General features: G+C 46.0%; 2 protein-coding genes across 5 annotated transcripts; both read right to left on the bottom strand.

The window, feature by feature from the left end:
* Positions 1-875: 875 nt before the first annotated feature.
* On the bottom strand, positions 876-3,166 carry ppifa (peptidylprolyl isomerase Fa). The gene is made up of 6 exons (XM_070977091.1): positions 2,977-3,166; positions 2,800-2,830; positions 2,603-2,691; positions 2,427-2,523; positions 1,519-1,594; positions 876-1,406 (listed from the first exon to the last, which is right to left on the bottom strand). Exons 1-6 carry the CDS (start codon positions 3,118-3,120, stop codon positions 1,271-1,273), a joined length of 573 nt encoding a protein of 190 aa, XP_070833192.1. The 5' UTR covers positions 3,121-3,166; the 3' UTR covers positions 876-1,270.
* A 1,841-nt stretch (positions 3,167-5,007) lies between these two features.
* Positions 5,008-104,457, bottom strand: zmiz1a (zinc finger, MIZ-type containing 1a). Of its 4 annotated transcripts, XM_070977552.1 has the most exons (25): positions 104,288-104,457; positions 79,926-80,041; positions 66,487-66,563; positions 38,373-38,481; positions 35,610-35,723; positions 32,854-32,959; positions 23,250-23,285; positions 16,307-16,442; positions 14,077-14,191; positions 13,710-13,930; positions 13,403-13,604; positions 12,978-13,259; positions 12,224-12,403; positions 12,001-12,069; positions 11,731-11,896; positions 11,453-11,594; positions 11,126-11,336; positions 10,832-10,937; positions 10,505-10,665; positions 10,329-10,396; positions 10,173-10,241; positions 9,797-10,080; positions 9,257-9,459; positions 8,089-8,340; positions 5,008-7,833 (listed from the first exon to the last, which is right to left on the bottom strand). In XM_070977552.1, exons 4-25 carry the CDS (start codon positions 38,439-38,441, stop codon positions 7,726-7,728), a joined length of 3,300 nt encoding a protein of 1,099 aa, XP_070833653.1. In that variant the 5' UTR covers positions 38,442-38,481; positions 66,487-66,563; positions 79,926-80,041; positions 104,288-104,457; the 3' UTR covers positions 5,008-7,725. The 4 variants fall into 4 exon arrangements, with proteins under 4 accessions (XP_070833653.1, XP_070833656.1, XP_070833654.1 ...); XM_070977555.1 differs by lacking the exon at positions 8,089-8,340; XM_070977553.1 differs by lacking the exon at positions 23,250-23,285.
* Between the last annotated feature and the right edge of the window lie 17,439 nt (positions 104,458-121,896).

Here is a 121,896-nt window from a genome sequence, read left to right as displayed (position 1 = left end):
ACACATCGAGCTGACAGGACTTGCTTTCAACACTTCAGGTCAAACTGTGGACAGGAAAACCGAAACACAAGAAAGGATGCCCGCTGACATGGGTGCCGTGTGATAAATGCAGACGTTTACAGCAGAAGAACCAGCTTGTACCAGTTGTAAAGATGTCATTGTTTTGCGTGTGTATTAAACGCTGGCCGCAGCACCGCTGTCTTTCGAGCCAAGTTTCCGTGCACAATATTGGACGTGCATTCCAAATAACTAAAACTAAAGCAGAGGGTGGGGACCCAAATTATATCAAGTTTGTTACAACATCTCCAGCTCAAACAGAGTGAGAGCTGAAAAGTCTCTATAGCAACAATGTAATCGGAGAATTCAAACAAACGGTGGAAGGTCAGCGCGCATATGGTTTCATTTAGGGGCAAGAGCTGCTTTTTCACGTCGCTTCATTATTTACTTTCATAAAGTATTAGCTCGATAAGCAGCACCACCCAGTCTCTGGCCTCTCTCTCTCTCTCTCTCTCTCTCTCTCTCTCTCCTCCAAACGCTCTGTGTTTCAAATAAAGAGGCCGTGAAAGGAAGAGCAGCCCACATACAAGCTGAAGACATTTTCAGGTTCCTTTATGGTTCCAGCAGATTAAATCATCTGCATTCACTGGGTCCAATGAGGTTACAGCCCACAGGTCTGTCATCCGTCAACTGCATTCAAGTGATATTTCAGCTCCGCTAAAGGTGGATGTCACATGATGTCACATCCTGCTCCGACGGACAGGAAGTCAGTCGTGCTGCTGTCTAAAAAAAGCCGCTGGATCATTTCCAGGAAGCTTTAAAACCAGCAGGGTTGGTGGCACATAACAGCAAATGTCCTGTACTAAGACCAGAGCTAGTAAAATCTGAAAGTGGTCATTTATTTGGCAGTAAATGTGGAGTAATTGCGCAATAAGAACATTTCACATATTGGATGACTTAGGATGTGTACACAAAGTAGATGGGCCAAGTTAAACCGTAGAAAAGCAACAAATCTGTAACAACTCAGGTAGAAATGCACCAGTGTAACTCCCAGCCTTCCAGCTATTAGTATTATTTATAAGGAAAAACACAATATAAACAAGTCAGCCTGATTTTGAGCATGAAATGATAAATATATTGATCTTTGAACAACATAATCAGCAGTAAAAAGCACCTGTGACAGTTCATCCTTCAAAGTATAAGGATGAAAGAGAAAAGAGTAAATTGTTCCATACTGAGTCACCCGACAGAAGTCCACTTGTGATCTTAAGTGTTATTTGATCTCCCCACAGTCAGTGATGACAATTTTCTTGATCACACCACCGTCATGTAACCCAAAGGATTCCATCTTGGTAACCACCTCCATACCTTCCTTCACCTGCCCGAACACCACGTGTTTACCATCAAGCCTGTCAGGAGAGAGAGAGAGACAAAAAGTGACTTCAGCAACTGCTGGGTGATCAGATTTTAAGTCTATGAGTGGCTGAGCTAACAAATTAAGAAGTTATACAAAGTGTTTACCATTCAGTTTTAGTCGTGCTGATGAAGAACTGAGAGCCGTTGGTGTTTGGCCCTGAATTTGCCATTGAAAGTGTTCCTGCAGAGACCGAAAAGCCAGCAAGTAAATTGATTAAATGTGATGCAGTCAACAAGATCTTGACCTCCTTTTACCACTGAGCCAATGGCTTTAAGGCCTGACTGCAGCAAAGGAGAAGCATGACACAAGGCAACAGCTGTGTTAAGTGAAGGTCTGTTTCTGTTCTGAAACTGACGCAAACTGTGATTATGCAACACGCTGAAATATGCACCACATAATCAGCATGAGGGTGAAGTTTATTCAAGAAATGAGTTATTTTGATTAGTGCATGTTGACTCTTAAAAAAAAAAAGAAGAAAAAAAAAGTAGGTCATTCACCTGGGGATTGCAAAAATCACATCGGAGGGGGTTTTAGTGCTGCATGGGATTGGGCACTGCCATCTAGTGGAGAGGCAGCTATACTAAGATTCAGGCAAATTATACTATGAGGAGGGAAGGAAAGTGACAGAGATGTCTTAATTCACATCAGAGAAGATCTGCATTTTACAATTACTTTCCTTTTTGATTCATTTGTTGGTTTATTTTTTAATCATTTAGTCTTAAAAACATCAGAAAACAATGAAAAAAGTCACCACAGTTGAGATACTGGAACTCCAGAATAATTGCACTGTAACTTCATAAATGACTTAATTAGTCGATCTGCTGTCCAATTGACTGACTAATTATTTTAATTAATTAATTCAATTGCAATAATATTCATCAGACTATAATATCTGAATAAAAAAAGCTGCATGGAGTGATGATATGCGTCATGGATGGATGCAGGATTTTGTCCTATAAACAGAGATAAAGCAGTCTTTAGTGAATGTGGAAGCAAAGCTGTGAAGATGTACCTGGACCAGTGTGTTTTAATTTGAAGTTTTCATCTTTGAAAGTTTTCCCATATATAGATTTCCCTCCTGTGCCGTTGTGGTTGGTGAAGTCTCCCCCCTGGGACAGAAAACACAGCAACAGCCAACATGGCAAACACTTCATGCTTTAGGTGCACCATCTTTACTGTAAGTCTCACCTGACACATGAACTCAGGTATGATCCTGTGAAACACAGATCCCTTGTATCCAAAGCCATGTTCCCCAGTGCACAGTGCTTTGAAGTTTTCTGTGAAATTAGTTATTTTTATTCATGTTAAAATAAGTCAAGAACAAATAAATAGTTCTCTCCTGATATTCAGCTGCTAGGTTAGCTATGAAAGATGGTAAAACATACCTGCAGTCTTTGGTACTACATCTGCATTCAACTGCAAGATAATTAAAATTCCATTTAAATTCATGAAGGAATGTTTAAGCAAAGTGTCCTTGGTTGGACATATTGAGGACTGAGAGACATGCTGCAGGTGTGACCAAAGGGGGCTAATGCTAGCTAGCTAGCTAGCTAGCTAGCTACCTGAATGATTATTCTTCCGAGCGGCTCGTCGTCGGCCTCGATGTCCAGAAACACGACAGGGTTCTCGGAGGGACTGGAGGAAAACAGCTTCGCACCGGCGACGCCCAGCGAACTGTATCTCATGCGTTTTTTAATTTGCAACATAGCTGACAGGACGAAGAGGACTCGCAGGCCATTGAGTGCTGCAAGTGTTTACATGTGACGTCGGCGTCACGTGGGAGGTTCTTCTTCTTCGAGGTTTAACGGCAGCTTGCGTCCTCGGTGTTGCGTTTACTGCCATCTTGTGCAGACAGTTAATTCCCACAACAATATCCGGATTTTCAGTTTTTTGTCTTATCTCTTTTCCTTCCCGTTTTCTTAAGAAAGCTGACCAGATACTTCCTGCCTTGTCCGATATGTCATTTTAACTTGCGCCTGTTATCCCTGACCCTTTTTTATACCCTCCGTCTGTCCTTTCTCTCTGTGGTAAATTTCCCGCACTCCTTCTTTCTGTAGTGATTAACTCGCAGTACGTTTGTTTGTGGGACCTGACAATGTTCACAAACTCCAGCTGGATGCTTCCCTATAATGTGGAGAGTCCCACGTGGGAGGTTTAGGAAGTAAAACAACTTTATTTGGGTCAAACAAACAAAGTCTCAAAGGTCCACTTTTATAGATGTTTGTTTTGGAGTTTCTCATTTTGGCAAAACGTACAGTCATTTATCAAATGACCAAAAGTTTTTATCTGGCTTGTGTGATAACAGCTAAACCCTCTCGATGACAGCTGAGGACATCCATCCAGGAAAGCCAGGAGATGTGGTTGAAAGCTTCAGAAACACAGAGCAAGTGAACCTTGTATGGGGACTGTTTTTTCTCAAGCTGCTGTTTCCAGTGTTAATATAGAACATTTAAGACAAAATGAAGCTTTTAAAATCTATGAAGAGGAAAAAAGGCAAATATTCTGACTGAAGAGAACTGACTTTATGCAAGGGTTTGAACTAAAATGACTGTATTTGTGTTTATTTAGTCATACTTTATTTATTCCAAATAGAGTTTTTTCAACTTTTCTTTTGATTTCCCCTGTAAAGTGCCTCACTGTAAATGAAACTATTATGTTTTCATCTGGAACATTTAACTTTTAAGTTTCCAACAGCTCCAAGCTGTGGTGCACTAATTCATGAAGGGAAAAAAAAGATGCTGATTACTTGCTGCAGTGACTGAATCAATCTACTTTTTTCAGTATTCATTTCAGCTCGCAGGATAAGAGATGAGCACGAACAGCTTTAGAATAAACGATTAAAACGGTCAAACAGGCCTTTTTTCAGAGCAGACTTTTTAATCTGTTCTAGCAGGAAAAGCACAGGTGTTCCTGATAACATTAATCATGTCATCGTGCACAATAGCAGGACCTTGAAAACAGCAGCTACGAGGAGGTCAGTCATCATTAATTTTCTTATTCACACCTGCGCCTTGCCTACTGTGACATGTCAAAACGGCCTCAGTGAGTAAAAAACATTGGTAATTAAATTATTGTCACTGCAAATTCTATGTATATTTAGTTAAGCATTGAAGATGTTGTATGGACTGTGCAGCACAAGCTTAGAGCCGTTTATATCCTTTTGCAGAATATGTAATGATTTAATGCTGGTTGCACTTCGTGTGTCAAAAGACGCAGAGGCCATTAATTGTGTTTCATCTGAATACATATTTATTAGATAAATATTAGGATGTCACGTCATCTAACTACATACAGATTTGCAAGACTAAAAATCACAATGTTTTTCTGACCAGTTTCGAATATGAAATGATTGTACATAGAATGTACAAAACCAAAGAGACAACTGCCACTTGTTGTGCCAATCACTTCAGATTGTACCTTTATAGCATACTTTGCCAAATTGCATAAAAATTATAAATTTGACAAAATCTTTTACAAACTGTAAATTTGGAAACAACCCTCAAGAGCCACTCAAAGCTCAAAGTCTCCAAGTCCCAATTATACCTCAAAAGGTTTGAATAATTTTGTAGCACCTTTATAAAGTACACAGGTAATAGAGAAATACACAGAAGTTTAATATTACACAAAGGAAAAATGTCTTTTTTTTCTTGGAAACCCCATGTGGAGGGGTACATAAAGTATCTTACATAAATGAACAGGCGTGGTTAGAGAGGTCTGCACAGACGCAATCAAACACAGACTCATTTTGCCAATTCAACGTCTGACAGGATGGAAGCTTTACAAATTCTAAATACACTATGCACACTCCCCCTGGAGAAAATGAATACATTTCTGTTAACGTGTCTCTATTTGTCATTTACATTATATACACGTATCCATTGCATCCCCGACCCCACCCCCAACCCTCTGCCACAACCTCCCCTCGTAATGCAAATAGGAAGGGGGTCTCCCCCAAATTTCATTTATAACAATATTAATTGCATTCTCTTTTAAATCCTCAACTCAATTTCCAACGTCTGCAATCAGACGGTACAATTTGTGTCGCTCAAATTACTAGACGTGATTCTGTGAAAGGTTACACTTACAGTTACACACTGTGTAGGGAAATAAAACATCCCAATGCGGCAGTGCATTGTCTTTAACAAACATATAGACGAACACAAACGACATCTGATCCTTCAGGTGTGTTATATGCAGGTGTGTGATCAATTTTTAACATCAGTCAAGCCATATTTGGTTCTTCAAATGGATCACAACTCTCCAAATGGGGGAACATACAGTATACTTTAAATTCATTGACTGTACTGCACAAAACTGTGTAAACCAAATGATAGCTGTCATAAAAACACGGGACAAAAATAATAACTTAAAACAATAGAAAATGTGATGAAAATACACAAATCATGTTCACACATTTTTGCTAATTATGGTTATCAAAAGGTCATTATTAGGCCTCAGAACAATCCAGAGGACATTTTGCACATTCTCACTTCAAATAAAGAGCACGAGGTCGCTTCCAATAATATTAAACAAATCATTTTTTGGAGAAATTTGGACCTCTGAGCTGCATTAACAATCTTTTAGACAGAAAAAAAGCAGCTCATTTAAAGCTGACTGATTTCTAGATTAAGAAAAAGAGGAAAAAAAACCCAAAACCCTCTTAAAACTCGCCTGCCGAGCAATTCAAATATTGCTGTCCACTGATGCATTGTCACAGGGTAATGGAAAAACTGTACACAATACACAGATACAGTACTCAACACAAGGCCAGTGAGAGTGCATTCGGATCAGTTTTGTTATAAGGGATTCTGTGTGTGTTTGTGAGTGTGTGTGTAGTCCTTGACAGACATACAGTACCATGTAGTTGCCAGTAATAGATAGGTACAGTACTGTACAGTCACAACGTATTCACAAAGGGTATATACAACAGCTCTGGAAACACTGTTGGATCATGCAGGATGTTTTCCCCAAAAAGATGCAGTTCAACAGTAACAAAACGATAAAAGGAAAGATCAGTACAATCACACAGGCGTTCCTATAAAATACAGTGATTTAAAAACTTCTGTAGATGTCTGTAGGATGTTGAAATCCCCCTCTTACACCAACATGATAATCCAGGCCCAAACCCCTTAGAAAAAGCATAGGACAACTTTGGTGATGCGTGTCTGATTAAAGTCAACGTGGGACAAAGATAAAACACGTAAAAAAGGACAACAGCAATAAAAAAAAAAGAAGAAGATGAATTTGAAATAAAATAATAAATATAAAGAGGAGAAAAAATGATTTGATCAAGCACGTTTAGGCTGGACAAAGACAACAGGAACCATTGGCACACATGCACTTGTGAACAAAACGGTGCTGAGTTTGATGAGGAAGAGCGAAACGTTACAATAAATACACGAGAACAACTGCAGACTGGCTGGAGAGGAGCTGAGTCACCTCCTGAAGCGGATTGTTTTCTCTTTCTTCCATTCAATATTTTTCTTCCCTCCTCTGCCTCGAACTTTCTCTCCCCCGCTGTCTTTCTCAAACGCTCGCGGGCAAACAAAAAAGGACGCACAAACGCACACACAGGTATATACACTCACACACACGCACACACTACATTGCACAATGTGCACTCATTTCCTCTGTTGACACTGGAGGACATTTTAGCTCGTCCTTTCAGTGCTCTGATTCTGATGAGTTCCAGTTATTCAGTCACACACACACACACACACGCACACATGCTGAGACATCTGGGGTCAAAGGGCATGGCATGTGCCACAGTTTTGGAAGAACACATTTGAAATAGGTTAAAAACACTCTTACAAGACTGTTTTTTTTCCACAAAAGAAAAATTATAATAATAAAAAAAAAGCTACAACACTTTTCTGTCTCTCCTCCGTGTTGTTTACACATGATTATTATAGCTGCACAGTTTTCAGTTGAAAAAGTCACAAATATCATATATGTATATATATAATATCACTTTAGTGCCCGCCAACATGGCTGTAAATGATGTGTTTCGAGTCAGGCGGTGGAACTGGTGCGTGGAATCTTTACAAGAGGGGGGAGGGGAGAAAGAGAAAGGAGTGCGGGGACGAGCGGCGTGCCTGCTTTCTCCCGTGGAGTTCCCAAACAAGCGCCTCTTTTCAGCCGCGCTCCTATGCCACACATTATCTGTAGAGACCGTGTACGTATGTGCGTGCGTGAGCATAGGAAGCTGCTTGAAGTGTCGACAGGAGGTCGGTGAAGTGCCTGTGGACGGACAGTCAAACACATCACGACCCCCACAGGTGCAGGAGGGTTTTTGTAAGGGAGACAAGGGGCTAGTTGTTCTCGAAGAGGGAGAGAAGGTCGTCGTTGCTGTTGGCGGGAAGGTCGGGGGGGTCCAGGTACGATAGCAACTCGTCTGGGTTGGCCAGCTCGGGAAGCAGCTGTGGATAAAAGGCAGAAAGAGGCGAGTGAGCGGCAAGGCTGAACAACCTGCAAAGATATTTATCTTTCTGACGCCGGGCGACTTTGAATCATGCTCCAGTGTCCCGTGGAAGCCCGCGTCCATGTAAACATGACTACCACCGAAGCAATTTGAGGGTCAAACAGAGCACACGGCAAAGAGATGAGAGCAGCTGCAGCAGACAATGTTAGCTGTTAACAGGTAGCTTACGGTGCCCAACAGTGGACACACTTACATCCAGGGAGGGTTCAGGCATATCCTGGGCTCCCTGACCCATCTGGCCGTCTGAGGAGGGGTTAAAGTTCAGATCGCCGTGCGGGTGACTGTTCTGCCCAGGCTGCTGAGGCTGCGGCTGAGGCTGCGACTGGCGAGGCGGCTGCGATGACTGGCCGCTGTGATGCAAGGGCGGCCCTGTTTGGCTGCCAGGGTGGGGAGACGCATGCAAGATCTGCTGCATGGAATTATGGGGCTGATCGGGATGGGACATCTGCAGGTGCGAGAGGGAGACAGAAAGCCAGAGGTAGAGGAGGAGGAGGAGGAGGATACAGTGAGAGAGAGCGAAGGAGAGAGTGTTAAGGAGGAGGAGGGGGGAGGGGATGCGTGGGAAGAAAGAGAGGAAAAGCGAAATGAGTCCCAGCGTGAATAATATGGAACAGGCCTTCTAAATGGAAGCCGTGATCAGCAGACATGTACAGCTGCAACATTATACGGTGACATGAGCATGTGAGCATGACTGAGCACACATGCTGGCTAGAGGCACAGGCTGCACCTTGTTCAGATGACAAATCTGAGTCTCTTATTTCAGCATCGAGATTTCCCTCAAACTCAGGCCTTGATCACACATATACAGATATTTTGCAAAATGAACATTTTCTCTGCGTTTGGGCCTCTGGTTCGCGCACAAACAGCAGGTTTTAGGTCGAAGTTTTTCAGAGCTTTGTGTAATGAACATGTGTCTGAAACAACAATGGCGGACTAATAGTTAGTGACGTTCGATTAGCACTGCTAGGCTGCCAGAAAGGTGTTAAACAACTACAAATAAATAAATAATTAGCTACTATCTATGTTTAACTACCAGCAAAGGAAAATAAGCTCACTGCACGCGCTCAGAATGTTCTTCTCTGGCATTTAATGTATTACTGATGTCGACTTTATCGCCACCTACTGGCCCAGACTGCTTGTTTGAGCATCTGAAATAATTTTTGCATCCCTGTGTGTACGGAGAAAGTTCACGTGAACAGTAAATATCAGTTTTACATGATATCCATATATGTGTGGTTACAGCCTGAGGTAGCAAACTTTGCTCCAGGACAAAAAAAAACTTCAGACCAAATTATTTTCTATTCCCTTAAGCGTACTTTATGGCATGAAAGCAAGCAGCCCCGCAAGTTGACCCCACTTACTGCATCATTCATGCCGTGGTTAAGGGGCTTGTCCTGGGGGAGGAGACCACCAGGTCCATCTGGGGGGTGCGAGAGCTGGGGGCCCTGGATGAAGTCATTCATAGGGGGACCTCCTCCTCCCCCACTTCCTCCTCCTCCGACTCCACCGCCAGAGGGGTTCCCGTGAGGGAAGTCAAAGTTCCCTTGGCTGTGGTAACTGTTGCCTTGAAGGACAAAAGAACAAACACGTTTCTGTCAGGAGGCTAACTGCAGTTTGGCCTTGCCGACGAATCCCTACCTGCTGCAAAAAGTTTGCTTTTCAAAGCTGTTACTTAACAGGATATACGAGTTCTTCTTTTTTACTGTTATCTGACATTTATCAGAGCAATGAGCTTAGAGCATTTTAAAACAGGTTCAACTTAAAATTCTCTCTGCGGCCGTTTCATTGTTTAATGCACGGCAGACACATCAGGACTTCCTGCTCTAAAATACAAAACAGCTACGACAGGACGACTATCCTGTTATTTATCTTTCAGTGGGATCCTGGCGGCTTTTCTTTACCTGCTCCAGAGTAATCTCCCCCGTTCCCACCGCCATGTTGACCAGGGTGTTGAGGGTAGGGGCTGGGACCTGGTCCGTGGCCAGGTCCGTGTCCTGGGACAGGGCCAGGCCCCAGCTGGGCGATCATCTCCATCACATTGGGCATGGTCATCTGACTGGGGCTCATGGTCTTAAAGCGCTTGGCGAGTGGTCCGTCGGGGTCCTCTTTGATGTGTAGCTCAGACTTAATGGGGACAGGTCTCCAGCTACACGTCGGGTCTATAGTGACCTCCTCAAACTCTGAACTGTTGAAGGAGAGAGTAGAAAGCGTGTGTTTAATATTGAAACAATGCACTGAAAGATGCGAGTGGATTTAGAGGGAAGTGAAGAAACGTACTTTTGGATGGCATTGAGGATTCCCCACATGTACTGGTCCACCTCCAGACCTTCTAATAATGCTGTTTTACTGAGAGGAGAAGAAAGGCATTAGATATAATTCATCAGAGGAACTCTTTATTAGTGATTCCATCTTCACATCCCAGTTTTCTCTTACTTGCACACAGGACACCTCCATGTTCCCCTCTCACAGTTGAGCTGCAGGTAGGACTCCAGATCAAAGCACTGTGGAGAACAACATCACAGGAATAATCCTCTCCCATTCGCAGACACATGCGACACCATTTTTTTAATCGCAATAAAGTTTAACTGCCCCTTTAAACTTGAACAAACCTGAACGTGTTTGCAGTCGTGCCCTCGTGCTGGTAGCTGGATGCGCCGGAAGGTAATGGGACATTTCAGCGACACTTTAATGGCCGTCTGCTCCACGCCGTCTTCCCCATTAAGAGTGGCGTTGCCTGCCGAGGCCGCCACGCTGCTGAAGTTCCTCTTAACTGAAAAGACAAAGCGTTTCAGAGCGAAGGTATTACTTTATGAACAGTCGCGCGTGTACTTCAAGACCTATTTCAAAGCAAACCATAAGGAGAAACAGGTGTACGCTTGTGTAATTAAGATGTACTTATGCATATTAAGTACACTAAGAGAGAAAACGAGCCATACTCTTGGTGATGCAGTGTTCTGCAGGAAGGAGTCTTTTCTTCAGGAGTCCCTGGAGGACGGATCGCACAGATGGCCTGTGGACCAGCTGCAGCACAAACAGGTGGGACTGCAAAGCAACACAAGAACATGAAAACAAATAGAAAATCAAACAGAAGGTCTAGTTAGCACAACGCATATACAAAGCTAAATCATCTGCTGATAATCATCCCAGCTGATCTCTCTGCTGAATGAAAGAGGTACACTTATGAAGCGTTTGCAGTTACAGTATGTATTGTCCTGGTCGTGTGTACTCACACAGCAGCAGGCGGTGACTGTGATCTGGATGGTGTTTCTTCCAGGCTGGCATACGTGCTTCAGGTGCAGGGGTTTGTGGGAGGTTTTGTTGTCCCCCCTCTCGATGGTGAGGGGCGTGGCGTTGACGCTGACCTGGACGGAGGCGGGCCAGTTAGTGTTCATCTGCCTGTCCTCGTGGTGGTAGCACTTAAACTGCAGCTCAAGGTCTGACCTGTGGGAGGTAGAGAACATGAGAGTCATTTACAGAACGCTGCTTTATTGCAGGAATTTCAAGATAAAACTGATAAGAGTGATAAATGTGCAAGTGTAGTGGAATTAGATGCTGACCTCCACATGAGGGTCTGGTGGACGGAGGGTCGTAGGTGGAAGACGTGGTTACTGACAGCCAAGTTGTGCTCCAAGCGGAACGGCTCCAGCACCACTCCATCCCTGACTGGGAATGTCAGCCGCAGCTCCTCGTTGGGGTTAGCTGGGAAGGAAGGAAAACAAAGTGGAGGGGGGGGTCAAACACTGGCAAAGTCACACAACGCATCAGAGGAAATAAGGGTAAAAGAAGACAAATGCTTTATGTGAACTGCTTGTTTCAGGGCGGCTGGGACACTCACTCGGAGGGGGCGGTAGCGCTGTCATATTTGGTTTCATGTCGGGTGGAAACGGGGGCTTCACATCCTGGTTTGGCGACAGGTACGGGGGAATACCACTTCCTGGGGTCATAGGGGGTGTGGGGTTTCCAGGGACTGGGGAGTGGGGGTAGTTACCGGGCCTGGGGGGCTGTTAAAGGCAGGAAAGCGCAATAATGAAAACATCTGTATAACTCATTTCACATACTATATAAGTGGCTCATATTTAGCACAAAGGTCTGGCTGAAAACGAACCCCGCTGCCTTGGCCGTAGGAGTATCCACCTCCAGAGAAGTTGGTGCTCTGACCATTGAAGGGCTCTTGCTGTAAATGAAATAAAGAGCAATAATAATGATGTAGCACCAGGCATAAAGCACGTAGTTTGTTCCAAAATGTGCTGTAAATATAACTAGTAATCTGTCTGTCTCAGAGCTCTGCACAGTGCATGCTGATGGAAGAACGGCGCAGCCTAACAGACCTTGTAGTACTGGCCCATGGGCATGCCAGGTGGGTACTGTCCTTGGCCCTGCTGCCCTGGCATCCTCTGGTTGGGGTAGTTAGGAGATGGCAGGGGCCTGGAGGCGTTCGATGTGGGGTACTGGCCCTGCTGTGGTGGGAACTGACTGTTGGGCCCGTACTGCTGACCCCCGTAACTTGCCTGGAAGAAGACAGTTAAAGGAAAAGATGTTTAACGCGTGTTTTAGGTGCTATATGACACACAGAGGACTCAGAAATCATTAATTTATCATTATATTTAGAATCATGGCTGCAAGTGACACAACAGAAAACTGTAATAAATCCCCTTGACATGGCAGAAAAAATATTCTGCATTTGGATTTTTACTTGAAATGTCTGTAAAGATCTGCTATCACTGTGTCTCTGCTGATTTCTTTACTCTTAAAGCTGGAATCCAGTCTGAGGTTTAGAAAAACATGGCACATTAACAATTAACCTTAGATCCTGTCACCTCGTCAGAAGATTTAAATAATTAACGAAGTTCCGCAGCACTCCTCTCAAATCAGACGAAACACACGGATCACTCCTGCTGCTGTGTGATGAGCACAGCCGTTTAATTAACTGCACAGAAGAGACCGCGCCACCTGATCAGCATAAACACGACCAATGTGGCCAACCGAAATGCATAAACACTGCGTTTGCCCGAGCTTTGCGCCCACATGAAAATAAAGCCCATAATCTCCAGATTGTTTTAATTACTGGGTCTTCCCACTCACCTCTCCAGGATATGGTCTCTTGATCCCCTGCATGGGCATGCCCTGTCGAGGTCCACTGGGATACCCCTGCTGAGGCATCCGTTGGCCGTGAGCGCCAAAAGGCCCCATGCCTGGGGTTCTAGCCTGGTTCATGCCCATGGGAGGCCCGCTCATATTAGGGTTGTTCATGCCTGATCCCATGCTGGCTGGATTCATACCTCCGGGGGGGCCTCGTGGGCCTGGCTGGTTCATGAACTGGCTGTTGTAGGCCTGAGCGGGGCCCATTTGGAACGACGAACACATCTGGAGGCAAAACAGAAGGTTTCAGCTTTAATGTGATTATTCTGGATCTCTGGCAGGTGTTGGATAATAAGTTCCTGTGTATGTTTGTAGTTTACAATCTATTTTGGTAAGTGGTTACAGCTGGTAGCAGGTGCGCACTGTACCTGTCCATACTGATTCATGTCTTTATTCTGGGTTTCCTGCAGAGCTGCTACCGTGGCTGTTGCCGTGGCCGTTGCTGTGGCTGCAGCGGCAGCAACAGCAGCTGCTGCAGCGGCGGCGGCTGGCTGAGTGAAGTCACCGGGAGGACGTGTGTGGGAGGTCATTCCCATACCACCTGGTGGTGCGTTCGGGCCTCCAGAATAACTATAAAAAATGTTTAAAAAACAAAAAAGAACACATGTTTTAGTCATTATGGGTAATTTTATTTCTTGATTTAAAAAAAATATTGAGTTGTATCCAGTCTCTTACCTCCCACTGTATCCCCCAGGACCTCCAGGGTAGCCGGGCCTGCCGTACATGCCCTGCTGCATGTACGGTTGGTTGGAGCCTCCTTTGTTTGGAAACTGTTGCTGCTGAGCACTGAACTGGGGTGAGTTGAGCCCCGCTGCGCTGGCAGACATACCTGATCCCATAGGGTTACCTCCAGGATTCATGGGGTTATTGCTATTTGCCATTGGGTTACCGAGCACCTGGGTTTAACAGAGCATCACACAGGAAGGTAAAATATCCATTCAGTTTGTAATGAACAAAGCAGATAAACCCTCTGAGTCAAGCACTGATTGTGTGCTAGAACTTATATAATGCCAGGCAGGATGCTGTTCAGGCATGGTCATACCTGACTCTGCGACGTATTGGTCACGCCCCACACTGTTGTAACCACGGACAATGACCCAGGGGGCTGGTTGGTGTTTTGTTGCCAGGGGACAGAGTCATAGGGAAACGATCCATCACTGGAAAGTAGATCAAAACAAAAACATGTGCCTGATGTCACTTGAAGTTTCGACTGGCCAAGAAAAGAGCCGACAGACAGCCAACGGAGCTGCACATCCGTCCAAAAATGTGAATAATTTGGGAATTCTTCTCGCCAAAATGTTAGGCAATTTGAAATGTTTGGCGTTCAATTTCAAAACACATTTTCATCCAGGATATGTGCTCATGGCTGCACAGCAAGATGAGTAAAAAGCTCCATATGAGCCGATAAGGAGCTGCATGCCCACATGCACCGGTTAAAACTAAACATGACTAAATGATTTCTTTGAGTTGTTGAAAAGCCGTTGGATATGGAGAGGTGGAGAGCAGCTGGAATGATTAGCATTCACATCTAAAACAAATATCAGGGCAAAATGTGGGAGCCTGTTACATATGATAAACAAGCTCAATCCTCAAGGGGAGAGGCGAAGTGGAGTGAGAAGGAACTGCTGTTTTTGGAGAGCAGCTTGTTTTCGCTCAGAGGTTAGCTCTTGGAATGGACGGCGTGTACAATATTTCCTCATAAAGGCACAACATTATCCCAAGATCCTCAGCAGAGGCAAACAGGACTCCTGGCTAAGTCCAGAGAGAGAGAGAGAGAGAGAGAGAGAGAGAGAGAGAGAGAGAGAGAAAGAGAGAGAGAGAGAGAGAGAGAGAGAGAGAGAGAGAGAGAGAGAGAGAGAGAGAGAGAGAGAGAGAGGCATGAGCACACAATGTTCTCCAAAGACATTACTTCACAGCTCTCTCCCCTGCCGCTTTGTCGCTCCACCCCAAATCACCTCAGCTCCACTCACAGTAATTCTGGCTTTCGTCCAAACAACTGAAATCTTGCGTGTCTTGGTGTGTGTGTCTTACATAAGCGCTGAATTCAAGATAACATCTTAATGAAGACCAGAGTCAATACTGCACTCTGTCTAAGGTGAACCTTCTTAAGATATTAACTTTATTAAATTAGTTCAGTTCAATTTGGGAGAATGCATCATCTGAAAATGGGGAAAAGCAGAGAAACGGGACATCAAAGGCTACTTTGAAAAAGCTGAGGGAAAATAATGGCAGGTACCAATTTGTCAGTTTTAGTACCTCCATCACTTTGTCATAATAATTTAAAATCATAATTACGTGCAAACATGTAATTTTCCTTTCTTTCTCACTTCTTTTGTTCACATTTCTCCTCTCTGTTTCTCTATATCTTCATTGACGCCTATTGTGTATCTCCCTACACACACACACACAGATACACACACACACACAGATACACACACTTATCACACTTGCACATCTACACCCAGTGTATCCCTCACCTTATCTGTGGTGCTGTAGTGACTGTTCTTGTCACTATGTATGCTGTGTTGTGTTAACCTCCATTCATTTGCCTGTAGTACAAAGTTATTTCTCACAATAAAAAAATGCATGCATTATGACAATGTGCAGCATTTTTTACAGAGGAAGAGGAACACGCGCTGCCGTCTGTTCCTCTGTGATTTCATACTGATGTCTATTAGAGGGCTTAAGTCGGGCGAACTGAGATTTGACCTCACTGTTGGCTTCTTTCCGATGACTGTCTGCAGTAACAGACAGCTGACAGACTGACAGAGGGCACAGTATCTGCTGGTGCAATGGCAATGTTTTCTCCCTTTGACTTCATGTAGTGTACATGTGCGGGGACAGATGCAGGCTGGGACTGATGTTAGTGTGAGCAAATCCTTCACAGATGTGCATTGTGAAAATCAAACAAGAGTATCTGAATCACACAAATTTAATTAAACGCACAGGTTGTATCTGATGTGTAGTAGATCCTATGGGAGGTCACTGGAGGCAAACAGGCCGAAACAGCAGCATTAATGTAATTTATTCAAATGCGAGTGACTCATATCTGCCAAATCAAAGCTGCACACTGACTTTATGCTGTACAGCTTCCTTTACCCCTTCATATTTCTCTTTTTATTCTTTTTTTTGGGGGGTGGGGGTGGGGTTCATTTAATTGGTAACGTGGAAAAGCAGTAACCTTGAACTGAATGGAGACTCTGGGGTTTAGTGCAAGATAAGCGCAGTCTTTCTTCATCTGACAGGAGATTTGTCAGAGGCTCCCCACTGACCTGTGTGTGAGGCCAGGCTTCATGCTGTTCATGCTGGGCTGCATGGGGACTTTCCCCTGCGGTTCGTTCTGCCTGTTCTTCTGGTGACGCAGCAGGAGGAGACGACCCAGCTCCTCGCACCACGACGACAGCAGGGCTGCAAGGAAAACACACAGACACACACGTGCACATGCGTTAGTCTCCCCTCCGTGCGCGCACACACACACACATGTATGCCTGCACGGACATGGTCTGCACTAGTACACGTTTAAGGTTGTGCGTGCGAATGATCACATAGAAAACAACAGGATTTTCTTGCCTTTAACTTTACTTTTTAAATGTCAGCCTCAAATGATCTCTGGACACACTGAATCGCATGTGCGTTTCCAGAGCCACTCAAGCCTGAGGTTATTGCTCAAGCCTCCAGGGGGCAGCCTAACTCAATAAACCTGCATTGATTATTTGCCTGTGTGGATTTCACAACAGTTACATCACATCATCTCTACCTGCAGAGTAAAATATAAACTGAAACCGTTCTATGGCACAAAGGACCTCCCAGGTTTTGGGAGGGAGAGGCTGAAATGGAGCGTGAGAAGCAGACAGAGACAGAGCGATCGGGGTTACACTCAGATATGATATGTGTGGGAGGGAAGAGACGGCGATATCTTCCTCCACTTTCCTCACCCATCACCACCACTTATTGCTTCTCCACACTTTGCATGCCCTCTCATATCCCTGAGGACTAATCACACTGCGCAGCCTTCTCATCCTCTTCAAGAAAACAAGAGCTGAGATATCTTGTTTTTTCCTGCCAATTTTATTTTCATTCCCTCATGCCAATCAACTTGTCTTTCTTGAATCAACCAGTATTGTGGCCCATTCAAACACACTGCCTCCTGATTGTAGAAAGTTGTTCTGACAAACAAACCAAAGAAAGATTACTGTCAGCATCTAATTTAATAGTTTTAGCTGCTATTTTTAGCCATGTACAGCCAGATACACCAGCTTTCAGGATGTGCTGTTACCAGGTTTGAGGTTTAACCGGTCATTAAAACTGATGTTGCATGGTGAAGATTTGCAAACACACAAAGGTCAACATGGCTTGTAAATGAAATGAAAACAAAGACATGGTAGTGAACGGGAAAATGAAGCAACCGTTGTGATTTTGAAATTGAAACCTTGTTTGAATTTTAGCAGTCCACAGCGGGCTGCGTCCTCCGTCACCTGTTCAATACGATACACCAAATCTACGGTCAATTGCTTGAGCTAACAATGTGTTCCAATATCTGATCTGACAAAGACAAACAGAAAAAGGAGAGGAGCGAGGGGAAGGAAAAAGAGAGGAAAGGAATGAAGAACAAAGCAGGGGAGCAGTAACATTTTGTCCTCGAGGGTGGAGAGAGCCAAGCCTCCTAGTTAAAGAGGAATTATTCCACCCTGCCATTACAGAGAGCTTATCTCCCCACTAAATCACCACCTCCACACCGAGGGACTGTCTCTTCAACTGGCAACCCACCATTTAGACCTAAAGATCAGCTTCAAGCACAAGTGATGGAGTCACTCTGAGAGCGACAAAGAGGGAGAGGAGAGAGGAGAGCCGTGGTGATTTGGTCATTTATAATGGAGTGAGGGTCCGTTCAGAGCAACGTGCATATTTTTGCAAGCTTGGTACAGTGTACATGACCTTGTTTTCATCTCCCATGTGTCCCATGTGTTGAAACCCCTGCCAACACCGTCACACACCTCCATCTACACGACCGAAAGTCCAGATCGAACGGCATCTCGAACGAGCCTCCGAATCATGACTGAGTTCCAGACATGGAGTTTGGAATAATTTGGTTTGAACGGTGAAAGTGTGTCATCACAAACATGGAGAATTAGAGCGATTCAGAGTTGCCTCCATTCAATCACAGAGGACCACTCGCCTCTTCGAACCGGAGCAGGCAGACGTACCCCTCCTCGGAACGAGGTTTGAGACGGCGAGCATGCAAAGACACACCGACGTACCATGCTGGCTGCTAGCTAGCTAACAAATGAATCTCAGCTCTGTGCAGCTAAAAGTCTGATTGATGGGTGGATGTTATTGGCTGAAACTGGTTGGCTCAAGTTTATGTGAATCGCAAATAATACAAAGACATTAATTTCTTTAATATACATATGCTGTTAAATAAGTGCACAATATGAGCGAGGATGCCATCTAAAAAGGTCGTCAACTTTAGGTTCTATTGTGATCCACCTGTTTAAACTATTACTAATTGAGATGTTTCGTTAGCGTCATGAATGGAGCACCACAGGATCAGATGCCATGAACACAACCAACAAAAACATGAGCACATAAAGGTACAGTCCTCTTTCATCCTTCCATTTATGCCCATTTCATTTACATTTAAGCCATGTAGCTTTCTACGGAGGGCTCTAACAGCTACCTGGTGGAGACGAACCAAGGCCAACTGCTTAAAAGCATTTTGTTTTTCACTCTACACAGAAAAGGTCCAGGGTATTTATTACACCTCTGCAGAATGTAAAAAAGCAGATAAACTAAGAGCTACGGGAAGCGTGATGTTAAATCCCCGTGAACCAAAATCCTGAGATTTTCTGACAAGACTCATTTACAGCATCATAAAATAGTAACTTTGGTTGGTGATGAGTAAATTCTGCAACAGGCGAGATCAAACAGATCGCTCAGTTTTGGGGGAAATGGTTCTACTCCTCCTCACACAGAGTCGGATGAACTCAGGGATGTTTTTCTTACATCTCTGCATGAGCTTTGAATGTTAAATGGCGAGCTCAGCCCGGCTTTGCCCAAACAGTGGATATCTACAGGATCAAGTAGCGGCTCTGCAGAACGTCAGCGCTATTTGATAATGTGTTGACATGTCAGTTTACAGTTGGGTAAGAAAGTAGAGCGAGTGTAGCTACAGTATGTACAGCAGGCTTATCGGGAGCTGGCAGTGTTGCCTGAAGGCGTCTTCTCCAGCACTGAGGGTTTGTAGTTGTTGGTCTAACATTAACAATGTTTTCATCCTGAGTACATACAAAATAACACAGAGGATAACACTACAGTCTGAAACCTGCCTGTGGAAGCATGTAACGAGGAGCCGGATGGCTACATGTAGCATTTTGTTTCTTTGTGCGTAACAACAATTGTGTCTGTGTCTGTTCAAATATGGAAATTACATCACAGTTTACTCAGACATGCCATCCCTTGCTGGAGATGTTTGAAGGTGTATTTCCATGTCTTTGCATGAAGCTGTTGCTGATCCCGGTAATTGAGTTTATCTAGGCTAATCTCACCATTCATACCTTTAAAGTGCAGGCAGAGACGTCAAAATGAATTCCAGTGTGCGTAAGGAACATTTCAAACTTTGAATGCAGGACTACTGCTGCAGCTGACAAATGTGACCCTCGCGCCTTAACCTGAAGCTGCTGTGTTGAGTTTTTCTTTTTGGATTCTCTTTCCTTAACACAGAGGCCTTGTTCACACCTGGCATTAAGATGTGTCTTGGGTGATCCAGGTGTGAAAGCACCCAAGATGCATTGAGGACGGACTGAGATCTGATAGCTCAGGTCACATTTGGAGGCGCTGCGTTCTTTGAGCAGTCTGTACACAGATGTGTGCTGGGCCACATCGACAGAGCTTCTACTAAACTGACGTCCTCCACGTAAGGGTTTGATCCGCAGGTTACATACTCGTTCGTGCTCCAACGGCGTCACATCAAAGCACAAAACAAGAAGAGGAAGCCACCACAACAGACAGAATGGATTTTCATAGATGGAGCACAAACAAAACGCGCTGTTCGTCTTTGCGGACGGAAATGATGTTTGCACGTCAGCAAATAGAGCTGAGGAGCGAGATCTGATCACGAATCGAGACGCATGTGAAGACACATTGTGATGCCGGGTGTGAACTGACTTACTTCACTTCTCCACTTGTGATCGGATCACCCTACACGTATGTTCATGCCAGGTGTAAACAGGGCCAGAGACCTCCCGCGAACATGTGGCCTGTTCTGTCCTCTACCAGCAGAGAGAGCACATAAGCTGATTTTTCAGGAAACTCTTCTGAACCCTCTGTGAACAGCTCCGTTTCTTAGAAGCTAGAGCTTTTAATTGAGTAATGCCCAGAGACATATGGGCCCTCCTCACTCAGGCTGTATTTAATGCCGTATGGGTGACTGATAGCAGGAGCCCTGGCTCATTCTCCCCTCACCTCAGCCCCTCCGGGAGCAGCAGCGAGGGAGAGTAAGCCCTGGTAACAGGCTGCAAGGCCCATTAACTAATGACAGAGTGTGTGTACAAGTCCTCTTTTACAAGGAAACCCCAATGCTAATTACTACGAACTCTGATAGTGCTGTGTGTGTGTGTGTGCAAGCATCTGCGTGTCTGTGTGCAGTAAAAGCCTTTGAGCATATCATTTTGCCAGTTAAATCACCACAGATTGCTAACTATCTGATTCTAGGACACTTTGAATGTGCGCACCCCAACATAATTCAGTTAGCTGCACGATGGGGACACCACTTTGTTGATGAGCACATGACATGATTTAAATGTGAAGCCCTCAATCCGCCACATGTGCCCAATGGGTACGTCAGGGCTGGGAAGGTGCTGGGCTGCTGTGCTCATCAGTGAAGCAGTTAACTCTGAAGCCAGCAGCAGAGGAGTGTCATTGTGCTGGACGGTTCGCTGGTGTGAATTCACTGAACAAAATGTGTTAAATGACTAGAGAGGAAAGCATAATTTTAGTTTAGCCTGCACAGTAGAGAAGAACGTGCTAAAATTGGCTAATTTTGTGCCGGTGCATGTCAAATGTCTGCGATGAAGTGAACTTCCACCCACTGAAACGGCAATTTCAGTGGGTGAAAACAGATTTTATTCTCTCCTGCACCCAGTCAGTAATTTTGTGGCTCTGTGTTAAAAGAGCTCACCAAGCACGGAGCACGGTGCAATTTTGGGATTTACGAAAAAAGGTCCAACCATGTCATAGTGCAAATGTTGGTATTGCAGCTGATTTTCATGCCTCTGGCTGGTTAAGTTGCACAGGAGCTCCAATGTGGCATAAATGCATTTAAGTCTTACCAGTGACTGACTACAACAAATTTATTAAATCTTCATGTTGTTGCTGTTTGACACTGTCTCATTTCATCATTAGCAACAGCAGCTAACCTGAAGATGAAGATATTATTTAATATTTTTTAAAATGTCAACCACCACAGGAGTCACCCAAAAAATATCCATCCATCCATAAAAATCCATGACCACAGCAAATGTGTATTTCCAGAGTCCCTGCACTGCTACTACAGAGTTTACTGCAGAGCAATTACAGCCATTTGTTTGTTTCCCAAAAGCAAATACATGAAAAAGGCGGAACTCAAGTGGATGATAAAATAAAAAGAATCGTCTCAGGTCTTGATCTTTTTGGTGAATCTTAACTCCAACTATTTGACTGACAAAACTGCTGATGAGCTTTAGCGTCAAGCTGTCAAAGCCTTCATCATCGGAGTGCTCTGGAGCTTTTTTTTTTCCTGAATTTGTTTTGGGGAAACAAAACAAACTTATTTATCTGGCTGCATTGCATCCCATCAAATTCAGAGCAGGAAGAAAAGTGCACGTCATGATACTGATTCAGCATCAGTGATATGTTCCTGACCTAGCGTAACAGCTAGTTGTGTTCTTAAATTCATGTTTTAGGTGCTACAGCCAAGAAACCTGATGTAGAGGAGATGTTGCATATGACTGCTGCAGCCTCTTTTGATTGGATGACAATACAAAGCAAGGAGTGGTGGCAATGAATGGCACTGAGGAAGTCTTGTGGAGAAAGAGGATCTTTGTTGGAGCTGCATGGATTGCTATATTCGCCACGATCCTGGGATGTTACTGTGCATGCTGCAAAGTATAAACTAAGAGGCTCAGTTATATGACTAACTAGGTTGGTTGGCACCAGAAAGTTTGTGTCGTATAAGCATTGTACTAACTGTGCAAGGTTTAATCAGTCTAAACAGACAAATATTCAGATGGAATGCACATCCCTGCCCTCAGACTGTACGTCCTCTCATCACCTCTGGTCCTGAAATGAGCAAAACTCTGGCTATCATGCCAAATACTGGTCACGCCAGGCTTTGACAGAGACATGTAATACCGTGCATGCAGCTCTGCTGTAGCTTTGTTGATAACAACACAGACAAAAGAGGAAATACTACATGAAAAATTACACTTTCTGAGCATGAACACTGCAGCACTAGACATAGAAGCCTTCTGAGACAATGTGTGGGATGATAAAAAAGAAGCAATTTATAATAGATATCAGAGGCAGAAGTCTGTAAAACACTGGCAGGTAGGTCTATGCTGCGTGGGTACAACATATTATGCAAAAGACAAATATGGAGGGGATATAAAATCCTGCGAAATGAAAAAAAAGTCATGCTTTTTGCAGAAGTGTAATGGAAGCCATTTAAGCAGTCAATGATATCCCCCATCCTGCCCCCTCTCTGTTCAGCCAACTTCTTCCAAGAGAAGAGCATATCAAATGGGCTTTAGTCTCAACAGCTTGGAGGCAGAAGAACTCAAACATGCCCTGCAGAGAGACAGCTCTGTGTCAGAAATCACACTCAACCAAAACCAGGCCTTTAATGGAACTAAGTGTTCGCACGTTTTCCAAATCTGAACTTAAAATGTCTTATTATGCGTCATTTTCCATTTAATTGACTTTTGAATTTCTGTGAACTTTTTGCTCGTCTGCATTGGTTAAAATAATGCAGTTCTATTATCTGGCTGGTTTGACAGAATTTCATCCACAACCTCTGGCAGTACACCAGACATGAGGACAGAGGGGGGAGAGGACGGATGGAAGGATGTTGGACAGAGGACAGGTGGAGATGGAGGGAGTGGGCAGATCCCCTCCTCCCCGGGATGTGAGTGGGTCACAAGCCAAAGAGATGCTGCAGCCCAGAAGGGAGGGTAGCTCTACCTGAGTCACTCTGACATCTCCTGCAGGTGCTGGTTTCTGTGGGGTTCAAATTGCACATTTTTAAACGGGGCAGAGTTATAAGAATCAGCATGAACACCAAACATAATGCAGTATATGACAGCTGGGTCTGGCTGGTGGGAAATGTGGGATCTCCATGTCGGTGTGGCCACAAAAAAACAACAAACACTTTTTCGTCTGTTACAATCTGAATGTGTTGCGGGGCGTGTCCGGCCAAACTGAGCACGACTGAGACTTTATTGCAGCTTCGAATGAACGCTCTCACGAGTCAGATACTCTCAACATGTGTGCTGCCATACAAGGAGTCAGGGACTGCAAAGCACCACAGTGCAATGCTCATATCCTTTGCAATTGACTTAATGTCCATTTCCAAGTTTATTTAGGAAAAAATGAGTGGTTTTCCTAAATCTACCTGTAATCCCAAAGCATACTTAGACCCTAAACACTTCCTCTGTGACTTAAGAAAAAAAAAAAAACTCTTTTCTTGCAAAGTCTCTTGACATTACAGCTGGAATTAACAAACCCTTTAATCAAAAACAGCGAATAATGCCTTGACAGCACAAGTCTGCAGCTTTAAAATATTTATTTAGCCCGACCAACAGTCCAAAATCCAAACACATTCAGAGCAAAGCAGAAAAATGTACCATTTGCTTTGCTGATTAATTTCCTTGAGCTGACTAATCACTGCAGCTCTGCTCGATGTTGCATTGTCTGCGTGGAATGACATCACAGACCACATCAGTTGCACAGCACCACAGGTTTGCTTCTGGTACACTGGTTATGACAGGGGTTACGGCATTGACCTATGGATTCGACCCACATCCTCGCTGGGATATGAAATTCAGGTGGCCAGTGGATCTGCGTCACATGCTCGGTGAGTCAGCGCGTCCTGCTCCCGGTACAAAGCCAGGGGGTCGTGGCCTCCCACATCTGTGTCAGACTTCTGTCACAACACACACAGTGATCCTACATACTGTACGATCAGCCATTATCCACATCTGAGGCGCACAGTAAATATGCACAGTTGCATTCAAAGAGATGTAAAGGTAAACAGGGAAACACACATTGGCACACAGGTATGTGGACACAAGCATACGTACAAAAACAGTAAAAAAAAGAAAAAGTAAATATGGAAAGTGAGGTCTGTGTTGGTGTGTAAACAAACACAGTCGGTGTCTGGGCTTTGTGAAGATGTGCTTATACAGTAAAGCGTCTCACACGGCGAGGAAGAGCATCAGAGAACGGCAAGCTGTGAATGAACTGCTCTTATCAGCCACGCGCAGCTCCCCACCACTGGAGGGGAACTAGTAAATATCACATGCCTAATTATAACCAGACACACCACTTGTCTCAACTTCCACAATGCGTCTTTCATCTCACGCTGTTGTTCCTCCAATGAAATCATTAGGGTGAAAAACACAATCAAGAATTCTGAGTTTCCCCGCGGCTGCTGTTTCATAATATAAGGCGGTGATTAAAACATAATGAGGTTCCAGCTGTTGGTGCTTTTACAGGTGAATCAGTGAAGGAAGGTTTGGCCTTGAGAGGTCGTCAGCACACCTTGAGTGAAGGTAGATAGATTATCAACGCTGAAGAATCTCTGCAAGTGTTTCCTGAAACAAATCCTGCAAGAACAATGTGTCGCCCGGGGTGCTGAGAGCTCCACCCTCGCTGCTATCAATACTCAGCACCAGTTTGTCCTACCAGAAATTCCTCTCTCAGTTCAGGGGAAGCAAACCTAAGACAACTCTTTGCTTGGCCACTTGCTTTCAGTGGGTGGAGGGAGGGAGGGATGCCGAGCAATGATTCACAGAAAAAGCAGAAACAAACTGCGAAAACAAACGTAGGCCGCACACATGCAGTTCAAAGTCAAATGTCATGAATGAGTCACTAAACAGCCTGATGGGAAGTGCTCGGAGAGCAGTCGCAGGAGGTCAACGAAGTGTGTAGAGTAAGCGATACAAACAAAGCTTTGGAGCCAGGGAGAAAGGAGGAAGGCGAGGGCGGTTGGCGGTGTGTGTGTGTGTGTGTGGGGGGGGGGGGTTAGCATGTGGCGCTGAGGTTGAGGATGCAGACGGTTTCAGCAGTTTGCACCCTGCTTGGGCAAACAGGAAGTGCTGCAGCTCCACGGCGGCCGGCCGGGAAGTCGTGTCGCATTGTGGTATTTTCTACATAGGTCAGTGGAAGATTGTGTTGCTGTTTGCGAGAGCCGCTCGCTAATTAACTCGTCAGTTTTAAGGTTAGATTAAACACTGATTGAATAGCCGGCAGCATCGTGTCGATTTTATTGCCTGGCTGCCCTTTACTCATTCACGAGAAGGAAGTGTTGTTTCCCTTTATGAGACGTTCCACAGTAAGAGGGACATTAGATACTTTTAAACACCGCTGAATCAAAAAGCAGGCCTTTCTGTGCAGTGATCTAACTGCATTGTCCTTCCATGACTACACTCCCCCTCCCTCCCTTACTCCTAATGAGTGGACAGGCAGACTGGCTCTGGCTCCAAGCACAGGTCAACAACTTAAAAAAAGGATCCACAGTGGAAAAGTGGGTCATCTTCTCCTGACACAGAAACACACACGCGGACGCTCGTACACTTGCACTCTTCACACCAACGTGGACACGCGCTCCTTTGAGTGCAATAAACCGGAAGAAGCTGTTGCTGCTGAATGTATGATGCTCACACAATATTTGATCTTTACATCAAGGACAACAATGGAAATGTGTTATTTGAAATGCATCTGTCTGTAATGTTAAGTAAACTAAGTGCATACTAGCTTCTATCTCTGTGAGAACTGAAGAATTATTGCAAGCATGACCTACACTCCCCTCAAAACAACCCCAGTTTAAACCCACCACAAACCCCCAAACTTTACTCTTTTAAATCCCAGCCTTGACACAAGACATAAAGGCAAAAACAAGACCACAACCTCAGCAGTAACCCCGACCCACAATGCCTAAAAATAAGCCAAAAAACTAACCAATAAATCACACAATCGATGCAGGTTTGTGCACAGTGCACACAGAACAAAACCCCACTCAGAATAACCCCATGACAGAGCAGCATGTAGGTCAACCTGTGGTCAGCTGATCTGTCCTGATCCTGTCTTGTGTGAGCGGCCGCTGATTTAGACTACAGTCGCACTGGCACACCAGACAAGACAGGAGAACATATTATGCATGGCCTGAATTACAGTTGCAAGCATAGTTGAAATGAATAGTTCAGCATTTGGACTATAGAGGAGTGTGCTTTGGAGAGAAAACCCAACTAATTCTGCTTCACTTACTGCAACTGCATTATAAATTAATGAATTTGCATCAGTTTAGTCCTAAATAAACTGCTCAGTTTGCCTGTTAACCACTGATCTGGCCTCATGCATGGACACACACACACTCAAATAATAGACCAATTTGTTTTGTGCAGAGATACACACATGGACAGCAAACACACACACACACACACACACACACACACACACACACACACACACACACACACACACACACACACACACACACACACACACACACGCACACACACGCACACACACTTACCCAGAGCCAAGCAAAGTCCCTGCACATCTCATCTCATTCCCTTCATAGCGCAGAGAAAAGACTCAAGTGTCACAAATGCTCCTGTTCCCGCAGAGGCCAGTGGCAACTCTCAAAGCTTTTGCTGCTTCCAAGCCTCTTGCCTGTGCCTTATCACTCTCACTCTCTGCACATATCCCTTACTCTGCTCACTCTTTCTTTCTGACTTCCTCTCTCCTCTCCTGTCTTTCTCTCTCTTTCTTTTTTTTCTCTTTCGCTCACTCTCTTTCTCTCTCCCTTGCGCTCTGATCTGTCTTTTTTCCCTTGTCCAGCGTCTGCACAATGCACATCAATTATTCAGAGGCAGTCTCCCGGTTTCTCCGGCTTATCCAATCAGAGCAGGGCTCTGCACTAATGGGCTCCTGCTGTACCTGCTACCGGCTCCAACACACTCTCGAGACTGGGGGGGGGGGGGGGGGATAGACAGAGGGAGCAGAAGAGACAGCTGAGGAGGAGGGAGGATGAGAGGAAAAGATAAAGACAGCAAGCCGACGCAGACAAACAGGAGTAGAGATAGAGATGGCAAGATATTCCAGTGCTTCTCACCTCTGTCATGAGGTGCTGTTATTGACATGCTCAGCCTAGTCTGCCTAGCCCTCCATTACCCTGTTTCTCTAAGACGCCATCACACACTTAAGACAGACAGAAACACACGTTTATGTATGTATAATCGGGCCATGCAGCAGACATTTGTCAGAAAGGGGAAAATAAAAGCTCAGGCTGCGAACTTGTATACAAGGGAGGAGCTTCATATGCTGTGCAGGCTGGCTGGAGGCCAATGCATGAAAGAGGAAGTGGGAGAAGAAGAAAGTATGAGATGTGAAGATCAATGCATTCAAAGGCAAACACACAGTATCAGAGAGGGGGATTCTCTGGACAACCTGACAGCGTCCCCATGTCTTCATCAGAGGCCACTTTGTTAATCCAACGAACAAGACACATCAGAGACGAGCAGAATATCTGAGCGCGACTGAATCGAAGAGGAGGCAGGTTGAGGGTGAATCTGAGTTCAGCTTCTCCTCGGCTGGCCCCAACATAACCCAACATGGCAAAAAATAAAAAAATAAAAAAATAATCTGGATGAATGAACAGGAAAGACCTAAGCTGTCACGGTTCTCTCTCTCTCTCTCTCCCTCTCCAGACTAAAAGAGATGAGATGTGCCGTGCAGCCAAAGAGCGGGAAAGCCCACTGGCCTTGTGACAGCAGAGGGAAGTTGTCTTTCGTGTGGCTTTTGTGTGATAGACACGCTCAGTCATCAGCAGTTTCACAAATAACCCACGCAGAATTGAAACGCACACAACGGAGGCATTGTTGGACAGAAATAGAACTTGAAAAGGGTGTGTCAAAAACCCCTGGGGGATGACGGGTGGACGAGGGGGGAGGGGGTGCGCAGGGTTGAGTCCTGAGGTGTGGGTGCCAGATCAGTCAACCCTGAACAAAAGGCGGATTTAAATCATTTGCTCATCCGGTTTTGACAAGAACAGTCCTCTGTGTACTGAGTGTGGCTGCACTGCCGGCTCAACTGAGATATTACCAGAGATGAATTTATTTGCAACTGCGTAAACCAAAGCAATTAAGTAGCAAGAGATAGAGGACCCAATCAGCCAGAGGCGGCACATGCAGCAACCCTAATAAGTATTTCCCCATGAGCTTTATTTCTATAAACTTAATAGTGAAGTTCTGAAGGTAGTTTTGGGTTGCAAAGGGGTTTCATCATCTAAGGCGAACCGCTGGAGAGTGTCAGAGGAGAAGCCCGCCTGCTAAAAATAAACCCTGTTTCCTGTTAATAATTCAGCGCGCTGCTCTTACTCAGCAGTAATTAAATATAAAAGTCTGTAAGGTTGATTGGGTCAGTAACAAAGGATGCCTACACCTTCCTCTAGTTCTACACACACAGCTCAAAGGTGGAATGAAAGACGGGGTGAGAAAATCAATCAAGTGAAAGTAAATTGAGACAGATAAGTGGAAGACATGTCAGATTGTTGTAGACCAAAGGAGAGAGAGTGTGTGTGTGTGTGTGTGTGTGTGTGTGTGTGTGTGTGTGTGTGTGAGTGTACAGGCACTCACACAACGTGCAATGAGTCTACACAAAGTCTAATGGGAGCACTTATTTTCAGTTGTTCATTCTCTTGCACTGCTGGCTGAATTATGGGAGTTATGAGCTGCTGAAGTGTTTTTTGTGAACTGTGTGTGTATGTGTGTGTGGTCATGTACTACTTATGTTGTGGGGACATATATCTGTTGATTTGCCTTCCTTAAAGAGACAAAATTCAAGTCCCCATTATGTAAATCATTAAATCTTAGGGTGGAGACTAACGGTTAAGGTTAGGGTGAGGGCTGCAGTAAGCATGGTTAGCGTAAGTCTCCAGGAAATGAGCGCAAGTCAATGTAATATCATCTGCAGTGATGGAAAAGCGACTGGAAGTGTGTGTGTTTGTGTGTGTGTGTGTGTGTGTGTGTGTGTGTGTGTGTGTTTTCTCAGCCACACCCTGGAAGTTTTCTGTCACTGTTGACACAGCAGAGCAGCTGTTATCCCGACGTGAAACACCAGATCGCACGCTCCGCTGACCGACCGAGCGCTGACAATTCTGCACTTCTGCCGGCGCGATTTCTTCTCCGTGTCAGATGTGAATGGGTGGGTGGGGATTTACCAGCCACCATGAACAAAAGCAAGCTCGTTTCATCGTATGTCTTAGTCAGCAGAAGAAGGGAAAGGAACACACGAAAAAACATCAAAGACAATTGTCAGATAAAAGCGATGGTTACAACCACGTGCTCATTCACCACAACGGCGGGCGTTCACAGCCGGAGCTTCGCTGAACTCTGATACGCCAGCATAAATTATTGAATCAAGACAGAGGAACAACAAGCAGCGACCTGCGTCTGACTTAAACATTAACGGGAGGTGTTTTAGGAGCATAGCGATCATTCCTGGGAGCAGCTACCTTTCGTCCAGAGCGTGTCAAGTCACGTTGAAAACATAATACACAAACTGAGTCACACTTGCTTTCATCTCATTAAAACTTAGCAGGAGGGAAGACTGTCAGGCAGAAGAGGCGAGAACGCTGGCGTACGGGGTGGATAGCTCATCGCAATCAGAATTTTGTGGGTTTATTATTGGAGCTTATGCCTCATAAAGAAAGAGAATAAACTGCTATGACAGATTCACTGAGGAAGGAAACAGTAAAACCCTTGACAGATTATGTGGCTAATCTGATTTGTTGTCTGCTGAACTTCACAGTAGCCCAACAGCTCAGAGTCTATTAGGGTTGTGTGTGTTTGTAGGGCAGCAGCACACCTATTATCTAATGAACCTCTCAGTTGGACGTCTGCTTGCAGCGGACTGCAGATTATTACGAGGAAAGCATAAACAACTCTAAGAAGATTTCCAAACGGACTGCGGATTCTGAAGGATTGGAAAAAGAGGCAGCGTCCGTCAGGCATGAACATCACAAAAAAAAAGAAATTCAAAACCTAGAAGTCGCTCTTTTCAAGAGAGGGAACTAAGTGTAAAAATGCTAGCTGCTTCAGGCGTATGCTAACCAAATTAAAGCTGTGCATCCTCACAGAGTTAACAGTGCTAATGCTAGCTCGCCTGACAGCAGATAAGTCTCTTCACTGGCTGATTCCAGATTAGAGCGACACGCTAATCCTCCAGGCCTCACTGCAGGGTCACAATCTGCAGACAGCTCATCGGCAGCAGTCTGCTGTTGCTGAAAATCTCTGCACTTCACTCGACGGGTCTCGCAAAGGGCAGCAGTTTGTACTTTTAATGTCCAGAGGAGCGCAACTTTAGGCGCATGGGTTCTGTTGCATGGAGGGAAAAAAAAGAAAATTATAAAAGAGGTCTAAAGGTGCCAAAATTGTTCAACAAATAAGGATCGCTGGATAATAATTACTTACTGGAAATCATATATTACTTTTTTATCACTTAGTACATCGTCTCACCTCATATTTTCATGCATTTTGCAGCATGATGGTATACTGCAGCTGTAATACACACGTCAATTTAATTTTGCATTTACTCAAGCTAAACTATAAAAAAAGGGGGGATAGCAATAATTGCTTTATCAATTTCCTCTTCAACTGATGCTCTGAGAGAAGGCATCAGTGTGATTGATCCGCAGTCTTAAGAGCCTGCCTCTTCCCTCAGAGAGCATCCCAGACTCTTTGGCCCTCAGTCTGGGCTCTCAGGTGTCAGATCTGCGGCCCTGTGTCGCCATGCAGGCTGTCAGAAGATTGGACACACGCTCACGCATGCACAGACGCACACACATAAAGACGGTAAAAACATGTAAATGAGGACGTACAGACGGAGCAGACAGCGGTAAAAGCCGAATGCTTCTCTGCATCTTTGTTGATGCATTTGCATGAGCGCATGCAGGTATCTTTGAGTTCAAGTGTGCATCACGTCTCCTCCGTCGCCCTCCCGTCTGCTTTCTCAGACAGACGTCCTTGTGAGGGAGGTAAGACGGATGCTCAGTGAGTAAGATCTGCCCTGAGTCACATCTGCCTCCCACCCCGACAGCCTGCCTGCCTGCCTGCCTCGTTTGATGACTGGCCACATCGTATCTCCCCCGCCACCACCCCGCATAATTACACTACAGTTCCCATTTGTCTGCTGTGCATAAGCAGCTCTTCCTGAAACCCAGTGCTGTCTTCTATTAGATCCCAGAACCATCAGCAGGCCTGAGGATGATTCTGACTGTCAGTCGGGCCCAGACAGCCATCCAGTCCGAGCCATGCCTGGACAACAATCACATTATCCCAACACAGGAACACAGACAGAAAGAGAAACACAGCAATCGATATTGTACACTGACGTCTGTCTGACCACTTAAGTTCCTCCCAACAAGACGCTACCCACCACAGCTGAAAGAGGATATTCAGCCCGAGCAAACGCTCACATCACGGGACCGTGCGAGTGAAAAGCAGCAGAAACGGGTGCATTTCTACACGTTCGGCCGCAACACATTGCAGCTCGTGTGAGGAATTATGGGATAAGATTTCAGAGAGTGAATGTCACCGCAGTTCCTGTTATGAAACAGTGACATATTCGCCCCGTCAGAAAAACAAAGAAATCAGACAGTTTAATCAAAATATTTGACTCTCACTACTCCCACTTACGTAACTGCCGAACAAAGGTTTATCTGTGTTCTGATTGGCTGGCTATGGCTTTGTCAGGTCTCTGTCAGGCGGAGTGACTGGTCCAGCACACACCAGCGACACCTCCTCAGCCATCCCACCTCTGTCTGTCTCTCTCCTGCCTCTGCACATTTCACTTTGACAAATGTACAAGAACAGGCTGCTCCTGCAGGACTGCTGGAGGCGGGGAGGGGAGGTATGGATCGAGGGGGGAAATTGGATTTGATAGATAAATGTCTGAGGGTAGCGTTACTGCATGTGTGTGTGTGTGTGCATGCAGGCTGCACATAGGAGCGTGGGGTTTGTGCGGCAAGACCGTCAAGTGGACCGCTTCTGTGAGGCTACCACCCGGACAGCTCATCTCAATAGCACATTAATGTTTCATGGGGACTAAAAATATCTGACATTATAATGCTCTATGGGCTCTTTGTATGATGTCTCACTGTAGTGCGGAGAAATCAGAAATTTCCAAACCACAGATTCATGGTCTTTTAACACTTATTCGTTTTTATGTTTTGAAAGGAACAAAATCATTTGCAAATGAAACTGTGTGCTTGTTTAATTAAGAGATTGAGTGTGTCGCTAATAACCTTCAAATGGTGCTCAAAACATAATAAGCTGCTACGTTGTGCATCCGTAGCCTGAGCAGAACAATGAGACACTTCTGACTGGATCACGACTTTAAACCATTCAGCGATTTGTTTTAATTGTTGTATTTCATGAAGAAGTGAATTAATTGTAGCATGAAGAACAATGAGCCCTGTGCCGTCCGCTGTCTCGCACAACGGCAGTGAATGGGATGATGTATGAGCATGCATCTGCAGGCCTTTTCGTAAAGCAGCGGGTCTTACCTGCAGACTTGGGAGTGAATTTGTCCCTGTTGGCGGCACACACAGCCAGCAACCTGTAGCCCAGGTCCAAGTCAAAGCCCTGCTGAGCAGCGACGCGACTCACCACCTGCAGGACGAGTAATGGATGGTCAGTACAGTTGCCGTCCTTCAGGCTCTCCGTTTTTTAATAACTATACTGTTACTATTACATTATCATAAAGTGGGTAAATGCAATACCATAAGACATCAATCTCTTACTTGAGTAAGCTAAGGAATAATCCTTTCACTCTCCTAATTGTGTTAATGTTTTGAGCCTCCGCTATCACTGAACTGAATTTGTCTTCAGACACACACATACAAACAGACACAGTGGGATTAATGTGGAGTCTGCAGTCTGGATTGCTCCACTGATCCACAGTCAGGACGAGTCTGATGATGTCTGCATCAACCTCCAAGAAGAGGTGAGACAGAGCCAAACCACAGTCGCTCTGCAGAACAAGCAGAGTCTCTGAAAGGTTATCCTCAAACAAGCCCGCTCTGGCCCCAGAGCGAACAGTTTGTCTCCTGACTAAAGGTTGTCGGTTCAGTTACCCAAACAGGCCAGGAAAATGTGAAAATAAGAGCTGACCAAAGGTTAAAAACCCTCCCTTTTTTGCCAGTTTTGAGAGGAACCAGTCCCCAGCTGTAAGATTTAAATAATCCTTTCGTGTTAATGACTTCAAAAAGAGGTTGAACATTTATGGGACGTGGAGCAGGAGCCTCCCGCACTCTCATATGATGTTAAAGGGGATGCTGGGTGACGTTAAACAGGACTCAGGAGACGGGGGTAAATCATTACTAGAAGGAAGGGGAACCCCTTTTATCTGCTAACAGATGACTACTCCTCTGCTCCCTCTGACCTCAAAACACACATTACCGTTAACAAGGTCAGCTGGGGTGCCTTTTAGAGAGCCGACATAATGGCTAGCAGTGCTCATAAAGCGCCGCTGTCACAGGTAATACGGCTGCTTGAGCGCTGATTAAAGAACTAAGGAAATCACGCCAATAAATAAGGTTTATTTGATTGTTTTAATCAGGAGACTGGAATACATAACTCTACAGCTCCAGTAAATCACGTTGCGCTCATTTGAAGCTCTTCGGGAGACATGAAAACGTCATTCGAGGGACAAATGCTTCACAACACGATCTGTTCGAGCCAACCATATTATGCAAACGATGACGATTCTGACAAACGGTCCAACCGCGTCGTTTAATTTCCTGTGTGAGTGAGTCTGCCCTACGGTTTGTACAAGGCAGGCAGCCAGCTACAGAGGCTAGCATAGATTCAACACGGATTTAACAGTGTTTCACCTCATAAGCCTTTTTCAGCTTAATCTCCCTCTGAGGGTGTACATCCAGGCCCATATTCCTGTCAATATGAAAACAGCAGTGTGAGGGGTGCTGAGGGTTACTGGGCCATTCATATCCTTGTTTATCTATTTGCTGGAGGACAAAAAAAAGCATCAGTTTTCTAGTTTCCGCTTGTTGTTGAAACAGTAATGAACTCAGGAGGCGATTTTAGAAAATTGTGGGATTAGATGCGGAAATAATACAGATGTCTGAATGATCTGACATTACCCGCACTCTCCATACAGTTTGCATAACAGAGACGAAACAAAAAAGCAAGCAGACACAGCTAACAGTGGAGCACTGACAGCTCAGCTATGTCATCTTTTATTGGCTCTGGAGCCGATACACCACCAGAGATCAGAGGATGACCTCCACGTGTGCAACATGCCAGAGGGAACGGGCATCTCCACGCGAGGCAGACATTCAGTTTCACTCAGCTACCGCAAATCTCAAGGGCTACGGTTGAAACAGGCATCTTTAAATTTCAGTTGAGCCCTCTGATACGTAACAAGCGAGGCACCGTCACGAAGACAAAACCCCTGAAAGAATGCGTGGACTTGTTGCGCGTTGTAATTCTCCAGATAAGAAGCCGTTTGCTCTCCGAGTCTGATGAAGCAATTTAGCTGATGGAAACAGCCCCATGCTGAGAGGGATCTCAGTGGTGGGCTCCATTGTATGGCTCTTTATCAGCCTTTAAGAGGCTTTTATTGTGATTTACACATTAATGAGCATTTATCTGTTTCCTCACGCTACCACTTCAGCTGGGGACAATGTTTCTTCAGTGTTTTCAAAGACTGATCTGAGCGATAAACGTGTGAAATGTTTCAATTCCCCACTCCAAAGCCTCTTTCACGCGTGCGACTGTGCTTGTAAGTATGTGTGTATGTGTGTGTGTGTTTTCACACACACCTGGTGCAGCCCAGCTCTCTGGCCCCGTGCCCAGATCGATGAATGGTAGCTGGTGAACTAAAAGGCGATAGCCAGAGGTGACTGGCTACCCACAGTCTTGTTCAAGCCTCTTTTGTGTGCATGTGTGTGTGTGTGTGTGTGTGTGTGTGTGTGAAGCACAAAGTGGAAAATAGCAGTGGGTGACAAGGACTTTAACCTGTGTGACTGGCCCCTGACAGCCTGAGCAGCTGCCTCGGATAACTGCTGGAGACAAACCTTGTGCGACTTTAGCCTGCTACTAACTGTTTCAACTCAAATTAGTGGAGGGAAAAAAAGGCGTAAGCCAGATATGACATGAACACGAGGCGAAAAAGCCTCCGAAGTGGACGCATCAGCCCGTGTTTTTCTCCAAACTATCCAAAATCTAATTATTGTTTTGCTTGTCTCTCCTAAAAAGCACCTGAAAAACCCAATGAAACCCATAATTAGTGTTTGCGTACCGTCAGACATCCCATGAGACTTTGCTCGAAAGGTCGCTGGAAGGCCCGGGGATCTCCACACCAGTCGAGCAGCTCCGTGGCTGCTGAGTGGAAGTTGGCCGGGTTCTGTAAGTGCTGTGCAAACACAGAGAAAGGAGACGGCCATTAGAAACAACGGGAAATAATGAGCGTTATTTTTTCTCCGATTAAGTACAAATTGGAAAAACACTGAAACCAAATAGTGTTGCAGCCTTGCGCTCTCCCTCCAAACTGCCTTGATTTAATGTCTTGTGTTTCTGCGCAACCCTGTGAGGACCTTGACTCCTTCCAATGCACGCCCACTCAGGGCTCTGCTGCATTGTGGGAAGAAGATCACACCCATATCAACAATGATGCCAGTGTTTCCTGTTAATCTCTCTTGGCAACACCCAACCCTCACCCCCATGACCCACACAGCAACCAAATCTTTCCCTGCAATCCTCCTCCTCTCTCTTCCCCTTATTCATTGCCCGTTTTCAGAATGTAACAGAGCTCCAGCACCAGAAGTCCACTGGCTGGCTTGGCTATTCACAAAGAAAACAACCTTGGTCCTGGCAGCTATGTGTGCAGACTCAATATGCGCCGTTGGTGTGTTGTCTAATCTCTTTCAGTTTCTGTCTGTCTCTCTCGCCTGTTCACTGAGGCCTGAAACAGTTGAGTCTTTTCTTCCCAGTGTCTGAAGGCTACTCAGGCTGGCAGGACACAATAAGCGGTTTTAAAATTGGGCTCCCTTTCTTCATGGCTCAGGAGGTTAATAGCTCTGAAATGGCGCAGAGCTGCAGCTTGTTCAGTCGGCGAGATTGAGCCCACTTGAAAGCATTTATTATTCTCATCTGGAGCTGAAGCGCTTTGTTTTGTGCGTTCTTGCAGAGAAGGTAGAACTATTGTCTTTAGGGGGCAGCAGAGGTGAACGTTTTCTGAAAGGGCAGCTTTTCAGCCGTGTGTGACAAAGGGGCTCTTCGGCGCAAACGAGGCCTAACATGTCAGGCCTGGTACCCGCCCGCAGAGAAAATCTCCAAGAGCCTCCAATGATATCATGAGCTTCAAGAGAGGCCTTGAGTGACTCATCTTTTTTGATGTGAAGATTAGCCATTATAGAGTTGGCTGTGGACTCTCACTGGGGTTTGACTGATGGCGAAGAGAAAGCGGGGAGAGCGAGAGAAAGCGAGAGATGCTCTTGTTGAGTGAGAGGGAGGAGAAGAGCCTGTTCTAGATGAGTGATATAATCTGGCATTATTGCTGCTTGATGGGAGGCGTATCAGCCTCCAGCGCGAGAGGAATCAGAACTAGCACAGCAGGGGCTGTCTGTCTAGATCTGAACTCACAGCTCCTCCTGCTGCAGCGCTCGCCACCGACTCTGCCTGACAACCTCGACTCTGGTGTGAGGGGGAGGACAGCGCAGTGAAATAGCTCTGCTGAATTTTGGAAAGAGGATGAGGCCGGAGCTGTTCTTGTTGTTGTTGTTACCGCTCAGGGTTGGTCGAGGACAAGAACGGGGAGGTGGGGGGGAGAGGGCTGAGCAGCAGCAGTGATGGGGTTTCAGCAGACAAAGAGCCAGACGTTTGACAGACTGTCCTCTGTGAGATGATGGACTGACTTACCCCTTTTCAGGCCAGCCAAGGATCAGGCTGTTCGCTGCCTACCTGGCTGCATGAAAAACAGCACAACACCTGGCTCCCCGCCAGCGGCTTTCCCCAAACCAAAACAACACCCTGCTAGCAGAGCCGGCACAAGCTCAGAGCTCACTGTCTAACTCGCTGCCTTTGAAGTCTGGTTTACTACGAGCTCTATTACAGGCAGAGCCGAGGAGTATATAAACCAAACAGCAATCAGTGCATTTATTAAGCTAGACATGTTAACTCAGGCTATTTATGGCTTATCGGTGACGCCTGAGAAAATAATTGAGGAGGTTTTGTGAAGTGAGCAGTGTCAATTACACCAAATTTGACTCATTTAAGAAATGCTGACATTCCGGGAAATAAGGCTTTTTTCCAAGATTTTGATGTTAAGTGCGTTGCTACATGCAAAGTAATGAGGAGCTGAGCCTGTTTCTATAAAGTGTGTTCTAGTGGGTGCTCGGGAGCTCAGGTGGGGGTGGAACAAGGGGGGTTTAAACAGAAGGCACAGAGAAAAGGGGTATGTCGCTTCATAATCGAGAGCTCAAAGGCCTATCATTCACTGACTCACTGTAAGGCATGGTGTCATATGGATGTTGGGAGATATAAAGGATCACACCCACATAGCATAAACAAATAAGCCCACAGCCTGCCAGCCAGCCAGCCAGGCAGCGACTTCTTGTAGACTATTAATCACAGGCAGAGGCGGTAGCCCTGGGTTATGTCTGTCTGTTTGTCTGTGTCTTTCTCTCTGAATGTGTCTGTGAGGAGTCTCCCAAAAGCTGGCAGTCAAGGAAGCGTTTAAGCAAAACCACAACAAGGGCCGGCATACGTCAAGAGTCAGGAACGTGATGTAAGGGAGTCTCTTATGTTGCGAGCCCTTTTGAAGTCTCTTCTTGTGTTCGCTGCCAGATTTGCCTCCCTCTCTCTCTCTATGACCCTGTGCAACATGATCTGTGTGACTGCAACTAATGGCCAGAAAAACTGATGCCCATATAAGGCGCTGAAAGGAGACAGGCGTGTAGGAAAGGAGAGGAAATGCAGATTCTTGCATCCTTTCAGAATCTCTGTCTGCATAGCACATTAAAGGAGGACTAACGGGCTGCTACACGTGGCTCTTTATACACACCTGTTTGATGCACTGCAGCCTGTCATTGGTCTGCTGGATGTGCCGGTCCATTGATGGTAACGTGTTCATCTTGATGTCTCTACCGGGACGCCATTAAAAGTTCTTTGCTCTGCAACAGGAGAGGAGGAGAGGAGAGGAGAGGTACATCTGTTAGAACAAGTTTTTTTTCGTCAGCTCACCCATGTAAAGAGTTTGTAGCCTATGAAGTTCAAGCAGCATTTTAGCAGCTTGACAGGTTCTCAAACAGGGGAGCCAGCTTGTTTATGCACTGACTCATCGAAGGGCTTGATCCGCCTCAAGCGTGTTTTTTTTTTTTTTCTTTTTTGGCAAATGCATGAAACCGAGATGTTCCACAGCAGCAGTGCAAACAAACAGAAACATGACGAAACTGAAAGAAAACTTTATTGCTTTATGTTACCTGTGGGAGAAAAATCTGACACTGCAACACCAACCGTTATCTCTCTTTAAAGGAAGCACACCTCGCAGTCAAGGTTATCAGCGTGGCGTAGACGTCTAATTTATGCCCACATCTAGCAGCAGATAAGGCGCGGCTTCACAGCATCTCTTTCTTTCTTTGTATATCTTGTTTTGATCCAACAGCAGGCAGCAACAACAAGAACAATTTCGGCACGCCGCTAACTACTCGGGCCATCTCAGAGAAATGGGTTGAGGCTGGATTAATGGCCATCGTGCTGCTTTGCCAGCGAGACCTCCGTCCCCTCAACATCCCTCTGTGTTTATCTCCATCAGTGTTGGTCCCCCTCACATTCCTCCACACAAAAGGCGAACTGAGAAACCACAGGTGGGAGAGGGGGGCCGGGCTATAGAAAGCTGCTCAGTACTGATAAAGGGTCCCCCAAGATCCCCCACTGTGACAAACACAGCCAGTGAGTGAATACGATGGAAGCATAGTGCTCAGCCAGGGAGTTTCTGCTCAGTCTGGTGGGCTTATCTTAGAAAGAGTATTGCAAGCATGCACACTCCTTCTCTGTCTCTTTCTCACACACACACTGAAGAGCATGTAAACACAAAAGCTTGAATTCTTCACTTTGATTAAGCGTAAAGGTAAAACTTCAAAGGAACACCTTGAGAATAAGAGTGTATTACTAATCCTCTGAGCTTAAGCATTACCAGAGTAGAATTACCTGGAGTGCACTTGCACAAAGTCTTAAACATCAGCGGATACATTGCTGGCATGAGTAAGGGGGAATTCTGGAGCAAATGTGGTCAAGCGGTGGGCGGCCGAACGTCTCTTGTCAGCTTACGTGGACGTGATGCTGCTGCAGTGGTTGCTGACTGCCTGTGAAAAGTCCCTAAAAACAGCTCTGCAGGGCACAAAGCCACTCTTACCGTGCATAATACGACCATAACTTTGGGTGGCCTAATTCTGCTGTGCTGTGTCTCCCAGCAGCCAGCAGATGTCTCCCTCTCCTGCTGCTAACCAGCATGTCCCTTTCACACACTACACCCGCAGCAAGTGGTCCAGAGAGGGCTCCTTTAAGCCTTGACAAGTGCTACAAATCCCCTTCAGCAGCCAGGCAGCTCCACGAACCGCTAACAGGGCACACTCCAGTCCAGCGCTGGCCGTCTGACCTTGTGGCTATTGATTAACTGCTTCTCCTCCAGCTCCCCTTCCTGCTGTCCCAACACACCAGCAGCCAAGACCGAGGAGGGAGGAGGATGGTTGGAGGGGGTTGAGAAATCGGCCTCTTTTCCCCAATAATCTCTTCTCTTTCCCCTCCTTCTCTCTGTTGTGCTTTCACAAGGTCCCACACACACATACCTCCCACCACAAACAGGCAGTGCTTTTGTCAGTCGATGAAAAGACGGGCCCTCAGGTTCTGAAAGGAAAATGAGTGAGGTAGAAACGCAACTGGTCGGCCAGGCTGTGCTGCTGTAACTGAGATAAGAAGTCAATCCACCTGACTGACTGACTGACTGACTGACTGACTGACTGACTGACTGTCCAGGCTGACGGCCACACCCCCTGCTCAGGGGAAAAATGTTGCATAACAGATGAGGCTTCCGTGGAAACATGGCAGAATCCCTCCTCCTGCACCACAGCCTCACCCCTCCAAAATAAAATCTGTCAGATCATCACAGGAAGGGGAAACAAGTAGCAGAAGGCTGACATCTCTGCCCCTGCTTCTCCGCAGATTGACTGATTGCAGCTGGACTGGAGAGAAAACTGGAAGCAGTGCGTGATTTCTCTCCTGTTTTCCACATTTGTATTTTGGGCTTGAGACCTTCTGGGCTGTAGCTATGTAAGCATGCACACGCTGAAGACGGGCCCGCTCGATCTTTATTGTCTTCCAAACATCTTAATCAGCTCCACTCAGCGCTGCTTACCAGAGGTGCAAAGCAAAGGATTACACATCCAATTACGCTGTGCATATTACAACCTCCCTTTAAACAGCAGTGGGAGGATGCTGCTATGAATCAGAGCAGAGCAACAAACCACAAATAATACCAACATCCGAGGGAGCTTCTGTTTCTTTCTCTTGCTGTCTCTCTCTCTCACACACACACACACACACACACATTCTAACTTTTTGCCTCCTTCCTTCTCTCTTTCCTGAGCAACACAAGCCGGGGGAAGTGGGGCAAGAAATAAGAGCAAAGAAACAAAAGCAAAGTAATGTGAAAAGCACTGGAGGATGGCAGAGAGGGGGCAAGAATGGCCAGGCTCGGTGGGGAAAAGAGACTGAAAGAAGAGGAGAGCACTGGAATCATCTCTTTATTATCAGCAGCAGCACACACACCACTTTCGGGGGCATTACACATACTTGTACTCATTTCCTGGAGACTTACGCTAACCACAACCACTCCTTGCCGAACCCTCACCCTTACCTTCAACTGTAACCCAAGTCTTCACCCTAAAATCTAATGATTTACGCTCTGAGGACTGAGCCGAGTCCTCACAATGTGACAGCGCGTAAACAGATCTACGTCCCCGCAATGCAAGCAATAAACGCCGACGCACGCACACACACACACACACGTGATCGCTCATAGCATGGGTGATTTCTCATTTCACACAAACAACTTCCACCTTTGCCAAGTGCTGCTTGCTTTGTGAGTGTGAGCCGTTGGGTGGGGGTTGAGTGGAGGCGCTCACACTGCACTCCAGTTCTGACGTGGTTGGAATCAGTGTGAAGATACTAATGAGTATGTGTACGCGTGTATGCAAAATCAGCTCGAAAACCATTACAGATCGAGTTTAATTCAATTCAAAATACTTTATTTATTCCCTAAGGAGCAATTTGAGGCAAGTTTGGGAACACAAGTGGACAGAAAACGATCTGAAATGTGCATGGGTTAACGACAGCGGACGATATGAAGCGCCACGATGTCAAAAAGTGTCAAAAACCAAGTGTGTTTACAGCTTATCGCAAGTCCAATGGCTTCTAGAACAAACCAAACATCCCTCTGTTTGTTTCATCTGCAGGTTATCTAAAACACATTCTTCACAGCATAAGCTGAGAGTCCTCACAGAGGACATGTTGTGAATCCGACGTGTCTTTTTGTTCGGTATTAAGGTGCGCAAAGGATCTCTGCAGCTCACAACACCTTGTTAAGAGAGATGCAAAGCAGCAATTAAGTGAAGAAGGTGTACAAAAAAAACTCCTTATATTGTTGGTTTTGAATCACATCTTGCCACATCATCAGCGTATGATCCAGCTGAAAAGTGATAAACAATGATATCAAATTATCAGCGAGTCCTGCAGCCACATGAAAGCTCTGCGTCTGCAGGCGAACACACTGTAGTGTTTTCTTAAAATTCTCTACTATGTTTTTGAAGTTAGGCTGTGGTTTGAATTGCTTTCAGATGCCCCGGAGGGAAGAAGCATTTTCTGTGCATAAAAGATTCTCAGTTTAAGATAAACAATTACGGGTTCGCATGCGATACTGTGGGAAATAGCGTCTTTGGTGTGGTTTGAAAGCTCGGTCCTCCTGTCTGTCCTGTGCGTAGGGTGCAGAGGGCACTGCGCGACTATATGGAAGGAGCAACAGGGCGAAGTTTGGCCAGAGATCGGCTTCATTATTCAGCAACAGTCTGCAAAACTATAAGTCCTGCTCTCTGGACACAGTGGGGGATCTTCTCTCCTCCTCCTCCTCCTTGTCCTCAGTTATATGGCCACGCCGTTTCTTTTCTCTCACTGCTATGTGCTTTTTGCTCCCCTTTTCTATAGCCCTCAGACATCATTAGAGCCACCCAGCGTGCGCCTCCTTTCCACCACCTTCCATTTTCCGTTCTATCATTTTCCTCTCCCCGTCCCTCATATCTCAACCCTCCTGCCACTCTTCCTCCCTCCCTCCCTCCCTCTCCTTCCTGGGGCCCAGCGCGGGAGCTGCCATAACAGGAGGTGGAATGGATTCATTTGCTCTAATGTGGTTTGGGCTGCGGCGTGGCACGGCACAGAGCGACACTTTCTCCCAGCGCGCAGAGCTTCTCTCCCTCTCTGTCTGCAGTTCATGTGTTTTCAAACAGGCCAATCAACACCACTCAGCTGTGCTGGCCTCTCTCTCTCCCTCTCCCTCCCACAATCTCTGCTCTCAGCGTGTCTGGAAAAAGCCACCGGCCCTCTCTCACACACACTATTATCTCTAGTGGCGAACTCCTATAGCCAGACAGTCCCCTTTTTTTGCTCTCATTGCCTTTATTTTCTCCTCTCTGTCCTCGGCTTCTTCATTTTTCTTTTTACAAACCGACTTCCACCATCCTATCTCTGTCTTTCTGCCTTGTTTTGTTCTCTGCTTTATTTTGCTAATCCTCTCCTCCCCTAATCTCTCCTCCCTCTCCTTCTCCCTCCCAGCAAAGCCAGCTATTGGTCATATCGTTCCCTCCGGCCTTTAGAAAACTCAACCCTCTGCGCTGCATCATAACCAGCAGCCTCTATAAAAATTTGACGTGACTTGTCCCAGGGTGGAAAAAATAAACTCTAAATGTTGCTGTTTGTTTATCTTCTGTTTTAATGTGACAACCACAGGAGCACCGGGCAGCTATGTGACACCCAACACTGCAATGCAAACAGCTGTGATGTGGGGATATGCGAGCTGCTCCGTCGCTGTCTATAAATATGGAGCTTCAGTTGGGGAGCATTGCAGGCATGCGCCACCAGATACCCCCGAGAGCAGCCGATTATTTCACCACTCAGAGTGTGTGAGATCAAAAAAAAAAAAAAAAGAGCACTAGTGCACTAAGTGCCCTCTCTCTTTTAGCCAATGCTGCACATTTAGGGTTCAGTTAGAGATTTGCAACACTGCAGGACTTCATTTGGAATCTGCATACGCTGATAATGGTCGTATGACATTATTTATAGCTTTTATGAGATTTTTACGCACTTATTCAGGCTATAGCTGCACACTAGGGTTTGGTAACTGGATGAAAATATCTGCTGTAATTGCCTCGTTTGCAGCCCTGCCGCACACACACAAGATATTAAGGCAGCGTCGAACAACTATTTCCAATCATTCTATCAGTCTTTGAGATTTCTAGTCTTACATAATGTCTTCAAGTGTAGTCAGTTTCAAAACAGTTTCGTCATTCAACTCATAGTTCCCTCAGGAGTCGGTGGAGACCAAATACGGAGCGAAAAGGAGAGTGAGTACTGGACAATTATGGCGACAGACATGAATGCTGATGAATGTTAATGTTGCTCTGTGTCTGTTTGCCATATTAACTTAATACATCAGTGTTTACAGCTTGTTGCGCTGCCACAGCCTGGCCAGAAAGTTAGCTGGTAGATGAGTACGAAGTAACTCTGCTCAAAATGCTCTCCCTGAGGCTTTATGACCCTTTGCACTCTCATATTCATACGTGTGTGTGTCCGTGCTGCTGCACGTGCCCTTGTTTTTGTTTTTATCGTCTCGAGTACATTAACAGGGGAAGGCCATCTATCTAACCTTGAGATGTGAAATCAGGTCATCCATGAGCCGAACGGAGCTTGAGCGTCACATGATGAATGAATGAACTCCTTATTCCATAGAATGTTCCAGTTGCTGAGGTCTATAAATACCAGCTGGGGAAGATTGTATGTCCTGGCTGCCACATACGATTTTCCACTGTCATGAAAGGCAAGATTTTTATCACTCGTGATGCACAAGGGATGAAGCAAGTGTGTGTGCGGAGACGACAGGAACAATGCGCAGTCTTTGTAAGTGTACCAGGCCATCACAGGGCTGCCTGAAATATTGAGCCCTTTTCAGTGAACGAGTGCATAAATCTCATAAGCTTTATTAAGTGGAATAACAGCGGTCTAGTATGCTTTAAAGAGGACTATATGAGAGGAGATGACAGTGTATCTGAGGAGAGGGGGAGAGAGGAGAGTGATTGACAGCGCAGTCTGACAGGCTTGTGTAAAGCTAACCTTATGGGCCTGACTCCAGCAGAGCTGTTAGCTCACACACCGCCCCCTGCGACTGCTGAATGGGTAAACTGACAAATTCCATGTCCTTCGGTTTCAGCACCGGCAAACTGCTGACCCAAATGCAATTAAACAACATCCACTGGGGAGTGTAACACATCAACGTACGGTAGCATACGAATGTGCATGTGATAGTCTATGTGGGGGGAGAGTGATGAAGTGTGTGCAGGAAAGAGAAACAGAGAGACAGGGGCAGAGAGTGAGACTTACAAAGAGTGAGTGTGATTCAATCTGCTCAGTAAGCCATGAAATGGTATTGGTGTCATTAGGGAGAGCAAAAATATATCTGTGCCAGTCTGCCCTCCACTCCCCTTGTCGTTGACACTCCAAAAGCACAATCCTTAGGAAAAATAGCGAGCAGCCCTGCCTCTCTGCACTCGCTGGAACAGAACATCCTACAGTACAGCAGAATAACCTTTATTCCTGCCTCTGATCATTCACGGGACAAATGCATTAAACCATTAAATAGAAGAAACACTCTTACAATTAGAGATCGCGCTGAAGGCACGGAACATGCATAACATGCCAGTTATTGTAAGACGCTGAGCAAAAAGGTTATTAGACAGCTGTGCAAGGACTGCTTTATAAAATAGACCCTTTCAGCGCATAAGTGATGAGAAAAACATCTCAGCCTTGCTTATTCAGTGGCCAAAAAACCGATGGACAGCACACAGCACGAGCGAATCAGGCGGACAGAGGACGACGTCAGAGGACGGCTCATAACCTGAAACTGCCAGACAATTTAACAACAGCTCTGACAAACAGCTTCATCAGGTCACGGAGATTTCTTCAAATGTGCTCATCGAGGTGCTTTGATGGCAGGCAGTGGAGGAATACTCTTTATACACCACCAAGCCAGTGTCTCTGCCATGCAATGAAGAAAGTAAACAGTACAGTAACATTCAAAAACAGTACAGAATCTTTATTGATTTTTCTATCGCCCTGCCTGCAGTGGAGCGTCTGTTGAGTTGGTGAAGAATAAGACACTTGTTCAAGGGCACTAGAACAAGACTGATGTTTGCTAGCAAATGCGCCAGGTGCTCCGGCAGAAGAAGAGTCTGTGCAACCGGCGACGCAACCAATACAAACAAATCATGTTTTCAAGCTTTGCACACTGAAATCCTTTGACGGTGGATTCTTACTGAAACGGCTAAATAACCTTAGAGACGGCGAGACCTTCCTACACGGGTCGAGGGGAGACTGGTGCACTCATTCATCTTGCTCTGTGTGCGTGGAGCTGCGAAAGAACACAAAACATCTGCTCGCTGTGAAAATGAAACAGCCTAATGGCGTACACAGAGCAGCAGTTTCATTCACTGATGGGACAATCCACACAGGTACTATTTGGCACAGCGAGCGCAGAAAAGCAGCGTTGAAAGGCTAATGTGCTTCAGTTCAGCTTTCACAAAACACTCTTTCAGTGCTACAAAGCACTCCATTAGTGTGTGTGTGTTTATTTGGGATCTCAAGCATCGTTACACAAAGTCCATCCTATCAGCTTATCTCGACGCACACGTGTTTGCATAACATGTCGGGATGGTGTTTGACATCACAGGAAGACACAGAAACACACATCTTCAAGCCTCAAGAGGCTTTAATGTGTGTATTGGAGCTGTGATGCGCTTCCTCTCTAAAATGTTATTCCACCGCGGCTCTGCTTGTGAGGTTCGAGGCATGCAGAAGGGCGGGAAGGAAGACGAGACGGATAAAAAGATGGGAAGAGAGAGGGAGAGAGAAAAACACTCATACGACATATTACATGCAGTGGGAGGCTGGGAGAGACGTGCAGGGAGAGATAGGGGGAAATGGTTGCAGAGCAGCAGAGGGAGATGGCGAGAGGTCATCCCTGGGTAATTTGTTTTGGTCCACTCAGAGCGCAGACACACAGGGAGCAGGTAAACCAATTACAGTGTGACATGAATCACTAAGACCTACAGGCAGCCACGCAGCTGGCCGGCCAGCCAGCCAGGGCAGCCGAACAGCCGACCAAGCGCACGCTGTCTCCTCCCCTGAATGCTGGTCGGTCACAAGCCACAGCCGTCGCTCCTCCCTCGACCATGCGAGCACATCTGGAGGGAACTGATGAGAGAGAAAAAAACAAATATAATTTCCCCCCGCGGCCTCTGCGCCGAGAGACCCTGCGATGCTCGCCCGGCTTTTTAGCATTTATCTTCAATGCGATCTGGATGTTCTTCTGAGGAAAAACACTTCAGAGTGGCTGCTGGGAAACACTGAGGATTGACCCCAACGCAGAAACGAAATAACGCAGCGCATTTTCACAAAAACCAGGGCCTCTACGATGGCTTCATCTGCTAAATCAAATCCAATCTGACAGCGTGTGTTTGGGCTCCTCGTCTGCGTCCCATTTTCAAACCACAAACAATAATGATAATGCTACGGCTCTTTTGAACAGGCACAAGTTTGGATGTCAGATCCCAACGGATGCCGAAGCCAAGCCAAGCACTCCAGGGGGAGGTTATAAGTATTTACATGACAAAGACTTAAGCAATTACTTTAATTTCCTTAATCGCCCGACGGCTGTCAAAACCATGTTGTGTCAGACCTCAGTCACACTAACGCCACCGGCTGTGTAACGGAGAAGCAGGAAACAACTTGTAAATAAACAATGGTGTAGGTCCCTTCCTCTGTGGCATCAGCCCTAATCCTCGAGCTGATGTTAAACTGACAGGAGCATCATGAAAATCCACCCGGCGAAGAGAGGGAAGAGAATGAAGCTGACGAGGGGAGGATTAGATATCGCCTTGGCACTTGGTTTTATTTGATGTGGCCTCGGTGCACGCTGTTAGATATAGGAGGGGTAAATATTTGATGAAGGGCGTTACGGTGTTGGGCTGCCAGGGGCTGTACTAAGGGAACAACTAATAAAGACAGCGGCAGGCAGGTTGTCGATCACCGGTGGGGCGCCGGCTGAGCAGAAGTGGCTGGAGAGCCGAGCGCAGCCTGTGTCACCCCCTCAACGTGTTTACCAAAGCACCGTGTCTTCTAATGTTAGCTCAGCGGGCAAAGATAGCTCTTCCCCTGACTGTACATCAGTATGCACTCTCATGCATTTGCACACACACACAAACACACACACAGAGCACCAGTGGGGCTGCAGCGAGACGCAGTTGGAAGAGATTTCCAAAGATGTTAAATCTACCATCTTGCTGCACCTTGAAATTAATAAGGGCCTCTGAACTGCTCTCTGAGAGCCACTAACTGGCCATTTGCACTGTCTGGAAAAGGCACTCCCTGCTTCCTCTCGCAAACCCATCGCTCTCTCTCTCTCCATTTCTCTCCCGCTGCTCTCCTTCCTCTCTATCTGCAGCGTTCGCGCAGCTTTTGAGGAGGAAAATTCGAGCATTTTCAAGCAAAGGTACCTGAACCAAAAAATTTCCAGACTCTCGAGGCGTTTGCATTGCGATAAATGCAATTATTGACTCTGATAGTGTGTTTTGATCACGGGTATTTAATGATTGCTAATTTCCAGAGTGGGGGGGATCAACAGAGCGCTTATCAAGCCGTGGAAAAGAACTTTGGCTGCGTTGGACCTCTGAGCAGGCAGAGTGAGAATCATCTGAAAACCAGTTTACATGTTTACACATACTGTAACACTGCCGGTTCTTTCCACAACAAGAAAACAAAAATAGGAAATTGTGGAGGGAACCAGATGATCAATTTCCTATGTTTCTTCCCTCCATCTCTATTGTCTTCCTTCCATCTCCACCCTCTTCATCTGAGTCCCCTCTCCTCCTTTCGACTGAGTGCCCCCACCCCTTCCCCTCCTCTCCTGACTCCTTGTTCCCTCCCTCCCTCCCTCCCTCCCTCCCACCTCCTCCTCCTCCTCCTCCTCTCTTCTCTCTCTCTCTCCATTCCTCTGGCCCTAAAACCAGCCCCTCGGCCGCCCGCTTGCGCTCACTCAGATGGCTGTTACCATGACAACCCTGTTCTTTCAGCTCTTGCAAAATAATGAAGACAATGTGTTTTCCATTTAGATGAGTTTTCTGGCGCAGCGGGGAGATATGGAGTGTCCATCTTGCCTCCTCTTTCACTGCGGAGGAAATGTAATAAAAAAAGGGTTTCTAACCCCTCTCTCTCTCTCCCGCTCTGACACTCCTTCGCTCGGCCTCTCTCCCTCTCCACACACACACACGCACAGGTTAGGGCGCTGTGTAAGCCAGCTGGGTGGTAAAGTGAGCTCAGTGTGTTAACCACAGCGGAGAGAACAGCAGCAAAGGATAATGTGCAACAAAGCACATCATCTGCAGCGTTCTGTTGCATCTCAATGTAAAAATAAAAACAAAAAGCTGACTGACAGGTAGAGAGACTTTGCTGATTGAAAAGAAAGAAATAAAAAAAGTGCCGTGAAATCAGAGTGGACAACTTGTTTGCGGTGGATTACGGAGTCCTGCAGCCTGCTGTCAAATCCCAGCTCTGAGAATGATAAACTGTGAACATTTCAGGTCTTATTTGGCGGTTTTTGGGACTTATCGATGATATTTTCACAGCACAGTGCTCCAGCGCGGGAATAAATGCCATGACAACTGAAATTAATGGAAAGAGCTTTCTTTCTTTTTTCCTCTCGCGGGCGTGGATTTATTAACTCCCGCAGCACACGAGGGGGAACTGTGATCCAACCACTTGTTAGGGGGCTGAAAAGTAACATTTACGCCGCTCTGAGAGGTAATTCAGTTGCAACTTCCTGCCATTTTTACCCAGGGGTTCAACGTAAACAAGCAAATCCTGTTTTTTATTGCTTTCTTTCTAATGACAGCGGCGTCGCAATAAAAAGCTTTGAATGTGAAAAAAGGAGACTTCGCAGGAGGCTTGAAAATTGCTTTCTGTGTCAAAGTTAAAGGTGAAATACTGACTAAATAGAGTTTTGGTCTCTAGTTTCGAATTGTTTGTGTTCGTGTACACCGTTAGGACTTTGCAGAAAATAACATGCCTCCATTTGAAAGCTGAGGTAGAGGTCAGAGCTTGGTTTTGTGGATGCTCCTTTGGGAGAACATACAGCCTTCTGGCTGAGGAAGAGGAGCGACACATACTGTACAAGAGAAACAGAGAGAGGGAGCAGTAGAATATGTGTATGTCTGCCTGTTTACAGTGGAAATAGTGAGTCTGGGACATTTTCTTTGGGTCTCTTTTCCAGTGTTTATGGAGAGTGGTGAGGAACAACACTTCCTGAGAGGAAAGCCAGCTTTCCGAGCCCAAACCCTCTTCCAAGCCCCGGAGACGGGGAGCGCTCTGTCTCCAATTTATGTTTTCCACCCAGCGCCGCGTAAACACGAGCGCAGAAGAACTGGTATGCGTGTGCATGTGCATGGATGTGTTTCAGATAACATGCATGCAAAACAAAAGCGGGCAGGCGGACTAATCGCGGACAAATGAGCCAAAACATCTCAGAGCGCGGTGATAGCCCAGTGTTTACTAGCTGTAATAGACCTTTCTCATGAAGGAGCTGCAACAAGAAGGTGACACAAAGAGGGTCAAGCTCCATCTGCAAACCACTCTACTGACCTCCTCCTACTCCTCGCACAAGCTGTCTCTCCCCGGCCTGTCAACACCGGTGACAGGAGGGATTTAAAAAGAAAGCTGGGAGGAGGCTCTCTCCTGCCCTCCCTCTCGCAGTCTCTCTCCCTGCCGGCCGCCCTCTGCTCCCTCTTAATTACATCCAGTCCAAATCAGACTATTAATGAAGTCAGTCTGATTTTAACAACACCTACAGGGAGTGACGGAGGGCTTTCCTCAGCCGGCGAACATATCAAAGCAAATCTGGCTCCTGGTCCTGGAAGGTTTTGGTGGCCACTGAAATGACACGCTAAGGCCAAATAAGGCGAGGGATTATCTTCACTGATGATTATTCTTCTGATTAAAAGACAACTGCACCAATTTGGCACTTACTACATTCATTCTTCTTCCTTGTCAAAATCTGGTGCCTACATTACCCACAGTGCAACTTGGCGAGTTCAGTCTGAGATTGAGGTGTGGTGTGCTAGCAGCAGATATCTTCAAGCATGGATGAGGGCAGGCTACAGGGGTCCAGTAAGATCACTTCTGTCTAACTCCACAGACCCTGATGCTGCCTCAAGTGACATCAGTTGAGGCAATTTATTAGATCTAGCAAACTCCCTCTGGAGAGCAGCAGTGACCCTAAAAACCCGTAAACAGACTTTAATTCGTAAAAGTTTCCCCTCAAATGGAACATCGCGTTGTGTTGGAAATGCCATAAAATAATAAAAATGCCTTTTTTAGTCTTCATAACTCCAACGTAATCGATTGAAAATGATATAAAAGTGAGAAAAGCTGCAAATTCTCACCACTCAGACGGTGAATGTTTGCCATTTTTGTTCGACAAATGAGTAATTAATCGATTATGAATACTGTCCCATCTCCTGGCCGACGGTTTAATAGACTCATCATTTCGGTCCTGAATCTGATTTCAGCGCTCTGGCAGACTGGCTGAGCGAGGTCCTCGGCTGTTTATGCGAAGGTGTTGGAGGAGGATGCATCATCCATCGGCTCTCTGCTGTCTGAAGTGCAGGGAGGTGGTGACAACTCGCCATGTGTGCTAATGCACACGTTTAAACCAACCTAATCACCATCTAGAGAAGCGGCATCATATCGACTTCTTTTCTTACTCGCCTGCTGTGAGGTAAAACTACACGCGTTTGATCCTCAAAGGGTACACCGCCAGCGATGCGCATATAAACGCGTGTACAAATACAAGGTGGGGGTTGTACATTATATAGTGCCATATGTATACAGTGATGGCAGCCTTTTGATGAGCAGGGTGCCCGTATGGGGGCTTTAAAGTGCTCCAGTGATGCAGTCACTTCCCACGTGCATCCATATTTGATGTACAGCATGTGGCGGGAAACAGCCTCTGTGCTCCAGGCGCTCTGATCTACTCAAGACACTGCTGTCAAAAAGCATGATGCCACACTGGATGTGTGCTGGAACACTCTCGTCTATATGTTTACACATGTGTGTGTGTGCCATGAGGTGTGTGCTTTTGTCTCTGCGTGTGGACTCAAACGTCTGCCTCTCTCTGTAATACTATTGTCCACAGCCACCTGCAGAGCACAGCAGCATTAGCAGCCCCCCCTTTCCCACACACACACACACACACACACACACACACACACACACACACACACACACACACACACACACACACACACACACACACAAATCCCAGCAGATCAAAACACTGCACTCCATCAAATCCAGTGAAAAGCCTGTTTACTGATGATCTGGTGTGAAGACAACAGGCGGCTGGACTGGGAGATGGAGAGAGAGAGAGGGAGAAAGAGAGAGGTGAGGGGTGAGAGTGGCTGAGGCGCTGAGGCAACCGGGGAGTGGCTGACTGCAGGGGCTTTTATTATCAGCCATTGTAAAGGAGCTAGGTGGGATAATTGGTCTCCTAAGCTCAATGCGCAGCATGCATTTTTAATGAGCCCACACTGTTGCTCTTTTAATATATAGGCAAGAGATTGCAGATAAGTAGGAAATGCTGTGAAATGCTGATGTTTATAGAGAAGAGCGGACTGAGGGAGACATAGAGATGTTTAATTATTCCTCTGTTCCGGCTTGTGTTGTTAATGTTATTAGCGGTTTGTTGCATGATAGCTGTATAAATGTCTTATCGTGCCAGAAAGACGTCTTCGGTATCAGCTGTGTAAAGCGAGAGCGATGGGCTGTACTGTGCGTGCAGATCTGTGTCATAATACAGAACGCTGCTGATTGCTTCTAACATCAGTGTGAGTGTTTCATGTGATACACTGTATACAAATACCAGAAAAATAACAGTAGCATGATATTGAGGGTTTATTTAGGGTTTAGCGATTAATCTGCTGATTGTTTTCTCAAATCTCTAAATTAACTCTTTAGTCTATAAAATGTCAGAGACCCAAGGTTTTGATTTCAATGATCATAGAAGAGTAAGAAAACCTGCAAATATTCACATTTGAGAAGAACTGCACTTTTGGGATTTTTGCTTGGAAAATTATTCCCATTGCTGCCAATCGATTTTCGGTTGCTTGAGTAATCCATTAATTAAGTAATGCTGTCAGCTCTAATTAATTTCAACCGTGCAGCCCAGCCCTTGTCTCTTGCTCTTACAGTGTGACAGCACATCCTATCAATCATTCACCTAATAAAAAAAGAAAAGCATCTTTTCATCATCTTTAGAGGGACGGACGGGAGGGATGAGCCACGGTGGACTCGAGAGGGTGATTGAATCTCGCCTGCGTCTAGTTAACTCGAGATCCACACACTCCCGTCCAAATTCACTGCGTGTAAGCCAGCAGCTAAGAGAGGCCAACCCTCCCTCAGCCAGACGCTGTGGGGAAGTACAGTAAGCGAATAAAACACACACCAGCTCAAGCCAAGACTTCTGACCTGTCAGAGCACCTCGTAATGTTCTTACTGACCTCAAAGCAACAAAAAGAGCAACCTTTCGCATTACAGCAGTCTCAGGCGGGCATTAGAGGGCTGCGCCGACCAGGAAGTTAAGAGGCTGGTGGCAGGGGGCAGAAGCACCCGAGTTTAAGTGAATTAAGAAAACTAAGTCGTGTTTAGCCCCGGCATGAGTCCATCTCTCCTTGTTGGAGGGCACGGTGCCTGGGCTGCCACCTCGTAATAGCATTAAACACCTCCCAAAGTGATGTTTGGGAGCGAGTACGCTGCAACCCAAAGGCCGTGAAAGGGCCGCTTACAATAGAGGACTGCACTTGGACTTGGAACAAAAAATGGCTGGGAAGAAAGGGGGAATTAAAGAGGGGTGGCAGGAGGGATAAAGAGAGGACAGGAGGCAGAGAGGAGAGGCGGCAGGTGGAGGGAGGTTGATTAATGACAGGTCTTTTTTTTCCCTCTCCCCCCACTGTCCTACAGCACTTCCTTCAGGGACCCCACAGACCTCCTCCAGCATCCTGCAGCGAAGCTCTCTGTGAGATCACCAGTCTGGGTCCATCCATCAACGGCGCTCCCATCCTGAATGCACGAAGCCACAACAGAGGACCCCGCTCCCCTCTGCAGTCACCCTAACGCAGCCTGTTAACACAGCCCCCGCCCGCTCTCTGCAGCTGATCGTTATTTCCATTCTGTCCAAACATGAGTGCAAAATCAAAGAGGAGTTCATGCTGATGCAAGTTTTCAGTCGTTTTTTTTTAATACTTTTCTTTGAAGCAAAACCTCTCAAATGTAAAATGTTCACTAAATACAAGCAAACACACTTTGCCTGCATCAAATACAGCTTAAAAACTGGCCAAATTATAATTCAAATCAGAAGCTTAAATCAGAAAGTAGCTGGTTGTTGACAGCTTTTTGATCATTTTATGGTTTGAACAGGAAAAGCACTGTGATTTCCCAACCAGCAATACAACTGAGAAGCTGGGAACAGGAAACATTTGGCCCTTTCTCCTTTATTTCCTTTGTCAACCAACCAGGCGATGAGTTGACGAACCCTTTCAGCGTTACACTCGCTCGTGTTTGGACTTCATTTCAGCTCTGTGATGAAAAAGTGCACTTCTGGAGTTTTTAAGAACGAACGCACGGTGCATCTTTAAAGCAGCTCATGAACACTGAAAAGTTGAAGCACTTCCTGCAGCCACAGTCGGGGTGGACATGTTCTCATGCTCATATGCCACTGCGCATTTCTGTTTATACTCCGTCAGGGTGGCTAAACAGGGTGCGTAGTCATCAGGCCACAGCCGTTCTCTTTGATGCGAGTACAAAAGCTGCCTAGCGGATATGAGCTAGCCCCCACCTCCACCTCCACCTCCTCCGCTAAACAACCCCCTCCCAACCCGGCGGCCAATCCTCTCCTCTGACTGAGCAACACACACAAACAGGGACGCACAGAGCTGAGCATAAGCATCTGGATCACACAAATGAATTCTATTTTCTGACGGCAGACAGACGGACCCGCCGGACGGTCGCCGCTAATCTGCCACCTCCCCTCCTCCTCCTCCTACTGCCACCACCTATAATCCCTGACAGAGACAGAGAGGGAGAAAGAAAGAGTTTATGACAGTGAGAGAGGGAGAGGAGGAGGGACGCTTGCATAATGGTGAAAATAGGCTTGATCTTATCCCAGTGCCTGAAATGAAATGGACTGCGCACTGGCTAAACAAACACTTGTTGGCCACTTTGCTAATGCTACTCAACACAATGGAAGACGGATGATGTTTCATTCGAGCTCTTGGCTGCCTTGTTTGATTTGCTGGCACGGAACAGCGTATATAGCAGGAGTAATAATAAACTTTGCAGCCCAATGAAAGCTGCAGCGGCGTAGGTCTCACTCAAGTGTCGCTCGCTGACAGAAGACTCGGCTGCGAACACGCACAACCAGAGCCATATTTCTTCCAATTAAGTGTAACTGACTTGTAATTTAGCCCAATCTCCTGTGGGTTTGTATGTGACCCCGCTGCCGCCACAGCAGCGAAAGGGGTGTGGACTTAAAAATGAGGCGTATGAGTGTGTGTCTCGCGTGTTACAATATGTGCTTTGTATTCATTGCAGATAACAGGAGGCCGCTGGAGGAGAGAAAACAGCAGCCATTGATTTTGTGTGCTGGGCAGGCGTTTCTCCATTCCAGAGACTGGTCGATACGCACACACTGAGAGCAGGGAGCACCGGGAGGGTGTGACGAGGGGGGGGGTTGCGCACCACTCTGGACACTGCGTACACACCCATACGCACACGCACGTATTGGCAGTCAGCAGCGAGTGGACACAAGATCTGACAGGTAATCGCGGCTATCTTATTACCCGCCGGCACGTTCAAAAAAACACACACACACACACACACACACACACACACACACACACACACACACACACACACACAGGCATGATCAGAGGCAAATACCACCACTTTGCAAACACAAGTCTGAATGAAGGCAAAATGAACAAATGGACTCAATAAGGCAATTTCTTTACTGTGAGTGAGGCAGGAGAAGGTGGGGGCATGTTTCAGCATTAAATCCTTTATCAAGTAGCCGGCAAATCAAACATTGATTTCCATGAGCCAGTGTGCCAGAGGCAATAAGGATCTCCCTCTTCAACTGAGGCAGTGCAGGCCACACACAAACACACACACACACACAACAATAAGTACACAAACCCGCCGACTGCAGGCACTAAATGAACTTTATGTCGAATAGTAATTGCCACAATCTGAATAGGAAAAACATTTGCGAGGGTGTGTATGGTTGGCCTGGTTGGGAGCCAGGGGGAAACACCGGTCAGCTTTGATCAAAGACGTGCCGCCTGGGCCGGACAAGTGGCCATTAGATGGGACAACACAGACAAATATGAGATCAAGGCTTGTGTTTAATATGAAAAAAAAAAAAACTGTTTTTACCTGAGCTTAATTGTGGTAAAGTGCTCATCAGTGTTCGGCAGTGGGTGCGTGCTCTTGAGAAACTGACCACCCTTAACATTTTATAAGGTGACCTGCTAAAGAAAGAATGCTTTGACATCAAGCTAGATGTGAAAAATGTCTCCCTAAAGCTAAGCGGTCCAAGCCTTAGACGGGAGGCGGTCAAGGGGACTTGACACAATACATCCATTAAAGGTGATGTTACTCTGGCGGGTGCAAAGAAGGCTTTAGGTTACATAACATTTCCACAAACACATTCCTCTTTATCGAAAATTTGCAGAGCAGTTTCTTCTTAAGAGTTCAAAACCTGCATGTTTGCTTGCAGTCTTCTTCTTTCCTGCCTGCACGCACACCACAACATTGCTCCATAGCTCTACTAGTGGTCAAAAACTCCACATCTGTGCATGCTAGTGTTTCTTGCACGAGGCCCAATATCTCATGAACTATGAAAAAAAAAAAGGTATTAATCCTTCTGTGAAACCTGGAGACATAACAGAATTGCTGCCCATCAATAACCCGTTTACACAGCGTCCAAAAAACACTTACTTTGATGTGAGAGCATCCAGCTGAAAAAGTCACAACCTGAGTCAAACTCCACTGAGCACACTAGGTCATTCTCAAAGCCAGCTCGCTCCCATTTAAATTAAACCGCTGTGACGTTTTAAGCTGTTAGCCGAGAGCCGCTCAGACACAGGGGATGATGAACAGACTCACACAGAGGAACACAGAAACATACGCATGTAAAAGATACACGCACAGGGAAGCAAAATGGAAAAACAGGCTCAGGAAATTGGCCAGTTCCTGTATACGAGAGGTAGAGAAGGAGAGACGGGGGGGGGGGGGGGGTCGAGTGGAACAAAACAAGAGGGAAAGACTGAGAGAAAAGGACGGTGTGTCTTATGTAACGTCAGCGTCGCTCTTATTTTATTTTACAGATACACCAACATGTCAGATTGTCAAGAGTTTCCCATAATTATTAAAGGAGCCTGATGAAAGTCTGCTGAGGAAACAGGAACGTGTTACAGTGAGCTGTCAGGACGTGGTGGCACGTGGATAACGTGCAGGAAACTCTCACATACATGGGCCACATTTGTTGATGCGTTAGTGCGAATGCATCAGACACCGATTGAAAAACACGTGTTTTTAGTCAGCTTGCCACGAACGTGCTGATGAATCCCATGCAACTGCAATTGGTAAAAAATGCTCATAATAATTGAGAATTAGCATAATGGCCCTCCCTTTAAAACACTACAGTGTTCAGGGCAAAGGAGGCCGCCTCCATTCATAACCTTCTGCAAAATTCAATGACGAAAATAAGAGGACTGCGACTGTGATGCAGGAATGAATTATAAATGGCTGATATGAGTCATAACATTTCATTCAGAAAAAAAAAAAAACAGAAAGAAGGTTTGACGAATACCAATATTTGAGAATGAGCGAATGAATCAATGCATGGATTCATTGAGCAATTCATTACTGGGGACGTGTCTGCCATGTCTGAGAGGGATTGTTTGGAGCTGAAACCGCTAATCAATGAATCAACGATCAGAAGATGAAACAACTGTTCTGCATAATTAATCAGTCGTTCATCATTGTTCAAAGCAGTGAGTCTTTTCTTTGTCTTATATGATGTCATGGTAAATATCTTAAGACTTCTGTTGAACAAAAAGAGGAATCTGAGGACAATTATAGGGTTAATCAGCTGATTAGCCCGAATGAAAATAATTGGTAGAAGGATGTTGGAATGTGGATAATTTCATCAATAACCTGGAGCTGTTCCACAGTCTTTACAGCTTCCGTGAGGGTGTAAAAGTACATGTAGGACTATATGTTCTTTGCAATCTTGTTTTCATCTTGTGTGTCAGGTAGTCTAGCCGGACCTTCCCTCGCCGTGCCTCACCAGAGCTAAACTTTGACCTCTGAGGCCCTCGCGGCAGAGCAGATGACCCCCGGCTGTAATCCGAGCCTTTGGGTTTCCACTCTAACGCGAAACCAGACAGACACCTGACCCTCTGGATCCTCGCCGGGCGCATGTGGCCTCAGACACGGGGACGAACGCAAAACACACGTAGTCGGGGGAATCAGAAACACATGTCCAATCGACGCACTTAAGTACACACGGGACACAAACAACTCGACGGGCACGTAAGGGCGCTTTCAGTGACGCACAAAAACCCACGTTCAGGTGACTCCTGTGTATGATTATCCTCACACACACAAGCAGTTCGCACTTTAAACAAGCATTTCTGAACCTGAGCCGCAGATATTACCTTGACTCTGTCTACTGTATCTGTGCGAGTGCGTGCGTGCGTGTCTGGAGAGAGCGACAAAAGAAACACAGTAAGTACGCGCTGCTCATGTTTCTCCAGCGGACGTGTTGAGTCTCAGCGGACGGACAGAGCTGGAAAGAGAGTGTAGAGAAGAGAACCAAAGAGCAAACACACAGAGAAGTCTGCTGATTGGGCACCCCAAATCTGGACACCCCTGTATCACCCCTATGCTAACGCCATCTCCTCTTCACCCTCTCCGGTTGCATTTCTTGGGGACTATTTTCAGCCGTGGATTGATACACATTTGGCGCATCAGTGAGTATTTACAGCAGCAGGCTGGTGTCTGTGGGATGGAAATAAGCTACAGTGCCCATGTTCATCGTGACGAAGGAACATATCAGCCAGCGCAATGGTGTGGCTCATTGATGTGTTTTGAATTACTTTCGGACGACAGTGCAGCTCTACGGCACAGAGGAATAAACTACGTCAGGCTTCGGCTGCACAGGCAAGATCACAGACTCCAAGTGAGGTACTGACGATATTATTATTTTGCTACTGGCGTACATGTAGTAGCCACTCCTGATGAACATGGACAATTGGGGAGGGGAGGTGGAGATATGAGGTGAAGGTTGATGCATTCATTCATTATATGAATGGAGTGAAGCTAATAGATGGCAGCTATATGCAGTATAAATGGACGTATGCGTACATAAAAGTGTCCTTTTTTTTCCACAGTTTATGAAGAGGAGCTACTCCACCGCTGGCTGTTGTGAAAGGGGGGGGCCAGCAGCTCTGGGCTCATTGTGGATCCACTACTCCTTCACTTATCTGAACTACGTCAGTACTTCTGCTGGCCCCCACCTTCACCTCCATTCTCTCGCTTTCCCCCTTCTGTGCTTCCTTCTCCTCAATTTTCTCCCCCAGCCCTCAACGCCGTCACAATTCCCGCCCTGCAGCTCTCATTCCAGCCTTGCCCCCCCCTTCCCTTCCAGCACCCCCCCCCAAAGTGCTGCTTGAAATCCATCCCATCTCCTTTCCTTCCTCTGGACGAAACAGAGAAGTTACAGGGAGTAATAAGACAGAGCAGCAGGGGTCGGATGGACCGAGTAAGGTTATTAAGTATCACACAAACACACGGTTCGCCATGGGGCGACTGGGGTGAGGCCCCTGGAGGGCTAAGGGCCATTTCTGTTTGTGTGTGTGTTGAGAAGGCACTTCATGTGTTCATGCTAGGAGGGGTGAGAGAGGCCACCCACCTTTTCCTGGCACTAACAACCTCGTGTTTGCTTGATACTGTTTTCTGAAGGCAAACACTACAACTCACGACTACATCATTTTAGAAGAAAGCCACCAATATTCAGTGCTTTGAGCTGTTCGTCAATATCCTGAAACAAGTTCATATTCTTGCTGAAAAAGACCCAAATTCTGCGGTCTAAGAAAGGAAAGGCCTCTTCAAACATCGTTTAGGCCATCATGTAACGGCAAAGCTGTCCACTGAAACCTAAACAAATTCACTGAAGTGAGTAGCTCCTTGAGGCAGAGTGAGACATGTTTCAGTGCAGGTTTTGCAGACCCCTTTTTTTCTCTGGTTGAGGAAAAAAAAATCCCACATTAAGCTTTAAAGAGTCTTTTGGGTTCCTCTCTCTAATAAAAGAATAAAAGTGTACATGGAAATTATTAATGAATCGGATGAAAATGCAGCATTAGGCTGACCTGCGCTAACGGTGGCTGGGGAGGGGAGAGGGGAGGAGAGGTGAGGTCCGGCTGTAACTAGCTCTATCTTTAGAGCAATAAGGATAAAGGCTCTTTAAACAGGATTTGGCCTGACCCACCACTCTATAGCTGGGAGCTGACACAGCAGTGCACGGCCAGAGGTGGATCATTTTTCATCTCCAAATCTGCTTTGGCATGGTCAGGAGTGCCAGTGTGACTGCATGCATGGCTAGGAGGGGAAGCATGGCACGCGCACAAAACACAGAGGGGTGGGGGGTGGGGGGGTCTGAGAGGGGAGGGGCCGCCAGCCAGGGTGCATTGTGGTCCATCTCTTGTGGGTTATTATTGGTGCTATTCTGACAACACGAGGCTGGGTCTTCCCTCACTGCTCAGCTGAGCAATCAGGTCACCTCATCTTGACAGACACAAACACACGCACACACAGACGTAAACACAGAGACGCGCACACACACTGACGCGCAGACACGCAGTACATGCCGCCTGCAGCTGTTGCCAATGATGTCAGTCCTGATTTGGCCAAACTAGCCTTTTGTTTCGCAGCATGAACACAGAGGAGAGGAGGAGGAGGCTTCATTTGGCAGCGCAACAAGAGTTCTTCTGTCTCCGAGACTGTTTGGATTGAGGATTAGCTACCGGTTGCTGACATGAAAGTCTGAAAGCAAAACAAAGACATTACAGTGCTTGAACGCTTCATAGCTTAGAAAATTGATTAGCTTTTAAATAATCGTTGAAATCACTAATGAAGCAAAAATGCTAAAAGAAAATTCTCACCTTCTCAAAAGTGAGTTTTTTTTCCTGTTTCATATCACTGATTTAAGGATGCAGCTACATATGTGTTTGTGTATGAGGACGGAGCGTAAACAACACTTCATCTTGGACAAACTTGATGCTAAAGCGCCTCGTAGTCAGCGATATGGTTCAGATATTTTTAGACAGAGAGCGGCGTAAAGCGCGTTACATAAATGGTGAAAGTGAACAGAGGGAACAAACAGCTTACACCAGCTCCTGTGCACTAAACTGTCAAAAAAACAAACAAATCAAAAAAGCTACAAGCTCTTGATAATTGCCAGCCTCCACAGCAGGTTACTGACACCTCGCTGTAATGAGCTGTTTATAAACTTGAAAAGTATGAAACTGATTTTGTATAACACAAAGTTAGAGACCGCTGCTCTAGTCAAACACCCCCCCTACCCTCTTTCTCCAGCACACGCACACACACACACACACACACACACACACACACACACACACACACACACACACACACACACACACAAACACTCTCCGCCTCCAACCCCCTGATGTCTGTTGGCAGAATTGTCTGAGGAGCTTAATTGGTACCTTCTCATTTTTTCCTCTTTCTCACTCTCTCTCTCTAACTTTGTCACTCTCATTCAGCTGTGTGTGTGTGTGCACATGTGTATATGTTTGTTACGTTGTGGGAAAAAAAAGCATGAGTGTCTCTGTGTTTTCATGGCAATAGGACAAGAGCGTGGGTGCCACTAAATGAAACAGAGGCCAAAGCAACTGCACACTCCGTGGCAATGTGATTGGATGAGCCAAGTCGGTTAACCAAATCTTGGAATGAGCCCCGACTGAATAAAGCGCATGCACGCACACACACAAGCGCATGCACTGGTACACACACCAGTTGTCCTGGTGCCCAGGCAGCTTTCCTGCTGCCGATAATGAGGAGGTTTGGAGATGTGCATTTGTTTGTGCAGATCTAAAACACACACTTTAATGGCTAACTCGATGGCGAGCACGCTCTGCCGGTACCACACCAGCTTCCAGCATTCTGCTTACTTTCACATTTGTGTGCAGTAGCTTCTATTGGTGCACGCGCAGGAGTCACATATCACACCTGCTGACATGAGATACAAACAAGGCATGCGCCACTCCTCGACTGAGCTATTATGCTGTCAGTGACATTTTCGAAAAAAAAACAAAACAATCTGACTTCTCCTGACATTTCAAGCAGCGGCCGGTTACAGCACGCGCCGCCGTACGAGCAGCCTTCCTCTTGATCTGAGATGTGTTTTCGTGGAAGCCCGGCAGCCAGGCCTGCTTGTTGGAGCAGTGATTTGATTAGGTCTGCGCTGATTACAGTCTTGTTGGTTACGACGTACGGCTCTATCAGACAGGGCGACAGGGAGGGAGGGAGAGGGAGTGATTGAGAGCGGGACTGTCAGTTTGTCAAGCTGTCAAGAGCAATGGCGTATTGTACTTATGTGCTCAGCCGGGGTGTGCGTGAGCGGCTGCTCGGAGATTCGAAATGAATCAGCTGATATCAAAGAGCACCGGTGAGGATATTAATACAAATCTGTTGGCGGTTATCAGCGCTCAGGAGAGTGATAGGACGCCGTGCGCGAACTGGCCCCTTTGAATCGGATCACGGCGAAAGGAAAAGGAGCAGCGCGTCTGAACGGCTCCCATTTCACAAACAACGCTATCGCAGATAAACACTTTCATCGGCAAGTGCCTTGTCTTGGCATTGTGCTCCAGAGCTGTAGACTTTGCAGCACGGCGGCTCAACCGTGGTGCGCAATATTGGCTGAGGACAAATAATCTGAAAAGCCTCAAATGCCCTCTGCCTTTGTAAGCTTTATGAAATATTAACCAAATTAATCTACAGTCTTTTTTCCCCCTCAGAGAACACACTGTACCGCAACTGATTCACTGTAAACCAACAATCATTCCTGAGATTAAATCGAAGAAACGCAGCTCCATTTTTGATCTGGCGGAGCCGGGGACAAGGTGTGATCACTCTCTTCCATATATTATGTTTTCTATTAATTAAGTCTGGATCAGCGAGCGCTGCTGCGCGTGTGGAAGTGACAGCCGCAGAGCCGCGGCGTCCCTCAGCACAGCTTTATTGCTAACAGCGAGTGTGCCGGGTGGAACAAGCTATTATAACATTATGAGGCTTAACAGATAGCAGCGCAGCATCTGATCGGAGGTCAGATTCGTGTTGTGCCTCGTGAAGATATTTTTAAAGACCGATATGATACCCTGTATAGTAAAGCAATTTCTAGAGGCCTCAAGGCAGAACAAAAGGGCAGAGTTCACCGAGAGCAGAAAGAGCTTCACTCCGAACATGTGACCGAAAAAACGAGGGCCGCAAAGCAAAATAGAAAATCATTTGAAGGGATTTTATAGATTGCAGATTTAATGTCCGTCTGATGGAGGGGAAAAAAAAGAGAGGGAGAGAGATCAGAATTAATCCTCTTAACTGTTTGTTTGGTAATCTGATTTAGTCTGATTTTTAGGCTGCTATCTCTGGTTGTGGTTACTGATGCTGTCTTTGGATTGACCACGGCCATTTTCACCTTCAATACCCCCCCCCTCCCCATCTGGTATATTAGGGTTTGGGCTTGACATACAGTATAAACAAAATATCGGCATACGTAAGTCCCTGCTTCACCAAATCCAGCGATGTGTCTGCTTATGAAATTCCCCGCTCTGACATTGCTCCAGAGAAGCACACTACGGCTGTCCCTGCTCCAAATAAATGACCTACTTTGCACATTAACACACATTTACATGCAGGCAAATTTCAGGGCAGCTTTAAAGTTTCTGTTCCCGGCTCAGACGCTTCTCGCTTTAAGTGCGACGTGGCTCTCGTCCAATTCTTGGAAAACGCAGCAATTTTTTATTTTTTTTTTTAATTCTCCTGCCATTTTTGAGGGGATCACTCGGATAGTGCAGATGGATGGTGACAGGTTAGACCACGTTTCCTTTCAGCCCAACTGGAAAATAGGTGCGTGATATGGGCCGGGGTCTCTAGCAGACTCGTGCTTTTGCCGTGTTTGAGGAAGGTGAGGCTGGCACAGAGGCCCACCTAAGGTGCTCCCAGCTCAGGCAGAGCTATTTCCAGACCACCGGCCCCTCCCGTCTCCTCCACCTCCACCTCTGGTGGGGAAACCACACCACTGCACAGGCCCCAGTCACAGACATGACTCAAGAATGGATCCATTATTCACACAGGCTGTTAGGGGACTGGCACACGAGGGTGGGATGTGGTAGTGGGACACGAACACTCACATTTACTTAACTTAGAATTGCTCAAGCAAGCAAAATACATAATGAGAGCTGAGTATTTTAATGGAAGAAAACAGGTAGCTCAGCATTAGACGAGTATAGCTGAACGATGTCATGTAAATATGCACAATGTGATTGGAGTGTTGTAAAATAATTGAAACCGCTCCGAAAGGAGCAGATTTGCCGCTGTGTCCGTGTGCATGCTCAGTGCTGAAATGATATGTGTGAACAGTCAGGGACCATGTGACTGCAGGCACAATACAAAGCAGCAACACAATAGTGCAATGAAAGTCAACACAGCTTTAGACACACACGTCATATCAAGTTCAGAGAACGCTTGACAGCACAGCACAGCTCCGCGCAGCTCGACATGGATGAATGTGCAAGTGCTCGCACACACGCGCTCTCTTTCTCAAACGCATACACACACACACACACACACACACACACAGAGGCCAGATTGTATACGAGTTTGCTCACGGACCATGATAAGAAAATGTGGTAAATGCGGAATCTGATATGCATGACTTGAGGTTTCTCTCTGCCTTTCTTTTCCTCTTGGAAATCGCAGGTTGCATCCATAATTTACACCAGCCTCCGTCTGTTTCTCTCTTTTCCACTCTGCTCCCTCCCTCTTTTTTCTCCCTCCATCTCCTCTTCTCTCTCCTGGCAATCTGGCTTTTGCAGCTTTGCTCATTAGCATATTGCAGAATGTGCAGATGCCACCAAAAATTATTCACCTTCCAGCGCTTTGATGCCGTTTCACTTGTGTACAAACTACACTGTCGACATCTTGCACGGCTTCCCAAACAAAAGCTGAGGTACAAGGTCTCCTTTTACTCAAATGAGTTGGGGTCATAATGCGACGTCTTTCAGTCTGCCGACTCCTCACATCCTCATTCACCCCAATTACATCATCCATCACTTCGACCAAAGGTATCTGACACCGTGATGACGATTGATGGAGTGTTTCTTCACCGTCAAGATTCAAATGAACACTTAATATTCATGCAGCCCAAGTCAAAACTGAATGCATAATATTCATGCTGTTCAAAGGCTAATTGAACACAGCATTCATGCATGTGTTTGCATTAAATGGAGCCCTGTCCTGCAGGTTATGCAGCAAATGACTGGAGGATGGGGATACGGGGATTAGCAGCTGTCCTTCTCTTGGGAGATCGATATTGGTACTGATAGAAGCAGATCAATAGCCATGCATGGCAACTCACCATTGGTTCAGCACTGCTAACACTGCTGTTCAGGTTTCGCACCCTTGGGGCAGCTTGAAGCAGAGCCAGAGAGGTATCACCGCTGAGGTACACATGTGAGAATGTGGCCTTGTAAACATCCTTAAACGGCACTTTTTCTAAATCAACCACATCACAGGGGGACGAGTGATATAATGAAGCGCAGAATGACTTGGCATCACAACTTGTTTGGGCTCTTGACTCTGACTGCCCTGTTACCTGACAAGCACCAGCTGTGTACAGCGCAAAGAGGAAATGCCATCGCCCACAAAGCCCAATCCCTATCATGTAAATCATCACGTAACCATGTGCTTTCACTCAAAACAACGGCGGTCGACCTCTCACTGCGATTAACTCAGTGTGTCCTGACGTGTACGTGGTCCAATACTGTTCTCTGAAAGCGTTTGGCCGCCGAGACGAAGCGCTGCATCGACTTCAGTATCACAGGGAAATAAAAGGATTTTTCTTCACAGATGATTTGAGTTTAAGATATAACAAGTCTGCATGCTCTTCAGCTCCTCTGAATCACAATATATTCTGCTTTCAATTCAGTCTTGAAAGTCATCTGTCTCAGTTACCGTACAACATGGTGACCAGTGCATTCTGTTCCAGGAAAAAACACAAGTGCAAATATTAACCACTAACTAGTGCATGCATATTTGTAGCATATTAGCTCTTATTAAAGCCTTATTCTGTATGAGCATATTCTCCAAATGCTAGGCCATTAACTAAGAGTAAGGCTTTCATAAGTGCTTTATAATGACTAATTATGAGTCGATATGCGAGTTTTAGCATGCCAATAGGCAAACAGTGAATGGTAGATATGTGTACTGTAACACAAAGTGTTAACAGCCTGTGTATTTAATGGCTGATATGACAACAAAAGACAAAATCCAAACTGCAGCCATCTTATCTCGCCCATGAAACCACGGTGAAGCATATCTGTGTCACCGTGCGATGATGATTAGCTGTTGGGATGAAGACGCATGTGATAAATCAGGATCCTTACCAGTGTGGATGAGGACGCTCCTGTGTTCCCTATCAGGCAAAGTCGGTTTCTTAATCCTCATCAATCACAGAGCGAGTCTAAAATGAAACAAAACAGAATGCGACACACATCAGGGAGTGTGACAAAACACAGTCTGCTTTTTAGTGATAGGAAAACAAGACTTAGGTGGCATCATTTATCGAGATGTATTAAAGCACCCTGTCGCGCATCTGACAGATTGGAAGCACATAACAAGGACTGACAGAGCCGGAGACAATGTGCGTCTCTAATCCCCGCCAAATATGAAAGATAAAATACTTAAATGACAAATACAAGTTGATTTCTCGTCTTCCTTGTGAGTGTTTTGCGCCACTCTAGTTGCAGCAGCAGCTGTCTTTGAACTCTCCAGGCTCTAATCATGGAGGAACATTTCTTCTCTGCTTCTGGCGCTTCTCTAACTACGATCTCCTAATGGGACGACCACTCGCCGGCTATTAATGCGCCAGCTTACTTTACAGGACTGCATCTTTAACTCACTTACTTCTGTGTTTGAAACTCCCACATCATTTCATTAATATTCCGCTAGACTGCTTCCCAAAATCGTCTGGCTTACATTTTTTTCCACATGTGTACTTGTACAGTAGGCGGAAAGAAGAGCTATCTTCACAGGCTACAGATTGCCCCACATTTAATTACTGTTAACACGCAAGCTAAATACGCCTCCATGATTTATTCATTTTCCCCCATATTTGAGTCAAATTAAATTAGTCATATGAGTTTAATTAACTAAATATGATCTGATATTGTAATTTCACACTTGGATATGGGATACAGAGAAGGGTACTTGAGCACAAAGAAACCCTGGTAAACCAGTGCTCATTAGAGGCTCTTATGTGTAGTCATGTTGGCATTACCAACAGCAGCATTAGCTGAATGGCTGCTCCTAATCAAGGTTTACACACTGGGAGGTTACCTTTATTCCTACAGAACTGGGATCACTCTGCTCACACCATTATTCACTGCTCCTATTAGTCATCGAACCGTAGCTAATACGAGTAACTCCCCTCACATTTTCTGGGACCTGCGCTCTGCTTGTTGTTACTGAAGACCACACAACTGCAATTAGGGAAAATGGTCGCTTATTCTTCCTGTTAAAAGGGTCACTTCACCTCCCCAAAAATATTTTTTTTTACCTCTAGTGTTACAGAGCCATTTTCCCAGGTTTTTAACATATCTGGCCCTGAGATTTCTGTCTCCGTCCCAATATGATGGGGGTGAAATAAATTTGGTTTGCAGCGATTCCTTGATAGTAAATGAAGAGTTTTTGGGCTTTGGAGTGTTGGTTGGACAAAAGAAGCAATTCGACGACATCACTTTGGTCTCTGGTGTACTGTAATGAGCGTTTTTCCACAATTTTGGAACATTTTATAGAGTAAACAATCAGTCTTTGGATTAATAGCTAATGAAAATACCCTGTGGTTGCAGCGCTAATCGTGGCCGATGTACATCCAGAGTAACAAAAACAGTCTTTATCCAAAGAGACGTTAAAAAGTGAATATTTAAAATACCACTTTTGCGGCAAGATTTCACTTACTTCCATCGTTTTGGGCTGGAAATATAGATAAAACCAAAAGAAAACATCTGCGTGGCTGGAAGCAGCTAAAGGTGAGTGAATAGGTTTTATTCTAATTTGGGTGAACTGTTCCTTTAATGATGTATTGTAGCTGATAAGCAAAACAGCTTACACACTTTTACTCTAATTAAAACATGCTTGAGAGACGTACTGCCGGGTATTCTGGAAACACAGTATATTTCATATTCAGCCATTTGTATTGCGGAAGGTCATCCTTTCGCAGAGAATCAGTGATGCTCAGCTACACACTCACCACAGGACCTGTTGTGGGCTTTCCTATTCAATTGCACCTGGCAATTTCTATGCCGGTGTGTCTTTAGTTGACGGAGCAGTTCTAAAGCAGAATGTCTACTGCTGGTGTTATTTTCCACTCATACAAATGCTCCATCATGGCGCTAAATGAGCTGCAGTGAGTGATATAAAAAAGCACACGGTAATTTACTGATCCCTGGTAATGAAACATGAGGCCGGTGTGGCATGTTTTCTCACTCTCGCCGAGAGGAAATATGGCTGCCGAGAGCGACGCCGGCGCTTGCACAACACTGTCACGCCGCCTCACGACACAGGCAGAATTATCAGAGAAAAACAAATGGAGGCATTGATTCACTAGTTGTTTATTTACAGCCCTCTCCGGAGAAGAAATAAATTCCCCTGTTGAGGCTTTGTTTCCCCATCATACGACACGACGGGATGTATGAGAAGTGGGGTGAGCAGGCCACACACAAATGTAAGCACACGTGCACAAACACACACGCAAACGTCTTACATCTGGATTAATCTCCAACGGGCGCCATCACAGATGCCATTAAACGTAGCAGAAGGCGAGAATCATGCAGGAAAGAGGCTGCCATCTGAATAATTTATTCAGAGGCTCATCTTGTCTCACACCAGGGGGATTTCTGCTTTCAATTTACACTGTTCTCCTCCCCGTATTCAAATCAGGGAGCAGATTTGTTGTGATTGGCACACGGAAGGTCAACGTTAGCAAGCTAGCGTTGGCGCTGCCCTCAGCGGGCTGGTATGCTGGTCTATTAGCACACCAGGGTAGAGTGTGTGTACGTGTGTGTGGCAGTCTTTGTTTACCTCAGTGTGCGCTGGGTGACACTGGAGAATAGGCCCGTGGTGCGCAGAGACAGCAGTGTGTGTCTGAGCTTATTAGGCTGCTTTCCAAGGACACAGGAGGCTCTAGACATTACACTGGCTGGGGAAAAAACACTATTGCTAATCATAGCAGGAAGATGTTAGGACTGCAGACGCAGAGCGAGGAGTGGGGGGGGGTAAGAAGTACAAGAGAGGGAGGAGGGAGAGGAGTCAGTGAAAGGAGGGAGAGCGCAGGATGAAGTCATGGCTCTCATGCATGTCCTCAGTCTGGGTGTCACACTGGGACTGTGAGGAGGACGGAGGACGTTTCAGTGAAGCACAGGTCATCTGTGACAAGATGAGCTGCCATTAGCCAAAAGGCACACAGAGCCACTGACAGGAGGAGGGAGGGGGGGAAAAAAAACTCCCTCAGAGTGACAAACTGTATTTTCAAGTCTCTTGTTTGAAATTTCCAGCATCGGAGGCGGCACAAAGGATTTGTTTTGTTGTTTCGCGCTGTTGTCGTAGCGTTCCTCGGGGAGCGGATCAGTCTATTTCACTTTGCACTCCGTGTAGATGCAACAGAGGCAGAGAACATATCCGAGACGTGAAGTCTGTGTTTGTCTAAAGACGCTCGCTCTGTTAGAGAGGAGCTTCTCATTCTCTGAGCTGTAATCCAAACTTTAACAAAAAAAAAAAAAAAGAAGCGGGTTGCGAGGTTGCTTGGGGGAAACTGTGCTTACTGAGCAAAATGCCCTTGTCATTTCCAGTCGTAAATTGGTATGTGCTAGCTAGCGCTGATGACAGGACTTGGCTGTTTCTGCCGTTACAGGCATGAATGGCCCCGTAGTAGCCGGGCACAGTGCAGCGGTTCAACAAGGCCTCTTTAACCAGCTGAATGACAGGCAAGCAGACGGGCGACGAGCCAACCACAGACATTCAGCTCTGGCTGCTGTAACGATGCCAAGTCAGCCAGACCAGGGAGACCACGTGACCAGGGCAGAGAGAGTGGGAGAGGCGAGTGGAAATCTAAGAGCAGTTAGGTCACAGGCCGCGTCTTTCTTCTCTTCTGTGTATCCCACCTCCTGTGTGCCTCGCAGTTCCCTTATGTTTACTCTTTAAACAGTTTTGTTGTCTTTTTGTTACCGTAGGGAGTCTTTGAATGTGCGGCGTGTTGCCTTGTTAAACTTTAAATGTCAGCGTCCACAGCCCTGAGCGTTGCGTCAGTAGCCCTTTGCACCCTCCCGGCCTTGTGGAAATCTCCATGCAAACCGAGGGGAAACTCTGCACCAGTATGACACAGCATGGAGGAATGCACCAGCGGATGTGGCTCTCTCTCCCTCTCTTTCTCCTTCTCAGTCAACCCCCGTCTCCTCCTCCTCCTCCTCCTCCTCCTCTTCCCCGCTGTGGGCAGGTCCATATGCACCCAGTAATTATCAAGGTTATTTTCTCCAGAGGGCCAAATCCCTGTTTATGGCCATGAGCGTGTGTCACAGGGCCCTGGCTGTCAACCCACAGGACGCTGACTCTGTAGACAACCCCGAAGAAAAGCTCAGCTTCAGCGACACTGCGGTTGCCAGACCCTGCAGTTGCTTTGCTTTTGCTCCCGTTTAAGAAAAGTAAAAAAAAAAAAAAGAAGGGATTTTCGGTAGCTGTGTCGTGACCTCAAGTGAGACAGCAAAAATGGTGTTTCGTGTGAGCTTCCACCACAGCTCTGGACAAAACCGGGGAGTTATTTCTATAACTTAACGCAGAGTATCTAGCAGCAAAAAATTAACACTCAGGCGCTGAACCCAAAAAATAGCTTTGATTTAAACCAGTGCTATTTATTTACTACAGACATGAGGGCAAAGGGGTTTTATGTTAGTTCTGCTGAACTGTAAAAAAGGAGACAATTTCCCACTTTTATTGGTTCCATTCAGGCCCTGCCCAGAGCCAGACACCCTGGAGAATTGTGACCTGGGCTACAGCACACATTTCCTTTCAGCAGTGGCTACACAGGAAGTGAAGACTGTGAAAGGCCAGTGGTTAACAAGCCCTGTAGAAAAAGAAAAAACACTAACCAATCCAACAAGCTAGGTATTATACCAGTTAATTAGAGGCGAACAGGAGGCAACTTTGTCTCCTAAATGGGATTCAGAGCGGGCTTGTTCTCGTGCTACACAAGGCTCGTCAGCAAACAAGAGTCTGGAGCAGCCTGAATTACAAGCTCAAAAGTAAATCTGCATGTAACAAACTGTTAGCCAGGGTCAGCAGTGCAAACACACACACACACACACACACACACACACACACACACGCACACACACACATAGACTGAAATCGGCTGCTCCCTTCACAAAAGCTGCTTCCTCTCCGTTTCATCACGCAGGCCGGGCTTTGTTAGTGTGCGGAAATGCCTCCAGAGGGAATGAAAATACTGGCAAGTCCCTGCAGCTCTTTCTGGAGAGAGACGGGTCCTGCAGCTGCAAGATCACACACACAAACACACGCAACCACACAGACGTATGCCAAGCGCCCGTGTACGTTGAGGGCTCAGGTTACGTACGGAGATAACCGTGTTAACCTAAAGAACATAAACACGGGTGTGTGGTTACAGGGCTGTCAGGGCACCGGAGGAGCCGGAGGAGCCGGAGGAAGCGAACACTGACGGTACAGAATCTAAAGTTGGGCTGTTGTTGTCACGGCTGCCACAAAATTATAGGCAACGTCACTGTGAAAGCTCATACCGCCGCTGAAATCAGGGGTTTTCCAGCCTGGGAATTACATTTTGGAGAATTAAGTGAGTCTGACTCTTCCTAGATTCATTAAATCATACATGCATTGTTGTCTTGCTGCAAAGCAGTCAAAGAAAGGTCAAGACAACCTTCAGTGCTTCGCTGCTCATCCATCCACTTTCTGCACCCACTTCTGCACACGCTCACACCTCCCATGCAGGGTAGAGAGCCTGCTTCACCCAAGCTGCGTGAAAACCAGAGCGGCCCGAGAAAGCACACCAGGAGAAAGCGCAGACTTCAGGCTGAACAGCCCCAGCCGCCTCGTGGGCGCTAACCCTCGACCTTCTCAGTAACCGCTGAGCCACTGTGCAGCCGAGTACCTTACTGACGCTCTTAAATGCTTTTAATATTCCATTACCTCACTCGATGGCCATCTCGGTTGGCGAAAAACACGTGTTTGTAATCAGACGACAGAGCTCCCTGCAACAGATGATTGCAATCAAACAGACGATGGCCTGCACTTAAGGCAAAAATACACCATATTAGTAAGAAACGGAGAGCCGTGATTTAAAGGAATACAGGATGTTTTTTCAAGAGATTGGTCCATTGTTCGAGCGATGGAAGTGCAGACACATGAAATCATCTGCATGCTTCGTGCTAATCCATTCTCTTTGTTATGCTAAATGATAGCAGCCGTTATGACTAACATTATCCAAAATATGAGGTCAAACAGCGAACTGGACGTACATTGATCTGACTAGCCAGGCTGGTTTTTGGAACGACTTCGGGGGAATGAACCACTGTGCAAAGTGAATTCCAGCTCTGCACCATCTCCCTGCACCACCCACACTCGCATTCAGTTGACCTGGGAAAATTTAAACAGTGTGCTATTTTTATTAAATATTTCATGTAAATTGTACCTCCTACACAAAAGTGACAGACTCAGCCACCTACCACCATGTCTTTTCATTACAGCTGCTGCAAGTTTTCTGAGATGATACTTCTATCAGTCAACAGTGTTTGTGTGCTAAAGGTACATTCTGGTCCTTGGGAACGTGGGCGGTATTGGCGTAGGTTAAAGTGATGCACAGTATCTACTATGATATAGCATAACGTTGTACTAAAGGGCTTTACATCAGATTCCAGTAGGGCCAAGGAAAGTTTTACACTTGCTCAACAACAAAAACCTTATGGAGCTTCATTTTGGACCATTTATGTCTATCTCATCTTGTTTGGTATATGGACTGCATCAAGGCAAAGTGTTTTATAAAGCCTCTCATTCACCCGATGGTGCTGGAGCTGCCATCAACAGGGTTCCGTCCGCTTATTAAGTCTAAAATTCAAGGATTTTCAAGGTACCTAAACCTAAAATTTCCAGACTCTCGAAGCCTTTATCATCACATCTACATTGTTAGTATAAAAAAATGACCTCAATTAGTCTCATAGGTCACCAGTAAGTTGAGGTTTTTGAATTGTTGAACTCACTCACACTTAAAACCAGGCTGCAAGTTGAACCAAGATGTTGCTCTGCAATGAGAAAGTCAGCTGGAATAGATAACTAGGGTAATGATTTTTTATGTTCACCCTCATTTAGACCTTCAAATAACTGCTTTTGCGAGTTCGGTTGGACTCACTGAACTCTTGAAAGCAGCAGAGCGCTTGAGTCCTTGTGACAGCAGATTTGTGGATGTATGGCCATTAAGACGCATGTCGTTTATAAAAGCAAAACACCCGGATTTGTCTTTAAAGATAAGCATAGGAAACAGTTTTGGGGACATATGGGCATCTGCCGTGTTTATGATCTCATCACTTAACAGACAAGCTGTGCAGCACTCTCACTTCCCAAAAGTGTGTTCCTTTAGCGGCACAGAGGTGGACTTCTGACCGAACGACGGACTGAAACACTGTCTTACCGGGGAAGCATCAGGGGAAAGCAGATTCGAGACGTACTGACAGAGTGGAGGAGCTTTCAAGACAGCTGCTCGAGTTTCTCTCTGTCACTCTCGCTCACACACACCCATGCGAACACACACACATGCACACTCCACTCCCTCTCTCCTTTTTAGCCAGTGACAGCAGGCACCCAGCGATGACATGAGGAGTGTCTCTGGCAGCCAGTAAGGCAGCACTAAACAGACAGAAATATCTGCTCTGACAGACGGACAGACCGTCACCCACTACGACATGCATGCAGCTGTCACTGAGCTTACCGCTCCTCTTCCCAAACCCTCTGGTTTTGATTCTCTCTCCGCTCCGAAACACTGTGTCCTTCATGTTTTTCTTCCTCACAGCTATCATACACTATACTGAAATGCTACATTGTGCTCGCCTCTGCTTGGCTCGTGGCCAGAGAAGAGGAGGTGAAGGGTGGAGGGTGGAGGGGAGGAAGGCGGTTCGGCTTACATGAGGCCAACTGTTGCTGCCACCCTCCTCTTGATCAGCGCATGTCTAACCCTTTGCTCCCTTCGTTCGCTTTCGTCCTTTTGTTCTTACTTTTGCGCGAGGATCTGTTCTCGCTCTCTCTCGGTCTGTTTAGCTCTCTGTCTCTCAGCTACAGCCGTTCTCAATTAGGAGGGTCAGGGAGCGGAGCGGAGAATAACTCGGGCTCTGGTATCTGGAGCTGGAAGGATCCAAAGATCAGCAGCAACAAGAAACCACTGCTATAACGCGCTGCGCCAGAAACTGGGCTTTGGCCGCCTGTGTGTTTGCATGAGTGTGTGTGTGCACTTTGCATAAATCTGCTCCGTGTCAACAGGTTGTCAGTGACCTCTGACCTCCATATTCAAACAGACATTAATATGACAGAACTGCTAATGTTGTGATTGGCACGGAGCTGTCCTCTTCCCTGCCAGGTCCCACTGCAGTTCAAGTTAAAGGCGTTAAAGACAATGGAAAATCACTCACACGCTCATGCACAGGCAGGCACACCCACGCAACACATCTTCACCCCATGCAGAGAGCTACTTTAATTGCTTTGTTTCAATGCTCCCCCCTGAATTGGAGAGGAGCTGGGGGCTGCAGTTTACAAGACACATCTGCAGGTGCTGCGCTTCAAACTGAGAATCTCAAGCTGTGAGGAAGAACACATACACCAACACAGGCGCACAGATAGAGGAATACACAGACTGTCTCTTCCTCCCTCACTTGCACAGAGTGCAGGTGCAGCGCCGCTCGGTGCTTTCCTCCACAGCCCCGAAAACGCCGGCACATCCGAGCATCTGAGCTCAGGTGAAATTGAAAATCTCTCAACATCTGCGTCTCTTTGTATAAAAAAAAAAACAAAAAAAACTGACTTTAATGTGAGACGACGCAAAATGTATGACAAGACAAAGCGGAGCCGCAGTATATCGAGCGCAGACGTGTCAAATAGAGAAAGAACGCGCTCATCAACGCAGCTCCTGCAACGCTTCCCTGTAGACATTTCACACGACAAGTCAGACAGAGCCATAAATACCACCAAGTAATGTGGATAAGGGTCATGTAAGTTTTAGATAACCTCTCTATGGCTGGTACACTTTGTGAAAAACTACTCTGCTTTGTTGCCACACAGCCACTGATAGACAATATCCCCCACAGACTCTGCAGAAAATAGCTCATTCAGAACTATTCCCACCCGCTTAACTCCAAACCTATCGGAGCAGTGTCTCTACAAGAATCAAATCTATTTGTTCTAGCTGTGAGTCGAGTAGTTTGGAGGATCTTGGGTAGCGTGCCTCCTAATTCACAGAAAGAAAGAGCAATCGGCTAAGCATCGGATGGCATCCGACAGATCCAATCGCTCCCTTTTTTCCCCCCCAGCAGCTCTATTGTAATGTTCCCACACACTGGCGAGCGTGCCGCATTGCACACATTTCTGCTAATCTATGCAAATAGACCACAGATGGACAAGAATGTATCTAATTGAGAAACATATGTGTGGCACTTTTAAAAATAATAATTCTCACATCTCTCTTTGCTTTTCGTCCTCATCCTGTTTCTGTAATCCTCGGTTCATTCATCAAGAGTTACGTGTGGCTGTGTTGCTGGCGTCTTGCCACGCCATTTGTGAAATTATTCAAATGAGGACACCATGTTTCTTTTGTTTACTGCCTTGAATGGCGACACGGAAGCAAGGTTGGAGAATTCATGAATGCCATTTCTCACCCTCGCGCTACAACTGCCACCTCCTTCTCTCTCTCTCCCCCTCTCTGCGAACGCATTGGAGGAACGTCCCGGGCATTATGAGAAGCCATTAATGAGTGTGTGGCGTGGCGTGTTGTGATGCGCGACATATTACAGCCATTCATCAGAGCCGGGAGACACTTGACAGGCGGACAGCCAACAGGTTGTGTAATCATATAACACAGCCATGTCAGGCCTGCCATGGCTCCGTGTCCCATTCAGGCCTCTAATGTTATTTTCCTCTGGGTAATTGACGACGCCAGACAGAGAGACCCTGTGATGGATAACATCATGGGCCGACCGGCACACAAAGATGGCGGCCTACTGGAGTGATGTCACTTCAGACTACATCAACATTTGGAGAGATTTCAAGGAAAATTCCGGTTTAATACAATTTATGTATTCATAATTTTGGCTGATATTTCTATTGGTTATAATAACTTAATGTTCACTTCAGTAACAGCTGAGGAACATGAAGATGTCACTCAAACAAAAATGAGTGCACACAAAATATTGGTAATAATCCCAATATAGGTAAAAATAGTTAAAATGGGTAAGATGGGTAATTTTTCACCTTTGTTTTTTCTTCCCAGTTAAATCTGGTTAGCCTCAGGATTTCTTTACAGCCTGTAAGATCATCTGACCGCTCTGGTTTCTTGCCCCTTGTGACTTTTTTTTTTAGCATCTATGAGAAAAAAAACTACAAAAATAAGACCCAAATTGTATGAAATCGGAGTTTACAATGACAGAAAGTGAAAAAGTGGGAAAGCGAAGCTAGAAAAACACCTTCTTGATCAATTTCAGTCGCACACCAACTCTAGGTTTAATAGATTTAATGAGTCATAATGGTGTAAAGTCATCTCAGTCTATTAAAGAAAATCATTGTGAGACATTAATCTGAGTTACTGCATTAATTATGTCAAAACATGATACGGTGTAAGTGTTGCTCTGATAATTACAGTGTACCAGGAATGCCATCTGACACTGAGGAATGTGTTGCAAATATTCCAACTCCTCTGCAAAAACACAACTCTGAGCTGCATCAGAGAAGCAGAGGTGGCCCTGAGGCAGTGTTAGACGTTGTTAAGGATAGCAAGTATCCTCACACAACCTGTTCTGCTCTGTCCCTAAGCTGGAAAAGAGAAGACAATGTTCTCTCTCATCCTCCCACTCTCACCACTTTATACCGCTGCTTGTTTGTGAGATGCCTCCTGCAGCAAACAATCCAAAAAAGGCCAGCTTGCTTGTGCGTGTGAAAAATGGGCCATAAGACGATAACCACAATGAACATCACCGGCGAGGATAAAAATATACATTCCTGTCGTCTGAATATCATCACAGTCTCCTTAAGCTGCAGCACCCTGAGGTGAAACTCCTTGGAGAATAAGAGTCTTGATTAGACTTATATTCTCTCTTATTCTATCTTGGTCTGTGTCTCGCACCCTCTCTTTGTCACACGCATGAGATCTACACACGCGTTCAACTCCGAGAAAGTTTACTCTGCAGAAGAAAGAGGAGGGAGAGAAGAAGAACCAAGAAGGAGGAGGGTGTGGGACGTAAAATGGAGAGGGAAAGCAGCAGACGAGAGTGAAAACGGCGGCTGGGGACGGGATGCTAATTCCCTTGGTGTGAGCTAATCCCCACGGTTTCCGACATCCTTTTCTTTATCTAAGAACGCCATGTGGCACACAGGCGCAGACAACACGGCAAAAGAGCCTAAACCAGCCAGAACACACTCAGACTAATTTGAAAAGGCTCTTCACGTGAGCATACGATGTGTGGCCGCGCTCGAGCTTTCAGACTGTTTCACGGGAAGATCAGAGACAGATTAGTCTCTGCCGGTCGAACGCCGGCCCGAACAGCAACGCCTGTGCTGCTGCTGCTGTTGACATGTCGATCACACACTGCTGTTTGATGAAAGTCCATATGTAAATAAAATAAACAAATGCAAATGCGTGTGTTATTTTGAGATATTTTAAATGCACTGGCGTTTCATGTTTTATCTACTCTGCTGACCAGCGGCTAAAAGCTCCATTTTTGGTCGTTAAAACTGCTACTTTAACATGGACGTAAAGCCAAAATAGTGGAAAAATGCCTCGTTTTACATGGCCCCAAGGTGTAGCAATGCTACAGCGTAGCTACAGCAGCTAGGTGCGCACGCTAAGCCGTAACCCTTTAACACAGAGATATAAATTCCACCTTTACTGTGGATACAACACGCCGAAGGAAGCTATCCAACCAATACACACACTCACACACACATCTTCCTCTCTCCTCAATCTCAACTCCGTCGCCTCTCAACGGCCACACTGTTCAGTGTCAACAGTGGTCACACTATGTGGCGCTAACATTAAAACTGCATCCAATTAAAACTGCAGGGGAAAACACTCCTCTGTAAACAGCAACAGTCTGTAACATGTTTGCAGCGATGATAGGCTTTCTAAACAAATTAAGCCAGAGGAGCTCCACATTACTCATCCTGGCTGGCTGTCTGGCCAAATTCTGCCTCAATTGCACAGTTGTTTGATCAACTGCTGGTGCGGCGTGTATGTGTTAATGTGAGAGAGGGAGGGAAAAAAAGAACAGATATGAGTCCGTGGATACCAGGCGAGATGAATGCAGCGTGACAGCAGCAGAGAAACGCAGTAAAACTTCATCTTCCCATACTTTCATGTGTCTGCAACTCTGCTCTGTCGGCTGCCAGCCTCTAGCTCTCTCTCTCTCTCTCTCTCTCTCTCTCTCCGTTTCACTGTGCGCTGCTTGTCACTCTTGTGCTTGTGTATTAGTGTGTGTATGTGTGTTAAACCTGTCGCTTTCCGTGCTGACGTCCGTGTGCTTATCGCTGTGGCTGATCCCCGCTAGTCGCGCATGTGTGTGTGTGCAATATCTGCGTCTGTCTGCCTGCGTATAAGTGTGTGTGTGTGTGTGTGTGTGTGTGTGTGTGTGTGTGTGTGTGTGTTTGTGTGCATGCGTGCGTGAGGCAGATGTTCCCCGGGCAGTGCCATTGCTCAGTGTACACACACACACACACACACACACACACACACACACACACACACACACACACACACACACACACAGAGCACTAGGGAAGATTAACCAGCACTTTATTTATCCATTTGCTCCCCCCCCCCCCCCAACCCTCCAACCACCCCCCCACCCCCCCACCAGCTCTCCTTAATCCCTGGTAGCAATGAATACAGGAGGGAAGGAAAATTGGAGCTAGGTGACAGAGTTTTGCACCACTCTGGACCTACTTTAAAAATAACTCTCTTTTCTGGTTCAGCACCATGAGAAGCATTTGAAGTGCTCGTGCACTAGACCTTTGAATTTGAACTACAATAAGCTCTTCAAAGTGTCATGTTTCTTTGGGACAGTACAGCGCTGATATTCAATTTTATATCAAATTGCTACATATGCCAGCTAAAACTCGACCAAGAGCTAAAAAAGCAGCCTATAGTTAATTCAGGCTGCAGATTAGGGTCAAAAATAGGACCGGGTCCCGCATCTGCCCGCTGTAAAAAACTGAAAGTGTGAGGTTTTTGGAAACAAGTACTTCTTGAACCATAGCATCATGGTTCTATTCTCCAAGTACTGGAACTGGCCGCGGGCTTCTCGGCGGGGACTGGCGGGGTTTTTGTGGCCAGAGCCAAACAAGACCCTGCACAGCTCCTCATAAACAGCAGCTGCAGACTGCTCAGTTCCCAGTTCCTCCCCGGCCGCCAGCCCAGGAGGGTCCAATCAAAACCAGCCACATTACTCCCTCACGTTGCCTTTGCGTGCCAAGTCTGCTCCGAGAGAAAAAAAAAAAAAGAACCAAAGCGTGCGCACAATCACCGAGCTGTAGATTAAAAGGAAAATCTGTTTACCTGTGTGAACTTTGACCTCGGTGGTACTGCCGCTGTGGTCGCCGCCCCCTCCCCCACCCTGCCCTTCATGTATTCCTCACGCACGGTCCCTCACTGACCCCTCCTTAAGCGGTGATCTGGGGGGGAGGAAGACAGAAGAAAAGGCTGTTAAATTTCTTTTAATGGAATGCCAGGGAGAAGCTGGTTCAGACAGAGGACAAATGTATCACAGAGAAATACACCCGCTGCTGAAAAATGTATGCAGGAAGCCATGAGGGAGTTTGCTATACTGCCCCATTTACTCTACCTCCTAACCCTGCCGGAAAGCCAATGAACCAGTGAACAACTGCACCACCTATCACACTGCCGCTGCCGTGCCTGTGTGCTGCAGCAGTCCTGCATATCCCCCCACGCGACCCCACCCCCCACTGCACAGGAACAATGTCCTTCCTAAAGGTTATCAGCAGCCTGGCTCTTGGTCAGCCCTCATCCTGAGTCCATTACACACACACACACACACACACACACACACACACACACACACACACACACACACACACACACACACACACACACACACACACACACACACACACACACACACACACACACACACACACACAGGGGCGAGATTCACTGCCTCAGTACACCTCTCTTAGTTTCTCCTCACTGCTTCGCTGCACCCTTTACAGGCTGATACAAATCCAGTGTAGGCCCAGAACACACACATACACACACACACACACACACACACACACACACACACACACACACACACACACATAAATACACATGCACAGGTTTTGGGATTAGCATTCAAGCACATTTTTTCTTTTCTCTGGATCTGCACTTCAGCTCGATTGGTGTAAGTTTCATTATGATAATTGTGATATTAGTCTGCATATTACGCAACCATGACTTCAAAGCTCTCCTGTTCCTTTCTTAACCCATGCAAGCAGCCATCAGTGCCAAATTTGTCCTCCTAATAACCTGTAAGACAAATAGCATTCCCATCAACCTGAGCCAGTCTTTGAGTTTGGTGCAAATGAAAGCAAATGTTGCTTATTTCTCGCATGCTAACCGACAGCACCATAGCGGTGAACCAGGTCAATACGACATGCTAATGCATGTTAGCATTGTCACTGTGAGCATGTCAGCTAGCTGATGTTAGCATTTAGTTATACATCAATAAACAGCCTCACAGAGCATCTTCTCTTTGAAAAGACAACAAATTAGGCTGACGTACCACGTTCAACATGCTCTAAATGCATTTTCACATTTAAAATATATGCCAGTATCTTCAAATTTTGCTTTTTTTTCTCCACCTAACTCTTTTTTTCAAGAATTTCTGTTAAATATGAAACAAAAACTCTCTTTCCTTTACATGATCACTGACGGAAAAACCATTCTAGTCCTTATCTTTAGGTCTCCTGGCAAAGACAGTCCCGCCGGACGACACACCGCTCTCTTTTCTCTCCCATTGTTTCACCGCTTACAACCTCTACCACTGGTGCAAACAAGCTTCCTCTTCTTCAGGCTGCCCTCGTGGACATTTTCCAAGAGGTGCAGTATATCTTGGCACTCAGACTCAGAGAAACTGTGGCCAGTGGGACGACATGCAACCCAAGCAACGAAAAGAGCAACGTCAGCCACAGAGGTGAGCTGTTTTAGTGCATCCTTGTCTGTCTACACTTTGGGTTCAGTTTATTTTAATGCATTTAAAACACATTTTAAAAAATTAGCAAAAATTTTCTTCTCCAGAGAAAATCTAAACTATCTCCTTTTGATATTTAGGAAACAATACATGTGGACAGAATGGGCCCCCCCATATATCTTAACACCTGCTCCTTCATTTAATCCATGAGAAGAAGGGAACAAACTGTGGGAAGAGGGGGTTGATTTTGGACTGGGGCCAAAAAGGAGAGGACAGGGCGGAGGAGAAAGCCATAAATACACAGGGAGGCGAGCAGGTGTCGCAGACAAATGTGATTTACAGGGTCTACGTTCCGTACAGTGCTGACAGGTAAGCCTATTAGGTTGATATTACCCAGCTATAACACGCACGAATGGACCCCCCTTAAAAATGTGTGTGCAGCCAGTGTGTAAAGGTTATGGGTTTAAGAGAAAGATTATAAAACCACATAGTTAAGTTGGCCATACGTTAAGTTCTGAAAATTCAATTATTATATTAAAGCAGATTTTCACTTGGTTTTACTCCCCCCAGCACAAGATGACATCATTTAGCAACCAAACAAGAGAGCTATGTTTGGCTCGCTTTAAGGTTAGTAAAAAACAACAACAACAACAACAACAACAACAACAACGTGGTTTTAAGGCAGCAGAGGTTAGACTGGATTACACTGGGAGAGCAATGCTGAGGAAACGCTTTTACTCTGAAATGACATCAGCTTTCAAAGCCAGAGCGCGCGAGAGAGGAGCTAAGTGGTGAGATGGCAGTGCCTTTCTGCATATTGGAAACTGCTGGGGAGCAATCACCGAAGAATGCAAACGCTTATGAGAAACTAAACGCACTAGAACATCGAGCGGGGATCTGCAATCGAGTTTCACTTGTAATACCGCGCAGAGAGACGCAGGACGGCGAGAAAATTGCTACCACTTGAGCGGCGCACTACAGATGGTGTTGAGAGCAACACTGCACAAAGCAATGTGTTCCTTCATAATGTGGTGAATATCGCAGTGAAAAGCTGAGTGCTGCGTACGAGCTTCTGCAGACTATTTCACCCCCCCGACATCCCGCCCCTGTCAGAAGTGTGAACTCTTTCATCCCGGATATAAGAGGCTGCGGTAAAATCCTCAAAGAAACTAATCGTGTTAAATGAGGTTTGTGTCTGTATCTATGACTTCTGAGTGCTTGTGTGTGCGTGTGTGTGTGTGTGTGTGTGTGTGCGGGCTGTCGGGGGTTATAGGTGCCTGTGAGAGACAAAAATTCCTGTCGCCTTTGAATCTAAACTCTCCAGTCGAGCCGCTCGTCTCCCTGCTCCTGGTATTACTCTCTTAACTCTTCGATCCTCGTAATCGTATCTGATGATGTGGCTGCTCATTGACTGAGGTAAACCCAATTTTCTGCGCAAAGTCTTTAAAGTGACTCAAATGCGGGAGATGACAAAGCCAAAGTTTGCCTGTTAAAAGCCCTTAACACCGCCACGTTTACTTTAGCTTCCTGGGGGGAATCCTGGTCTCAAGCGGCTGCTCAGACTCACTCACGTACATGCAACCACACACACGTCTTATCATCCAAGGCCGAGGAAGCAGGAGAGCTATAAAAGCCGACCTCATCTCCTTAAAACAGGCAGGGCTGTCCCTGGGCGTCTTAACACAACTCATCAACTGTTAAACCAGAGAGAGAGGCAGAGCAGTAAAAATCAATGCCCCCCAACACGGCAAACAGCAGTCAATGATGTTAGGTGGAAGAGGAAAGAGCGAGCATTCGCGGCAGCATCTCGAGAGGTAAGGAGGGGCGGGCGAGCGAGCGGGCGGGCGGGCGGGCGGGCGGGAAGGGAGGGAAGGAAGGAGAAAGTCCACGTTAAGCTAAATGCAGCGGGCTAATATATGTAATTGATTACCTCTATGCAAATAGAAGAACTCTGAAAAACGGAGAATGCAATTTAAAGCAGCAGAGTCTCTGCAATCGATTGGCGCTGTGAGTGAGAGAAGCCATTTCCCTCCAGCCAAGATAAAACACTTTACTCGGAGCTGTCAGATACTTATCAGGAGGAAATTAGCAGAGGAATACCATTTTCCTCAAAACAAACAGGTCAAGTGTTTCTCCTCCTCCTGGAGTGGTCTCTCCCGCTCCTTCACTCTCACCCACTCTGATATCATCATCTGTTATTTCCTCCCGTTTAAATGCCAACGGAGAGGAGAACCGGGCCTGCGTTTCACTCCAACAGATCATTTGTGATTTAAGAGAAAATAAAAAGCAAACGTGCAGGCAGGAGCAGGTTGCCGTTTGAAATGGAGAAGATGAGGTCTCCGGTTCGCCTCGGCCCCCAGGAGCAAAACCCGGAGCCTGCCAGCCCCCGCACGTACGCGGTGACGCAAGTCCATCCCGAATCTCCAACCAGATCTCACCAAAACAATATTTGTATTTTTTTTTTCTGCCTGCAGTCTGTGTTCCTGGGTGAAAAGCAGGGAGGGAGGGGGGGAAAGAAAGAAAACACACATAACAGAGCGCAAATAGATGTGTGGAAGGCAGCAGCCCACACAAGACTGCCTCGTCGGAGAGAGAAGAGGGCAGCTCGGCGTCAACATCAACACCGGTGCTGCAGTCATCGCTCAGCAGGTAATTATGATAACAACGTGTTCCCTAGGCAGCTTCTCTCTGATTTAGTTTCCGAGCACTTACCCTTCCTAAAATCTCCTCCCGATAACATCTGATATGATTACAAAGTCAAGATCCTTTTCAAGGAGTGCCTCTAATTTGGTGTATAGTAACTCTCCCTCTTGTGACTACTCAACGATGCTTCTCATCTTATTGTGTGTGCTTAGTTAAGACGCAGCGCCGTTCGGATTTTCAAAACATTTTGGAAAACGCCATGACATAAATGAACCTCACCTACCAACGCCATCTGTTACTGAGCGCTCCGCCGCCTGCTATTACCCTCAATTGTAAACACGGCCTCACCGACACAGGGGAAATACATCACTTCATTGTGCCTGTTATCATCCAGCTCTAACGGTGGGAGTTTGGCCCTGGATGGAGCCAGCGGAGTTGACCCTCTGATTACCTCTGCGATGCGGCATTTTCCTCGGCTGTCATCGCAGCCGACCCCTTAAACAGCCAGCGCTGCTCCGCAACAGGCCGTTGCCAGGCTGTTGACATACTGAAGACATTTAAGATAATCCCGGAGATGTCTCTGTGTTTTCCAAGATTACATCTTCAAAGGGGAAACGCGGCCGGCAGCCTCTACTTGAAAGGGAGGGAGATGCAGAGGGCTCTTGTTCTGAAGGAGGGGGTGGAATAGCTCAAGAATGCAATCATGGTTTTGGAGTGGAAGGAGGCCTGTCCTGGCTAGCTAAGCTGGCAGGAGGGTGAGAGGATAGGAGGTAGGGAGGGGAGGGGGGCGGGAGGTGGTGGGAGGGGAATGAGACCTCAGAGAGAAAACACACCTGTTGGATGGGACAAAACAGAGAGAGGTGAAGAAAAGACTCTCACCTGTGTGACCTGACAAAGGCTGTAAATCACACACTTCATTTATGGCCCTGCCCTGCCTTTTACTGTGTTTGGTATGCTGACATGCTGAGGTGAAACGGTCAGGTTTAGAGGGCAGAACACACAAAGTACACGACGGCGCACGGACCTGGCTGAGCGATATGAGCCTACGATGTCACAACACACTCCTTCTTCCCCACTGTTTCATTCACACAAGGTTAGCTTTTGTGTAAGTGCTAATAAGTAAACAGCTGTATAACTTCCTCTGTGGCTCTGGAGGAGCCCGAAAAGTCTGAAAAATAACTCTGATGACATCATCAGGGTTATCTTTGTTTGAGCTCGAAGATGACAAGTTGATAGCAGGGAGTAACAAACTGGGGTTTGGAGCCTGAAAGCTGTTGGACTTAAGACAGATGGGGGGGAGGCTAATGAAAGATGTTGCTGGGCTGCATTGTGGGAAATGTAGGCCTTCAGCTTCAGCCGCATCGATTCTGATCATTCTTTTTTTTCAATCTGTGTCTTGCAAGACTTTTACTTTGTACAAGTACAACAACGCACTCCAATGCCCCTTTATTATGATTCTAGTGTTTGTCAGTGCTCATGTCAAACTTTTACAAAACAATATAAAATGTATGCTAATGTGGACAGAAGTGACTCTCAGGTCAACTCACATTACTGTGGACTTAATCTTAGAGTCATCTTTTGGATCAAAATGTGACAAAGTGTGGTGTTTGCAAAGTAAAGTGAAGTTACAGTTATTAATCCCTGGGGGAAGATTTGTCCGCTGCATGTGACCCATCCTGACTATTTAGGACTTAGGGAACTTCCTGGTCCCTGGGCACTGTACTGTGGGAGCTGCAGCTCCAGTGATCATGACTTAACTCATGCGCAGCCTCCTGACAGTGTGCTTTTCAGATATGCTGCGTGACATCTGCACGGAGCTTTGAGCTCCTGCGCGGCCGTTTAACATCTCGCCGATTCAGACAAAAATTGGGAGATGCTAAATGATATGTGTCACGCACAAATGGCTTCGGGAAGTATTAAATAAAAGCAAGAAATTATGACTCATATCTGTAACAAATGTCAGCAGTGACGTCCTCTGTGGCTGTGAGCGCCGCTTCATGACTCATGGGAGTGTTGGCTAACGCGGTTCTGACGGACATAAAGGCCGCTGCATAGCCGCTGAACGGCACTGTGTTAACATTTGTACTAATTATAGGACAGGAGGAGTATTTTGACACAGAACACGGGGGAGAACTTGTGAAGAACACTGAAGCAATAATAGCAGTTTCTACTACAGCAAGTCGCAGGCGAAAACTCAGCCTTCACGGCCGCTTTCTGCTCATTCCTCCCTCTCAGCTGGCTTGGTGACATCATGAGTGAGTCAGCGACCAGAGCTGGGATCAAAAAGCACAGAGTGAGGTCTGTCTATTATCAGCTGCACACACTGTACGCCATGAGAAGGCGCAAAACACCCAGACAAAGAGGCCCACAAGTCACACAGCCGCCACAGGGCTATTTTTGAGCCGTCGACGAAGGAGAGACAGAAGAAAACAAATACGGCGTCAGCAGGAGGCTGGGCCCGAGTAGATGAATCAGTTCAATCATAACCGAGTCTCACAGAGAGGAACTTATTTTAGAACGGGCACCAATAAACAGCGATGGACGTGTGGACAGACAACGCAGCAGCAGCAGCAGCAGCAGCAGCAGCAGCAGCAGCAGCAGCGTAAGGTATGGCGTGGCTCCTCTGAGCGAGCTCTGCGGTGGGCCCCTCCTCCGTCCCTCCAGCCTCACTGGCCACGGTTGAAAAATTAATGCAGCAAACTGACAACACTTAGGGCCTCCCTCCTTCTCTCTGTCTCCCTCACCCCTCCCCATGTACCAAACAGGATCAATTACCAAAGCAGGGCTCCACTCAGTAGCGCTAAAGAAACAAGAGGCACTCTCCATCACAGCTGTGTGTGTGTGTGTGTGTGTGTGTGTGTGTGTGTGTGTGTGTGTGTGTGTGTGTGTGTGGTTCAGGCAGGCTTATGATGAGCAGAAAGAGGAGGAGGAGGTGGTAATAGTCTGTTTGCTTCTCTCTAATGACAGCAGCAGAGTGGATTAGTGAGCCTCCTAACCCATCAGCATCACTCCTCCCAGTAAGTGACAGAGCATGTAAATAACCGGTTGTGGCCACTAGCAGGAGGGAAGAAGAGGAGGGAGACGGGGGACGCTAATAAACCGAGAAAGTCTACACGTGCGTTAAACGCAAGCGTTTTCGCCTGCGCGCCTTCATTTGTATGCAGGTGGGGATTTTCGAGGAGTTCCATTTCTACAACATCGGCCAAGTTATTCAAACGCAGCACATGTGACTGGAGAGGATAACATAAAGAAAGGCATCAGCAGAAATGGCAGCAGGCAGTAATCCCCTGGCCAGGCCACTTGTGTTTGCCACAGCGCTGTCAGTGGCAGCACCCATACAGGCCTTATCAGCGGCAGCCATAGGGCTCCTCTAATAACCCCGCTGATGCTCCGCGGTGCAAGGACAGACAGGGAAAGGGACAACCAGACAGACAGGGGCGGACGGGTTTCACTTCCCTCTTAAAGAAAAAGCCTGAGCGCCAGGTATCAGCCTGTCGCTGCGTGCGTGTGTGTGCACAGACTCTGAGTGCATTTACTCATTTCCCTCACTTTGCAGCGTGCAACGCTCTGACAGCTTCATACATGCTGTCACTTTCATCTAAATGGACTCCAGCGTTGACCACCCCATCTATTAACCCCACCCTTCACACACGCACATTTTGCATTTATGACAGCGTTGTCTAAACTCACGCCGGCGCTGCAGCCCCACTAGGAGCGTATCTGACTCCGGCATCATTATCGCCATTCGAAAGGTCAAGCACAGTGCTTCCAGCCTCTTCTTTGTGATTTATGCCTTTTGTGCTATTACCTCTGTTCACATTAATCTCCATCTGTAAATCTAATCACACCGCCTCGCCGTCGCAGCTCCTGGTGCTCTCAGGACAGAAGCCGTGGCCGACGGGGAAACAGCTTCTGTAAACACAACGCTGTTGACACAAGATGGGCAGCGCGCGGAGCCTCGCTGCCGATCGGGGTGCGGATAAGAGCAGCCGTCACATTATTTGTTGTTACATTTCATTTACTGTCACCGTCCATCTCTATCTTTACATCCTTTCATCTTGATACACTTCACATCTCTGGGAGCATTTCTTTTTTTTTCACCTCATCTCAAGAGGTTACTGAGAGGAACAAAACGATGCAGACGCAGTGCTGTAGGACTCCATTTGTAGTCAATGAATAACTTCAATATTGAGACCAGTAAACGAGGGTGTCACTTGTGATCACGCCAAAAAAAAAAAAAAAAAGCCTCGTCAAATAGAAGCGCTGCCGGGCGTGCCCTGCCCTTATGTGAGCCAATAATCATTAGCTTCAGAGAGGCCAATTGAAGGATCGTGAAAACATCTACCCTCGCGTGGCTTGAAGCAGCCTCGGAGCACTTTGAGCAGAGCGGCCGGACGCGTCTGCCACATGCGGCGTAAAGACTTCCTCAGGTCTCCTGTGTGGAAGCGCGGCCCTTCTCGCTGGGAGAATTCCCTCTGCAAGGGCTGATGGGAACCGCGGCGATGACACAGAGAAGCCCGCAGGCCTGTCAGCTCAGTCTGCATGCAGCTCGAATCGGCACTCAGCTCCGGAGAACTTCTCTACTGCCGCGCTGACACGCACTCATACACCGGCTGACACGGATCTCCAGCATCACTTCAAATATCCACTCACTCCCTCAACATCATACTCGACATGTGGCGTGTGTGACATTCTCAGCATAAACGCAGGCTGAATCATTCAGGCTATTAAGTGAGACACTGCGCGGCACACGACTGTCTCAAACTAAACCCCCGATACGTTGGAGAGCGGCGATGTTTTAGCATAAAACCAGCTGGACCCGAGGCTGCAGGGGAGATGCACTTCCTGAGCTGCGTCAAAATGTTTATCTGAACTTACATCTAAACTTGGGCAAGTCACTCCAGCTCTAGACATATTTTCATTTAATTAATAAAACATAAACCTGTGAAAATATCAATGAGAATTTCATAAATGAGGTCTTAAAAGTGTAGAAATCCTTTGATGAGAGCAGATAACAGCAGCAGACATGATTGTTACAATCCGCTGCGAGCATCACCTTTAAAACGTGCAACATACAGGATGAGGAGACTGTTAGGAGATCAATACGAAGCCCTAATTCCTTTGACAGATGTTATCAACTCAAGATTTCAGGATGGTGACTGATATTTTATGTGCCACCAAAATGCAAGGAGAGAGTTTTTAATAATTGATGGTGCTGGAGCAGGGAGATTTTTAACCGCTCTCCTCCTGTTATCAATCATTAATGGAGTTTCCATCAAAAACACTTCAACCCCTCAAGTATCAAATCTCTCTTGAAGGTGGAGGGCCCGCATTCAAACATCCCACTTAATCAAAGGGCACACAATGCGCTCCCCCTTCCGCTCATTTTCGCTCGTGCAAATTAGGATAATAACAGCACAAATTGCAAAATTGTCCACAGCGCAAGTGCAAAAGTGGGCGTTTTAGCTGAGGTCTTCTTCTGAGTGATGAGGGTTAATGAGAAAATTCTAAATGTTTAAATCACAAGGGAGGGAAACAGCCCGCCAACCAGCTTTTTCACTTTCTTTCTCGCTTTGCTGCATATGTGCCGGGCTGTTTAAAGCTCGACGTGCCCGTCTATCCGGCTCGCTCTGCTCTGTAAAGCTGCAAGGTCTGCCTGGTCAAAGTCATACAGGACACGATGTGCATCAGCGGCGCTCACAAAGAGCCGTAACACTGCTGCAACCCTTTAAAACAACCACAGGGTTACACACGGCGCTGTGTGCGCACACACTGACAGCACGCACGACGCGGGCAGCGAAAGTTTACTGCTTTGAAGTGACTTTGAGGGATCAGCCGAGATCCTTCCATCTTAAAGTCCACCACCCAGCTGGGGTTGCAACATCTTTCTATCGCTGCAGCATCTTCTCCAGCAATCCCGCAGCTTCTGATGCCACATATGCACACTAGACCACATGAGCGCCGCAGCTAAGTGATAGCAGAGATGATCGAGCATTCCTAATTACTCATCAAGATGGTTTTGACGGCGTTCTGTGTGCCAGTGATCAGTGTCATGGCGCAGCGCCAGCAGCGACTCGGTTCTGTTTGATTTGTAGCTGCAGCTGAGTAGCGGGTGGTACACCGGGAGAGCTGCAGTGACACTCTCTTTCACTTCCTCTCTCCCTTTCTCCTTCTGTCACTCCCCTCCCCTCCTTCCCCCATTCTCTCGCTACCACACACACACACACACACACACACTTGCACTGTCCTGTTTCACTGGGCCGACCTTGCCTGTCATCAGTATAAAACACCTTTTCCAGGCTGCTGCATAACAGGCGCCCAGAGAGGACACTAAGAGCATTCTGATGGAGAAACTTCTAGCCTGAAGAGTGCAGGTGCAAAAGTGAGCAGGATGCATCAGGACAGGTTCAGAGCAGGGACAGAGACATGCTTACATATAGTGGTGAAATATATCAACGGACAGAGAAATCACCCACAAGGACTTTAATATTCCTGTCATTTATTTAGCAGCACTAAGAGTCTGCAGCCATGCTGTGAGGCTGTCCTGTAGCTAAATGCTAACATCAACATGCTCGCAATGACAATGATAGACAAGCAATATTTACCATCTTTCCCACTTAAGTTTACGGTGTTAGCATGCCAACATTTGCTAGTTAGCACACAACACAAAGCACAGCTGTTTTTTGGGTCATAAACCAAAGAGTCATTAACCGAATGATGATGAGGAAAAGTTCAAAGGATCACCACAGTGATTACAATTAATCCTGAAAGAGACTTGTGTACAAACTTTCTTGGCAAACCATCCAATAGAGGATCACCTGAGTCAGTCGGTTACATCCTCTTGGGATCATGAATGTCGTTTTAAGGCTTCTCAAATATGAGAATTTGCTTCTTTTTTTTAAAGTGTGGAAACCAGAAGATCTTTCAGTTTGGGGTCAAAACACTTTGGACCCTGGAAAACTGTGATGTGCTTTTTTCATCCATCAATAAACCAATCATAAAGAATGCAATTGCCAGTCACAGCCCTATTCAATAATAATAAAAAAGGAACCTGTAAAAGAAGAAAAGTATATGTGGATCATGTGCAGTCACTGATGTAATGAGACACATCAGGACAAATGTGACAAAACAAGACACATCAAGGTGAATGGGTGTTATTGAGCACAAACATGAACCTATTAAAGAGTGATTTATACAGTGTGAGCATACTGTGAGCCTTGGCTACGGCACTGTAAGTGAGCAGAATTAATGCACTGAGCCAGCCAGCTAATATTTACTTAGCAAATGTTATCTGAAATTTGCAGTGTAGCTAGTATATTTTAATGTCTTTAAAGTGTACCTTGGCCCTGAGCATGTCGGGTCCTGTGAGCCGTTCTAATCTTAAACCGGTGCAGCAGCGCTACTGACGGCCTGGTCTGTTACAGTGGTCTGGCATATTAAATCGTACTATAAACTCTTTGTAATCACCGTATGTAAACAGTTATTTTCAATCTTACTGTTATCTGCACTTGAAAACACATTGACATTCGGATCATTGAGCAATCATGGGCTTGGGGTCCTGCCAAATAAGTGTCACAGGTCAATTATCTGTCTAAAGATAAGAGCAGAGCCTGCCATTTATCTAATCTGGGCCCGATTTCCATCTCAGGGATTTATACTAAGTAAACAAGATGTTTCGATACTCATTTTGAAAGAGGACAGGCATCATAAAGGGGACTAATCTGCTCGTCACACATGCTAGCTTTTTACTTTGTGGCTCTGCTGACTCACATGAGATGCGCTGAATCAAAGCAGCTGCAGATTCAGTGACTCAGGAGCTTTGTAAAGATGACTATTCTCGAGGCTTTGAGTTCATCAAATGGGTCTACTGCGTTATCTTAAAGGACCATACCGGTGGTTTTGTGGCAAGGTCCCAGACCTCTCAATCATTGCCCACATCTCGGATCTCACGTCTTTTTTTTTTTTTTTTAGTGATTCAAAAAGTGTTGTGCTCGTTGACAGCTGAAAACAACAGAGCCAGTCAGAGCTTTGTATTACGAATGGAGATCTCATCTTCCTGTGCCAGAGCCAGAAATACAGCGAGGGGGAAATGGTCACAGGAATGGCAGCCAGTGGAAATATGATTGATGTAGCTGCGCTTAAATTAAAACTGCACTTCTATACATTAAGTTGACTGCTGCCATTAACTGCTAACCACCACGGTGTCAACATGAGGTGGATGAGATGCACACATCACTCACTGCTGATTGGCTCGGAAAAACACAGCCCAGAAACAGCTAACATCATGCAGAATAATGAAGTGGAAACAAAATGACAATTCAGGCTCGCGGTTTTGCACGTTGAGCCCAAAGATAATTTTTAAAAGCACATGATAAGTGTACAGAGGTTTCCTTTCAGGTTTCTGTTCCCTGCCTTTCAGACAGCCTTTGGTGCAACTTGAAACTTCAACTTCCATCATGACAATCCATCACAGAGTCTTGTAACCTTCGTGCTTTGTTTTTATTTTTTATCAAAGTTCCTCTGCAATTGTGCGGTATTTTAGTTGCAAACGGGGACCATTGTCAAAACCCTCCAACATCTGAGCATGCTGAAAAGCATCACACTGACAAGGTGCGTTGTCAGAAAATCAAATCCGACCGGCGAGCGAGCAGACGCGGACGTGAAAGGGAGCGTGTGGATTTAGCTGTTTCTCGCTTTACAAACGGCAGCTCTCAAATCTCAGATGTTGTGGCGTCTTCAAATGCACCAGCAGGAGGAGTTTGTTGTCTCTGCTGTCAACTGCATCGCTCTGCTCAGACAACATAACTTAAGGGCAACTAAATAGTGTATGCATTGTGATGGATTAGCAATCTCGATCAAGCCGCTGCACGTTAAAGTACACGAGAAGCTGCACTGAGCATTTAGACGCTTCATTCATAATGCTGACACTCCAATTCGATATCAACACTTGAACGCAGCGCAGCTTTTTTCTTTTTGCATGTCTGTTCATTCCATTTAAACCTGGTATTTCTGCACAGTTGGTGATAAAGACTATTATTATTAGTATTATTCTATTTGAAGAATTTGAAAAAGTGACATTGGGTATGCGCGGCACGCTGGCGCAGCAGGTAGTGTGCGTGCCTCACAGCAAGAAGGTCACCAATTCGATCCCCAGGTCGGGCGGCCTTTCTGTTTGAAGTTTGCATGTTCTTCCCGTGCATGCGTAGGTTCTCTCCAGGCACTCCGGCTTCCTCCCACAGACCAAAAACATGCTCTTTAGGTTAACTGGTGAGGTGTGAGTGTAAGCGTGAATGGTTGTTTGTTTGTTTGTATATGTTGCCCTGCAATCGACTGGCGACCGGTTCAGGGTGTACCTCGCCTCTTGCCCTTGACAGCTGGGATAGGCTCCAACTCCCCCGCAACCCCGAAAAGGGATAGTCGGGTATAAACAATGGATGGATGGATGGACATTGGGTACAGATGATTTGTATCTAATGGGCTACAACATGCAAAAACACCATTATAGTCCCTCAATAGTTCCTATTTTCCCATGAGCATCTGCGCTGAGCATTTAGCAGCCTTGTCACTTGGCATGAACTCACCTGTTCTGAGGAAAAAGCTACACCAATAAATGTCAAAACACCGAGCGGGATCAATACACATCCATTAATCTCTCAAAAGGTATGCGAGGTATCAAACTTGGCAGACACTGTGTACGTCAATCCACAGTTGCACTCTCTCTAACGCAACCGAACAGCCGCAATTAACACCCTTTTATTCATTCTGTCATTGGTTTTGTCATTAATGGCGCTGCCCCAGGCACGGAGATCCAGTTTAACTGTCAAAATCCTCCTTTCAGATCAGCTGCACATCATCGCAGCTGACAAACAGCGTGATAAAACCGACATTTCGCCCTGCTCTCTGCACCTGGGAGTCGAAGAAAGGGCTTCATCGGGAAGATGTGGGCCGCTGCCAGCCTAGTTTGACTTAGTGCTAGAACAGTCCAAATGACAGACGCTCCGCACACAGACAACAAACAGCTTAATACCCTGGCGTGTGCGCTGCTGTGTGCTATGTGAATTTTAATGAGAGGGAGAGGAACGCAGAGAGCAAAACGCAGATAGGGCTTTCAGATTGTCTCCCACGGTGTCTGGACTGGCGACTGCTACTCTTCATGACCCCAATGCTTCGAGCCACAGATCGGATCAGGGACACTGTGCGACAGATGTCTGCCCTGGCGTTCTGTTCCAGGCATGAGTGCTGCTGGCACACACACCAAAGGAGAGGAGGAGGAGGGGACGAGGGGGCAAAAGGGAGAGAAACGGGGTGAGCGCAGAGGAGAAGATGGATGGCACGATAAAGGAAGGGAGAGGAAAGAAAACAAAGGGGAGAACAGGAAGGAGGAGGGAGCCCGCCCTCGGAAATCAGACGTCACACCACAGAGGCTTCATCGGCGGGACGAGATCTACTCTGTCATGTTTCTGTCAGACAGCTAGTCAGAAAGTGACACCGCAAGTTCAGACATACCTCAAGCTGTGACTCTCACCCCGACTGACCCGGGGGAGGAGCAGGAGACCTCACGCGCACTGCATCGCCATCAGTGCTCGTTTTTTTAAAAGTCAGCGCAGCGCAGGCGGGGAGGCTCTCACAAGCTGAATAATGAACTTGTGCAGACGCGAGCCTTGTGTCTGAATCTACAGCCCAAAAGCTGATAAAACTAAAGAAGAGGAGCGTTCAGAAGGCACTGATGCCTCATGACCTCCACACGATGACTCTTCCACTGTACTTTGGGCTTTGAGGAGCAACACGCAAAAAAAGGAGATGAGAGGAGAGAAGAGGGGAGCTAATTATAGCCTCACAGCAGGATGGCCAGAAACAAACTTGATTATCATCATCGTCAAGACGGCACAAAGGAAACCTGCTGCCTCCCCCCTTCCACCACAATCCAATAGAGAGGCTTTTAGCCTTTGTAATGATTTACAAAGTGACAAGTCAAACAGATTTACTGTGACAGCCTGAAAGGGACCAGCATGAACACTATTACCGCTCACGTGACCAGACCTCCTAGCCCTTCTCCTGTTCCCCTTTCCTCCTCCACCTCCGCTCTCCCCTCCTGCCCGTTCCAGGGTACAGTGAAGAATGAGGCTGGCTCAATGGGGGCAGGCAACAAGCCTATTCAATTCCCCTTCCTCGCTCAACACGAGCCCCCTTCAAACGAGAGGGAAAAGCTCAGCTTCGTGGACGTTAGTTACTTAAAGCGACAGAGCCCCCCAGATAAGGATTTGGTCACGGAAAACTTGTGGCACGGACTAAATGGAGATACCTTTGTACAATTTTAACACCATTACCCAAGGTTTATCAGAATTAATGAGCCATGAATGTGAAGTGAAATGCTCAGCTTACAGGAGTGGCAGACAACACTTGCGCAGCAGCCTTGGCCCTTCCAGTGGCCATGAAACACTGTTAAAAACACTTATTAACCTGCAAATGAGGCTCATTAAAAATGGAAGACATTAGACAATCGTTGCACCACGCTTTTTTTTATTATTGCTATCACTTTCTGAATAAAGGACGTGCTCTTTCTGCTTGTATTTTCCATCCATATTCAGTGGAAGGTATCTTTTGTGGCCTGAGTGACAGGATCCACATTTGACTTTCAATCCGTAGCCCTGGAATATGGAGTAAATTTATGTTTGAGTAGCATCAGTCCCTCCAGGCCCAAGACACTTTGCCTGGTGCAGTCATCGTTTTCGTTTTCCCCCCCTCCCCTCTCTTTTTTTCTGCAAGGTGAAAAACACCTTGTCTGTTCCAAGCTTTGAAAACAGAGCCACCCCTAAAACCATCAGAGCTGGCGGCAGAGAGATGTGTGCGGAGAATTCTCAAGGAGCAGAGACCCTCGGGCTACGCAGATTCAGTTTCCCCCTTTCTGGCTTGCAAAAACAAAGGAATTCCAGAGAAAATCAGGGCAGGACCTCACCCCAAGCCAACACTGCTGCCGCTACCCCCACCTCCCACTCTCTCGCTCTCACGCACACATTTCATGGCAACGTGCGCACACACAAACGCGCAGCACGGCAAAGGTGATTTTGTGCAACCATCAATGAGACACACCTCCTCTCTTGTTATACAACCATGTTGATTTGATATCCGGGGAGACATGACAAGGAGAGGACGTGCATGTGCGTGTGTGCGTGCATGCGTCCGTGTGTGTGTGTGTGTGTGTGTGTGTGTGTGTGTGTGTGTGTGTGTGTGTAAGTTTGCTGTTTGGCCCCATTTCACATTTCAGCCATGTCCGTCTGCTGTTGTTGTTGACCATCGCTAACCAGCACAGCCTTTGACATCATTATTCAGACTGTGGCCACACTTATTAGCAGGATATTAAGTAATAGCCTCAAGATGTTGTGGGTCGGGCCCACTCCTCCTCCTCCTCCTCCTCCTCCTCTCCCCCCCGAATCCTCCAAATATATGACTCAGACATGAAACGTGTGATGTCCTCACGTGTATCTTTAACAATGTCAACACATGCCATTCAGCTTCCACTCGGCTCCCACTGGGCGGCCAAGGAAAGGTTACGGGATGGCTGTGAAAGCAATATGGCTGAAGTGTAGTAACTGTGTTAGCTGCTGCTAATGTATGTAATCTGAAGTAATGGGTAGTTGTCAGGACAGAAGCAGGCACAGAGGAGCTCTTAACAAGTTTCATTACTTCTTTCGACTGGATATATTACTTTAGAATTGACTAAATAACGAAATGTGAATAAAGAAACTTAAAAAGAAAAAGGCTTTTTATACACGATCAGTTACAAATAACCGTAACCATGAGGCTGTGCTTGAAGCTAAATGCTAATGTCAGCATGCTAATAAGCTCCCAAAGTCAATGCTGATCTTGACAAGGTATATATACACACACACACACACACACACATATATACACACACCACCTCTACCACCTCAGGTCAGCATGTTAACAGGCTAACATTTGCTAATTAGCAAGACACATAAAGTGCAGCCGAGGCTGATGGGAATGTCGTTAGTTTTGCAGGAATATGGTCAAAAACTTGAGTGTTGGATAAATCAAAATCTGGATCAGATGGTGGCTCGTCACCAAATTATCCTGAGGGGGGCTCCAACGTGTGCAGCAAGTTTCATGGCAATCCATGGCAGCACTGGAGGAAAAGCCAGAGGATCACGAAAGTCGTTAAGATTCGTCATCTGGGAGCCACGAATGCCTGTACGCTGTTTCAATCCGCTCAGTAGCTGCTGACATATTTTCAGCCCGGACCAAAGTGATTCAGCATGATTCAACGAAAAATGTGGAAGCGAGTTTGAAATGTTTTCTGTCCAGACCATCCCTCTTCTTGTCACCAAGGCATTTAACAGCGTTGTTTGGAGCTGCAGAAATAAATGGAGCATCAGATCTGGATCTGATGAAATCCGCAGCCTCTCGCTCACCCTGTGAGTGGTCATTTCTGCAAAATGTTTACTGCAACAGGCAAGAGATTGGCAAAAAAAACTTGCAGCAAAAACATATTCAAATTGAAAAATTGTTTTTTGCAAATACCTTTCCAGTGTTTCCTGTTGATTACAAATACTTAAAAAGTTCAATTTCAAGTGCTTAAAATCAAAAAACTCCTTTTTGTGTTTTCTCTCGCAGTCGATATTTGTGAATACTAACCCAGCAGCCTTTAAAATCATAAAACACAGGGACCCTCGCTGTTTTGTCAATAATGTTTGCCAGATAATTAAAGAGCCCTGGGAGACAATGATAAACATTGTTTAGAGGCTGATCCCTGGCAAGCGCCAAGCAGTGTATCATTGCTGTCTCCGGAATACACACGATTAGCCTGGTCTCATTACTGATATGATAAACGATGCTTTCCACCGCCGCTTTGGTTTGCTGCGAGGACGCACTTGTAACTGGGGGAGATCGGAAAAAAAGCGGTAAAACACGCCGGCCCTAAAACAGACCAGGGATAAACGAGAAAGATGGTTTATCTGCAGTGAGATTGCAGATAATGTTTGTGAAAGTCAGGTCTGAAGCCAGTTATAGTACTTCCACACATATAAATTGTTGAGACCACTGTTTAATAAAGTGGACTTCTTTATTTGTTTCACTCCTCTTCACAGCCGTGCCCCCCCCCCCCCGCCCTCGCTCTCCCTCTCTGTGAAGTTAACGCTGTGGCTCTCCCCCGGCCCACCAGCCCGTCTCTCTTTACAGTTGGTGTATCCACACAGAGGTTTAAAATATGCCCCTTTATCTGAGCCGCCCAGGCGGGAAAATGAAAGGGTTGTCAGTCCTTAGAACCCTGGGAAAGCGCCTGGCTCCAACCGCCAGTGTCAAAACCAAGGGGAGGGCACCAAGTGGGCAAACGCACTGCACACAGTAATAGACTTTTTCTGTCACTGAGCAGTGTCAAAAAGCGGCGAGAAAACAGTCTTAGTGGGGCAGTGGAGCTCAAGATTACATGCCAATATGATTTGAGGGGCTCTCCATAACTTCCACGACCGGCTTCATTAACAGACCAAAAGCAAGTGAAAAATCACCATCTTGTGTACAGCCTTCCCCGCCGTCTGCAAAAACACTTATTTGCATGCAATGATGCACCTCTGCAAAGAAAAATGAAAGCTCCACGTCTACACTTCAGCCTTTGCACTCCATGCATGTGTAAGAATTAGTGCTCCGTGAGAGCAGAGCGCACGCCTCCCTCTCCCCCACATAACTGACATAGCAGGTGAAGAATAAACGCTGTCCCTTTCTTTGCATTAGCAAATCCCACTTAATTTACTTTGTCGGAAAACAAGGAAGTATGTATCCCCGGAGGCCATGTTGGAGACAATTCGACCGCCTTCAGAGAATCTCTGCCATCACTCTCCATCTCCCACGCAACCTGCACCAGAAAATCAACATCACCGTGCACTCTGAGAGACAACAGTGCCGACTAGACAAGAGACTGTTTATAGCACAAATGATATTATAAACACAGCTTGTGGCGTATTATGTTTAGAAAAAGATTCATTACAGGCTAGAAGCTAGCAAGATTTTCAGCATGCTGCGCAGACGGTATGGAAAATTAATTCACGTAATCTGCAATCCTCTTCAAAATGCATTGCTGTTGTTTCGAAACATGACAGCTTTTGACTTATTGACTCGACCCAGCGGGCGCAGTTCTCCGCTGGACAGGTTAGTCTAATACCTGGCAGGAACTCAAGCGCCGGGCAGGCTTGCAGGAGAGCGAGCCCGAGCGCGGTCCTGAGTGGCTGTCTGGCAAATGAACCCATGTGGGACACTGTGTAAGGTGTGAAGACCTCTTGGAGGAGGCTGCAGTCTGCGCTGGCTTGCAGGCATGCTCCGGTATCAGGAGAGACAAGGCAAACACAGCAGATCAGTGCTGAAACCGTAAACCCACTGACCCAGCATGAAGAGGGAGAGGGGACTAATTAGTGACTGTACTTACAACTCAAAAGGAGGGAGAGACAGAGAGAGAGGAGGAGAAAGGAGGGAGGGGGAGAGAGCGCACACACACAGAGCATGCAGTTGGAGGATGAGGACAATGAGTTTGTTTAGCTTAAACAGGATTTACAAGCCAAACAGACACACGCCAACGCCACTCACTCAGACACATACTATCTCTTTTCCTCTCTCTCTCTCTCTCTCTCTCTCTCTCTCTCTCTCTCTCTCCACCTCACCAGCACAGACACACAGCTGAGACACACTCTGTGAGGATTTCATCAGCTGTAAAAAAAAAAAAAAAAAAAATAGTGAGGGTAATTGCTTGCGATGGTGAGAAGTCTTGAGTGCAGGCAGCAGCGGTGGGCGAATGGATGGATGGATAGAGGGAACATTTTGTTCCTCCTGTGCAGGCTCCGACTCTCATATTGTTCCTGGTGAGGCCGGGTGTCATTTATGATTCAAGGGCCCCAGCCTCTCGATGGATGGGAACAGGACATGGCCATTGTGACGTCCCCTGCGCTCGTTTCTCAAAGAACATCAAATCAAACATGCATGAGGCGGTGACAGGGGCGGGTCGGCAACTTTCTCTCCACACTCTCTCCTCCCGCTCTGCACTCTGCTTCACTCTCTTGTCTCGGGAAAAAAAAGCACTTAAAAGACTGCGTCTCCCTGATGTTGGGAGAGTTCAAGGTTGAAGAGACGGCTCTTCAGAAACAGGAGTTAAGTTGATGTTTTGCCTGTATTATACCATTTAAACAGATACTTGTCCAAAACACAACAGGCAAAGACAGAGTTTACGCTGGTTTAAGGTGGAAAACTTGCCTGAGGCACTGTGAGACAATATACCATTTCCAAAATCCTTATTTATTCAGGGAAGAGGTTTGCTGAGTGCGCAAACGTTCCTTCACAGCACCGCCCTGTTTCACACACCTGAAAGCAGCCGAGCGCAGCTACAGTTTTCTGTGGTTGGTCTCCAAACAATGCTGCTGGCTGCTACTTAGGGCTAAATTAACCTGACACGCCAGCTGGTTTGTTACACAGAACCATCTGGGAAGTCGTCTTTGGAAATGGTTGAGAAAAGGGCCGGCACATTCAAAAAATACTTGGCAGTTGATTGGATGAACCATCTGTCTATCGCCGTCTATCACGATGCTAACTTCAACCATTCAGATCAACGAACCATGTGACGGCGAACGTCTTTTCTGTCGAGGAAAGCCCCCTTTGCCGCTCTTCTTTCAGTGAAGACATACCCTCCACTGATGCTACAGCAGCATCTACTTGACCTCTTCGGGAACCGCCATGTTTGGCCACAAGCACATGATTTTGTGAATCGCGCTGCCTCGCAAAGGGTTAATGCAAAGGACTGAGCATCATTCACAATGATTCCTCTGACTTTCCCAGCCGAGGGGATTAAACCAACCATGTTTCAGCCACAAGCCCAACCACAGTGCACGGTTTTCAGCTTGAAGGACAGTGGTGACAGGCATGTGGCATTGAGGTCGTCTTATCCCCGTGCCTCATGTTGGTCCACTTTTGGCTCTCTACACAAGACTGATGTCATCGCAGTCAGTCAGCAGGATGAGCTTCATCTGCTGGGTGCTTCATTTTCCCTTTATTAGTTACACTGCATTTACCAGGTTGAGGGGAGCTTAACTGCAGACTTATGGGTAGAATTACAACAACGTTTAGGAAGTAGTTAAGTGTCTGAAATGAGGGCACAACCTCAGCTCAAACTTGAACACTTCAAGTTGTAACTCCCTCTAAGCCCTTATTCTGAAAATTAGACTTTAAAATGCTCTTAGGCAACACAAGTTTTTCCTTATTAAAAAGACCAAAATAGGCACATTCAAAAACAAAGGTTCAGTCGAGATGAAGAGCGCTGCCAAGTTGAACCACAAGTGAGACAGAAAGAGGGAGAGAGAGAGACAGAAACAAAGGCTGACTTCTGCTCGGGACACGAGTGGGTGGGTTTGGGCTGATGGCGAGACACCAGACTACAAGAATCCATGTCAAGTGAACAGGCAGCGAGTATTTCACAGCACTCCTCAACCCAACACAAACGGTTAGATGAAATGTCAGGCTGTCAAAACATTGATTAGCATTCGGCAGGTTTTAAGCACTTAGCAGTCTGCAGCTGTGCCAACACGCAGTAAACAGCAGCAAAGACTGTGCAACTTGGTAAATTGCTGAGTAACAAAAAGCTAATTACTGCGAAACAAGTAATTAGTTGTTTTTTGCGTGTATACTTTGCTGCTTCACAGAAGTGCAAGGATAGTGTGGTGCGTTCGCGGCCTCGCTGCTTTCCGGGAATAATCACACTGAGTGTTTGGAGAATAGCTGCAGGTGTTTGAAAGTGACCCTTGGATCTGTGATATAACTTGTTGCAGCCTGGTCTATTAAAAATGATTAAAAAATAATGTGGATTGGCTAATACTTAGGCTAGACGAGAGTAATCTCTCCGTTCTGTCTCCTTGTTTGGTTTTAGGGAACAAACATATTGTTGCGTATAAACATACGTCTTCTTCCTCAAGCTGCAACTTGTAGCGCTGCCAGTGCATGTGTTGCCTTTCTGTCTCTCGGCTAAAGATTTCACTATTTTCCCGGCATCGTCTCCTCCACATTATGGCGTGGAGGGCCAGACAATCCAGTCTCAGTGAGCACGCTTGCATTTGCTCCCTCTTAAACAGCCTTACGAACCCAAATTTGATTTCAAAGTGAGTCTACTGGAGCCTTTAGCCTGTTTACTGAATCAGACACTCTTCTGTCTTGTCTCACAGCCTGTCTGGCTGGCTGGCTGTCTGGCTGGCTGGCTGGCTGGTTGCAGAGAGGCCCCATGAGGGACAACAGAAGGAAAGAAAACTCACACACGCACACACAAACTTCCAAGTTTCAAACAGTTGCAGATGGCTTTAATTCCTCGCCCTCTTTCTTTCACAATTTATCAGGTAACCTGCTCTGAGCGAGCGTGCCTTCTTTTCATGCTTTGCTGAGATGACTTAACGCTGCTTCGGTTCATCAGAGGGAGGGAAAAAAAAAAAAAAAGTCAAACGGCACTAATTAATGTGGTGCGGCTGACAAGGGTTGCTGCTGAAACAATTTCATTACATCACCAATTTAAATTAAAAGAGGAAGGAGACACTGGAGGGTGCACCCATCCAAAATCTGTTTACACACTCTCCTCGACCGACATACAGGGAGTGGACACAATAACAAGAACACCTGCAATCCAATGCGATACTCCTGCAATAAACACTGCCTGTGGTAAACCTGTCATGTTTAAATGTAGTTTTGACTGAGTGAGGCAGATTAGGAAACAGGGCTTGTAGGTGTTTGAAGGATAGCTGATTGACACTTGTTATCTTACCTACACAGTCAGGCAGATACGTTGATTATATATCAGGTATTATTGAACATTTTTGGCAAACCAAAACTCCACAACTCTATAAACAATAGCTGCTCCAAATTACGCTCCCTTTAACTTGCTAACGAGGGTTTTTTCACCCCCTCCCAAAGTTTCGCTGTCCTGTAGCAGGGTGCACGGTAATGAAAGAGCGCCAGTCTCCTCCTCCTCTTCCTCCTCCTGTTGGGAGCCCCCTCTCTGCTGCGCTCTGCCCCGGCTGGCCTCACATCCAGATGGGAGGAATTTTTACGGGGAGGGTCCACCAGACTTGAGGCAGAAGGCTGCGCTGAGTCAAGCCCGCTCGACCACACTGCTGCAGGAGGGCTGATGCATGAATGTGTAGACTAATTTGTAAAGAAATGTTAAGGGTGTGTGTGCAATGAGGGTTTCAGTGTGTGTACACCAATGGAGAGCGAGGACACTTGACATTAGTCAAACCTGAGCATTGTCTAATAGAAAGATTGCATGTGAAAGTAAATGATCTCTCAGCCCACTAGAGTCCCATTAAGGGCCCCTGAGGGTGCCAGTGACCTCACATTGGGAGCCAGTGATCTTTGAGTGATCCATGTGAGGATCCAATCAACACAATCAGTGTTATTATCAGCGCATCAGGGTGGGAAATGTGACTGGAGCTGCATCACACGGCGTTGTTTAACAGAACACATCAGGGAAACATATGGACATTCCTGCTAATTGCATTACAACAGGTAGCCGATAAAAGCCTCGAAGGGAGTCAACAAGCACTGTTAGCTAAGTGACATACATTCTCAGTTTAGCATCAACCGAGCCATCAGCTGATCGACCGAGACGAGACATTCACCCACACACACACACACACACACACACACACAGTCACACACACGTAGACCTGCAATCACGGAGTTACTTGCACATTCCTATCCAGCGTCTTCACAAAACGCATGCATCGAAATAACCCTGCAGACACACTGACTTTGGCTATTTCGCTCCAGCGCAACTCGTCCACACAAGGCAGAGACATGGGACACACAGCACACACGAGCCGGGATATTACGCCGCGTGAACCCGCTCCTTCGCCGCTCACACAACCGGAATCTGCCCCCCTTCCTGGACGAGTTTATCAGCGGCTGTTAAAGGTTTCCAGGAGGTCACCCTATTGTTAGCAGGTAGTATCTGTCCAGCGGGAGGCAAACCCCATCTTGAGCAACCCACACACACGTTCAAACCCCTTTTTTTTGTTGCTCTGCAACAAAAAAAATAACCAGGCGCGAAACTTACTTTCGGCGAGGACCTCAGCGGCAAATCCGCGGACTGTTTCTCCAAACCTCGTGTTTACGGTGCTCCCCTCGCTCGCGCTCTCCACTTCACAAAGACGACGCGAGAGCCCCGGAGACGCTGTGAGTGACTGACTGAATCAACTACCGTAGAGCACGGCAAGTTGAAGTGTCAGATTACACTGGCTATTCAGTTATCAGAGAGAGCCGTGCTCGGCGGTCGCAGCGAAAACGCGACCTAGATTCCCGCGGAAGGACACAGGGTGTAAAGGTGTAACTACACGCTAATAGGCCGCTAACAGCGCATTTCACACTGGAGCGGAGTGCAGCTCACAGCTCCGGCTATTGTCTGCGTCTGGATCATTACAGCGCTGCTGCTTCACCACTGCCCTGTGAAATAAAACCAGCAGCTATTAGCTCAGTCAACAATAGCTCATTTTATTATTGACAGTTTTTAGATATTAGATAAAAAATAAAGTCAAATCAACTAAACCCTTTGTAGAAATATATGCTTAGAATATATGTTACATTAATAACAACAACAATACTACCACTGCAACTAATATAATAATAATTATGATAATAAGATTATAGGCTGCAAAAGTGATTATTTTCATTATGTTAATTATCATGACTATAATGTTTATGCTGATAATGTCAAAAAATAGTAAAGAAAAATGGCATGTTTTGTGTTAAAGTACTTCCCAAACCCAAATATATTCAATTTAATATCCTATAAGGCCAATAAGAAAATCACCAAATCTTCACATTTGACAAGGCAGTGTGTTTAGTCGTTTTTGTTTGAACGATGATTAAAACAATTAATGAATGATCAAAATCGATGCTGCCTAGTTTTATATCAATCGATTCATCAATATATTATGTAATAATAACAGCTATTATTCGTACTAAAGCATTTTAATAACAAATAATTAAATAAGCTATCCAATAATAAGGTTGTGTACGACTAAGAAAAATATTAATAAAAATAATCTTATTACTCCAATTATATATATACCTTACATAGAAACATCGTTCACAGTAAGTTTTAATATTTAATTACACAAGTCTTTTTTTTAGCCTGACTTGTTTACCATTTCACTTCAAACTCCCCCCAACGAGTGTGTGAACCTTTGCAACCTGCGCCCCGCTCCAGCAGGCCTGCCGGCGGTGCTCCGTGTTTTGCGGATGGCCGGTCTCCGGTGGAAGCCTCGGAATAACAAAGACGTGTTTGAGAGCAGCGGCAGGCTGGGCTGAGCGGTGACGTCAAGGAACAATGTCTCCCCTCCCGACACGCACACACACGCACGCCAGCACACACGCACGCCAGCACACAAGCTCTTCCCTCTCTTCCTAGTCAGGCAAGGCTGAACTGCCCAGAGGGAGGGCCGCTCGGCTCGCAGTGCATCAGATAGAATCACTCACTCCTCATGCTGTGCCTGCACACAGGATTTCTTCACTGCTTTTTTTTTTTTTTTTTTTTCAGAAAAATAAAAAAAAGAGCAATGGGGTTGCAGATAAGTCACTGCAAATAAACCATCATTAAAAAGTAGGCCCGTGCGTGCACTTTACAAACACCTTATTTCCTGCGGATGACAAATTTAGACACACGATCATCAATAAGGGCGACGAGATTAGCTCGGCTGAGAGGTAATTCGCAATTTCCCTTCACATAATGTCATCAGTCCGAAGGGTCAAACTCCTGTCAGCAGCTCCTGGCTCGGGCTCCTCTCTTCTTTGAAGGGAAGGAAGGGGCCGCCATCGTTTTTAGCTTCCTGCCTGCAGGGCTCCTGACACTGATGCAGTGAGGGCCTGAGGAGGTGTCAGCAGCGAAGTGAAGGGGGCGGGTGTCTCTATCGCGGTGTCTCAAGGACACCCCAGCCCCCTGGTCCAAGCAGCTATCCACTGCACTGATGGGGGACAAATGCGGCCAGTGACATCACTGGCTCTGGCAGTCACTCATTTTTATTTCAGGGGGTTGAGTGGGGGGGGGGGGGGGGGGCTGTTTCTTAGATGGAGATTGGGTGAGCGGTCAATGTCACAATGCTGTCGCTGTGAACTCATGATCTGATTTTTTTTCTCTGGAAATGGCTTGCCGGGATGACCCACGTCTTTGTTCTGACACTGCCTTCTGTTATTGATGTTTTTGACCTGCCATGGTGCAACAGGGATATTGATGTTGACACTGTGATTCACATAAAGCACATGCTATATTCGGGGGTTTTTCCGAACATCCTCAGGGACAATTTGAGCCTTTTTTCACTTTAATAGCAGACAAGTATAGATTCCTCCATTACTGTTCCCCTAGAGCTTGGGATCAACAACTGACAGACCTATTGTTGGCTGTTGCCATTTAGGTTTCAGCCTTATCACAATATTATATGTTCTGGATCATCCATCAAGTTTTTGTTTCATACCAACTTAAGGTGACAAGGCTTGTTACGGGTGTCAGGGGCCCCGCAGCCGGTCGGGTCACTCTCCAGTTCAAACAACGTTTTGTCGTCAGAAGTGCTCGCTTTCATAGCAAGGCGTGCGCCTCAGCCTCTCCAAAATAATACAGCCAGCTGGCTGCCAACAAGATGGATGGATTATAGGTGGGGAGACTTCAGCTTGACTTGGCTCTGTGTATAATTTCATACGTGCAGTCTTTCAAAGGACTGAATGAATGCATCAAAGGAGAACAAAGAGGACTCTCGATGAAGCATGCTCCGACAAGGTTAATACATATTGCATTGTGTTGGGTCGCATTAAATCAACATGCGAAAACTGTTCAGACCGTAGAACATCAGTGACGTTCAAGGCCCGACTTGGCCTCCAACTGGCGTTCAAGTGACGTGCGTTTCTCTCAGCCACCTTGCTGTAGGCTTTGTGCTGGTGACAAGGCTCCTCTCTGTAGAGGCAGCAGGGGGAGTGATGGATGCTGCTGCGGCCTCATGTAGCTACATGATGGAGGGAGACTTTGAGTTGTGCTGACATCAGCTCTCCCGTTTACAGAGAGGTGTGATGGTTGTTTACAGTGCCACCCCGCTGTCGCCCCCGTGAGGTTCCCGCTCCTGAAAACACTATACTGAAATACTAATAAACAAGTTCTAACGTCACGAGAACAGAGCGACTGACTGATGCCCCTTTCACACCGTTTCCCATTGTGTTTTCTGAGCCTGGTTAGTCACACTGCACCTGACCAGGCTTTTAAAAAAGGACGCTTTGGAGGACGAACAAGGATTACTATGGTCACCACATGATTGCCATATGGTAACTGTGGTAAAATAATAATAATAAGTCATTTCAGCAGCAGTTTATTTGCATCATACATTCTGCAAAGACCCTTTAACGTGAGTATATGGTGTGAGTCATTGCATTAACCTTTAATTACCAAAGACAGAAGAGAAAGGCTATGAACACCAGGTCGTCCATACAATGCACCAGGCTGAATATGTAAAAAACAATGAGGCAGTGAGCCCCTTTAATGGCAGTGAACTGTATCCTGTATACCAGATCCTCAGTTAAGGTAAGTGTGTTTATTCGGAAAGACTGCAACTAGAGATTATTCTATCAATTAATCATTTTCTGATTGATCAATTAGTTGTTGAGTGTCAGGAAAAGGGGGCGAACACTGATCACGATGTTCTAGAGTCCAAGGTTTGATCCTCAACTGGCTAGTTTTGTCAGACCACCAGTGTCATTTTGGCTTGATAAATGACTTAAACAAATAAGCAATCATCAAATTTGTTTTCAGTTAATTTTCTTTTGCTTTACTAATCACATAATCAAGGAATCACTCCAGCACTGACCTTGAGCTGATTGCAACAACCCAGTACGAAACACAGGATCAATAGTCTGTCATGAATGGATAAATGTGGGCTGAACACACGTTGAACACCCTGTATTTTTGTGCGTGAAAGAGGCGCGACTGATTGACCGAGGGAAACAAGGGTTAACATTCGGGACAAGTGGAGAAGATGTGGGGCAGTAAATGGATCATCTCCTGCGGAGAAAAGGCAGAAGAGCACTATTTTAAAACAAGACAAGAAGAGGTCTGGTTGAGTACACCATTGATTGTCTCTGGCTGTGAGGAGAACAAGGAGCTGAGAGGGAGAGGGACAGAAAACAGATGATACGACTGCTGACTTCTGGAGGCTCGGACAGCCTTTTATAAATGCTTCCTCTCCTTCTCTCCCTCTCTCTCTCTGTCAATCGTTCTCTCCATTTCTCTTCTGTTTTGTCGCAGTGTATGTTGACTGAGCAGGGGTAGATAAGGCAGACAGCCGGGGCCCCATGCTGACTGGCCCGACTGGCTGTGGGGAGCACAGAGGCAATCAATGAGTGCTCACAATAGAGCGCCAGCATCCAGATACCTAACAGCTCCCTGAGGCCATGGGAAGGAGATGGAGAAGAGGGGGGATGATGGGGGGAAGGAGAGAAAAGGCAGAGGAAGGTGGGTGAAGAGATTTTGCACTTTAACACACGGGTGTCATAGGTTGTTTGAACGCCTACAAAACTGCCAGAATAAAGGAACATGCATGAGGCGCTACAGCACATATTCCTTCGTGTTTGTTTACGCTCACTAAAGCATGTGTAACTCGAGGTCAACATTCAGTTCAGGAACTCTTGGCTGCATCTCAAGCAGGACTCATCAGTTATGAGATGTGAAGTGAAGAGTGGTGGTCCGATGCTTGAGGTGATGGCTGCAGTGATAGTGCTATTTTTAGTCGGCTTCTTCTTCCCCTCATTGTTGCACGGTTTGCGTGTTTGCACGCCTGCTTATGTCTGAGTGTGTGTGAGCCTTTTTTTTAATGTTATTATGCAATGCAGCATCTGACCTTGGGAAGAGCGTGTGCCAGAGGGTTATGGAGGGAGAGCTGAGTGAATGTGTGACCACTTCAACCTCTGTGTCATCCTTGACTGCACAACCAGCTACCTCACTTGTCAAAGAGCAGCTCTCACGAGGAGTAAGAACATTATTAATTCAGCTTATCCAGGTCCACGCATACATATGTTACACTGTAGGTTGCAAATGTGGTGCAGGGCTGGAGGGGGGAGAAACAGTTTTTTGTGTATTATTCTAAATATAGTCAGAATTTATCGCTCAAGATGCCACGTTCAAAACTTAGTTAAGAAATATGGAATCCCCATTCAAAAAAACACCCATAACCTACCATTTAAAACAGCTTTTAGAGGCAAATTGTAACAAGGATCTTGTGACTGGAGTTAAAAAGGAAAACAGGCTGGCAGACAAGCCACCTAAGCTAGGGCCTATTTCTCAGGATGACATTAATATAATAGCGCTGGTGCCCAAAACAACTTTGTATTGATTCGCATAACCTTTTAAGCCAATCGATTGCTGCACTCCAACTCAGAATGCTTAGGCATGGGCATGTTTTGAAGCGAGGATTTGTTGCAGGGTTGCATGTTGAATATTGTGTATTGTGGTGTCTTTTCTGCTGATGTGTGAGTAATGCGTTTTCATTAATTTTTTTTTCACTTTCTCATTCACATAAAGATGCATTGAATAGGTTAAAACCATACTTAATCGCTATGATGGATCATTTTATCTCACAACTAGTTTTATGTCATGGGTCCTTTTGTATCACAGCCCCTTCAAAGTTGAAGTTTTTCAAAGATAAAAATACTTTTTCATGGCATATGCTGTAAAGCGCTTGCATCCTTGCCATGCTGACTCATGCTCCCCTGGTTTTCAGTGGTCCTGTTGCTTCCCAGCATGCTGGTCATGGTGACTCACAGATTCTTGAGATACATTTAGAATTTGCTGATCCTGGAGGGAGTTCATGAAAAAGCTGAATGGCTGAAGACACTGGGGCTGTTGCAATTGTACTGCAATTCCCACTGTGGCTGCAGGAGTCAAGGCAACCAGATTTATTTATTTTTTTTTTTTTTGCAGCTTTTGATGCGTACCTGCTCTAAAAACACATGCAGTGTGCATGGATACTGAACCTGAGATGGTAATAGCTGCCACTTGGTTGTTCTTGTGCTAACTTGACAAATGACAAATTAACTAATGAAATACACTGAACTACTAAGCTTACATATACAAACCACATGGCACACATCGTCCAGAAGTCATCAGAGCCATGCTGGACAAAACACTACATGTTCATGTATATGAGCGTGTGTGATTTTGGTAGACGTCTTTCTTATGTGGAATTGAAGGGGACAAGAGTGGAAGAGGGTATTCACGACAGTAGTAGTGCAATGAAACAATGACAACATCTACTTAGCATTTTAACAACAGAAACACAGCCTGTAGCCTGCTTAAGAGCCTTAGCCAGCCCAAATCTCAGTGATTATATACATTAACAATGACTAATCATGTTACACAACCTCACACTCTCCAGTCCTCCAAGGCACTGTGACTGAGCTCACAACCTCTGGTGTGTCTCTGGAGGGCAAGTGCTTTGTGCCTCGGAGTTCAGGACGGAGCTCGGAGCCGCCGAGCAGCAGGAGGAGGTATTGAATCTCCTCCAGAAAAAATAAATAACGCCCTTGTCTGCAAGTGACCGGTGCTCACTCCCAGACTTTCAAGGCGGCTCGAGTTACTGTGGCCCCTGACAGGAGCAGACAGGTTGTGTCTGAGAGAAATACCTTCCCACAGATGACATCATTGTGCCGGAGAGCAAGGCACAGAGTGAGCCAGGAACAAAGGCTCAATACTAGATCAAAACCTAAGATCACATCTTGATATGTTTTCTCCTAACAAGTTTTGCTGCGTGATTTTATCAGCGAGAACATTCTGTCTTCTCTCAGGGGGTTTGGCTGCACCTCTGACCGATCAGGACCCTGATTAGACCATTATGTGTCCATGAAGACGAGGGCTTCAATCTTCATTTATTAGTATTCGAGAGGCATGAAAACATGACCTTAATTCCCCAGAGTGGCAATGCTCAGACAGTACAGCTCTCCGTTTAATACGTGCCACACACACACACACACACACACACACACACACACACACACACACACACACACACACACACACACACACACACACACACACACACACACACACACACACAGCCTTTTAGATGAAGAAATAGTGTGATCTAAGAAGGCAAGTATTAGAGATGAGTCTATTGTGTGGGTTGAAATTAGCTCCCACCACCCTGCTCCCAATGAGGGTGGTCTCCCTTGAGCGCTGTGGATGACATTACAGGGATTTGTCTGTGAAAATCTGTCTCTATTACCGCAGATAATGCTCTGGTAGAGATCAGAGAGAAAAGCGTGTTGCTCCCAACTTGTAATCATGTGTATCTCAATTACCTAAAATGGCCTCATCTATTCATCTACTTCATCTTCACTGATAGTGGAGCGGCACAGAAACGGAGGTTTACTGAAGGCAGAAATGTGTGAGCATTTACTTACAAGACTCAGTGAGGTGTCCACTATGAATGGATGGATTTTAAAGGGTAAACAAGGCTAAATATTTACACCATAGAAAACAGGGCGATACCACAGAAGACAGCACCACCTGCTGGTTGCGTCTGGTCAGTGGTGTGGGGTAGGAGGGTTGAGGGGTCACCCTCAGCGCAGCCATCACAGGATTAGTTATGGAATGAGACCAGGCACATCCGTGACAATCTCATCCAGATGCTACTCAACGCCATCTCACTCACAGTTACTGTAAGTGTGCTGTGAGTGTACGAGTTAATAGAAGCCTAAAGGGTGTAGATGTTGTGGCTTGTGATGAAAGATTGCGCTCCACCCCATCAAGTGTGAGCAATGGCACCAGGGCCTCAAATGGGCCAGTGGAGATGCTCAGTGGTTAGACGCGGAAAGCCAAAGGGAGCTCGTGTTCCCGGACAAACCCAGCCTGAAGATATTAGCAGTTGTTTTACAGCGGCCATTCATGCTCTCACTCTGCTGCTGACACCCCTCTGCGATATGACGAAATAGGTGGTGTTTTAGCTGTGCAAACATCTCAGTGAGAACGGACTCTGGACCTCGATGGCCGGCGAGCTGTAAACCTCCCAACCGCCACCCACCCACATACGGGACCTACTGTACACAACCACAACATGACTCATCCTTGTGTCACAAATGAACCACCCAGGTCCCTCGGTGAGCAGTATCAGTACGCTATTATCTCTGCAGCCCATGTAGATCCTGACCCCACACTCACCTCGCTGCTACTCCCTTGTCCTCATATCTTAATACTGTTTGGAATGTGTTGCCAGGCAATGGTCTCCGTAAACACAGCACCTGGCAGCACCGACAGGAAACCCCTGAAACTCTGTGGAAAATTAGATGCCATTACTATGCGCACACCCATTCACTCAGATAACTGAGATATCCGTGCGTGAGCTCTTTCTCTGTCATTCTCCACTGTTTTATTCCTGCTGTTAAAACACTACCTGTTTTGTAATTGTGATATATTTTCTACAACTGCGGCGATTTCCCAAACAATCAACCACCTAATCTGTGTTAGTTCATGAACTCCCAACATCAGCCCCCATTCCTTCTCATTAGTATAAGCAGCCTTTCACCAATTAACTCCCCTTCTGATTTGCATTACAGAGGTGGCCAAGAAAGTGCCATTACTGGACCTCCATGCTGCTTACTCTGTCCCATCAATTTCCTGTTATTGTTGGCAGTTGAGCTGAGGCCCCAGTATTGATCCCTCACCCCGGGAGAAGATAAGGTGGAGAATCGAGATGGATTCCATATCTATTATCTAATGGAATTCCTCCTCCCAGAAAGGGCTATGGATTTTCTGCCATTGAAGCTGTGAAAATGTGTGTCCATGTTGGCCTCTGCTGTGTCGGTGTGTGTGCGCACGCACCCGTGTGTGAGTGTCCTCTCTCCAAGCACAGAATGACGCTTTTGTGGGATGGATTAATGCGGCAAGCTGAATATGGTGGAGAGTGGCACCGCGGCTTTACGGACTGTTGAAGCATTCAGGGAAATGCACTCTCTATGAATGTGTATTGACCTGCTGCTCTCCAAATGGCCCTTTCAGAAAAGTGCACATACATAGGCTCTCATGTGTGGAGTATTGCATCAAATACTGACACACAAAGTGGTGCTGTGATGGGGGCTTTCTTTACGCTGTGACTTGCGGATCAGTGGGGCACCACTTTCTCATTTGGCACTTTTATAAAGGGTTTATTAACTGTACCTAAGAGTTTTATTAATATTAGTAAATAATTCACTAATGCGTCCTAGATCACTTGTAAATCATTAATAAGGGCGATGTTTGGGCTGTCAGGTCAGGAAAAAATGGTTATATTCATTATTAATAGCAGATAATGGCTCACTCTTCAATAAGCTAACAGAAAAAGTTAGCAATTCTAAATGTTAATAAGTCATTAATAAAGAGTTTTTACAGTAATCCATCAAATCTGCATTTGAAAAAGTCCATGGTTAAAACAAAATTAATTATTTTTAGGGCATTTATGGACATCATATTTCTGTGTATGTGAAATCAGTGCGTTGTCCCCCAAATTTTGATGCCCTGCCTCTCCTTTTTCCTCCGTTTTGGTCTCCACCATCTCTTGAGGGAAACATCAGGCTCTTTAGCTGCTAAATGCTCCACTGGGCTCACCAGTTTGTCTGCTGTTTGGTGCTGAATAAGTAACATTGTTAATGTATATAATCACAGAGACTTTTAGAGGCTCACTAAAAGCAGCTGCCTGCTTAAGCTGAAAATGACAGTCTGTCACTACGAGTGACACCTTTGACAGGCAACACTTCATTATTTCATCCATGGAAAATTATTGATAGAAGCAGCTATAACAAACCGGTCATTTTCCAAGAGGTCAGAGGTGAAATCGTCAATTGGTGGGGTCTACCAGATAAACTAAAACACTGAAAACACAGAGCAAGTGTCATGCTGGAGGAGGATAAACACACATCTATGAAGAATCGCTGAATAATTTATTAGCTATTAATAAAGCTGTTATTTACAACCTATAAGCACTGGGTGAGCTGTTTGGAAGTGGTACCTATCAGGGGAGGAAATTTCCGTGAGGCGTATCTATGACAGGAGCACTCTTCGCCAACACTCTGCCCCTCTTCCTTTCTTTTGTTCCTGCACCCAGCCTGCTACCTTATTGGAGCATCAGATAAGATGCCAGATCATCCTCTTCCTTAATCACACACAGGCACAAGCTGACCCTGCTCAGATAGCAGCTCTGATTTTCATGTTCTCATATCCCATAGACATTAAGAAGAATTTCATCCCCCGAACAGCAAGCGCACAGACGAGGTGGGAGATGCTGGAACCATAATGCCTCTGCATCCCATTACGACTTGATTATCTTCCAAAAAAAATTTGTCTCACGGTGGCAAAATTGTGTTTGGGATGCAAATAATGAAGAATCAACAACCCATAACCTTGATAGCTGTGTTTCTAGTGGCTCTGTGGCCTCAGAATGCACACCACAATATTTCACAGGAGCTTAAATCAGTGTGCTACGCAGCAGAATGCAGGTGGGTATATGGCATGTTCAGGGATGATAAGTCCCTGTGTAATCAAGCTGTGGCACAGTTGCACATATGGTGGATACTGTCATTCTGAGAGACTGCTGATAAGACGGCTTTACAGCACACAAGTGACGGAGTGTTTTGTGCATGCAGTCAGGAGAAGGGAATTGAAAACCTGCCTTGATTACTGTATATGAACGGTATGTGGCAATACTCTTGGTGGTTACAGCTGCAGGATAGTTACCATCATTTAATTTCCCCTATAGACTGTATTGAATGTACACACATGCACAAACACACACACACTCCTCTGCGGCGCAGGCTAAAACCCACAGACAGAAGTCAGTCCTGTAATGGGGAAGGTGATAGCCTTAGTGGGTAAATGAATGTCAGCAGCAATTAGAGGCCCGGCCTAATAGCATCTAACAGAGAGGCCACCGCGCAGACGGGTCAGGAGTTTACCATGTATCACCAGGATTACATCCTCACGGAGCAGACACTTTGAGCCAAGGACGTCTCGAGGGCAGGGAGACAACAGGACAAGCACACATTCTGAGGCGAGCAAACTCACAAGGAACGGGCGATTAATGTGCATACAGCTGGGACTAACACTGTGATACAAAAGCTACTGCAGCCGGAGAACTCCCTGAAGGTATATGCAATAGCTTGTTGTCCTTCATCTTCAGCTACAGCAGGCTCCTCGTTATATTTGAGCCCTGAGCTGTATATGGCGAGACCTCAGTGGGTTTAGATACTGGGCTTACGGGTGTAAACAATGTGTAGGGATGAGACAGTACTACAATAAACAGAAAAACGAACCCAAATTGCCAAAGTGGCCTCTGGGGAACACATACTTAGACTGAGGATATGTAGAATATATACATATGAAAAGATATGAAAATGTCTTGTTTACAGTTACATAGCTTTGTCTTAATATCTGTCTTAAAGCCTATATTGTTTTAGTTCTATTCTTCATCTCTTTCCATTCTTATGTTTTTAAGTTGCTCCCACATGTATTCATGTATATTGATGGGTTAAGTCCTATCTGATACGTATGCAGGAAATACAATAAATCATCTACACTGTGGTTGAAATGTGCATGTGATGCATTTGTGAAGTTGTAGGGAAAATAGTTGGTTCACACAAGGACTCACATCTGGCAGCCAAAATGCGGTTCCCATAAGCTTAAGTGCTGATTTTATGGTTAGGATTTGGTTAAAAGGTGGCGCCCCCCGTGGTTAAGGGATGAAGACACAGACCATGAACCACAATGTCCCCAGTTTGTGTCTGGCTGTGCACATTTGTTTATTTCCTCAGACTTCTAATGCTTAAAATGGCAAAACAAACAAACAAAAAAGGGTTAATTCAAGAGAAGGTTACGGTAATGGCTGCAATTAGGCATGTGTGGCTATGGTTAAGGTTAGAATAAACATCAAATTACTAGTTATGTAAGTCAATACGCTTCAAATGCTGCAATTGTGGCAAGATTATGTCAACCCTGACACAAACTTTGTAAAATCAATAATTTATCTTTATTATAGTGCAAAAACTGGCATCGTTTCATCATATTTAAGGATATAGATTCTCATTTTTAGAAAATTCTTGAAACAAACTGATTGAAATGATCTTACTGTACAAGAACTTTCTTTTAACTCAATAAAATAAGATTTTTTTTTCGCAGCACACACTGAGTATACTGTGCATGCACATATCCATGTTGCTGAAAGAAAGAAAGAATAGTGCACGAAAAGGTCTTTTGCTGCATATTCAGAGATTTTCCCATGAGTCTGACACACTGGGCTAATCCCATCCCATGCTGACACTGTGTCTACCAGCAGAGAGAAGGTTCGGGGACAGACTGGGAGAAGGAGGTGGGTGGTGGGGGGATGGGAGGTGTATAAAAAGGGAGGAGGTGGGTTTGTGAAGGGAAAGGGGCAGGAGATGGATTGAGGGTAATAAAGAATCAGGGAGGCTGTTGGAGACCAGCAGCTGATGACTCAGTGGAACGACTGCACAGAGGTAAAACTACCGAGAGGAGACAGGAGGTGTCGAGCGAAGGCTGAGATGACATATTAATGCTTTCCATCTCAACAGGGTCCTCCCTAATTCAAACCAGGGAAAAAAAACAATGGAGCACAATGTATATGCATTCCAGATGATCACACAACCTTGAAGGAATGTACATCTGTGGCGCTTTAATTCTGCATTTTTTATTATTCCTCCCAACCAGACGTCTTGTGTGGCTGTCATCCCTGAAGTGTGTAGGAGGTATTGGTGGAAGATCGCATCAAGCTTAATTAGATATAATTATGCCCCTCTCTGTATCTTCAACCTCCAGACAGCAGAGTGAGATACCATACACTCCAAACACATCACACAGCGCCCTCTTTTGGCGGGCAGGGACAGTTTTTCTAGTGTTTACTTGCAGTCAATGGGCCATATGGAAAGTGGAGAGGTTCCAGTTTTGACACCGTTAACTTTAATATATCTGTCCCTTGGTGCATAGTGTCTGAACACACTCTGTACTCTGGCGCCAAGCAGGATAGTTTGTCACCTCGCTGAACATTTAAAGCTGACTCTGGCTGTGGAGGAGGAGCAGGTTGTTTGTGTAACAAAATCAAGCTACAAAAGCCTGCAGCGCGGGAAGACTAACGCACTGTATCCTCAGAGAGCAGCTAAGCATACGCCAGAAAGAGGCTTTATTAGTGTAAACGTGATTTCCCTGAGACTTGTGATCTTCGCTCTCTTGTTCTCTAATGTTGCCGTCCTTACGTATACAGTAACTACATATTATTTCTACACTAATGCGCGTTTTAAAAACAGTCTTTGCAGCTTAAAGCTACACCCAAGAAAACATGCAACGTGGTACATGTTGAATTGTGTAACTAGCAGAGAAAAATGGCTGAAAGACAGAATCCTATCCCATGCATCTATTAGCATTATGAACTTTTAAAAATGCAACTCTTCTCACATGACTGAGCTTATACAGGAAGATAAAAGTATATTTGAGAAAATTCAGCTGCTTTAGCATGTGCAGTGTGCACATCCACATCCACGAGCATGTCTATAAGGGCTTAAATTTCAATTCCTTATCAATGTAATGTAACGCTCACTTAGTCCTACCCAACACGCTCGCAGATGCAACTGTTTGCATCCTATAATAATCTCCCGTGTCCATGGCAACCATGTTTCTTCTGGTACCAAGGAGCTCAGGTGCGCACTGTTCCTCCACACACTCTGCGCGCACGCACACACACACGCACACCTGAACGTATACACATGCACACTCAAGCTAACGTCTCCCCTGACAACAGAGCCCAGCTTGCACGGGCTGAATGAAACGAACACCAGAAACACCCAGCAAACTGTTACATCAACCTTTTCTGGCAAAGTCCTTCCTCCCACCACATCTGCTTTTGTTATCGCCTCACAGGAGCTCCCTCCTGTTGGGTTTGGGCGAAATCTGTCTCTCGCTGCTCTTTGTGTTTATCCTCATCCTCGGGGAAAATAAATGAAACATACGGAACTGGTATGGCAAACACAAGTGTGGGCCTGCCAACATGTAATATGCACTTTAACACGTACAAGTAGAGCCAATTTAACCATCTGCTTTTCATTTTTGCCACCACACCTATTGCAGCACAGGTAGGATTACAGAGGATTTTAGGTCACTGTGAACACAGAACGGTGAGTGACACACAGAAGATTGATATTGTCTTAGCTAAAAGGGTCTGTGTCACACAGAATACAGAACATTATATTATAATGCTCCTCGTGTCTGTTTGCCAATACGACCTTGACTGTGAAAGACTCCTAAGTGGCATAATTGCTTGTACAACCTTCAGGAGGTTGTGCATGCTTGTCCCCCATTAGATTCAAGCATTTCTGGACAGCACATGGACAGTGAGCGTTAAGGGCGGTGTCTATTCCCTTCTTCTCCTCCTCTCCGCCTTTAATCTCTCCTCCAATCTCTCCATCCCTTTCTCTTTTTATGAGAACTGTCACATTCATTCCCCTTGCTCTCCTGCCGCCAGTGAAGTCCCAGCCAGCCGCCAGTCTTTGCCTTGGGGTGTGTGATAGAAGAGCTTTCATTTATTAGCGATTATATCACTAACACAAACCAGACCAAAGAGCTCCTTTCTCTGCTGGGTGAAACGCAGGAGCTGCGCTGGTCATCAGAGGCAGCGGTGGAAGTCCCCACATGGTTGAGATCTGATGGCTTCCAATGAATCCTCTGATCAGTATGTCAGGGTAGAAGAAAGAGCCATTATATTTGGGCCTGCATGCTTGTATCCATAGTCAAAAGCCACAGGTTAACTGGCATGCTGTGATCAAAATGTGTCAGATGTTTTTTTTTTTTTTCTTGTGTGGCATGAGACCAGTTTGACATAAAACCTGAGACGTGCCATGAAATAATGACTTTCCATGTTGTTACCTGCGTCCATTGGTGCAGAGCAGAGGTTTTCAAACTGTGGTGCGCACTCTTGAGACAAAGATGTGGTGTGAGGTGAAAGGGACAGGTGCATGCCGGTGTGCCAAAAACAACAGGGAGTTAGTTATGGTAGGCCCTCTTATCTAAACGGTAAACAGTTGCAGCTGCTTCCGTGGATGTGACGCACAGCTCATGGAAGCTATTAAGGTGCTTTAAAAACATTAGCGCCTGATTGCTGCCATTTGCGTCAGAAATCGCGCTCCTTCTCAGAGATATAACTCAGTGAAATATGAACAAGAAGGAATGTTTCCAATGCAAAGCTTCAATGTGACTTACCCTTTCCGGTGACTCCATCGTGAATGCGCGTCTCATTAATCCGCTTACAAAAAAAAGACGCACGTTATAACTTCAGAACTTGCCTGAGAATCACGAAGTTTTTACGTTTTCTTCTGTGTCATAGTAATCATGTGGGAGTTATCTGCACATCCATGGATACACTGCAAGCAGGAACTGCTCATAGCTAATTCGGCATACTTAAATGGTTCCGCTTTGCCTAAATGTAAATAAATGCAGGCTAAAAGAAACAAGTTGTTTTCTTAAGTGTAACTCATTGAATCCATGGAAACATTGATCTCCTGTTTATAGCCCACAAAGCATTATGGGAACTGTAGTCCCAAAATTTGGCACATGATTATCCAACTGGCAACTGAAAAAAATGGCACATGCTATGGCATAATCATAAGTTTGTGTGGTAAAACATGTCAAAAATGTGCATTAATTAAGTTTTAACCTAAGCAGGTAGTGCATATTAGATTTGTAAGGCCATATAGTCCCCTCATTTTTTGAGGTTACGCAAAAAGTTTCTAATGACTGATGATGACATTGGTGTAATTCTTGTCACATTTTAGACCATAAAAGTGAACTTGATGTGAAATATAGCAACCCCTCCTCCCACTGCCGTAATTCTTTGCCTTTGTCATGAATGTTTACTCCACATTCACGAAAATGGTAAAGGGTCAAATGGAGAGTGCAGATGATAGAGGACACGTGTTTGGAGTCCCTGTATGGCTGCTATCCGTGTCCATTTGTACAATTTTTGACAAAAATAGTCTGGCTCATTGCTCTGTTTCATGCAGAATTTCTTTGAATCACACAAAAACACTTCAACCTCAAAACATCTCATGGGGTTTATAATAGAATTTAAACATTAGCTGGAACCTTCAACTGAGCTCCTGTATTTCAAGAGGTCATTTGGATTGTAGATAACTGAACCTGAGCCCAAAACACCTAGGATGTAACTAATTCTAAACATAACCATTGATGCAAAATGATGATGGAGTAAACATGTACTTAGTGTTTTGGCGCTCTGTCTGGTCACACCATTACATTACTTACCAGGCAAAGGTGGAGCCAACACAAAGACATGTTGGCTTGCTGGCAGACTGGCTGCTCTAATGGTTGCTCTGTTAGCCTGCAGTAATCCAGCCCAGCTCCCCTGTCTCAGCAGCCCTCCATCTGTCATTGGAAAGCCGCAGTGGTCCCCCAGGTGGGAGCGTTGTGTCAGCCTGGCAGGGTCATTACCGCAGGGCCTGGGAGTGCTGCTGGTGCAGCCTGCTCCTCTGCAGTCCCTGCCCAGCTCTAACCCCTGCCAGGTAGCAAGATCTCACACAGACCTAATGTATTCACACTAATTAAACTGTGCCAGGCACCACAAGCACCCAGCTGTTAAAATGGAAAGAGCAACTGTTTGTATCAGAGGATGGCAATGTCATATTCTTAGCCCCAATACCACCTGGATCACCTGGTTCTGAGAGAAACCATTATCCCTTTAAACATCTACAGAAATTTTAAGGTTTTTGCATTGATTAGACAATAAAGACAGTTGAGAGCTGATAGGAAATGAGGGGAGAGAGATGAGGGGTGGCATGCAACCATGGGCCCTGGCCAAAATTGAAGAGGGCCCCTGGGCCACAAGGACAGCTTCCACTAAACTTTATGATATGAATTTTGAACTAGCAAAAATATCCAAAAGTCTTTTTGTTTTTGTTTTATAAATTTGTAAATTTAACATTTACGCGATAATATTTGTTTGCAAGCATACAGGCAAAGCAGTGCACATTTCTGCAACTGGCTCTTGTTGTCCTCCTGATTGACAGCTTATGGCAGCAATGAGCAAAGAAGTGTTGCAACACACGTAAAGGCTTTGAAGAAGAGGACTGCAAGCTAGCAAACACATGATGTAAAACATTCAAAATATTGCTTTTGCCAATGTCTTATGAGGAGGGAAATACTTTTGAGCCATGCAGGCATCGAGACTACAACTTAAATTTGTCTGGTCACAGAAAAACTCCACTTGGTGCCTTTAATTTGACCTTTTGCATAGAACAGTAAATCAATGAATCAGTGACTGAAGAGGTGTTGGCTGATGCCACAACTTTTTATGCCTCTAAAAATCTCTTGAAATCTCTCAATAGATGGTGATAGTCTAAATAAATAGTAATAATCAGAATTAATATTATTTGTCATAGTGTGAGGTGTGTAGGGAGTTGGGGAATTTGTGTCAAAGTCTGTCCCCACTTCAAATAGAGTTCCTCCATACATTTCCAGCGGCACTGCCTTCCATGGTTGGTTTGAGGTCCTGTGTTAGGACATGGTTTTGGCATTGCATAAAAAGCTGGTTTGGGTTAAGGTGAGGTTGAGTTGATGTCAGGCACAACAAAAGATGTAATAGTAGGTGTAACGGT

This window comes from Chaetodon trifascialis, chromosome 13, assembly GCF_039877785.1.
Source record: "Chaetodon trifascialis isolate fChaTrf1 chromosome 13, fChaTrf1.hap1, whole genome shotgun sequence".
In the NCBI taxonomy this organism is placed as follows: Eukaryota; Metazoa; Chordata; class Actinopteri; order Chaetodontiformes; family Chaetodontidae; genus Chaetodon; species Chaetodon trifascialis.
Note: the sequence above shows the minus strand (reverse complement) of the source record. Positions and strands in the feature narration are given on the sequence as shown.

What these genes read in the sequence shown, in the direction of transcription:
- ppifa (XM_070977091.1), bottom strand. Translation starts at nt 3,120, where the DNA reads ATGTTGCAAATTAAAAAACGCATGAGATACAGTTCGCTGGGCGTCGCC. An exon ending in TACCTGAGTTCATGTGTCAG is followed by an intron (nt 2,524 to 2,602) that starts GTGAGACTTACA and finishes TTTCTGTCCCAG; the next exon opens with GGGGGAGACTTCACCAACCA. An exon ending in AGCACGACTAAAACTGAATG is followed by an intron (nt 1,407 to 1,518) that starts GTAAACACTTTG and finishes CTCTCCTGACAG; the next exon opens with GCTTGATGGTAAACACGTGG.
- zmiz1a (XM_070977552.1), bottom strand. Translation starts at nt 38,441, where the DNA reads ATGAACACGTTACCATCAATGGACCGGCACATCCAGCAGACCAATGAC. An exon ending in CCAATACGTCGCAGAGTCAG is followed by an intron (nt 13,931 to 14,076) that starts GTATGACCATGC and finishes TGTTAAACCCAG; the next exon opens with GTGCTCGGTAACCCAATGGC. An exon ending in AGCGCTACCGCCCCCTCCGA is followed by an intron (nt 11,595 to 11,730) that starts GTGAGTGTCCCA and finishes CTTCCTTCCCAG; the next exon opens with CTAACCCCAACGAGGAGCTG.